Source organism: Ovis canadensis, chromosome 5, assembly GCF_042477335.2.
Source record: "Ovis canadensis isolate MfBH-ARS-UI-01 breed Bighorn chromosome 5, ARS-UI_OviCan_v2, whole genome shotgun sequence".
NCBI classification, from domain to species: Eukaryota; Metazoa; Chordata; class Mammalia; order Artiodactyla; family Bovidae; genus Ovis; species Ovis canadensis.
This window is the reverse complement of record NC_091249.1, coordinates 104,451,260-104,595,438: the sequence shown is the minus strand read 5'-3', so window position 1 is coordinate 104,595,438 and position 144,179 is coordinate 104,451,260.

Below are 144,179 nucleotides of genomic sequence, written 5' to 3'. Positions count from 1 at the left end.
TGATATATCAAACATTTCAAGGGAAAGTAGTAAACTATTCCTCTATATTTCTGAAAAACATTATAAAATTGTTTTCCTATGAAAAAACAGTATACAGCCAAATGATTTTTTTAAAGGCTTATAGAGATCTATCCAGAACTTAATAAGAATAATTGTTTTTCTTTGAATCCTTCCTCGATTTTCAAAGCCAGGTATAATGGGTAAATCCTTCTTATGTTTCTATATCTCTGACTTCCTTTCCTGTTTCATCTTTATGTTTTCCTCCTCCATTACATTTCACTGAAGGACTTCTCTGTTTCCTTTGGTTCCTTTAAGGATTCATGTGATTACATTGAACCTATGTGAAACCAGCACCATCTCTCCATTTTATGGTCAGATGACTAGTAATCTTGTATATATGCAAAGTGCCTTCGCAGCAGTACCTAGGTTAGTCTTTGAATAACCTATCAATGAAAGTATTGGGGGGGGGGTCTCTTTAGAATTTTGCCTACCATAGTACTGATTTAGTCCAAATTTCTGATTTTAAAATAGAGAAATTTAGGATAAGGAGTATTATCCAAGTACTTATGCACAGCTTTGTTGCTGTATTAAAAGATAAGGGAGGCTACATTTCTTCTATTAAGACTGTTAGATTATCTGCATAGGAAAGAATAGATGGAAGCTTATCCGATTTTCATAATAAGTTGCATTATAATTATGTTTCCCTCTAATCAATAACTTGAAATATTCCTACTCCAAGGCTTAATAAAGAATTCAAACTATCTGCTATACTGCGTCTTCCAAAAATTTTACACAGTATTACTGAAACATGAAGGATGGACTAAGTATTGAGTTTTTTCCTCTGTAGTGGTCAGCTTTATTATTATTTTTTTTTTAAAGAGCACCATAGTAAATAGTTTAGACTTTGGTAACATATGAAGTCTGTCACAACCATTCACCTATGCCACTGTATAATGAAAAGAGGGGTAGACCATAGGTAAATGAGTGGATGTGAATATATTCCAATACAATTTTGTTTACAGGTTTGGTCCATGGTGAGAAATGGAGGCTGCTTAGTTTGCGAACTCCTGGTGTGACGACTTGAGTTCTGCATCTCCGTGCTGAACTCTCATGATCATCCCAGCCATTTTATTTCCCATCTGCCATTCAGAGAGTGCCACTCATGTACAGTGTACATTTTATGCTATGCCCTCGACACTGATATTTGATTTTTTAAAATATATAGGCATGTCTTACAAACTGCTATACTTTATTTAAAACTCTTCTTGGCTCAGTGCACAACATTCTGTTGTTCAATGGACTTTTGTAAATTATTCACATTACAAATCCCCTTCAAAACTGTGTCAGTAGTGTTTGGGTTCCCCCTCCCCCCCCTTTATGCTGAATTAGTATGCTTCATTTTATCAGAAAATTAAAATTATGCATCCCATCACGTCCCTTTTTGATTTGGCTTATAGGAAATATGGGTTTATAATAAATACTCACTTCTATCCTTATATATGTAAGCTTTAGGGCACATTTATTTTACCTTAGTTTTTTAAACTTTTGGACTGACAGTATGTATGATTTTAGTTGCAGTCTTCCTAAAATCCTACACATGAATATATAACAGTGGACTTGGGATTAAAATTCTGGTTTATTATTAGTCTTCCTCAAATATAAATATTTGCACTGACATTTTATTAACTTCAATTCATTTTGTGCATTCCCTATATACATTGTCTATTGATGGAATTGGTCGTTTATGTATTTAAATTTCCACACAGAGTAAACTCGACGTCAGTGTAGTTCTCTCTTTTTTGATATTGACTTATATTTATCAAGATTTCTTAAACTTGGATCTGTTGACGCGCTTTGAACTAGAAATTTGTGCGAAGAGAGGCTGTCTTCTGTATTGTAGTCTGTTTACCGGCATCTCTGGCCTCTGCCCACTAGATGCCAGTAGCACTCCTGCCAAGTTGTGACAACCACAATAGCTCCAGGCATTGTAGAAGGTCCTCTGGGAATATGTGTTAGGGCAGGGGGCACTGGTGGAGAACCGTGATTTATTCAGAAATTGTACAAATTATGAATTAACAAATTGATGAATTTTCATGATGTGAGCACAGCAGTATAATGAACAAATTGATCAAGAGATAAAATACCGCCAGCCTCCCGCAAAGCACCCTCTTACTTTCTCCCTACCTATACTTCCTCACAAAGTAAATATCTTTATGTTTTTTTAAGATCACAGATTGGTTTTCTTCTTTTGAATTGTGTATAAATGGAATAACACAGAAAGCCTTTTGTGGTTTTCAGTCAATATTACTCTTATGAGATTCATTCATATGGCACATAGCAATTGTTTTTATGTTATTGCCAAATGCTATAATTGTACATTTTACTGACAAAGGACAGTGGTTTTCAAGGCTTTATTTGTGTAAATGTTTTAACTTTTGGGTCACTTTTTCAGATTGGTTTTTAAGGAATTTGTCCACTTTCTGTTATTTTCCAAGTGTATTGGCATAATTTTGTTCACAATATTATCTCGTTTGCACTCTATTTGTTGTAGAATCTATAATTATCTCTTTTATTTTATTCCTGGTATTGATAAATTGTGCTATCATCCTTTCTTGAACATTTGTGGCAACGGTTATCACTTTATTATGCTTTAAAAATCAACTTCCATTTTTTGAAATCCTCTAATATGTATTTATTATCTGTATTATTCATTTCTTCTCTGATCTTAACTATTTTCTTTTAACTTTGAGTTTATTTTGCTTATCTTTTCCAAATTTCACGTGGCTTTTTGTCTTTCTTATATAACACACATGACTTTTAGCCTTTTTAAAATGTTTTTCTATTACAGAGTTTAAGGGTTATAGGTTTCCACTTAAGACTAGCTTTAGTTGTATCCTATAACTTTGTTATCTAATATTTTATTATAATTTAGTTCAGAGTAATTTACATTTCTGTTATGATTTATTCTCTAACCATATGGTCATTCAATATGTTTCCAAACATAGGGGGATACACTCTTTTGGTTAATTGTGATCACTTTAATTTCCCTGCAGTGAAAGGCATAGCTGATCAATTTCCTTTTCATATCTTTATCTTTACCTTATTGGAAATTTTATCTTTTTTATCAATTGTTGCATGAAGAATTCTACCACTTTCATGATAGACTAATTTATTAATCTTAAGTTCTGACACTTTTTGTTTTTTAGAATTTTTAGCTCTGTTTTTCAGTGTATATGCAATTGTATATACCAGGTGAATTAATATGTTAATCATTACAAAATTACTCTTTAAACCTAGTGATACTCCTTTTCAGTATTCTTCTTCTGACATTAATGTGTCAGCAGCCATTTCTCTTGGCCTGTGTATTTTTTTTCTTTTTTCTTGACAGCTTTATTTTAATGTACTTTTGTCCTATTTAGCAACTGCTGCTGCTAAGTCACTTCAGTCATGTCTGAATCTGTGCGACCCCATAGACAGCAGTCCACCAGGCTCCCCCGTCCCTGGGATTCTCCAGGCAAGAACACTGGAGTGGGTTGCCATTTCCTTCTCCAATGCATGAAAGTGAAAAGTGAAAGTGAAGTCGCTTAGTCGTGTCCGACCCTCAGCGACCCCATGGACTTCAGCCGTCCAGGCTGCTCCGTCCATGGGATTTTCCAGGCAAGAGTACTGGAGTGGGGCTATTTAGCAGAGATCTCTTTAAATAACATGCAATCAGAATCTCTATTTTAATTGTTTTTTAACTGGAATATTTAGCCTAAAATGTAATTGCTTATATTTCAGAGATCAAATCCATGTCTCTTATGTCTTCTACCCTGGCAGGAGGATTTTTTGCCACTAGCACAATCTGGAAAGCCCAAATTACTTGATCCCATGTCTATAATCTTACTATAGGCATATCTCATTTTACTGACTTCACTTTAATGCACTTTGCAGATAATATTGTTCTTGTTCAGTTGCTAAGTCATGTACGACTCTTGTGAAATATTACATGTTATAATATTTGCGGATATCACAATTTTGCAAATGGAAGGTCTGTGGCAATCCCACATTAAGGAGACATCTTGGTGTCATTTTTCCAACAACATTTGCTCACTTCATGTTTTTGCATCACATTTTGGTAGTTCTCACAAAATGTCAAACTTTTTATTATTATTGCATTTGCTATGGTGACCTACAATCAGTGATGTTTGATGTTGCTATTATAATTGTTTTGAAACTGCATGAACTGTGGCGATACATGATAGCAGACTTAATTGATAAGTGTTGTGTGTGTTCTGACTGCTCCAGCAACCCACTGTTCCCATCTCTCTACCTTTCTTTGGGTCTTCTTGTTGCCTGAGACAAAACAATACTGAAATTAGGCCAGTTAATAACCCTACAAAGACCTCAAGTGAAAGGAAGGGTTGCACATATCTCACTTTAAATCAAAAGCTAAAAATGACTACACTAAGTGAGAAAGACGTGTTGAAAGCTAAAACAGGGCAAAAGCTAGATCTCTTTGCCAAAGAGTTAGCCAAAGTGGTGAATGCAAAGGAAAAGCGCTGGAAGGAACTTTAAAAAGTCCAATTAGAGTGAACACATGGATCATAGGAAATTGAAACAGACTTATTACTGATATGGGGAAAGTTGCAGTGATCAGGAGAGGTCAAACCAGCTACAATTCCTTAAGCCAAAGCCTAATCTAGAGGAGACCCTTACTGTCTTCAGTATTACAAAGGTTGCAAAAGATGAGGAAACTGCAGAAAAAACGTTTGAAGACAGCAGAGGTCAGTTCATGAGATAGAAGGAAAGAAGCTCTCTCCATAGACGATCAAGGTGAAGTAGCAAATGCTGAGGTAGGAGCTGCTGTGTTATTTAGAAGATCTAGCTGATATAATTAATGAAGGCGGTTGTACTAAACAACAGGTTTTCCATGTAGAGGAAATGGCCTTCTATTGGAAGAATATGCCATCTAGGAATTTCACAGCTAGAAAGAAGTCTTTTCCTGGCTTCAGATCTTCAAAGGACTGACCTGATGCTGTTAGGAGTTAATGTAGTTGATGACCTTAAATTGAAGCCAATTTACAATTATGTTCATTTGCCATTATGAAAATTCTAGTAGCTTTAAGAATTATGCTAAATCTACTTTACTAGTGCTCTCAGTATGGTAAACAAAGCCTGGATGACAGTAAATCTGTTTACAATATCGTTTACTAAATATTTTAAGCCCAATGTTGAAACCTAAATTTCAGGAAAAAAAAAAAAGATTCTTTTCAAAATATTATTTCCCACTGATATACCCAGTCACCCAAGAACTCTAACAACTTGTACAGCAAAATTCACATGGTTTTCATACCTGCTAGCATAACATCTATTCTGCAGCCTATGAATCAAGGAGTAATTCTGACTTCCAACCTATTATTTAAGAAACACATTTCATAAGGCTATAGCTACCATAGATAGTTATTCCTTTGATGGACCTGAGAAAAGTAAATTTAAGACCTTCTAGAAAGGATTCACCATTTTAGGTGCTATGGGATTTCTTTGGAAGGAATGGTGCTAAGGCTGAAACTCCAGTACTTTGGCCACCTCATGCGAAGAGTTGACTCATTGGAAAAGACTCTGGGAGGGATTGGGGGCAGGAGGAGAAGGAGACGACAGAGGATGAGATGGCTGGATGGCATCACTGACTCGATGGATGTGATTCTGAGTGAACTCCGGGAGTTGGTGATGGACAAGGAGGCCTGGTGTGCTGCGATTCATGGGGTCACAAAGAGTCGGACACGACTGAGCGACTGAACTGAAGAATATTCATGATTCATGGGAAGATGTCAAAAGATTAACATTAACTGGGATTAGAAAGAAATTGATTCCAACCTTCATGGATGACTTTGAGGGGATCAAGACTTTGGTGGAGGAAGTAACTGCAAATATGGGGGAATAGCAAAAGAACTAGAATTAAAAATGAAACTTGAAGAGGGGACTGAATTGCTGCAATCTTAAGATAAAATTTTAACAGATAGGTAGTTGCTTCTTACAGATGAGAAAAGAAAGTAGTTTCTTGAGATGGAAACTACTCCTGGCCAAAAATGCTTTGAAGATGTTTGAAATGTCAACAAAGGGTTTAAAATATTACCTAAACTTCCTTAATGAAACAGCAGCAGGATTTTAGAGGATTGATTCCGATTTTGAAATAAGTTCCACTGTAGGTAAAATGCTATCCAACAGCATTGCATGCTTCAGAGAAATAGTTCATGAAGGTAAAATAGGAATGTCCCAGATGGTAGAGTATGAAGACCGTCAGCTTACCTCTTCTCATGAGAACAGCAAAATTACAAATATTTACAAAGAAATTGTTGATGTGAAAGATCAGAGCAACAGCAGAAAGACCTTTTCTAACTAAAGATGCAAAGAAGTAACCACAAGATAGGTAAGAGGGGTGACCCACAAACAGGAGACACAGAAAGATAATTACTAGAGGTTCTCCCCAAGGAACAAGTGCCTGAAGTCCTGCACTGGACTTCCTAGCCTGAGAATCCTGCCCAGAGAAGATGAATCCCAAGAATCACTGGCTCTGAAGGAGGCCAGTAGGGCTTACTTTTTGAGGGAGCCAGAGGGCTATGGGAAATCGAGACTCCATTACTAAAGGGCACACACAAAACTTCGCATGCTCTGGGATCAAAGCAGAAGCAGTCATTTGAAAGAAGCCTGGGAAAGACACACGTGCTGATCTTGAAGAGCCTCGTGGAAAGACAAAAGACAGCTGGGGTTTGCCATGGGAATACAGACACAAGCATCAAAGCTATTTTAAGGAATTTGTTTTACCACACAACACTGATGCTGGCAAGTGATATTTTAGAATCCTTCCTGTAGCTCCGCTGGAGGCTCAGTTGGCAAAGAATCTGTCTGCAATATGGGAGACCTGGGTTTGATCCCTGTGTTGGGAAGATACCCTGGAGGAGGGCATGGCAACCCACTTCAGTATTCTTTTTTTTTTTAATAAATTTTTTTTTAATGGAAGGATAATTGCTTTACAGAATTTTGTTGTTTTCTGCCTGGAGAATCCTCATGGACAGAGGAGCCTAGCAGGCTGCAGTCCATGGGGTCGTAAAGAGTCAGACAACACTGAGTGACTAAGCACAGCACATAGCTTAGTTGCACCAAGAATCAGCTCCACCAACCAGACTGTCAGCACCAGTACTGAAGAACCTCAGGCCCAGCAACAAGCTAGGAGGAGACATACCCCCACCCTCCAGCAGGTCTGTTGCTCAAAACCACAGGAGCCTATAGCCACCCTATGATCTGGCCCTGTCCAGCAGAGAATCTAGGACCTGGCCCCATACCTCAGTGCACCAGCTCTAGTCTCTGGACCTCTAGGGTCCTGCAGCAAAGACCTAGGACCTGAATCAGTTCACCAATAGCTGACCACTAGCCCTGGAACTAGCCCACCAGTGTGTACATACCATCCTTAACACACCTTGGGCCTATACCCTGCCTACAAGCAGGCCAAAACATAATTCTGAGACCCTAAGGGCCCTGCAACCAGAAAACCTAAGACCCAGCTTTGCCTACCAGTGAACTGGCAGTAGCTCTGGGGCTAGTCTTACCCATGAGTGGGTAGGCACCAGCCCCAAGAAATCTTGGATCCTGGTACTACCCACAAGCAGACCAAAACACCCATTGTGGGTCCCACAGGTAGGACATATAGCTCAGATGAGCAGAGGGTAACGGTGCTACTGGGAGGCATAGGGCATCAGCTACAAAAGGCCACTTCTTCAAGATCAGGAAACATAACCAGCCTACAAAATACATAGAAATAAAAATGGGAAATTAGGTAAAATACGAGGACAGAGGAACATGAAAATGAAAGAATAAGATAAAACCCCAGAAGAAGAAGGAAGTAAAGTGGGGCTAAACAATCTCCTCAATAAAGAGTTTAAGATAGTGATCATGAAGAACAATAAATGAATACAATGAGAAGATTAACAAAGAGTTAGAAGATGTTAAAAAAAAAAAAAAACCAAACAGATTAAGAAGAACTGAAGTAAAAAATACAGTAGATTAAATGATACAGAGGAACTGCTTAGCAAGCTGGAAGGCAGAGTAATGGAAATCACTGAATCTGAACAGAAAAAGGAAAAAAGGTAGAAAGAAAAACTGTGGACAGTTTAAGAGACCTAAGACCAGATCAGACATACTACCAGTTGCATTTCAGCACTCTCAGAAGGAGAATAGAGAGAGAACGGGCTATGGAACATATTTGAAGACATAATAGCTGAAAACCCCCCCTAACCTGGGAAACAAATATGCAGGTACAGAAAGCACAGAGAATCCCAAACACATTCAACTGAAAGAGGATCACACCAAAACATAATCAAAGTGGCAAGACATGAGAGAATATTAAAAGCGGTAAGGGAAAAACAATAAATTACATAAAAGTGAACTCCCATAAGGTTATCACCTGGCTTTTAAGCAGAAATTCTGCAGTCCATATGGGAGTGGCACAATGTATTTAAAGTGATGAAAGAAAAAACCTGCTACCAAGAATGCTGTACCCAGCAAGGCTCTCATTCATATCTGATGAAAAGATCAAAAGTTTTACAGATAGGTAAAGCTAAAAGAGTTTGGCACCACCAAAGCAGTTTTAAGAAAAAAGTTAAAGGGACTTCTCTAAGTGAAAAATCAAAGGTCATGACTATAAACTTTTTTTTTTAAAAAAGCTAATTGGTAAAGGCAAATATACAGTAAATATAGGAAATTGACCACATAAAAAGTTAGTAGGAAGGTTAACAGACTAAAGCCACATTTAATCATCATGGTCATGGAAGTCCTAACCACAAAAATCAAACAAGAAAAAGAAACAAGAGGAGCCAAAATTAGAGAGGAAGAAGTAAAACAGTCACTGTTTTCAGGTAATATGATAGTGTACCTAGAAAATCCTCAAGATGTCTACTCACTACAAGAGATCATCAAAGAATTTGATAAAGTTGCAGGATACAAAATTACTATACATGAATCCATTGCATTGCTATACACTTACAATGAACTATCAGAAAGAAAAATTAAGAAAACAATTTACAATCACATCAAAAAGAAAAAATGCCTAGGAGTAAATCTAATTAAGGAAGTAAAAGTTGTGTACTTTTAGAAACATACTTAGAAAAGTATGAGACAACAATGAAAGATATTGAAGTCCATACAGATGGAAAGCTATACTGTGTTCATGGGTTAGAATAATTTTGTTAAAATAAACATAACACCCAAAGTGTTCTACAGATTAAATGCAATCCCTATTGAAATACCAATGGTGTTTTTCACAGAACTAGAACAAATAATTTCAACATTTCTCTAATACACACACACACACACAATAGTAAAAATAATCTTGAAAAATTATAAAGCTGCATAACCATTTTTTCTTCAGGATTATTTTCCTTCTGCTTGGCAATCACCACTAAGTATCTCATATAGTTTGATTTGATTTTCCGGTCACAAATTTTTCCCAATTTTTGTTTGTTTGTTAATATATTTGCTTTCATGTATAAAGGATAGTGTAGCTACGTACAAAATTCTAGGTTGGCAGCTATTTTCCCCTTAGTACTTTGATTATAACATTCCTTTGCCTTCTGCCATGCATCATTTCTATTAAGTCACCTAGGTATGATCTTACTGCCCATTAAAATTTACATGTCTATTTCTCTCCAGGGTTTTGACTCCTTAAATCATTTATTACCTAAACAACTCCAAACTACAGTTTTGTCTCTCTAGCTCCTTGAGATTATAAAAAGACCCATCAGTTTTTTCTGCCTCTTTGTTTTAGTCATCTGGATGAATTATTTGTCTCTTGCCTGTCACCAAAAATAATAATAGTAATAATTAATTAATTGAATATAAAGAAAAGATTCCAGGGGGAAAACTATCATCAAAAGATCAGTTCTTCATCTGTGGTTCCTTCTCTCTGGATTAGAGGATCCTTCAGTACTGATCCTTCAGTGGTTTTCAGATATATTTTTATTTCTTGATTTGGATTTTTAGTTATACTGGTAGAAATATTTATTTTCTTCAACATTCATAATACCCCAAATTTTTGCTAAAAGTAATTATCATAAGTTGAAAAAGATGGAAACATTTCTTTTTAATGTTCCTGATGGGAAATTGTTGCTCTACATTGCTCTATATTGTGTTGCTGTTGTATCTCTATGTACTTTCCAGTGTCTTCAAATTTAGGGGATGATGAAGTGTGTATTACATATATCCTCTCTTAACTTCTTTAGAAGTGCCACTTACAATTTTCATTTTCAGCCCAGTAGCCAGAACTAGGCATGTGATCCCATGACACCTGAAAGGAAGGATAGAAAATGAAAGGCAGGACACAGAATACTTCGTGAGAATTGGTATATTCTGTAGTAATCATCTAAAATATAGCAGTTTAGAACTAAAAACCACATTGAACACATTTAGAAGAGAGATTATAATAAGTGTAAGGACTTTATTCAATGATCAATAAAAGTGAGAATTCTAATGGGTCAGATAAAACATCATGATAAATCTGTGTGCTCATTTAATTTCAGAGGAAATATTACTATCAAACATAAGAACCTAAGAAAATGTTCAAATATTAATTTTCTAAGATGCTGTTGCTCAGAAATGTAGGTTGAGCATCTACAATCTATTGTATCCATAGAAACTGGATTTCAGTAGCAGTAAGTATTAATAGTTTTGGGGGATTCCCAGGTGGGCTTTCCTGATAGCTCAGTTGGTAAAGAATCTGCCAGCAGTGCAGGAGACCCTGGTTCAATTCCTGTATCTGGAAGATCCCCTGCAAAAGGGATAGGCTACCCATGCCAGTACTCCTGGGCTTCCACTGTGGCTCAGCTGGTAAAGAATCTGCCTGCAATATGGGAATCTGCCTAGGTTTCAAAGATTCCCTGGAGGAGGGCATGGCAACCCGCTCCAGTATTCTTGCCTAGAAAATTCCATGGACAGAGGATCCTGGAGAGCTACAGTCAGTCCACAGGGTTGCAAAGAGTCAGATATGACCATGAACAGGCAGGGAGGATATCTAAGGAGAGTGAAAGTGCAAATTGAGAAAATGGCATGGAGTTATTGATAGTCTTCAAATTGATCTTGAGAAAAACAATTTGGAAAACCACTAGTCTAATGGAATGCAAATTAAAAAGTTTAAAAAGCCAATATAGAAATAATTTTTTTTGACATTTCATATGACATAAACTTCAGGAGTTGTAAAGTAGTTAAAAACATGCCATTCAGTGACAGATACCAACAAATGTTTCAAAGAGAAGGAATATGACTGTAATGAATACAATCATTTATATACTGTAGTTCTTTCTTCATAAATGAAGACAATTCTTAATTGTTAGTAGATAGCACTTGTGGCTTGTTTGGAATTGTTTTCAGATGGTGGTAATAATCTTTACTAATTTATTCATATTACCACCATACAATCCCCATTATTGTCAAAATACATTTCCAACCCAACTTTGGTTCAGGGAAGTTCGTTTTGAATTGCAATATGGCAAAATTATCTAATCCATATAGGGACAAAATATATAATCTTTGTTATATTAACATCACATTCTCACTTAAATTTTTTAGATCACTTGCTTCTATTTATTATTATTATTATTATTATGGTTAGCTATATTCTTACCACTTAGCAAAGGGATGGGATACATAACATTCTAGAACTTCTCCCAAAGTCCTTCAGTGTGAATATATTTAAGCCATATATAGCTCTTTTCTGAGTGAATCATATTATAGAGATCATTTAACTTAAAATCATTCATCTGTTGCATTTCAATTTCTATTAGGTAGACAAATAACTTTAATTGCAATCACATAAGTTGATTAGAATAATATTGCTTTCTTTAAAAAGTGTTAAAAATGATGTCCTTAGAAAATTTCTGAAAAACTTTTGTACAGACCAGTTATTTATCAAATATGTGTGCCTAACATACACGGGTTTTCCTGGTGGCTCAGTGATAAAAAGTCACCTGCTAATACAGGAGCTGTGGGTTTGATCCTGGGTCAGAAAGATCCCTTGGAGAAAGAAATGGCAACACACTCCAGTATTCTTGCCTGGAAAATCCCATGGGCAGAAGGAGACTGGCTGGCTACAATCCATGGGGTCACAAAAAGTTGGACATGACTTAGGGACTAAACAACGGTGATAGATACAAGTGGATAGCCAAGAGTAAGCATACTTGGCCTTGAAATAGGGGTATTAGATAAACAGAGGTGAGGAATTTGGGAACTCTGGTTTACTAAGAAAGTTGTAGTTGAATAACAATTTCTTTGCAAAGTCTGTATGCTACTTGCACATACGTGTACACATAAATGTTTTCAACCCTCAAAGCAAATCTACAAATGCTAAAGATAAAATGGTATGAAAACTTTCTTATATACCATTTTATGAAAACTGAAAATCTTTTCAGAACTCATGGGAATAAATCTCTTGTTAAGCATGAGATTGGCACCATAAAATGTAAAGGGATGATCAGGGTCATAATTGAAAATGTGCAATAAAAGTGATATGCCATTTTTTATGCCATATTATAGGATTCTTAAATACCCCTACTCCCACAAAAACATAAAGCTCACTTAGTTCAGAATGTTCTACCATTTCTTAATTGTTACTCTGATCACATTTCCCACCTTCAATCCTATTCTTTGAATCTTAAAAAAAAAAAACCAAAAAACCTGCTGAACACTAATTATTTAACCTTGCCTCCTACCTACTTTCCCTCTTTATTCTGAGGTTTCTTAAGGGCTATAATGAGCTGTCCCCACACAAACAGGCCAAATTAGTGGATAATTACTGCTGGGCCTGTGAAGGTTCTCACTCCTCCTTTCTTACAGTTTCACAACATTACCAGAATGGTCTGTCGCCTCCCTACCAATTAGGAACAATTACTACTTTATAACATTAGTGGTGGCAGGCTTATTATGTTCAGGGATATGTAAAAGTAAGGTGGGGGGAGGGGGAGAAATGAAAGGCCACAAAGGGTCAGGGCTATATGAGGAGCTTCAGCAGTTTATATTCATCATTTTAATTTCATTTCTTCAGGAAAGCAGCTGCAAAGATTTATACTAACTCTCTTAGATGAAAGGGAACATCATATATATCCAAGGTTGTGTTTTTCACCTTTTACACAGGACAATATCTCATTATGACTACTTTAGTTTTCAAAATAATGGAAATGGCTTTGGCTTATTCTTGGGAGGAATAGCAACTTTTCTGGTTTTGGTTTCATGTAAAGACTTTTTGTTGTTTGCTTTGTGTGGAGTATATTTCTGAATTTATTTTCTTAGGTGATCTTGAGATAACCCTGCAAAAGGAGGGTCTGTGGGCCAGAAAAGTATTAAAACTTTCCCTTCAAATCTGTGTTTAGAGTTTGCTGTGCTTAGTCACTCAGTCGAGTCCGACTCTTTGTGACCCCACCATCTGTAACACACCAGGCTCCTCTGTCCATGGGGATTCTCCAGGCAAGAATACTGGAGTGGGTTGCCATGCCCTCTTCCAGGGGATCTTCCCAACCCAGGGATTGAACCCAGGTCTCCCACATTGCAGGCAGATTCTTTACCAGCTGAGCTGCCAGGGAAGCACGTTTAAACAGAGTTTCAGTCAGTATTAAAAAAAATAAAAAAGTATTAAAAAAATACTTTCTAAACAAAGCTACTATTCAAGTTCAATGGAGAAAGAGATCAGTTTCAGCTGAGAAATGGGGTAATAGTGATAAAGGGGGCATCGTTTGAGGTAGTCTTTAGAAGTTGAATATGATCTTTATAGGTGGAAATTTCCTGGAACAAAATATTCCAGGGAGAAGAGGACAGGAAAGAGCATCTGTAATATTTTTTCATTCTTTTTTTCCCATGCCCCTAAAAATACAAGAACAACAACAAAAATTTCTTTATAAACCTGAAAGGAAAATGAACCAAACATTATGTAGTTATAGGATTTATATGGCTACCAACTTTTAATCTTACCGTACAGTAGTGGAGGCAGTGAAGAACTGTCAATGAGTCATCCAAAATTATATTTTCTTCTGTCCAATGCTAAATACCTGCAGCTTCTTGGCAGTACTATTGGTGTTATTCCAGGACACTCATGGTTAAAGACAGAATTTAAAATGTCATTAACGTTTTCCTTCTCTTAAAGGCATCATATGAAGCAGAAGATGTTGTTGTTCAGTCTATAAATCATGTCCGACTCTTTGCCACCTCATGAACTGCAGCAGGCCAGACTTCCCTATTTTTCATGATATCATGGAGTTTGCTCAAATTCATATCTGTTAAGTCAGTGATGGCATCTAACTATCTCATCCTATCTCACCCCCTTTTCCTCCTGCCCTCAATCTTTCCTAGCATCAGGGTCTTTTCCGATAAGTCAGCTCTTCTCATCAGGCGGCCAAAGTATTGCAACTTCAGCTTCAGTGTCAGTCCTTTCAATGAATATTCAGGGTTTATCTCCTTTAGGATTGACTGGTTTGATCTTCTTGCAGTCCAAGGGACTCTCAAGGGTCTACTCCAGCACCACAGTTCAAAGGCATCAATTCTTCAGTGCTCAGCCTTCTTTACGGTCCAACTCTCACATTCATACATGACTACTGGAAAAACCATAGTTCTGACTACCTAGACCTTTGTTGGCAAAGTGTTGTCTGCTTTTCAAAACACTATCTAGATTTGTTATAGTTTTTTTTTTCCAAGGAGCAAGCATCTTTTAATTACATGGCTGTGGTCACCATCCACCGTGATTTGGGAACCCAAGAAAATAAAATCTGTCACTGTTTCCTCTTTTTCCCCTTTTATTGGCAGTGAATTCATGGAATCAGATGCCATGATTTAGTTTTTTTGAATGTTGAGTTTTAAGCCAGCGTTTTCACTCTCTTCTTTCACCCTTTTCAAGAGGATCTTTATTTCCTCTTTGCTTTCTACCATTAGAGTGGTATCATCTGCATATCTGATGTTGTTGATATTTCTACGAGCAACCTTGATTCCAGCTTGTGAGTCTTCCAGCCCAAGATGTCAAATGATGTACTCTGCATGTAAGTGAAATAAAAAAGGGATACAATATACAGTCTTGATGCACTCCTTTCCCAATTTTGAACCAGTCTGTTCTTCCATGTTTGGTTCTAACTACTGCTTCTTTTCCTGAATTCAGGTTTCTTAGGAGACAGGTAAGGTGGTCCGGTATTCCAATCTCTTTAAGAATTTTTCAGTTTGCTGTGATCTGCATAGTCAAAGGCTTTAACATAATCAATGAAGAAAAAGTAGATGCCCCCCCTCTCCGCCCAGAATTCTCTTTCTTTTCCTATGATCCAACAGCTGTTGGCAATTTGATCTCTGGTTCCTCTAACTTTTCTAATTCCAGCTTGTACATCTGGAATTTCTAGGTTCATGTACTATTGAAGCCTAGCTTGAAGGATTTTGAGCATTATTTTGTTAGCATGTGAAACAAGTGCAACCATATGGTAGTTTGAACATTCTTTGCATTACCCTTCTTTGAGATTGGAATGAAAACTAACCTTTTCCAGTCCTATGGCCACTGTTGAATTTTCCAAATTTGCTGGCCTATTGAGTGCAGCACTTTCATAGCATCATCTTGCAGGATTTCAAATAGCTCAGCTGGAATTCCATCACCTCTTCTAGCTTTGTTTGTAGTAAAGCTTCCTAAGGCCCACTTGACTTCACACCCTAGGATGTCTGTCTCTAGGTTAGTGGCCACACCATGGTGGTTATCTGGGTCACTAAAACCTTTGTTGTATAGTTCTCTATGTAGTCTTGCCACTTCTTCTCAATCTTTTCTGCTTCTGTTAGGTCCTTGCCATTTCTGTCCTTCACTGACCCTATCTGTGCATGAAATGTTCCTTTGGTATCTCCAATTTTCTTGAAGAGATCTCTAGTTCTTCCCATTCTTTTGTTTTCCTCTATTTCTTTGCATTATGCACTTAAGAAGGCTTTCTTGTCTGTCTGTGCTTTTCTCTGGAATTCTGCATTTATTTGGGTATATATTCCCATTTCTCCTTTGCTTTTCCCTTCTCTTATTTTCTTAGCTATTTGTAAGGCCTCCTCAGAAAGCCTTTCTGCCTTCTTGAATTTCTTTTTCTTGGGGATGATTTTGTATACTTCCTGAAGAATATTACAAAGCTCAATCCATAGTTCTTCAGGCATTCTGTCTATCACATCTAATCCCTTAAATCTATTCGACACCCTCACCATACAATCATAAGAGATTTATGTTATGCCTGAATAGTCTATTTCCCCCCTACATTCTTAAATGTAAGCCTGAATTTTGCAATAAAGAGCACATGATCAGGGTCACAGCCAGTTCCAGGTCTTATTTGTGGTGACTATATAGAGCTTTCCCATCTTCGGCTGCAAAATATTATAATCAATCTGATTTTTATGTTTACTATCTGATGATGTCCATTTGTAGAGTCATCTCTTATGTTGTTGGAAGAGGGTGTTTTCTCTGACCAGTGTGTTTTCTTTGCAAAAGTCTGTTAGCCTTTGCCCTGCTTTATTTTGTACTCCAAGCCCAAACTTCCCTGTTATTCCAAGTATCTCGTGACTTCCTACTTTTGCATTTCAATACCTTATGATGAAAAGGACATCTTTTTGGGGGTGTTATTTCTAGAAAGTCTTATAGGTCTTCAAAGAATCATTCAGCTTCATCTTTGGCATTAGTGTTTGGGGCATAGATTTGGATTGCTGTGATGTTGAATGGTTTGCCCTGGAAATAAATTGAAATAATTCTGCTGTTTTTGAAATTTCACCCAAGTACTGCATTTTGGACTCTTGTTGACTATGAGGGCTACTCTCTTTCTTCTGAGGGATTCTTGCCCACAGAAAGATGAGCACCGAAGATTTGATACTTTTGAACTGTGGTGTTGGAGAAGACTCTTGAGAGTCTCCTTGGATTGCAAGGAGATCCAACCAGTCCATCTGAAAGGAGATCAGTCCTGGGTGTTCATTGGAAGGACTGATACTGAAGCTGAAACTACAATACTTTGGCCACTTCATGCGAACAGTTGACTCATTGGAAAAGACCCTGATGCTGGGAAGGATTGGGGGCAGGAGGAGAAGGGGATGACAGAGGATGAGATGGCTGGATGGCATCACCAACTCGATGGACATGAGTTTGTGTAAACTCCAGGAGTTGGTAATGGACAGAGAGGCCTGGCATGCTGCAGTTCATGGGGTCACAGTGAGTCAGACACGACTGAGCAACTAAACTGAACTGATCCATTTTAATTCACTGACTCCTAAGATGTTCATGTTCATTCTTGCCATCCCTTGCTTGACCATGTTCAATTCACCTTGATTCATGGACCTAACATTCCAAATTCCTATGCAATATTGTTCTTTAAAACATCAGTTTTTACTTTCACCACCAGATACATCTGTAACTGAGTCTCGTTTCTTCTTTGGCCCAGCCTCTTCATTCTTTCTGGAGCTACCCATTCTTCTCCAGTAGTATATTGGGCACCTACCCACCTGTAGGGTTTATGACATCTTTCAGTGTCATAAATTTTTGCCTTTTCAACTTCATTCATGGAGTTCTCACATCAAGAATACTGAAGTTGTTTGACATTCCCTCCTCCACAGACCATATTATGTCAGAACAATCCACCATGACCTATCCATCTTGGGTGGCCCTGCACGACATGGGTCATGGTTTCATTGAGTAACACGAGGCTGTGATCTTTGTGATAATTTGGTTAGCTTTCTCTTTTTGTGGCTTTCATTCTAGAGGCTGTTTGATCATAGTTCCTTGGAGTTTTTCTTAAAAAAATGCATTAGAAGTTAGTGCCTTTTTCTAATAGGGAGAAGAGTATGAAAGGGGCCTGCTTTGAGGAGAACTTACTATTAGACATCCAACCTTAAAGTTATATATGCAGTGGGATCCATTAACTGGAACTCAGGAGAGATACTGGAGATGGAGTTGATAGTCATCAGCATATAAGAGGCAATTAAAATTTACAGGCACTTGAGATTATTTAAAGAGAGGGTATAGATAAAGAACAAAAGAGATTCCAAGTAGAGATGGGTAGAAAGGGAGAGTAAGCAAAGGAAATGGAAGAAAGCAGTGTAGTGGGAAGAAAAATCAGGAGAGTGGTAGGACAGTGAAGCCAATGGATGGGAGAGAAGCCAAGCAGAGCAAGTCTCAACTCTCAAGAAAAAATGAGAGAGTAGAACTATCCATTGGATTTGGTGTGATGAAGGTTATTGGTGATTTTGACAATGCAGTTTTACAGTGATAGGAAGAACAAACAGAAGCGACTGTGAGGACTGACTAATTAGTAGGAAATAGAATATTCATTAAAAGGGAAACAGAAAAATGAGGGGACAGTTTTAAGCACAGGCAACATTAGAGCATATATTTCCAATAAATACATGTAGCTGCTATAGCTGTTGATAGATAATGATGCCGAGAGAGAAAAAAAATGAAAGAGCAAATAGGGGATGGCACTCAAAGTAAAAGTGGAAGAGAAGATTGGCTTACTTTCACTTCAGTGGAGACCTTGATTTGTTGCAGTTGAGTTATAAAACATGAAAAGGTAAGGGGTGGTATCAGTAGATGATAGAAATGGAAATTTTGAGGTCTGGCAAATTGCTGCTAATGACAAATCTAAGCGATGATCTTGAGAGGGATCTTGAGAGCATCTGAATTAGCAACATGGGAAAATATTATTAAAGGGCAGCTTGTCAAGAAGCCAAGAGGTGAGATTTTTGAGTAAAGTCACCCAAGGAATACAGTACAACCATATAGGGCAAGTGTCTTCCAAGTCTTTCTGATACCAAGCTCTCTGAAAGTTGGTGACAAAGACGTACCAGGGAGGTCAGTAAGTTGTTGCCTTTCTTAACATGGACATTGTTGAGTTTTGCTGATAACTATAAAATATAGAAACATTTATCTTTAACATAATATGTCTTCCAAAGCCCTGATTATGTTTCATAAATTCTGTTATACTTTTTCTTTTAGAAATTTGGGTGCAAATGAGTATCAGGGGGCCTAATGTTACAGAAAGAATTATATCTGGTTCCAAATAGGAAAAGGAGTGCATCAAGGCTGTATATTGTCACCCTGCATATTTAAATTATATGCAGAGTACATCATGAGAAATGCTGGACTGGAAGAAGCACAAGCTGGAATCAAGATTGCCAGGAGAAATATCAATAACCTCAGAGATGCAGATGACACCACCCTTATGGCAGAAAGTGAAGAGGAACTAAAAAGCCTCTTGATGAAAGTGAAAGAGGAGAGTGAAAAAGTTGGCTTAATGCTCAACATTCAGAAAACAAAGATCATGGCATCCGGTCCCATAACCTCATGGGAAATAGATGGGGAAACAGTGGAGACAGTGTCAGACTTTATTTTTTTGGGCTCCAAAATCACTGCAGATGGTGATTGCAGCCATGAAATTAAAAGACACTTACTCCTTGAAAGAAAAGTTATGACTAACCTAGATAGTATATTCAAAAGCAGAGACATTACTTTGCCAACAAAAGTCCATCTATTTAAGGGTGTGTTTTTTCCAGTGTTCAGGCATGGATGTGAGAGTTGGACTGTGAAGAAAGCTGAGTGCTGAAGAATTGATCCTTTTGCACTGTGGTGTTGGAGAAGACTCTTGAGAGTCCCTTGGACTGCAAGGAGATCCAACCAGTCCATTCTGAAGGAGATCAGCCCTGGGATTTCTTTGGAAGGAATGATGCTAAAGCTGAAACTGCAGTACTTTGGCCACCTCATGCGAAGAGTTGACTCATTGAAAAAGACTCTGATGCTGGGAGGGATTGGGGGCAGGAGGACAAGGGGACGACCAAGGATGAGATGGCTGGATGGCATCACGGACTCAATGGATGTAAGTCTGAGTGAACTCTGGGAGTTGGTGATGGACAGGGAGGCCTGGCATGATGCGATTCATGGGGTCGCAGAGTCAGACACTACTGAGCAACTGAACTGAACTGAATATTTTCTGGCAATGTGTTTTACCTGTTTGGAGCTCTTGATATAGTGGGATCTATTTTCACATACAAGAGAGATCTATTTATTTCCCTTAACATTTCCCCTTTGGAAAACTCAGCAGTGGCCACTGGATTGGAAAAGGTCAGTTTTCATTCCAATCCCAAAGAAAGGCAATGCCGAAGAATGCTCAAACTACTGCACAATTGCAGTCATCTCACATGCTAGTAAAGTAACGCTCAAAATTCTCCAAGCCAGGCTTCAGCAATACGTGAACTGTGAACTTCCAGATGTTCAAGCTGGTTTTAGAAAAGGCAGAGGAACCAGAGATCAAATCGCCATCTGCTGGATCATCAAAAAAGCAAGAGTTCCAGAAAAACATCTATTTCTGCTTTATTGACTATGCCAAAGCTTTTGACTGTGTGGATCACAATAAATTGTAGAAAATTCTGAAGGAGATGGGAATACCAGACCACCTGACCTGACTCTTGAGAAATTTGTATGCAGGTCAGGAAGCAACAGTTAGAACTGGACATGGAACAAAAGACTCATTCCAAATAGGAAAAGGAGTATGTCAAGGCTGTATATTGTCACCCTGCTTGTTTAACGTATATGCAGAGTACGTCATGAGAAACGTTGGGCTGGAAGAAGTACAAGCTGGAATCAAGATTGCCAGGAGAAATATCAATAACCTCAGATATGCAGATGACACCACCCTTATGGCAAAAAGTGAAGAGGAACTAAAAAGCCTCTTGATGAAAATGAAAGAAGAGAGTGAAAAAAGTTGGCTTAAAGCTCAACATTCCAAAAACTAAGATCATGGCATCTGTTCCCAACACTTCATGACAAATAGATGGATAAACAGTAGAAACTGGCTGACTTTATTTTGGGGAGCTCCAAAATCACTGCAGATGGTGATTGCAGCCATGAAATTCAAAGACACTTCTTGGAAGGAAAGTTATGACCAACCTAGACAGCATATTCAAATGCAGAGACATTACTTTGCCAACAAAGGTCTGTCTAGTCAAGGCTATGGTTTTTCCAGTAGTCATGTATCGATGTGAGAGCTGAACTATAAAGAAAGCCGAGCACTGAAGAATTGATGTTTTTGAACTGTGGTGTTGGAGAAGACTCTTGAGAGTCCCTTGGACTGCAAGGAGAGCCATCCAGTCCATCCTACGGGAAATCAGTCCCGGGTATTCATTGGAAGGACTGATGTTGAAGCTGAAACTCCAATACTTTGGCCACCTGATGTGAAGAGCTGACTCATTTGAAAAGACTGTGATCCTGGGAAAGATTGAGGGCAGGAGGAGAAGAGGATGACAGAGGATGAGATGGCTGGATGGCATCACCAACTCGATGGACATGAGTTTGAGTATGCTCCAAGAGTTAGTGATGGACAGGGAATAAAGCACTAAATGAGAAGAAAAATGATGGCTAGAATAACCTATGTATGTTACAAATATATCTTGTAAGAAGTTTATGAGATACATGTTCTATTATTATTCTCAGTTTACACAGGAAGAATATGAAGTCTGGACGTATTGGGCACCTTGCCCAAATTTGCCAACAAATACTTGTCAGGGCCAATGCATGAATTTTGTTTTTCCCATTCTAAATCGCCTGTTGGTAACATGTGTAAAGTCCACCTGCTACCCAAGGCAAATGACAATGGACCTCAATTTCTGCATCTGTCAAGGGTGAGGGGTGGACTTGAAGTGCTCTAGCATCTCCAGCACTAACATGCTATCACTTTCCTGGAGATTTAAAAGCAACATTATTCTCATCTAAAGCACCTGCAAAAGCACTATTTGTGAATTTGCCATATGTTTTCAGCAGAAAGATTACACTTATTTCCCCATGGAGTAATGTGCTAAGAATTTTTTGTAGGGTTGGTGTTTATGATGAAGTATTTCATATGATTTTATGTTTTAATATGTCACATTAAATCTTCAGAAAGTAGTGGATAAAAAGAGAACAAATATGTTTATAAGTAGACTAAATCTACTTGCCTTCTGTCTTGGGTTGGGTGCATGGCAAAGAAGAAAACCATAGTGATTATTGGAACTCATGAGGATCCAAGAAGATTTTTAAGTGTCTGCATTATTTATATTAATGACTAAATTATCATGACTACACATTTTATTATCACAGCAATTTAAATTCACAAAAGTTGAAAAAAACATAAATTCTCAGATTCTCGGTCCTATAAAAATGACATTTTTACAATATTTACAACATTTAAGTAATACTTTTATTTTCAGAAGCATTTAAAAAATTTAGAATGAATTTCAGAACCTTACAAATGTCATTATTTTATTTGGTTTAAATGTTCCTTTACAGGCTTCCCTGCTGGCTCAGATAGTGAAGACTCTGCCTGCAATGCAGAAGACCCTGGGTTCAATCCCTGGGTCAGGAAGAGCCCCAGGAGAATGAAATGACAACCCACTCCAATATTCTTGCCTGGGAAATTTCATGGATGGAGCAGCCTGGCAGGCTACAGTTCATGGAGTTGCAAAGAGTTGGATATGAGTGACTAACACAACAAATCCCTTTACTGACTCTTTAATATTCTTTTCTCACTTTACCTAAAGTTTTCCAAGAAAGAAAAAAAAAATGGAGATAGAGTCACAGACAATACATTTGATTTGTATTATTGCAAATGATGACTGATACTTTAAAATAGGGCTGAGAGTTTTGCCTCCATGTAAAACTGATATACTGAAGAGCTATAACTCAGTGTGCAATCCAAATATCAACTACTCTTCTCTATTCCTAGCCATCTCACTCTTCTCTGTGAAGTCAGGCTATCTGCTTGTACTCAGGTAATAACAAATAATCTCCTGATGACTTTTAGCAACAAACAAGCAAGCAAAATTCTCAGTTCAGAAATTGGTAATAGCTAGAGCCAATGCTACTAGAAATGTCCTATATTTCTGCTGTCCAGTAAAGCAGCCACATGTAGTTATCAAGCACTTGAAATATGGAAGAGTATGATCAATGAGCTGAATTTTTAGTCTTATTTAATTCTACTTATTTTAAATTTACATAGTCAAGCATGGCTAGTGGCTTCTGTATTGGCTAGCACGGGTGTAAACCAGGTGATCTTCAAAACCTCCAAACTTTATTTTAAAAAGCATCTTTTCCTTACCTAGTCCAGGGTCCTTGGAGGTTAGTAGCCTGTGGCAAGGCTAGCAACTTCAGTCAGCTTCTCCCTTTATCCTATCTTCTGGTCAGATTCTACCCCCTACCCAAGAGTCTTATCTGCTGTGATGGGAAAGGAAGCTTGAGGGTCAGGAGGGTGGGGAAACAGCATGTGAGTAAGGACAGACACACCATGGAGAACTGGCCACCTCTGGCTCTGAACAATGTTTATAGCCGATTCTTTCTTGGCTGGGTGATCCATGTTGCCTCCTTTTCTTGGAGTGGCTTTGAAACTACCAGTGAAACTTTGAAACTTTCTGCAGTGCTCCCCATGATGGAAGCAATACATTTTTTTCTTCCACTACACACTTATACTCTTTCTCTCTCCCTTGGGAATCCAGTGGTTTCCTCTTTCCTTTGGAGGGAATCACTGCCTCTCCATGCGGTTGTCTTACAGATCTGTATTGGTTCTGGACCTTCTCTCATAGTCTTCACTAAAGTCTGATAAACCGCTATGTAGTCTTTCTCAGGTGGAATACAGATAGCATCTCATGTTCTCCAGCCCGCTGTGTTCCACTTGCTCACTTCTGGTTCTTGAGAAACACTCATACATCCTTGCTCCTTTATCAAACAGCAATGTAGAAAGCTTCTGAAGCTACCTGGTTCTCTGGATCCTCTTCCCATGCATGGGGAACCACACTTCTCACATATCCACTTTTTAAAAACACGGGATCAAGTCTAAGCTTTGAGCCCCACAGACTCCAGGAGACCACAAGGTAAACTCTCCTTGTATGAAAGAAGGGTGGGGGTGAAGTTGGGTACCATTTCAAACTGACAGCTCCTTGAAAGACCCACTAATACCCAATGACTCTGTGAATCCTCTTCACCTCTCTAGAGGTTGGAAGTGAGTGGTCAGCTCAGCTAAGGATCTAGGCTGCTTCTTTTGCTTAGCCTTCCTTAAGTGATCCAGATTTTCACTTTGCAGTGTTGGAACAGATGCCACTTAGTATCTCAAAGTTCTCAGCTGAAACAGGAAGAAAAAGGGCCTAATTCTAAAACTGTATTATTTATATGAGCAATTTTATGAACCATTACCTATTCTAAGCACTCAATATCCATTATTTGATAACAGTCCTATATGGTGGTATTGGTTTTGTCCTATGTGGAGTTTTATGAATATTCCAATTTTACAAATGAGGAAACTAGATGAGATGAATTAAATAACTTGCCTAGATCACATAGATTTGGAAAAAATGGCAGGCTTGGAATAAAATCTGGAACTCAAAGTTTCTTTTCCTTAAATTCACTCTGTTGTACTCCTTTCCATAGTTTAGTTACTTTAGGCATTAGTTCCTACAGCCATAAAGTAATATGTTGCATTTGAGTGCATAAAGAAAATGTGTGTGTTTATATACAGATAAAATATTTCATATGCACATATAGTAATAAATATACATATTATCATTTTTCCTAATCCAGTTTTTCCTTCTATATTTTCATATATTATACATTTTAGTGCTTATTAGAATCAATGTACATGCTTGCTTTATTAAAGTAGTGTCTCTTTTCTCCAGAGATGTCATTAATAAATGAATGTTATATTTAACAATTTGGCATCTTAGGATAAAACACATATAAGAATAATTGAGCTATTCAAAGAGAGACTCTGGCAATACAAGTACTCATTGATCCAGTCCTAACGCAGAAAAAATATCAAGGATTCACAGGAAATAACTAACATGTAAGCACACTCTGATCAGAGTCCATGATCAATGAGATATATTCTTTTGATCTGATCAATAAGCAAAACATTTTGAAACTGCAGTTTGGGAGAATTTGAAAAAAAAGAAAATAAAACTTGCTCTCATTAGGGTAAAAGTAATTATCCTGCCATTAATCTATTGATAAATTTAACACATAGTTAAATGTATGATACTGTGATAATCATAACTAATGAGTGTACTAGAAAAAAATATTCAGACTTTTAAGCAGGCCTATTTAAAGACTGATTTGTTTGGCAAGGAAAGAAACATGTGAACCACCCCTTATAATTTTGTAGCATTTATTTTAATTTTATGTTGAATACAGTTACCAGATCATTAGTTTTATTTAACTTGTTGGCTTCAAACCTTTTTGTAATGCAAGAACATCTTTATTTGAAAGACATGGATACTCTGCTACTGTTGCTACAAGAATAAATACACAGACATGTACTTAAAGGTTGATACTATAAACATGTCAGGATATATGAGGCTAATTTCACATCTCTATCATGAGCACATCACATCCTATGGGCATGATAAATTTATCAGGTGTATGCACAGAGGACTTTATAAGTGAAATGATGAAGTACTTCATTTTATATATGGGATCTAAGGAACTTATATGATTCTCCCATATGCTACTGCAAGTTGATAGCAAAGCCAGGACAGATGCATGTAGTGTACAGAGAAAGAACATTTCAAGATATCTAGGAAGAGACATGATTCTAAGTTTCTGGATTGCTCTCAATCTATAACACTATACCATTAAATTTGTATTTTCTTTTAGCAGAATGTAAGTTTAGTACTTAGCCTAGCCAAATATATACAAATACAATTTGAAAGGGAACAAAAAATTGTATCCTGGGACAAAATATAATTGACTGTATTTACAAATAAACATCTGTGTATATCAGATGATTTCATATATGAGGTATATATGCTCAATAGAACAAAAAATCATATTTTTTTTCTTGTCACATTCCTACTTCCTCCCTTCTAGTCCACTTGATACTTAACATCAACTTATTTTTACTCCCTGCTCTGACAAAGCCCCAATTTCATCCAGTGTACTAACTTCTTAGAACACGCAGTTAATAGGTCTTTTCATTTATTTTCTGGAGTGACTGTTTCTTTCATGCACAGAAGGCACTGTGACTATGTGGAAATGTGAGCTTTCTTTGGGGGATGTGTCTGTTTCTTTCCTGATTTTGCAATAGAGGGAGATTTCAGCCTCATCCATGAATAGCAGCTGGGGGTGGAAGGTAATTGGGAGTGGCTCAGACAGTAAAGCATCTGCCTGCAATGCAGGAGACCCAGGTTTGATCCCTGGGTCAGGAAGATCCCCTGGAGAAGGAAATGGCAACCCACTCCAGTACTCTTGCTGGAGAATTCCAGGGACTGAGGAGCCTGGTGGACTACAGTCCATGGAGTTGCAAAGAGTCAGACATGACTGAGCAACTTCACTTTCACTTTTCACAGTTTTATCTATCACTGTTGTCTGCTAAATAGAACCATTTCCCTTCTACTCAAAAGAAAGCATAAAAACATGGAGTCTCCTATAGGTATAAAATGTTACTTTCTGAGATTTTAATATGTTTCTAGTAGAGATGGGAGAGGAAAGAAGAGGTTAGCAAAACTTGAATGTGCTCCATATTGCATGCTTTAAACAAATTATGTAAAACTTGTTAAAATTAGGATATTTCTGAATCTAGTATTTCACAATGCATTAAAATTTCACTTAAAAGTTGAAAGTGAAAGTGGAAAGTGAAAGAGTTGGCTTAAAGCTCAACATTCAGAAAATGAAGATCATGGCATCCGGCCCCATCACTCCATAGGAAATAGATGAGGAAACAGTGGAAACAGTGTCAGACTTTATTTTGGGGGGCTCCAAAATCACTGCATATGGTGACTGCAGCCATGAAATTAAAAGACACTTACTCCTTGGAAGAAAAGTTATGACCAACCTGGATAGCATATTCAAAAGCAGAGACATTACTTTGCCAACTAAGGTCCGTCTAGTCAAGGCTATGGTTTTTCCTGTGGTCATGTATGGATGTGAGAGTTGGACTGTGAAGAAGGCTGAGTGCCAAAGAATTGATGCTTTTGAACTGTGGTGTTGGAGAAGACTCTTGAGAGTTCCTTAGGCTGCAAGGAGATCCAACCAGTCCATTCTGAAGGAGATCAACCCTGGGATTTCTTTGGAAGGAATGATGCTAAAGCTGAAACTCCAGTACTTTGGCCACCTCATGCGAAGAGTTGACTGATTGGAAAAGACTTTGATGCTGGGAGGGACTGGGGGCAGGAGGAGAAGGGGACGACAGAGGATGAGATGGCTGGATGGCATCGATGAATGCGAGTCTGGGTGAACTCCCGGAGATGGTGATGGACAGGGAGGCCTGGCATGCTGCGATTCATGGGGTCAGAAAGAGTCAGACACGACTGAGCGACTGAATTGAACTGACCCCTAAAAAAAATATGGGTTTGAACTGCAAAGGTCTACTCCTACACGTATTTTTAAAATAAATATACAATTGACGCTCCTTCAAGGGCTTCACATCTCTGGATTCAACCAACCTAGGACCATCCACAGTTGCTCGACTCCACAGATGGTTGAATCTGTGAAAATGGAGGGCCAAGTGCACCATGCTATTGTATATAAGGGCCTTGAGTATCCATGGATTTTGATATCTGCAGGGACTCTTGGAAGCAGCACCCTATGGATGGTGTTGCTTGTTGTCCAATCTCTGAGTCATGTCTGACTCTCTGTGATCCCACGGCCTATGGGATCCCATGCTGAGCTCCTCTGTTCTCTACTGTCTCCCTGAGTTTGCTCAAGTTCATGTCCATTGAGTCGGTGATGTTATCTAACCATCTCATCCTCTGTTGTCCCTCTTCTCCTTTTGCCTTCAATCTTTCTCAGCATGAGGATCTTTTCCAATGAGTCAGGTTTGCAAATATCAAGGGACAACTGTAATTGTAATTTTGAGAAATTTAAAATGATAAATTTTTGGAAAATACTGTATTTCTTACTTGGTACTTTAATATTTACTCATCTGATAAAGACTGAATATGGATAGCAAGGGACTGGGAACACAGAGATGAATAAAAAAATGAACACTGACATCTAATGTATAAAAGAAACAGTACAGTAGCAATCTGTGAAACCAAGAATTGTCTATTCAGTTTAGGAACCTAAGGTATCTATAATCTTAGAATCAGAGAAGTTTAAAACTGAAAGAGTATTTAAAGTGAATCTATTACACTAACTGATTCATCTTAAGATAGAAAAAATGTGTCCCAGAAATTAAAATTTCCATTTAATAATTACTGAGCCTATTCTATAGGCCAGGAGCAGAGAATACCACAGATAACAATATGTTAGGTCCTGCTTCACTGCTCCTAGTCATTTCAAAATATGTGATGAATGCTGTGAAAAACGAAGTCAAGAAAACTAAAGGAGCACCTACCTAGATTTGAAGGGTTTGGGAGTACTTACTGGTGGAGGTGACATTTAAGTTGAATCTTGAGAGTTGAATAGAAGCTTTCTATCAAAGGGAAAAAAGGTGATGGTGAGATTTCAAGCCAAGTAGGTTGGAGAAACTGAAAGAAGTGCCACATTGCTGTATCATAAACGTGTTCCTGAGATGAGGTAAAAAGATCAGCTCATATTATTCAGGGCAGTGAAGAACTTTTAAAAGATTTGCTTGATAAGCCAGGAGAACACTTTCCATTTAATATTTTAAAAGCTGTAAAACTGTGATTGCATTAAATGTTTTGTTTTGTTTTCTTCCCCATTTCTTTTAGGAAGGAGGTATAAAAAGGGTTATATTTGGTTATACAGAGTAAAAAAAAAAATTAGGTTCATTTTTCCCCCCAAGTTTTGTCTGGAAAATCTGTGTACTCAGAGCAATGTTGGAAATAATAATATGACAAGCATATTTTCCATTTAAATTAAACTATTGTTAACTTAAAAAAAAATTTTAAGCAAGAGGGTGACATGTTCATATGTGCCTTTTAAAATGCTCCTCTGTCTTCATAAAGTGGATGGAGGAGAGATAACACTGAAATAAGAGAGGGCTGCTAGCAGATAACTGAAGATATCCAAGGGAAAGATGATAGGGGCCTGAACAAGATTAGTGAAAGTGAAGATGGACACCGAAAGCATGGACCTGAAAGACCCTTGGGAGATTAAATTGGAAGTATTCTATTTGGTAGCTGAATAGAAGTAGCATATGTAAGAGAAGGAATCAAGGATAACCCTAGATGTCTAGCTTGTTCAACAGAGTACAAGGAGAAATTCAGATTTTTAATAAAATAGGTTATTTATTCAGTTACATATGTTAAAATTTGAAGAAACTAGAAAATAAAAAATGTGGAAATGGCAATTAGAAACTCAAATCATGGATTATCTCCTTAAAGCATGAATTGACCCCATTTTAAGTATTTCATAGCATGGGTGTTTGTCAGAGATCTTAATACCTTTTTTCCAATTTTTTATTTTCTTTTATTACAATATTAATATCTTCAAGTAATTGAGAAAGATTTGCTTTCCCATCTTTCTCCATTCCTTGTAGATAGTAAAAACTGCCTCGTTTCTGGAGTGAACCTTAATGTCTGGAATAATTAGAGATAAAGAGTAGACAGCTGTAGTATGTGTGTTGGATTGAAATTTTACTGACTAAATAAAGCAAAGCTATGTGTTACTATTGCAAGTGATAGAATTTCAGTTGGATCCAGATCAATCAGGGCCTGGTATGCTAAGTCAAGACTTTGGATTTATCGTTTTCATTTTGACTACCACTCTAATTGTTAATGTCTAAAGGAATTATTCTATCATGATTTATGTGCAGTTTAATGGACATTTATTCCTATCCTCGTGAATGTCAGATATGAATTATGTGTAACCTTGGAAGTTATCATGTTCCTTATTCAAATGGTTAATGATAAGATAAGGCATTGGATTCTATTTGCTTTTGCTAAGCTAATGTCCCTTTTTTTCATGCCTCTTTGACATGAATACAAAAAGAGGTATGCTCTTGCCTTGGTACTCTGGAAAACTGGGCTCTATTTTGGACCTGTCTCTTAATTTACACATACGTATTTGCATTTTCATCACTTCATCTGTAAATTTGTGTTTGGATTAAATTATACCTAAGTACACTAGAGCTTTAACATAGAATGAAATTACACCTATAGCACACTAGGACTAAACTGCTGATAGCTCCTTCCTAAATCAAATCCTGTGATTCTTTCGGTCGTACCTTAGATTTTATAAGTTTAAACTTTGATTATTATGAAATCTACCCATCTTAGATACGTTTCTTTTATTAAGAAGCAAACTGAATTCATCTAATAAAATATTCACCAAAAGCACTAATTATAATAATTACTTATCAAACTTAGTGCAGATGTGTTTTAAAAGATCAACTTTATACTTTCATTTCAAAAATTCTGTTAATGTTATTCTGAGTAAGGCAAGGGTTTAAGGCTTTAATTGAGAAATTCACAATGATTATGAGTTAATTTCATAGATTGCCAAATGCATATTAATTTTTATTCTTGTAAAATATATTATTTCCCTGTTTAATTGAAGGAATGATAACAGACCATTGTAGCGATTCCCTAATTGTAAGTGGTACGCATTGTGAATTAATCACATGGATGACAATCACTTGTTACTAGCTACAGCTCCATTTTTGTGTATAAAATGCCTATCAAAATGGTTTCACTTCAGCATCCCTAAAATTAAAAAAAAATAATTTAGTAGCCTTTTTAAAATACTGAAATAGTTATCAGTTATGTATTCCACACACAAATGTAAATACAGAAAAAATATCTTCAGTGTTTTATTATCGTGATTTCTTCAATTGTTTTCAGATTTATTTTAAATGTAATAGTCTACACCAATTCTGTGATGGAGCTGTCAAAAACAGTAGCACTTGTCCATACCTAAAATGTGGCCAGTATTAGAGAAAAATTAAATTTCTAATATTATATAATTTTAATTATTTTAAATATAATTTTAAATAGCCACCTATGGCTAGATGTAATCCTGGACAGCACAGGCCTCTAATTATTATATATTATATAAATGTATACTGCCACTACTTAAGTTTCAAAACATAATTATTAAAGATTTCATTAAAAAAGAATTTTTAATGAAATCTTTCAATTAAAATAATTGAAAATATTACATTTTAAAATTTATATACATTTAAATATATATATATTTAGTTTTTAATTTCATAACACATTCTTAAAATAGTATGTCTTAATTGTAGCTAGCACCTAAAAAATAAAGGATAACTTTGATTTATGGTCTTTGTATTTACATTTATCCCCTTTTAGCAGCATCAAAATGCTGATTCATTTATTTCTTGATATTTAAAGTCTTTTCAGGCTTGCTAATTAAGATTCTTCTTCACCAAAGTAACTTTAATTCTCTCTCTCTCTCTCACACACACACACACACACACGCACCCCTTCCTTTTACACTATACCTTATAGTGCCTTCAAGCAGGATAAAATACACACACACACTGCCCTTCCTTTCACACTATACCTTATAGTGCCTTCAGGCAGGATAAAATCCATCCAAAAAGAAAGCTAGTTAAATCTCTGTAACACTGTGCCTTCAGGCTGCATTTTCAGAAGCTGAAGAACCCTGCCTCCTTCCGTTCTACCCAGAATGAAGCGCAAAAAGTAGTTGGTAGTTTCTTCCACAAGCAAATGCCTAATTATCCTCTGGAATTCTCAGGGCCAAGTTCTAAGAAAGTAAAGTTGCTCACTCAGGTCTGACTCTTTGAAACCCCACAGATTGTAGGATTGTAAGCTCCTCCGACCATGAGATTTTCCAGGCAAGAATACTGGATTGGGTTGCCATTTCCTTCTCCAGGGGATCTTCCTGACCCAAGGATCAAACCCGGGTCTCCCTCACTGCCTGTGTAAATGTCTGTTCTTGGGTATTTTGCACTAACAATATAATATTCCAAGTTATTCACCCTTTAAAGTGATCTCAAATGGCCACTTAGTACAGAATAATTGTTTTGCATTAGTAGAGATAAGAAAGACTATTAGTGAAGGATAAGACTTCCAAAGATGGACTCATTCTATCTCCCTGGGATACTGATACTTGGGACAACTCTACACAAAGACACTGGGATGGTCTTCATAAATCACCACTCTGGTCCTGTTACTTCTTTAAGAAGTTCCTAGTGTCTCTGCCCCATTTGCTTAGAACAATAATCTCCAGAATTGTTAATTATACAATTTTGTTTAGGAAAATAATTAACATATACTCATATGCATATTTATATCTCTATCATACTCATGTAGCTACTAGATATGCACACAGTATTGGAAGTTTTATCCTATGATTTTTATGTTTTGGAGAATATAAAACACAGATGTAGAGAATGGACTTATAGTGGGGAAGTGAGAATGTGGGATGACTGGAGAGAGTAGCATCAACTGATATACACTGTTAGATACAAGGTGGATAGCTGGTGAGAAGTTACTGTCTAGTATGGGGAGCCCAGTCTGGTTCTTTGTGATGATCTGGAGGGATGGGATGAGGGGAGGGGAGGGAAGCTAGGGAAGGAGAGGATGTATACATAATTATGGCTGATTTGCATAATTGTATGGCAGAACCCAATACAACATTATAAAAATCTTATGTCAATGTATGGCAAAAACCGCTACAATATTGTAAAGTAATTAGCCTCCAAAAAAATAAATTAATTAAAAATAAATTAATTTTAAAAATTAATTAAAATATTTAAATAAATTTAAAAAAGGAAAAACTGTTTTTATATTTGCTTCCTCATGGTTCATTATTTGTAAATGGGACACACCTCATGTTGGACATCACTGGCTTAGAGAATGAGTCCAAACCCTGTATTCAGGTTTTCAAGGACCAGGTGATGACTCTTCCCTTTCTTCCCTACTAATTTTCCATTACTTCTCTGCATTATCCTTCTGTATAAATCATTTTGAAATTCTGTTTTGAGGTGAATTTTTCAAGTTGAAGTATAGTTGATTTACAATGTTGTGTTAGTTTCTGGTGTACAACCCCCCCCCCAAATAATGTATATTCTTTTTCAAATATTTTCTCATTATGGTTTATTGTAGGATTTGAATATGGTTTCCTGTGCTATATGCTAGGACCTTGATATTTGTTTTATATACAGTAGTTTAAGTCTGAATTCCTAATTTATCCCTCCCTCACCTTCTTTTCTATTTTCTATTTTGTAAATAAGTTCATTTGTATCATAGTTTAGATTCCACACACAAGTGATATCATAAGGTGTTTGTCTTTCTCTTTCTGACTTACTTCACTTGGTATGATAATCTCTAGGTCCATCCATGTTACTGCAAATTATATTATTTCATTCATTTTTATGTGAAGTTTTTAAAAAATAACTTCAAAAATTTTATATTAGCTATTTAAATGGAAAAAATTTTATCTTCAACAAGTGTTTTGCAAATATAATTCAGAACTCTATAATCCTTGGCTCCCTCTATAGATATATTTGAAGTTCTTCTAAATACACCCTGAGAATTTTGCAATCTGAACTTTTTAAAGAATTGTCAATATTATATTTTTCATTCTTCTCCCACTAATCTTCTTCTCTCTCCCTCTCTTCCTCCATCTGTTATTCCTTAAATTCAGATGTATGCACAGCCACTCATTTAAATTTAATGAATATTCAGCTTGTCCACATATAAGCCATGGTCAATGAAATGTCAGATAGAATGGCATGTTCTCACCCCATAGAATCACAGAAATTTGCACAATGGCACTTAAAAGTAATATGCTGTATTCTGAGAATATTTTGATGCAGACATTGTATTCTGTTTAACAACTATATGATGTTTATATTTAGTAAAAGAAATGTGAGCAGTTAGATATTTTAGTGATTTAACTTTAAATGATCTACTAAAAATAAAAAGTTCTTGATCATTTTAATTTAAGAAAATCCTATAATTTTCAGGTCAATCAGGATTACCTGCTTTATAACTATAGTTATTTGTGATTCATAATTAACTTTCTTTACTCTCTCTCTTTCTCCCTCCCTCTCCCCCACCCCTTCTTTACCTTCTTCCCTCTCTCTGTCACTTCTCTCAGTAAAACAAATGCAGAAATACATCAGGGATTTCTGCAAACCAGCCATGATAGAATAGCAGGGATAAAAATTACCATCTCACCTTAAGTGACTAGAAACCTCAACAAAATATATGAAGCAATGATTTTGTTAGACAGTGGACAATAGGCAGCTGAGTACAGTAATCCCTGAGAAAAGGAGCAAATGAGAGGAACCCTAGACGTATCAGCTCACTGTTTTGAGAGAGTTCCCAGCCATATTATTGGACGGGAGAACCCATTAAGAGACTGGCAGTTTCTCCAAGTTGAGTAGTCCAGAGTTCATCATTCAAACGGGGCTAGAATTTGCAGTATAAAATATTATTCAGAAAGATTGAAGGAGAGAGACATACTCCGAAGGTCTCCAGAAGAGTCCCTTTGAGTTTTTCTGTCAAGTACTTATTTGCACTTTCATGTGAGGTAACTACTGAAAATAGGAAAACAATGACCAGAAAAAATTAGAAAGATTAAACTCCAGGGATCACAGCAGGGTGGAAATGGTTTGTGTTCCAGTAATCCAAAATGGGCCAAACTCCTAATGCACAGGGTAGGGGGTAGAGTCATCAAGAGTAGCACTTGCAGTATTAGAGACATATTAGCTATAGATTGAGGGGTATTATGGACCTATGATAGAAAAACTTAAAAGAAAACTTCAAAAGGGTGAAACTGATTCTAAGCACCTTGGCAGAATATCAGAACAAACCCTAATAGTTATTTAAGTGAAAGTCGCTCAGTCATGTCTGACCCTTTGCAACAGTCAATGGAATTCTCCAGGCAGGAATACTGGAGTGGGTAGTAAGCTGTTCCCTTCTCCAGGATATCTTCCCAACCCAAGGATCAAACCCAGGTATCCCTGGATTGTGGGTGGATTCTTTACAAGCTGAGCCATCAGTGAAGCCCAAGAATACTGGACTGGGTAGCCTATCTTCTCCATTGGATCTTCCTGACCAGGAATCAAACCTGGGTCTCCTGACTTGCAGGTGGATTCTTAACCAGCTGAGCTACCAGGGAAGCTCAATAGTTATTTAAAGGGTTACAACAAATCCAGCCGCCACCAACAATATAAAATTGTATGTCAAATATTAAATAAAAAGCTGTTAGTCATGCAAATAAGTAGGACATGGACCCTATATTCAAAGGAAGAATCAATCAACAGAAACAGACTCAGAGATGACAAAAAAAAAGACAGAATTGAAAATGAGGACATTAAAACAACACTCTTAGCCAGTTTAGCCAGCTATATCAGAATACCAAAGACTGGGTGGCTTAAACAGAAAGCATTTATTTCTCACAATTTTCAGTTCAGTACACTTACTCAATCGTGTCTGACTCTTGTGACCCCATGGACCACAGCACTCCAGGCTTTCCTGTCCATCACCAACTCCCAGAGCTTGCTCAAACTTATGTCCATTTAGGTGGTGATGCCATCCAACCATCTGATCCTCTGTCGTCTCCTTCCCCTCCTGCCTTCAATCTTTCCCAGCATCAGGGACTTTTCAGATGAGCCAGGCTTTTTTGCATCAGGTGGCCAAAGTATTGGAGTTTCAGCTTCAACATCAGTCCTTCCAATGAATATTTAGGACTGATTTTCCTTTAGGGTGGACTGGTGGGATCTCCTTGCAGTCCAAGGGACTCTTAAGAGTCTCCTCCAACAACACAGTTCAAAGGCATCAATTCTTTGGTGCTCAGCTTTATGGTCCAACTGTCTCATCCACACATAACTACTGGAAAAAACATAGCTTTTACTAGACAGACCTTTGTTGGCAAAGTAATGTCTCTGCTCTTATGCTGTTTAAGTTGGTCATAGCTTTTCATTCAAGGAGCAAGTGTTTTTTTTTCTTCTTCTTTTTTTTTTTTAAATTTCATGGCTGCAGTCACCATCTGCAGTGATTTTGGAGCCCAAGAAAATAAAGTTTTTCACCGTTTCCATTGTTTCCCTATCTATTTGCCATGAAGTGATGGGACTGGATGCCATGATCTTCATTTTTTGAATGTTGAATTAAGCAAGCTTTTTCACTCTCTTCTTTCACTTTAATCAAGAGGCTCTTCAGTTCCTCTTCACTTTCTGCCATAAAAGTGGTATCATCTGTGTATCTGAGGTTATTGAAATTTTTCCTGTCAATCTTGATTCCAGCTTGTGCTTTATCCAGCCTGGGATTTCTCATGATGCACTCTGCATATAAGTTAAATAAATTGGGTGACAATTTATTTACAATATACAACCTTGATGTACTCCTTTCCCAATTTGGAACCAGTCTGTAGTTCCATGTCCACTTCTAACCGTTGCTTCTTAACCTGCATACAGATTTCTCAGGAGGTAGGTAAGGTGGTCTGGTAGTCCCATCTCTTCAAGAATTTTCCGTAGTTTGTTGTAATCTACAGAGCCAAAGGCTTTGTCATAGTCAGTAGAGCAGAAGTAGATGTTTCTGTGGAATTTTCTTGCTTATTCAATGATCCCACGGTGTTGACAATTTGATCTCTAGTTCCTCTGCCTTTTCTAAATCCAGCTTGAACATCTAGAAGTTCACGGTTCATGTACTGTTGAAGCCTGGCTTGGAGGATTTTGAGCATTACTTTGCTAGCGTGTTAGATGAGTGTAATTGTGTGGTAGTTTGAGCATTCTTTGGCATTGCAATGAAACACACTTTTAGCAGCTGGGGATTCCTAGGGCAAGGCAGCAGCAGATACTCGTTAGGGCACTCTTTTCTGGTTTGCAAATGTTCATCTTCTCTTTACATGCTTACACAGCAGATAGAAACAGCAGAAAGAGAAATTTCTCCTGTCTCTTCTTATAAGGACATTGATTCCATACTTGAGAGTTCCTTCCATGACCTAATGTCCTTTCAAAAGCCTCATCTTTTATACTATCATACTAGGAGGTTAGGATTTCAATATATAGGATAGAGGGGGAGGAAAAAATATTCAGTCCATAAGAACAGCTATTAAAAATAGACTTCATATGGTTAAAGAGACAGAGGAAAATGTGACACTTTTTAAAATGATTAATGACAAATATAAAAAATACCCAAATATAGTATCTAGTGATAAAAGGTACAATGCATGAAGGAAAAATCAGGATCTTAGAATGGAATTAAGAGCATCAGAAATGGTACCTAAGTATATAGAAGACCTTTGTTTTCTCATATGCAATCTTATTAAAACCTAATCATTTAAAAATATATTAGCCATTAAGATTTATTTTGATACTAAATCTAACTTCCAGATTATTGATTTTTAAAAATATATTTCTTATTGCTATTAATGATGGTAAAATAAATTTAAAGAACTTTTTCTTAAAATTGATATTTAATTACTATAATTTTATTTAATGTTTTTACATAATAATGAATTATTATGTGAGGTATCATTTGAAAGAAGGATTCTGTTACCCAAAAAGAAAAAAAAAGTACAATGTTTAAAATTAATGCCTAGGAAAACATATGTTTTATCTAAACAGCCTCTGGATTGGTCTTTGTTCACACTCCATGACATTCTCTGTGTGATTTTCTTGTCTTAAGCTGATGTCATCTGCTTCGATTCCAAATTTATTTCTATGCCCTTCTCCCCATCCTTCATAGTATCTTCTGTGATAACTTCTCTGATCTCCATATATATCTTACTCTCCTATGAGCTAGTCTGACACACCATAATATTTTAACATTATGTTCCCAGTGAATAATAATAATTGAATAATTGATTTCTTCTCCTCATCAATATACAGGAAGTATACATAAAATAGGTTACAACTGCACGTATCTGAGCATCTTACCCTACAAATGAGATAACTGGGCCCAGAAATCCAAAATCCCTTATTGAACTGGAGTCTTGACCAAAGTTGGTTTCCTGTGACCTGGCCCAGCTCCTATCCATTCCTTCAAAAAAGAATCATGAATACTTTCTGCCTACTATTTTCAGAGATGAAATTATTGAAGATTCTGGCATGAGTAATTGCTAGTGTTGGCTTAATGTTGTAGATTGACCCTCCAAACTTAAACACTGTAGAGAACTATATTCAGTATCATAGTCAGAGTGTCAAATTTTGTTTGGGTTAATTAGGCTTAATATTCTAGAATTAAAGAGATTCTTAAGGAGGTTTACATTAAGTCAACCCAAGGGTCAGGTCACATTTTATTAAGTTTATGTAAATTATGACCTTTACTAGAATTCTAACTTTTTCTCAAAATAATAATGAAAAATGTGAAAAGTAGGGTTTAGCAACCTTGTAAAAGGAAGCATGGCTTTGTTAATGAAGTTAACGAAGATCTTTTGTGTAAATACATTTCTTGGTGTAAGAATTAAGTAGAAACAATAAACCAGATATGAAAAGGGGGTTGCAGAAGCATTAGAGATGTAAAGGAAACTGTAGAGAAGCATATATTATACCCACACCCTCCAAATAGGGGGCTCTGTTGTTACCAAAGGCAACAATTGGAAAAGAGATTTAATACTTAGTTTGAATGACCTCATATTGGCTTAAAAATCAATAACTGGAGACTAACCACTGCTCTTATGGCAGAAAGTAGAGAAGAACTAAAGAGCCTCTTGATGAAAGTGAAAGAGGAGAGTAAAAAAGTTGGCTTAAAACTCAACATTCAGAAAAGTAAGATCATGGCATCCAGTCCCATCATTTCATGGCAAATAGATAAGAAAACCGTGGAAACAGTGACAGACTTTTTGGGGGCTCGAAAAGCACTGCAGATGGTAACTGCAGCCATGAATTAAAAGAAACTTGCTCCTTGGAAGAAAAAATGATGTCCAACCTGGACATCATATTAAAAAGCAAAGATACTACTTTGCCGACAAAGGTCCATCTAGTCAAGGATATGGTTTTTCCAGTGGTCATGTATAGATGTGAGAGTTGGACTGTGAAGAAAGCTGAGCACCGAAGAATTGATGCTTTTGAACTGTGGTGATGGAGAAGACTCTTGAGAGTTCCTTGGACTGCAAGGAGATCCAACCAGTCCATCCTAAAGGAAAATCAGTCCCAAATATTCATTGGAAGGACTGATGCTGAAGCTGAAGCTCCAATACTTTGGCCACCTCATGCGAAGAGTTGACTCATTGGAAAAGACCCTGATGCTGGGAGGGATTGGGGGCAGGAGGAGAAGGGGACAACAGAGGATGAGATGGCTGGATGGCATCACTGACTCGATGGACATAAGTCTGTGTGAACTCCAGGAGCTGCCGATGGATAGGGAGGCCTGGCGTGCTGTAGTCCATGGAGGTCGCAAAGAGGCTGACACGACTGAGTGACTGAACTGAATTGAACCACTGCTCTCTTTACTACCCTTTGAAATCTTTAGAATAATATCTGGCTGTTAATCTTTTGAGTACCCATAATGTGCTTGAGGGTGTGCTCAGTTCTTTGCAATCCATGGGCTGTAGCCAGGCTCCTCTGTCCATGGGATTCTCCAGGCAAGAATACTGGAGTGGGTTGCTGTTTCCTCCTCCAAGGTATCTTCCTGACTCATGTACTGAACCTATGTCTCTGTGTCTCGTGCATTGGCAGCTGGATTCTTTACCACTGAGCCAACTGGGAAGCCCAAGTATCCATAATATCTGACTCTGAAGGAATAATTTAATGAGTGAATAAATTAAGAATGAATGAGTAATAATATAAAAATGCTATGGAATTTTTCTTACTATAGGATCACTGTAGTTTTGAGACAGTTTCTATTTTCATCCTCTTAAACTGAAGTGAACTTTTAAGTAGCATGTTAAAAGTAAATGGGCCAAAAAACATCCTGCTGTGATTTATGTCAAAGAGCATTCTTCCTATGTCTTCATCTACAAGTTTTATATTGTCCAGCCTTACATTTATGTCTTTAATCCATTTTAGTTTACTTTTGTGTATGGGGTTAGAGAATGTTCTAATATCATCCTTTTGCATGTAGCTCTCCAGTTTTCCTAGTACAACTTATTGAAGAGAGTGAAGTCAGTCAGAAAGAGGAAAATAAATATCAAATATTAATACATATATGTGGAAACCAGGAAGATGGTACAGATGAACCTATTTGCAGGGCAGGAATAGAGATGCAAACATAGAGAACAGATGTGCACACATGGGGCTTGGGGGTGGGATGAACTGGGACATTGGCATTGACATACGTACGCTGCCATGTGTAAAACAGTGGAACCTACTGTATACTCTACATGAAGCTCAGCTCCGTGCTCTGTGGTGACCTAGATGGATCGGATGGGAGGGGGAAGGAGAGAGGTCCACAAGGGAGGGGATATATGTATGTATACAGCTGATTCACTTCATTATACAACACAAACTAACAATATATAAATCAGCTATACCCCAATTTTTTAAAAAAAGTAAATGCTAGGTGTGACTTCTCTCAACTTCATATATAAGCTGTATATGTCACATACAATTGTATTTTGTGGGGATACCTGATACAGGCTTCCCTAGTGGCTCAGTGTTAAAGAATCTACCTGTAATGCAAGAAACGTGGGTTTGATCCCTGGGAAGATCCCCTGGAGAAGGCAATAGCAGCCCACTCCAGTATTCTTGCCTCGGAAATCCCACGGACCGAGGAACCTGGCAGGCTACCAGCCCATGGGGTTGCAAAAGAGTCGGACACGACTTAGTGACTAAAAACGACAAATACATGATTACTAGAGACACTTGACCAATGAGAAATTTCTTTGTTTGCTGAATCACAGCCTTATATATATTCAGTTATTTGTGCACGTTGAAAGAGAGTAAAGAAGATAACAGTCTTACCTGTACTATTTTAGATTTTTAAGGAGGAGATATATTCCTTAAGTAATTAAAATTCATGCAAAGAAATTTAAAATGAGAGTCACTAGTAGAAAGAAAAATTTATAATAAAACTAACAAAATTCGGGTGTGAAAGAGAAGTGGGTAGGTTTGAGGTAAAGTCCTCGGTGGTTTTCTGAAAGTGAAAGTTGCTCAGTCATCTCTGACTCTTTGTGACCCCCATGGGCTATATAGTCCATGGAATTCTCCAGGCAAGAATACTGGAGAGAGTAGCTTTTCCATTCTCCAGGGGATCTTCCCAACCCAGGGATTGAACCTAGGTCTTCTGCATTGCAGGCGGATTCTTTACTGGCTGATGCACAAGAGAAGCCCAAGAATACTGGAGTGGGTAGCCTATCCCCTCTCCAGCGGATCTTCCCAACCCAGGAATCCAACCAGGGTCTCCTGCACAGCAGGAGGATTCTTTACCAACTGAGCTGTCAGAACCCCGGTTGTTTCCTAGAGGAGAGAAAATTGATCTGGTCTAACAATGATAAAACAAGAAACAGAGGGATAAGCCTGTTATTTAGAACTGTTGTGGGACTAGCAATGTTACCCTTGGGAATAAGACTGGGGTGAGATGAGAGAATTTCAGTTATACTTCCATTGTCATTTGAATATCCCCCTTTGTCACCAACATGTTATCAATGGTGAAACTATTAATAATTTTTACACAATTTTAATTAGAGGCATGTCTTTCAAGATAGCCAAAAGGTCTTACATTACAGGTTTTGACTAACCCACTGACAAAATCTTTGAATAGCATGCAAAGTCATCCAGGTTTGGACAGACCTCAGAAAGTTGGCTTTTGGCTCCTCCTTATTTCCACTTCTAAACAGACAACATGAAACATAAAGGAAGTATCACTAGACACCATACTAGCACAGCTGTTCCTGAAACATATATTCATTATCATTTTCTTAAGTAATTTTTAAATGGCTGATTCTTCATGCAGAATCTTATTAAAGCCAAACACAATGGAGCAAAATAATATAACACATTTCAGACCCCTTCCATTAATTCCACCTGCCAAGATCCTTGTTCTTGGAGCCACTTGTTATCCTATGATTTTTCAATCGACTGCTCTATCCAAAACTAGGCTCTTTGGAGGTTTGAGGGTATATAGACACTGAACTGTATAATACATATAATCCTAAGTACATAAATTCATTAATCCATTTTCTTCACCTTCCAGCTAACCATACTCTGACAATGTAATGTGGATGCCAACAATCCCTCTAAGGAATGAGAATGCCAGCTTTGAGGTCATGCAATCCTAAACAGGGATTTAGCCTCTAAAAGAGGGTCTTTCTGCTGCCAGTGTATTGCCCTGCCATCACCACTCTACCCTCTTCAGCAAGGCTGTTTTAAAGAATCAGTGACCCATTGATAGGTGCACTCATGGTGTGCGCAGCCCTGTTGCTTAACACTGTGAAATTCTGTCTGCCAGACGGTGCCACAGGGAAACGTCGTCACTGGCAGGTGTCTGGGTTGCCTTGATGTTGCAATACCTATTTCTGGTGAAGATGCTTTGCTCTCCTTATTTTGTTACTCCCTCTCCCTGACAAAAAGCTGTCTTCCCAAGAGGCTTCCCCCCGTGTCATGGAGCAGAGTTCATTTCTGTCAGGCCTCAGGTTGATAGCCATCACAAGAGTAATGTCCAAACATCATAAGTCGTGATAATTAAACTTTTTTTTTCTTTGCACAGAATAACTAATTGTAAAAATTGGCAGTCAGCCTGCCATTTGAAAGTGAAGAAAACATCTTGTTTTAACATCTGAGCAGGGATTTTTTTTTGTAATCTGTAAACAATTGGACCATATGTAGTGTGATGGGAAACAGGAAGGCTGTGATAGAACATCATTGAAGGAACCTTGTGTTTAATCACTGTTCTTTGATTCACTGAAATAGAAATTAGCTTTTTAAGTTCTGGGTTTTATCATGATTTTAAAGAGACAGTTCTTTTCTTAAGATAGCAGACAACACCCAACAATTTACTAAGTCATTACTGTGATACCAGCAAAGAATTCCAATTTTTAAAAACGTAAGTATGTTTTTAAGACACCTAAACAGGTAACAGATGTAGCCATGGGCTTTTATAGCCTTTGTTTTGGTCTGAAATTCACTTCAGTGATACAAAGACTCTCCACACAATATGGTGCAACTCTTAGTGGATATATTTTTTTCTAAATAAATCCTGTTATTTAAATTAAAGCTAAAAGGATCATCTCTGATTAAGTTTTTTTTTAATGAAGCAATATCCTTTCCTAATTTTTGATGTATTTTCCAGTTTAGGATGTATAGCATCCACAAGTAAACCATGATATTAAAAAAGTAACTATTAGCTTTTAAGTGGTAACTGTTTAAATCCTTATACTTTTTGAAAGATCCTAGCATACCATGATTACATTTCTTTATATTCACCTGATGGTACCTAAAGAAAAATAAATGTTCAAGAGAATTTTGAAATCATAACTATAGCAGCATTCTGTAACACTGTATAAAATAGACGTGTCTGGAACAAGAAGAATGCTAGGTTCTCTGTCTAATTTGCCACTAGCTAGATTTCAGTTTTTATGCAAATAACTATATCTTTCTGTGCCTTTGTGCCTCTTTCCCCCCCAAAAATAGATAGCTAGATCAGACCAGTGATTTATAAAGGAAGAAGGGATAAGGAGAATCAGAGTCACATGAAGAACTTTGGTAAAACACTTTTGGGACAGAAAATGTCTTCTTTTGCTTCCTCTTACCTTACCTGTCCCCTCAGTCTCTACGGGTGGGTCACCTTGTGAATTCTGAGAAATGTTGACACAGGATGTCCCTCAATAAAGGCCTATTTAATATAACTGAACATTTAAAAGCATTTCATTGTTGGAGGTGCTGTTATCTCACGTTTTTCAACCTAGGCACAAATTTTTTTTCTTGATAAAGGTTTGACTATTTTGATTTGGTCATTTTGACTATCCTATTGTGTCATTTTCCTACAATCAATTTAAATAGGAAGAACATGGATACTGAGGCTTTGTCATACACATCTCTATGCCTCAACTGGCTTCCAACTTCAGTTTTCTGGAAAGCTGCCCCCATAGGTCTCAACCAGCAAGTTGACAAAGGAGTGTTCCATTTCTTTTCTGTAAAAGTTGTACTTACCTTGTTTTCACGAAACCAACCTCCGTTTCCAAGGAAACAAGAACAAAAAGGCAGTTGGCAGCTAGCATCTGGGACTTAGAAGAACTCTCACATGTCAATTTCAACTGCTGGCTGCCGGCTCAAACCTAAAAATATGGAATATTAAAATCACCTTCATATTTTTAACACAAAAAAGAATATCAAATCAATTTTTTCTTAATTTTTAAATAATTGAATTTAATAGCCAATCACAAAAACTCTTCACATAATATAACTAATTAAATGTCTTAGTTGCTAGAAATAGCTCAATACAACTCAAAGTTTTATTTTAAAACAGTAGTTAAAACCATAGGCACATATAGATAGCAGGAATTTTTTTTTCAATTTTACACCATTTGTTTTGAAATTTCCTCTCTTGCATAAATTATGTTATTGCTTTCTTATAACTTTCTATATTCCTAATTTCTTTCTTTAACCTTTAGAACTCTCTTTTGTTTATGCCATACATCTTTGTAGTCTAAAGTATTTTAGTAATGAGGCATCTTAAAGATGTGATTTCATAATCTTAGGCATGTATATATCCACATTAGCACAATCTGCTCCTTCTGAGTATCACCTGCTTGCACGCATGGCTTTGTTCCTGAGAACCAATCACTTTTCACCATTCTGTAATCTTCAGGCCTTCTTGCTTCATGGCTGCTGATTCATTTGAGTTCTTAGATTCCTGCTGAAAGACAAACCTGGCTGGAATGGAAAATTTTCATAGGGAAGCAGTGAGAGATGATATATATTTTTTTTTCATGGAAGGCAGAAATTGTGAAAATACTTTGGGTATTTAGACACTCATAGGAAGTGATTAATTGCCAGGAAAATAGAGTTTCAAATTGATACCTACATTCCATATTGGGCTATATTATTTTATCTTTTTCTACTATTTGGTTAATATCATCCAGTTAAAAATGAAAGTCTTTTAGAATTCTCTCTTTTGATTGTTTTGTTAGTTTATAGTATACCACGTTCTTTGAACTCTGATTGCTTTTGGATGAATGTTAGTAGGTAAAAATTTGTGGAAAATTGTACACAGCTATTTTTCAGATATTCAATGTGGATTCATTATTTTATTTTCATCAGTAACCTATTTGTAATGAGCTATAGGATAATTTTGTATAACTTCAGAGATTGTCTCTATGTTAGAAATTTATAAGCAAATATAGTTTCTTTCCTTTAAAGGAGATATCAAGGTAACAAAATTAGGAAGGAATCTTACTAAATTTCTAATTTCTATATCCTGAAATATGTATATTTAAAATTATTTTTTCTTGGTCCAACATCCTAGAGATTATACTTTTGATTTGCAAATTCAGATAATGTTTGATATTTTTACTTTTTTGTGGGGGATGGGGAACACATGGAATTCTCATATTCAAGGTCTTTCACTACCATTAGAAATCCAACATTTCATGAGAGAAATAATCATACTTGCTTTCAGACAATAGTAAAGGCTATGGAGCAACTGTTTATAGAGAATAAATGTTATGAATGATAAAATTAATCTCCTAATTTTGACAAATCTCCAAAGTAGGAAATATTACAAACTTTACTCTATAATTTGTTCAAATCAAGCAATAAGACTAATCTAAAATATTATTGTCTTTTAGAATATTTTTGGCTTGAGATTTAATTCACATACCATAGAATTGACTGTTAAAAAGTATACATATCCATAGTCTTCATACACACACAAGGTTGCAAACCCATCACTACTTATTCCAGAATATTTTTGTCACCTTAAAAAGAAATTTTACACCTGTGTTAGGTGCTGTTCAGTCCCTCCTGCTATTCTCTGATAGTAACTAACCTACTTTCTGTCTCTATGAAATTGCCTATTCTGCATATTTCATATAACAGAATCATGTAATATGTAACTTTTTGTGTTTGATTTCTTTCATTAAACATAGTATTTTCAAAGTTTATCCAAGTTGCAGAAAATATCAGCATTTCATTCCTTTTAATGTTTCATTGTATGAATATGATTAACCAATATATTTGTTAATCAGTTGATGGAAATATGTGTTATTTACGTTTTTTGACTGCTATAAACACTCATGTACAATTTTGTATGAATATGTTTTCAATTCTCTTGGGTATTTACATAATTGTTGAATCAAATGATGATTCCAAGATATTAGCTTAATTATGCAAGTGTTTTCATAATAATGTTGGAAAGGGAACCCCCCCTAAATAAAAGAGAACCATATGCAATTTTACCCACCTATGGTTGTTTTTAAGACCATATCAACAACAGCAAAAAGCAAGCAAATACTTACATTGAGTTAATTCATCATTGGTAGAGTGATTTTTATATTTTTGATTTTATTTGTATAATGAGACTTCAGTAACAGAGGATTTCATGTAATATATTACTCAGATATGTTTATATTACTTCTGTTTTAAATTTTAGGAAAACATCCAGATGTAGGCTTAGGATATCTGGATAAATTAGCTATTCTGCAACCTAATAATCATAATGTATCACTATCTATAAACAAAGATTTTAATTCATATTCAACATAGGATAGAAAATAATTTTATTTTAAATAAATTAACATGCAAAGAGTTCAATAAGAAAATGTCTCTGTGTTCTAGTAGTCATGCTTAACATGCTCAATCACTGTTGAAATGCTTCAAATAGACTACTATAGCATTGAAATAATTACACTTGAGCCTTGAACAATAAGGGTTTGAACTGCATGCTTATACTTGATTTTTTTTTCTGTTAATGCCACAGTACTACATGATCTGCAGTTGGTTGAATCTGTAGATGCAGATATGGAAGAACCTTAGATTAAGGAGGAAGCATGTGTGTGAGGAAGGGCCATGACATAGATAACCAGCACTCCTCATCCCCACGTGGTTCAAGGATCAGTGGTAGTTTAGCTTATCTTTTTTCTCATTGGCTTACAGTAACAGCATCTTACTGAGTTTGGAGTTTCAGATTTACCAATCTTTTACTTTGTAGTTTTCTCTCTTTATATGTATACATTTGTGAGTATCTTTTTAAAATAAAGTGTGTATGTGTGTATACATATATACTACATATATGTGCATACATATACACTACATATATATGTATACATATACATACTACATATACACATATATACTATATATATATATAATAAAGTGTATATATATTCAAAAGCAGAGACATTACTTTGCCGACTAAGGTCTGTCTAGTCAAGGCTATGGTTTTTCCTGTGGTCATGTATGGATGTGAGAGTTGGACTGTGAAGAAGGCTGAGGGCCGAAGAATGGATGCATTTGAACTGTGGTGTTGGAGAAGACTCTTGAGAGTCCCTTGGACTGCAAGGAGATCCAACCAGTCCATTCTGAAGGAGATCAACCCTGGGATTTCTTTGGATGGAATGATGCTAAAGCTGAAACTCCAGTACTTTGGCCACCTCATGCAAAGAGTTGAGTCATTGGAAAAGACTGTGATGCTGGGAGGGATTGGGGGCAGGAAGAGAAGGGGACAACAGAGGATGAGATGGCTGGATGGCATCACTGACTCGATGGATGGGAGTCTGAGTGAACTCCGGGAGTTGGTGATGGACAGGGAGGCCTGGCGTGCTGCAGTTCATGGGGTCTCAAAGAGTCGGACACAACTGAGCAACTGAACTGAACTGAACTACATATATATGTATACATATATATATACATACACATATATACACGTATATATGTGTATGTATATATATATGTATATACACAAACTTTATAAAGTATATATAAAGTCTCTAAGGTATGCATATAATATGTAAACATGTATGTATGTGTGTGCATGTACTCTGTCCCTGTCTCTCCTTATCGTTTGGAAATCTTTATAAAAATGAGCATCTCCATTTTGTAGTAATAGTTACTAGTGTCCAGTAATTTACTTCCATTCACAAAATGAGACTGTTAGTGACTTTTTATAAAGAGTCTTATGTTAATTTTCCTTCTTGAAAAACAATAATAATAATGTCATGTGTACAAGATTAACCCAATTGGCCTTTCTTTTGTAAAAACAAAAGCTGCTATTCAAACATTTCTTATTATAATTTTTTGAACATAGTTTGTGTTAGTCAAAGAAGTTTAAAATAATAGTCTGGACAAAGATGCTCTATTTTAAAAACAGAAATACAAAAGAAGTACATGGAGTGTCTAAATAGTACATCATCCTCTGGAAAATATTGCCCTTTATTAAAAAAAACTTCTCTTTCAATGTCTTTTATTCTCCTTTTCTCCTCCTGATGATCCTCAATTCCTCTCTGTCAATCGCCCCTACAGTCTTTCACTTGCTGGGTTCTTTTTGGTCATCCAATTATTTATCTGTGGTGTTAGAGAAGTGTGTTGGAGAAGTGTTGAACCATGATGTTGGAGAAGACTCTTGAGAGTCCCTTGGACAGCAAGGAGATCCAACAAGTCTATCCTAAAGGAAATCAGTCCTGAATATTCATTGGAAGGACTGATGCTGAAGCTGAAACTCCAATACTTTGGCCACCTCATGCGAAGCATTGACTCATTGGAAAAGACCCTGATGCTGGGAGGGATTGGGGGCAGGAGGAGAAGGGGACGACAGAGGAGGAGATGGCTGGATGGCATCACCAACTCAATGGACATGGGTTTGAGTAAACTCCAAGAGTTGGCGATTGACAGGGAGGCCTAGTTTGCTGCAGTCCATGGGGTCACAAAGAGTCGGACACAACTGAACGACTGAACTGAACTGAACTGAACTGAATTATTTATCAATGTAGCTTTTCATCTAAATACTTTCATACCTAGTCTGGCTCAGAGCACTTAGTCATTTTCATTCAATCAATTCAACTAATATTTATCAAATGCTTAATATATTCCTAATTATTTGTGAGAAGTTCCTGGATACTGAAAAAAGCAGATTACTCAGGAAATCCATGACACCATTCTTGCCTTAATGTAAATATGATATATACACACACAAAATAATTGGAGAAAACAAGGGTAAGAGACAAGGTGTATTTCTGAAGACAAATAAGATACATGAACTGGATTAGGAAGAGACAATTTCAGAGAAGAATGAGGATAACACTGGATAAGTAAACCACAGAAGGGTGACTACCTTAATATAACTTGAAGTATACCCAGGAAGAAGTCTCATTTTATCAAATTTTATCAAACTTATAATACAAAAGGGGACCCAAAACCCTACAACATAAAAAAAGGTTAGTGGTGTGTGAAGAAAACGTCTAACTTGGGTTACTCCTTTACGGAAAGTAAGACTTTCTAATGAAAAAAAAAAAAAACCCTCTAATATTCAAGATAAGCTGGTAGCAAAATGTTTGAGCAGTAGATCTCCCAAATGATACGAATTCATTGCTGACCATTATATAAATTGTTTCTATAAGCTGAGATAATACAAAGAGTCAAAATGACTCATTGTCTAGTGGTAGACATAGGGCTTTCCTGGTGACTCAGACAGTAAGGAATCTGCCTGGAATGCAGGAGACCCAGGTTCAATCTCTGGGTTGGGAAGAACCCCTGGAGAGGGGAATGGCGACCCACTCCAGTGTTCTTGCCTGGAGAATTCCATGGACAGAGGAGCCTGGTGGGCTACAGTCCAAGGGGTTGCAAAGAGTTGGACACCACTGAGTGACTAACACTTTCCCTTTTCATATCAGACACAGGAATATGATGTATGGACATGAGAGGTAGGGCTTGGAAGGGGAGAAAATATTTTAAAATATATTAATGGGGTTGAAGAGTAATAAAATTGTGTGAAATGGAATTAGTGAATTGGGAGAGAACCAGTTAAAACTATATGTAATGAGCTTGAATCTGATACTATATTTGATCATAACACTTCCTTAGACCCTGGTGTTCAGGAATTTGTCATGTAGAAAATCAGATATGAGACTGGATATGCAAGTGGCTGCATCCTATAATTAATTTCAAATTACAATATGACAAAAATGGATACAGACATTTGAGTTTTGTATATGAGTAAGTCTTAACTGAAATCATTATGATAGATGCATTCCTGAGGCTTTGTTGTGCTAAGCTTCGTCACCTCTTCGCACTTGCCCCTTTCTTATTGAACAGGCTAGATCCCTGCAGTAGCAAGTCAATGCCATCCTTGTTGTCTTAAATTTTATTATTACCTTTGACTCTCTAATGTTCATGACTTATGGAGGCTTATAGAATGGAATCTAAACTGCTTTCCAATATTTCTACTTTAATATCCTTTGATGGATTATAAAACATCTTCAGTGATATCATGATATTGTATATCCTTGTTATATTACACAGTTGCTGTTCATTCACTAACTTGTGTCTGCCTCTTTGTGACCCCATGGACTAGAATACACCAGGCTCCTCTGTCCACTATCTGTCCTCCTCCACTGTCTCCCAGAGTTTGCTCAAATTCATGTTCATTGGATCTGTGCTACCTAACAATCTTATCCTCCACCACCCCTTTCTCCTTTTGTCTTCCATCTTTCCCAGCATCAGGGTCTTTCCCAATGAGTCAGCTCTTCACATCAAGTGGCCAAAGCATCAAAGTTTCAGCTTCAAATCAGTCCTTCCAATGAATATTCAGGACTGATTACCTGTAGGATTGACTAGTTTGATTTCCTTGGTGTCCAATAGACTCTCAAGAGCCTTCTCCAGCACCACAGTTCAAAAGCTTCAATTCTTTGGCATAGCCTTCTTTATGGTCCAATTCTCACATGTATATATAACTACAGAAAAGCCATAGCTTTGACTAGACGGACCTCTATTGTCAAATTTGTGTCTCTGCTTTTTAATATACTGTCTAGGTTTGTCATAGCTTTTCTTCCAATGAGCAAGCATCTTTGAATTTCATGGCGGCAGTCACCATCTGCAGTGATTTTGGAGCCCCCAAAAATAAAGTCTGACACTGCTTCCACTCTTCCCTTCTATTTTCCATGAAGAGATGGGATTGGATGCTATGATCTTTGTTTTTGGAATGTTGAGTTTCAAGCCAGCTTTTTCACTCTCCTCTTTCTTCCTCATCAAGAACTATGGCCATTTTTGGAGGTGTGAAAAGTCAAATGTTTTATTCACAGTTATATACAGTTCATTCAAGCATAGTCAAAACTAGAACTCAGGTATTTAGACTCTGGCCCTTTTAAATGTAGAAGATTCCCCAGACCTCTGAAATGCATAGGTAAACCCTGTACATAGTACAAATGGGACACGCATCCTTCAGGAGATTGTTAGAGTGACAAGTATGTAATAGGCAAAGTAGCACTGAGGTGAAATTTCTCACCCTGAAAGTGTAAGCAGAGGCAAATAAACACACACGTATACTTATGTGAAGTGAAAGCCACTCAGTTTGACTCAGGCACTGTGTCTGACTCTTTGCGACCCCATGGACTCTACAGTCCATGGAATGCTCCAGGTCAAAATACTGGAGTGAGTAGCCTTTTCCTTCTCCAGGGGATCTTCCCAACCCAGGGATCAAACCCAGGATTCCCGCATTGCAGGTGGATTCTTTACCAGCTGAGTCACAAGGGAAGCCCAAGAATACTGGAGTGGGTAGCCTGTCCCTTCTCCAGCAGATCTTCCTGTCTCAGGAATCAAACCGGGGTCTCCTGCATTGCAGGTGGATTCTTTACCAACTGAGCTATCAGGGAACCTCATATAACTATGTATATAATCTTAATGTAAGATGCTGTCTGTTGATAGTTTATTGTGCCCTAGGTGTTGGGACAATATATAATCTATACATTATCCAATTTATGTCTCACAGTAACTTTATTGGAAAAAAAGTTTACATAAGTGATGTCACTTGGGCTTTGGTTGTTTTATTAGTCTTGATATACAATTATTATCTGAAAAAGAAGCAATACTATATTAAGTATGATTATCTACTGATCTTAATTAAAAATATGTAATAAAAAGATATGAATCTTAAAATATGAGAATATATATGCAAATAGCATAAAAATGACCTGCAAAAATGTGAAGAAATACACTAGACAAAACACTGTAACTATGACATGTAGGTATACCACATACTTATTTACATATTATTTTAAATATATACTTAGATGTGGATATGTGTCATATATTTATATTATTATTATTTAGATGATTCTATTTGCTTATTAGATTAATTTACTTCAAGTAAAAGCCATTAGGAAGATGGGGGACCAAGGTGATGTAAGGCAGATTTTTTAATTTAATGCAGTGTGTTCTTCCCATGCTTTTAATCAAGCACATTCTATGTCTGTTATGTGTCTATGTTATGCAGTAAACCAGTGACTCCTGGGTAATTACATAAGAAAAAGAAGTGATTTCAACAGAGAAAAAAAAATCCTAAAAAAAATTACTTAGTTATGCCAAGTCAGTGGAATCAATCTGAGTATTTCTGATGATAGAAAACGATTATCTGACATTCAGAAAAGCCTTTTGAATTCCATTTTAGGTATTAGTTTCAATAGTACATCTCACCAAAACTGTAGTCCCAGTGATACAAAACTGTAAAATTGACTGATCTGAGTCATGTCTTTATTCTTCACTTGCCTATTAGATTTTGAAGGTGCTAATGAACTGTGAAATGGCCAAAGGCAGGCAGCCAGAGGGAAAAAAAGAGAGAAGTCACAGACCTGGATCACCACAAAATGAGTAATTAGTCACTGAATAATGGGGAATTCAACTACATTAAACCTCTATCTGCTGCATGTATTTTCTATCAAAACTAGCTAGAAATGTAGCTCAAAATCCATTTTCTGAAGTTCTAAAGACTGTGTCCATTACTTTAACTACAACTGAAAGTATCTTCTCAGAGACCTCAGGTGGATTGAAGATGGATAATACACCCATTTTTTCCATGAAAGATGGATCATTAGATGATAGAGCAAATATATTTTTGCAGGTTAAATTATTTCAAATGCAGAATACATTCTCTGTATAGATACATGTCCATTCTGCACCAAGATTTTAGATGCTTTAGCCCAATCCTCTCATCAGTGTAGGATTTTTATTGTACTAATTTTGATTATTTTCTGTGGTATCATATGGTGTAGCAAGTTTTTATACATTCTTTTAAAATATCATTTTCCTTTCAATATCCTGTGATATGATTTATCACAGGATATTGAAAATAGTTCCATGTGCTATACATCAGAACCTTGTTGTTTATCTATTCTAAATATAGTAGTTTCCATCTGCTGCTGCTGCTGCTAAGTCGCTTCAGTTGTGTCCGACTCTGTGCGACCCCATAGATGGCAGCCCTCCAGGCTCCGCCATCCTTGGGATTCTCCAGGCAAGAACACTGGAGTGGACTGCCATTCTACTAACCCCAATCTCCCAGTTCACCCTGGCCCTCCCCCTGGACAGCCAGAGTCTGTTTCCTATGTGTACGAGTCTGTTTCTGCACTGTAGATAGGTTTATTTGTGTTATGGTTGAGATCCCACATATGAGTGGTATCAATATGGTGCTTGTCTTTCTCTTTCTGACCGCCTTCACTTACTATGATAATTTCCCGTTGCATCCATATTGCTGCAAATGGTATTGTTTCTTTCTTTTTTATAGCTGAGAAATATTCCATTGTATATATGTTCCACATCTTTGGAGGGGGGGCAGTATAGCTGCTTTACACTGTTGTCTCAGTTTCTGCTTTACAGCAAAGTAAATCAGCCATACAGATACATATATCCCCGCTTTGGTTTGGGATTTGCTTCCCATTTTGGTCACCACAGAGCTGTGGTATACAGTATGTTCTCATTAGTTATCTACTTCATACATAGTAGTATACATATGTCAATTACGTAGCAAGTTTTGTAGTAGACGTCTTGGTCCATGATTGATTTCAATCATCATCAAGTTTCTGCTTGGAAGAAAGCAAAACAAAATTTGGTGCTATGTATCAATATGTGTGGCAGTGTATGTGTTCACATGCTAATGCACCTGAATAGATTTTATTTCATGATACCAAGAACAACTGACACCAAAGAGGAGAACCTGGAAGATAGCTTATAACTTTATATCTATGTAAGGAATATAAGTATGAATATGGAAAGCAACTCACTGGTAATGAGTTATTTCTATTTTACTGAATCAGGATTCATTTTCACTAAACCAATAATGTAAAACTTTTAGATAGAATTTAGGTTCTGAAAACATACTTTCTAAACATTTTAGTTCTCATTGTTCCCCACTCTTTTTTATTTTTTTATTTTTGGCTTGCAAATAAAATTATTGATTTTCTTTTAGGCTCCAGTATGAGGAAAAGATTATTCTGCATATCTCTTTATCATCTTGGAGCTCATAGAAAAGAAAACAAAAGTAAAACAATCTTCCCTTTCTGTTTTGTTTTTAGAATTTCAGGTTTTAATTTTATTTCCCAGATACTTGATAATGTACCTGGTAACCGAATTTACACCATTTCCTTATCAGGACATTTAGGAGCAAAAGTTATTGTACATGCAACTTTAATTGTATATAATCTTAACATGCTAGCCCAATATCACTGCTGTGTCATTATAGGAATATAAACAGATTATTTTTTATCAACTGCTGTGGACAGTGTCAAAAATCTATCAAGAATTTTAACTTTGATTGTCCAGGAAGTCACTCATAAACACTAATGTTTTATTTGCATTGTCAATGCCATGCAATAGAAGGTGTTTATTTCTTAATGAGTTTAAGTTAATCACAATAAGTTAGGGTAAGAGTTAGCTCCAAAACTTCTTTCAGGAAATCTGTAAGTCTTCCTCAGTGCTCAAGATTCTAAATATTGGGCAGTTTATTTCAACATTAATCAGTATTCTGGAATCCATCTTTTCTTTTAGTTTTACTTTAATAGATCCTCTGACTTTTGGAATTCTGGTATTTCTATTATTGTTAATAATATTAATTCTGTTAACACTACAACTCTTTTTGACACGTCATTGCACTAAAGTAGGAAACTGACAAAGCCATTCTACGTTCTCTAAAATGAGTAACTGTGCATCATATGATTCATCATATGATTCACCTCCTTGGCTACATCTAGCTTTTTCCTTGGACTTTGGGGCCTGAATTTGTGCATGTTAGTTCTCTGTGGGTGCAGAGTCTGTGATATCGTGTGGACACAGGGTTTGAAGGTGCCCTTTTTAGAGCAGCCACTGTCACAGGGTGAGCAGTTGCTCAGAAAGCCACAAAGACAAGAGATTATGCAGAGCAGGATAAGAAGATGGAGTAAGAAACGATTCTACAGTTCTCGTAGGTAGTGATACTACATTTTACTTATATAAGACACTCCTGTATTCACTAACAAGGACTGTGTTGCATGTTTTTGTGTTTTCATTTAAGCTACTTTGCAATGATCTCTTTGTCTTGAAGCTAAATACGCCTTAAGATTACTTATGGAACTTATAGTTTAAACAAACAAACAAAAAAAAAACGTGAATCACTTGGGCTGTTCTTGTATTAAGTTTGTTTCCTTTGAAAAAATCCAAAAGCTTATGAAAAGCTTGCTTTTACAAGGGATTTGGGGGGAATGATAAAACTGTGTCTTTATTATGGTTATACAGCTGCATGCATTTGTCTAAACTCATAGAACTGTTCACTAAAAAGAGTGAATTTTGCTATTCATAAATTAAAAATAAAAATCTAAAATATGTTTTTCAAGATTCTGAATATACTGCTGTATAATTTTGATTTTTTAAAAATCTATCTGATAAATGTGAAATCTGGGTTGTCAATCTCCCCCTTTTGGTTTGGAATATGAGTTTCAGGAAGACAGAGAGATTGTCTTATTTAAGACTTTATCCTGATACCTAGCATACTATGGTCATTTAAATGACCATAATGAATGAATGAATGAATAACTTGTGTACCTAATGGTGCAGGATCATAGCCAGAATATATTAGATGTCTAATATCACTAGCCAAATACCAAACACACGTCTGAAGAATGTATATGGTTTGCAGAATTTGTATACCAAAGATACACAGTAGGTATAAATAAGTCTTTCTCTCATTTCTTTCTTTCATCCCTCCTCCTGAAGGATCACAGAAAGGATCCTAATTCTTCACAATTATGTGTTTTCTTGTCTCCGGATTTTCCTATGTATTCACTCAACACATATTTCTTCGCTTCTATCACTTGTACCATAGAATCTGGGCTGCGGTGGAATGCCAGCTTCATGGTTCAGGAATCCTGATGATGTTGGTGAAATTTTGTCTGTGTACTTCTTCCAGTTATGCTCACTTGTTCATGTTTACCTTGTTCCCACCTCACCATAAATGAAGAAGTAGAGACATGGATTGTTGAGGACATAAATTAACTTGGCCAAGATCACAAAACTATGAAGAGACTTAAGAGTCAGCTCTGGATTCAAACCCATCCTTATAATTGCAAACACTCCATATTTGTTATCTCATGATCAGATACCACGTTATGTGCTATCTCACTGTTCTACTATGAATGGGCTCACTCAACATGTCTCTAGCTGTGATCTGTTAGTATTGTTGTTTTTAAGATTAGTTCTTCCATAAATTTTCCTCTTATCTTTATCTAAACTTCTACTTTACTTACTCTATAGCTTAAGCAAACACTGTATTATATCTACTGAATTTCTACTGTGTATAGGAACAATATATTCCTTATAAAAGCATGGACTGGCGTTATCAATTCATTTCATATTGAATCATCTTATTGGTTCACCATGGTATAGAACTATCTATTTTTCAATACTGGCCTACTTTAAATATTAGAACCATTAGTAAATTAGGTTTACATTTTTTAATAATTTTTTAAAACAGTTTTAGGTTCATAGCAAAATTGAGTAGAATATATAGAGATTTGTCATATATCCCTTATTCCCACAGCTTCCCTTGCTACCAACATCTCTCAAAAGAGTACTTTATTTGTCGTAATCAATGAACCTACTTTGACACGTCATTCTCACCCAAAGTTCAAAGTTTAATGTTCATTCTAAATGTTGTACATGCCATGAGCTTGGACAAATGTATGTCATATGTCTATTGTTATAGTATCAAACAGCCCAATTTCATTGTTCTAAAAGTCCTCTGTGCCCCACCCACGTATTTCTCTCTCTCCCTTAGTTCCTGGCAATCACTGACCTTTTTTTTTGTTTGTTTTTTTACTATCTCTTACTATAGTTTTGCTTTTTTCAGAATATCATTTAGTTGGAATTATATAATATATAGCTTTCATATTTGCTCTTTTCACATAATAGTATGTATTTAAGTTTCCTTGATGTTTTTCATAGCTTGAGAGCTCCATTATTTTTAGCACTTAATCCTTTATCTGGATGTACCACGGTTTATCCATTCTACTGAAGAACACCTAGGTTGCTTCTAAGATTTGGAAGTTATGAATAAAGCTGCTATAAGGTTTATGTGAACCTTTACTCCCATTGTAAATGGGAGTGAACACTCACTCCCATTGCCCTAAACAAATGGGTATGTATGTGTGCATGTTTGTGTGTGTGTATATACACATATATGCTGCAGACAGAATATAATTTCAGCTTCCATATATATAGTAAATAGGTGTGTTTTCAGAACAAGAAATAGGATATGAATATCAGTCAGAAAGCTTACAGTGTGAGCTGTTTGAAGAACAGTTGCACTCAATCATTGGCAACATCTTTGCCTTTAAATTGACACCAGATAAGTGAATAAGAAAATTCATGGATTACACTCTTCCATTCACATGCTCTTATGTCAACCAGCATTCCCCACTTAGTAACTTCTTGGCATCCACATGAATTACTAAGGTCACTTCTTTTAGTATATTAAGTGGAAAAAGAAAAAAAAGAAAAGAGTCTCTGAGCAAAGAAACTTCAATTAATTTAAAACAATAATGGGCTCTGAAATAACTGCATTTTAACAAGGAAGTTCATTAAACATTTTCTCCAACTCATAACCATTATTTTGCTTAGTCAGATGTTTTCTCAAAGGAGAGTTCATTCATTTTAACTGCTTAAAATGCATGATGAATGAAGCAATTTGCTTTTTTATTTACATTTTACCACTGATAATATTTTATTAAAAACACTAGCACAAAAGACCACATTGTGACTTTAATCAGTACTAACTTTCTAGGGCAATGCTTTGTCTTACATTTAAAACTTTGGAGTTATGTTTGTGAGTGATACAAAATAAGATGTCCCTAGAAATTACTAGAATACTGTTATAAAATTAATACATGCCCATTGTTTAACATAAACCTAAGTACATGCAGATTAATGATCTCTGTTTTATAACAATATTTTTCAGAGATAAATGAGAGTTGCAATGTTTAGATTACAGAGAAATTATACTGTATTAAAATGAGTTGTTATAGTAGGGAATTTTAAAATATATTTCAAGTCTGTTTGAGAGCAGGTAAATTGGAACTGACCATGTTGAAATTTCTAAAACAGCATTATCAACATCACTTGTATTTTTCCATTCCAATATAGTAGTACCCATAGATTTTCTTTCTTTTTTTTTTTTTTAGTGTATGAAATGTGTTTCAGAATGCGTTTTAAAACCTATTCATTACTGGCAGTCATCTCCTAACAATTAATATGCATAAGCAGCTCCTTACTACTCACAATACCCATAAAATTTGGAAGCTAAACATTTCATTATCAGTTACAAATTCATGTTTTTAAAAGAAGTTTAAGTGAATAAAGAGAAAACCAGGATGCTGTGAATAGGGTAAAATTTTATTTGGGGTTAACTTTCTATATTTTTGTAGATAGTAGATTTTTCCTTAAATTTCTATAAATTATAATAGTTTTAAAAGATTACATTTTTGGATCTTCCAAGTAGATAATCTTATAATCTGTAACAAGGAAAATCACACCATTCTGAGTATTATATATCTGATTTCTTTAACCTCTTTAGCTGCAAGGGCTAAATCCTTTAATATAATCTCAAAAAGTAACTTTGAACTGAGAAGTTCTATCTTGTTACTGCATTGAATTATAATGCTTATGGTAATGAATCTTAATTAAAATGACACATGTTGGAGATTTCTGTTGAATAGCTTATAAATCAAGGAAATTTTCTTTTTATTCTTGATTTGCTAAGACTTTTTTTTTTAATAAAGAATAAGTATTGAGCTTTATCAACTTCTTTTGTGAGATTTATTGAGGCGATCATAATTGTTCTTCTTTAATCTGTTTATATGAGTAATTATATTAATAAATTTTCTTATATTAAACTGAGATAATCCCATTATAATGGTCATAATGCATTATTCTTTTAATAATATTTTTATAAACAACAATATCATTTTAATAACACTATTTTATTTTGATAATCTTGTATTGAGGATTTTCACATCTTTCTTTGTATAAAATTAGCTTTTCTTGCTTATTATCCTTGCCCAGGTTTAAAATTAGCATTATTATAGTTTCATAAAAAATGCTAAATAACTTCCTCTGTCTCCCTTTTCCTTTCACACCCTCTCTCTTCTCCTCTCTTTCTCCCCCCAACCCCATCCCACCACTTCTCTCTGCACTAGAATATTAACTTAACAAAGAATTATTTCTTCATTGCCATTTTTGTTAGAATTAAACTATTGGGCTTAGAGTCCTTGATAGAAAAATATCTGTCTCGTGCATAATATCTTCTATAGTTACTGGTCTACTAGACATCTGTGTTTCTTGAATCTGGTGATTTAAGTTTTCCTAGAAAATAAAAAGTTTTCTCTGTGTGTTCAAGCATAGAAGTTCTATATATGTATATAAAATTATACATACTAATCTAAAACTGAATATATAATATGTACCCTAATGTTTTTTAACACTAATTTTTGCCTGTCTCTTCTCTAAACCAATTTTTCAGACTTTCCAAAGATTTGTCTTATTTACTAGTCTTTTCAACATCTTATGGAAAATTCAAACAAAATTTTTGGCCAAACCAATATTATTTTTCTAACTTATTTAATTTTGTTTTTAGCTTCATTAATAGAAAATTTAGTTTATTTATAAGAGATTGTGTAGCTTTAAATATTTCCGGCTTTGGTCACACATGACAGGTTTTGATTCATAATATTCTCATGTCTTTTTTGTTTCCCATATTCTGTAATTCATTTTAATTTGTTCTATAATTCACAACTAATTTAGATTATTTTCCTCAACATGGAAGTATCTGTGCAGATAGAGATCTGAGATCTATCTATACCCAAGTATACATAACACAAGCGTATGTGTAGGTATATGTGTGTGTGTGTATATGTGCATGCATACATGTATATGCATACATTTACTTACTTGGTAAAGCTTTCTTTAGTATTTATTATCTATTAACTTTAGCTTGTCATTTATCTTATTTAAATGCACAATATAGTTACCTTTTTTCTATTCAAATTGTCAATTTATATTTTTATGATGACTTGTGAACTTTTTAATATTTTTAAATTTTATTCGTTGGGTTATAGACATGTAACCTTGCATAAGTTTAAAATGTTAAAAGGCATTGAACTGATACATCTCTATATTACAATATGCTTAACCCCATGCTTTTGGCTAACACTGCTATCATGTCACACAAATATCATTTCATTTTTGTGCTGAGAACATTTGCAATCTAATCTCTGAGCAACTTTGAAGTACATAATACGTTATTGTTGACTATTCTCGGTGCTGTGCATTAGATCTTCAGAACTTAATTATCTTCTACTTGCAACTTTGTACCTTCTGACCAACTTCTCTCTGATCCTCCAGTCAACTGGTCCCTGACAACCAGTGTTCTACTGTTTCTACATAGTTAACTTTTTAGATTATCCATATTAGTGATATCATATAGTAGTTGTATTCTTGTTCTGGCTTATTTCACTTGGCATAATATTTTCTCAAGTTCTGTCCATTTGCCACAAATAGCAGAATTTCCTTCTTTTTCTCGGCTGAATAACACTGCACTGTGTGTGTGTGTGTGTGTGTAGTGTGTGTAGTGCAGTAAAGTTGAGAGTGCAGGTATCTTTTTGCAATCCCGTTTCCATTCCTTTTAACCTTCCCAGGGTCATCACTTGTTCAGCTCGGGGGGTTAAATGACCTGGCTATCATTACTGTGAGTCTCACCAGCTCACACTGGTCACCATACCAGGTCTGACTTATGTCTACCACCTCACTCTGAGCCCTCTGTAACTACTATCTTCTGTAATAAATGTCTTCTCCTAGATAGGTTTTGGACTTTGGTTTTTTCCATTCAGACTGATTAAGTCCATTTTCTGCCTTTTGCAACTTTCACATCATTTCTGATATTTTGTGAAACAGCTGCCAACAGAGAACTCTGTTCTCAAACCGTTTAATAGGATCATACCATTCTCCAAAGGAATGTCAACAGAAATGATGTGCTACAGTGACAGTTTTGAAGCAGGCACATTTTTCCCATCTTTTCGGTTTGCACCTAACAGCTCATTGCAGAGGACAGAATGGCTCCAGGGAATGGCAGAGCCACAGGGTAGAAGGAACCAAGTTACCTGACTTATCTAATAGGGCAGTGTCACTAACCAACCCAGAACATGTGCGTTGGCACTCTACTGTTACATATACAAGAAGCAAAACAGTTGTATGAAGCCACTGAAATATTGCTTAGCTTGTATCATAGCTGCTAAAATTATGCTATATCATTAGTCATGTGGTTTAATTTCTATAAAAATATATATTTAGTATTTTCTATGGACTTTTAACTGGATATATACTTAATTTTATGTATTGATCTAATATCTCTCAGTTATCTTTTACATATAGATTCACTTTAAATGTTTAAGCAATGTTTTTCATAATGTTGAACCTTTGAATATATATTGTCATATATTATTCAAAAGTTCTGATTGATTTTCAGACATCTGGTGGCCAATCACTTTTGAGATATGGAAGAAATATGATTTGTCCAAGAACACTGGTGTGTTTAACACATGATTAAAGTTTTAATAAGACTATACATTCTAAGATGTATATGATTATAATAGCTTTCTAACATGTTTATAAATAACTATAAGTATCTAAGTCAAATAAACAATAAAACCTCCTACATATAAACATACATACAATCTAGATATACACAGAATTGTTTAAAGAGCCTTACATTTGTTTTGTAAACACCTCAGTGTCCTTGCTTTATATATGAAGGCCAAAAAAATTTCACAGGATACTGTATAGGACCACTTTGGTTTTTATTGAGGTATAACTGGCATATAATATTGTATCCATCTTAGATTTATAGTGATTCAATATTTGCATGTCTTGCAAAATCTACAAGAAGTCTAGTTAACATCCATCACATAGATACAATTTTTTCTTGTGATGAGAACTTTTAAGATTTTTTTCTAACAACTTTCAAATATATAACACAGTATATTTGAAATATAATTATATTTCAATCATAAATATATATGATTAGCTATAATCACATTGTGGTACAATACATCCTGGAAGTTTGTACCCTTTGACTCCCTTCACCACTTTACCCAACCCATCCCCTAACTCTGGGCAAGAAATAATCTATTCCTTGTATCTATGAATGTTTTGTTTTGTTTCATTTTTTAAGCTGGCAAAGGATCCATCTGCAATGCATGAGACCCCAGTTCTATTCCTGGGTTAGGAAGATCTGCTGGAGAAGGGATAGGCTACCCACTCTAGTATTCTTGGGCTTCCCTTGTGGCTCAGCTGGTAAAGAATCAGCCTGCAATGTGGGAGACCTTGGTCTGATTCCTACATTGGGAAGATCCCCTTAGAGAAGGGAAGGGTTACCCACTCCAGTATTCTGGGGGCTTCCCAGGTGGCTCAGTGGTAAAGAATCCCCCTGCCGATGCAGGAGATGCCGGTTCAATTCCTGGGTCGAGAAGATCCCCTGGAGAAGGAAATGGCAATCCATTCCAGTATACCTGCCTGAGAATCCCATGGACAGAGGAGCCTGGCAGGCTACATTCCATGGGGTCACAAAGAGTTGGACATGACTGAGCAGGCACGGAAATAAAATGAGATCATATAGAATTTGTATTTCTCAGTCTAATGTATTTCACTTGGCAAAGTACCCTCAAGGTCCACCCATGTTGTAAATGGCAGGATTTTATTCATTGTTATGGCTGAATAATATTCTAGTACACGTCAGCTTTACATTTTATACCACATTTTCTTAATTCATTCAACCATCACTGGATACTTAGGTTGCTTCCATGTCTTAGATTCTCTAAGTATTGCTGAAATGAATGTACAGGTGAAGGTATCAAGTTAGTGTTTTTGTTTTCTCAGATAAATACCCAGCAGTGAAACTGTGGGATTATAGATTAGTTCTATTTTAAATATTTTGGGAAGTCTTTATCCTGTCCTCCATAGTAACTGCTCCAATTTATATTCCCATGAAAAAAGCTCAAGTATTTCTTTTTCTCCACATCCTCACCACCATTTACTTCTTGTCTTTTTGATAATATTTCTTCTAATAGGTATGAGTGATACCTCATTGTGGTTTTGACTGTATTTCCCTATGGTTAATGATGTTAAGCATCTTTTCATATATACTTGTTAGCCATCTGTCCGTCTGATCCTCTGCCCATTTCTGTAATTGGATTTTTTAGCTCCTTTTTTAGAGTTTTATGAGTTCTGTATCTATTTTGGATATTTACCTCTTATCATATATTTGCATTTTTCCCCCTAAAGTTGCCTTTTCATTATGTTGATTGTTTCCTTTACCCTCATGCAGAAGCTTTTTAGTGTATGTGATCCCACTTGTTAATTATTGTTTTAGTTGCCTTTGCTTTTGAAATCAGCTCCAAAATCATCACTATGCTTGATGTCAAGAAGCTTACTATGTTTTTTTTCTGACAGTTTCATGGTTTCAGGGCTCACACTCAAATCTTTTTAATCCATTTTGTGTTAATTATTGTGTGTGTTGTTGAGAATGGTTCAGTTTCATGATTTTATAGGTGGCTGCTCCATTTTCCCAACATTATTTATTGACGAGATGGCCTTTTCTCCATTATATATTCTTGGCTCCTTGTCATAAACCAATTGACCATATTTGGATGGATTTATTTCTGGGCTTTCTGTCTGGATGATGCAAGTCAGGGTATTAAACTGGGATATCCCTGTTATTATTGGACTGCTTTCTATTTGTATCTTTAGGTCTGTTAATATTTCTTTATATATTAGGTGCTCTTATGCTTGATGCATAAATAGTTACACATGTTGTATCTTCTTGTTGAACCGACTGCTTTCTCATTATTATAGTGACCTTCTTATCTCTTATTGCAGGCTTTAAGTCTCTTTTGCCTAACATAAGTATCGCTGCCCCAGCTTTCTTCTGGTTTCCATTTTTATGGAATATCTTCTGCCATTCCTTCGCTTTTAGTCTGTGTGTGGCCTTATACATGAAGTGAGTCTCTTTTAGGCAGCGTACAGATTTTGTGTAAATTCAGCCACTCTATTCTTGATGAGATAATGTAGTCCACTTACATTGAAAGTAATTGTGCCATGGACTTATTAGCTTTGCACCAGTTGTTTCCTGGCTGTGATGTAGTCCCTTCTTTGTTTCTTCTCCTGCTTTCTGCCTTTGGATGTGATGATCTTCTGGAGTGATATGCTTAGATTTCTTCCTCTTTGTCTTCCGTGCATGTAATATAGACATACTTCACTCTATTGCACTTTACTGTACTGCTATAAGCAATACAAATCTCTGGCAAGTCTACATCTCACAAGCAAACCGGTGCCATTTTTCAAGCAGCATTTTCTCATTTCATATTGCCACGCCACATTTTGGTAAGTTTTGCAATATTTCAGACTTTTTCATTATTATATTTTTATGGTGTACTTTGATCTATTATGTCACTACTGTAATATTTTTGTTTTATATTTTAAATTAAGCTTTATAAATATTTTTAAACATACTGCTACTGCACACTTAATGGAAGACACTATAGACATGACCTTAATACACTCTAGGAAACCAAAAATTTGTGTGACTAGCTTTATTGAAGTGACCTGGAATATCTCTGAAATATGCTTGTATAGGTTTTTACTTTGTGATTACCTTGAAATATATATAAAATAGCAAAATAGTTTGTTATAAGTTTATAACAACTTAAGTTTGAGTGCATTCCAAAGCTTTACATTTTTACACCCCCACCAAGTTTTATGGGGCTTCCCTGGTGGCTCAGATGATAAAGAATTTGCCTGCAATGCAAGAGACCTGTTCAGTCCTTGGGTTGGGAAGATCCCCTGGAGAAGGGAATGACAACCCACCCAAATATTCCTGACTGGAGAATTCCACGGACAGAGGAACCTGGCAGGCTACAGTCCATAAGGTTGCTCAGAGTCAGATATGACTGAGCGACTAAAACTTTCACCAAGTTTTATGTTTTCGACATTATCCCTTATTTCTTTTTGTCTTGTATACATATTAACAAATTATTATTGTTATACTTATCATTACTTTTGCCTTTTAACCTTATCTAGCATTATAAGTGATTTACCCACCAACTTTACATTACTGCTGCTGCTACTGCTGCTAAGTCGCTTCCATCGTGTCCGACTCTGTGCAACCCCATAGATGGCAGCCCACCAGGCTCCGCCGTCCCTGGGAATCTCCAGGCAAGAACACTGGAGTGGGTTGCCATTGCCTTCTCCAATGCATGAAAGTGAAAAGTGAAAGTGAAGTTGCTCAGTCGTGTCTGACTGTTCGCGACTCCATGGACTGCAGCCTACCAGGCTGCTCCACTCATGGCATTTTCTAGGCAAGAGTACTGGAATGGGATGCCATTGCCTTCTCCGAACTTTACATTAAGTTGTGCTAAATTTTACTATCTATTTACCTTTTCCAGTGAGATTATACTTTTATGTGTTACTTGTTACCAATCAGCAGCCTTTCATTTCATCTTAGAGAAGATCCCTTATTATTTCTTGTAGTTCAGTTCAGTTCAGATCAGTTCAGTTCAGTCGCTCAGTCGTGTCTGACTCTCTGCGACCCATGAATCACAGCACGCCAGACCTCCCTGTCCATCACCATCTCCCGGACTTCACCCAGACTCACGTCCATCGAGTCAGTGATGTCATCCCCTTCTCCTCCTTCCCCAATCCCTCCCAGCATAAGAGTCTTTTCCAATGAGTCAAATCTTCGCATGAGGTGGCCAAAGTACTTGAGCTTCAGCTTTAGCAACATTCCTTTCAAAGAAATCCCAGGGCTGATCTCCTTCAGAATGGACTGGTTGGATCTCCTTGCAGTCCAAGGGACTCTCAAGAGTCTTCTCCCAACACCACAGTTCAAACCCATCAATTCTTTGGCCCTCAGCCTTCTTCACAGTCCAACTCTCACATCCATACATGACCACTGGAAAAACCGCAGCCTTGACTAGACGGACTTTAGTCAGCAAAGTAATGTCTCTGCTTTTGAATATACTATCCAGGTTGGTCATAACTTTTCTTCCAAGGAGTAAATGTCTTTTAATTTCATGGCTGTAATCACAATCTGCAGTGATTTTGGAGCCCAAAAAAATAAAGTCTGACACTGATTCCACTGTTTCCCCATCTATTTCCCATGAAGTGATGGGACCAGATGCCATGATCTTCGTTTTCTGAATGTTGAGCTTTAAGCCAACTTTTTCGCTCTCCTCTTTCACTTTCATCAAGAGGCTTTTTAGGTCCTCTTCACTTTCTGCCATAAGGGTGGTGTCATCTGCATATCCGAGGTTATTGATATTTCTCCCAGCAATCTTGATTCCGGCTTGTGTTTCTTCCAGTCCAGAGTTTCTCATGATGTACTCTGCATATAAGTTAAATAAGCAGGGTGACAATATATAGCCTTGATGTACTCCTTTTCCTATTTGGAACCAGTCTGTTTTTCCATGTCCAGTTCTAACTGTTGCTTCCTGACCTGCATACAGATTTCTCAAGAAGCAGGTCAGGTGGTCTGATATTCCCATCTCTTTCAGAATTTTCCACTGTTGATTGTGATCCACACAGTCAAAGGCTTTGGCATAGTCAATAAAGCAGAAATAGATGTTTTTCTGGAACTCTCTTATTTTTTCCATGATCCAGCGGATGTTGGCAATTTGATCTCTGGTTCCTCTGCCTTTTCTAAAACCAGCTTTAACATCAGGGAGTTCACAGTTCACATATTGCTGAGGCTTGGCTTGGAGAATTTTGAGCATGACTTTACTAGCATGTGAGATGAGTGCAATTGTGCGGTAGTTTGAGCATTCTTTTGCATTTCCTTTCTTTGGAATTGGGATGAAAGCTGACCTTTTCCAGTCCTGTGGCCACTGCTGAGTGTTCCAAATATGCTGGCATATTGAGTGCAGCACTTTCACAGCATAATCTTCCAGGATTTGAAACAGCTCAACTGGAATTCCATCACCTCCACTAGCTTTGTTCATAGTGATGCTTTCTAAGGCCCACTTGACTTCACATTCCAAGATGTTTGGCTCTAGATTAGTGATCACATCATCATGATTATCTGGGTCATGAAGATCTTTTTGTACAGTTCTTCTGTGTATTCTTGCCACCTCTTCTTAATATCTTCTGCTTCTGTTAGGTCCAGACCATTTCTGTCCTTTATCGAGCCCATCTTTGCATGAAATGTTCCCTTGGTATCTCTAATTTTCTTGAAGAGATCTCTAGTCTTTCCCATTCTGTTCTTTTCCTCTATTTCTTTGCATTGATCATTGAAGAAGGCTTTCTTATCTCTTCTTGCTATTCTCTGGAACTCTGCATTCAGATGCTTATATCTTTCCTTTGCTCCTTTGCTTTTCGCCTCTCTTCTTTTCACAGCTATTTGTAAGCCCTCCCCAGACAGCCATTTTTCTTTTTTGCCTTTGTTTTCCATGGGGATGGTCTTGATCCCTGTCTCCTGTACAATGTCACGAACCTCATTCCATAGTTCATCAGGCACTCTATCTATCAGATCTAGGCCTTTAAATCTATTTCTCACTTCCACTGTATAATCATAAGGGATTTGATTTAAGTCATATCGGAATGGTCTAGCAGTTTTCCCTATTTTCTTCAATTTGAGTCTGAATTTTGTAATAAGGAGTTCATGATCTGAATCACAGTCAGCTCCTGGTCTTGTTTTTGTTGACTGTATAGAGCTCCTCCATCTTTGGCTGCATAGAATATAATCAATCTGATTTCGGTGTTGATCATCTGGTGATGTCCATGTGTAGAGTCTTCTCTTGTGTTGTTGGAAGAGGGTGTTTGCTATGACCAGTGCATTCTCTTGGCAAAACTCTATTAGTCTTTGCCCTGCTTCATTCTGCATTCCAAGGCCAAATTTGCCTGTTACTCCAGGTGTTTCTTGACTTCCTACTTTTGCATTCCAGTCCCCTATAATGAAATGGACATCTTTTTTGGGTGTTAGTTCTAAAAGGTCTTGTAGGTCTTCATAAAACCGTTCAACTTTAGTTTCTTCAGCGTTCCTGGTTGGGGCATAGACTTGGATAACTGTGATATTGAATGGTTTGCCTTGGAGACGAACAGAGATCATTCTGTCGTTTTTGAGATTGCATCCAAGTACTGCATTTCGGGCTCTTTTGTTGACCATGATGGCTACTCCCATTTCTTCTGAGGAATTCCTGCCCGCAGTAGTAGATAAAATGGTCATCTGAGTTAAATCCACCCATTCCAGTCCATTTTAGTTCGCTGATTCCTAGAATGTCGACGTTCACCCTTGCCATCTCTTGTTTGACCACTTCCAATTTGCCTTGATTCATGGACCTGACATTCCAGGTTCCTATGCAATATTGCTCTTTACAGCATCGGATCCTGCTTCTATCACCAGTCACATCCACAACTGGGTATTGTTTTTGCTTTGGCTCCATCCCTTCATTCTTTCTGGAGTTATTTCTCCACTGATCTCCAGTAGCATATTGGGCACCTACTGACCTGGGGAGTTCCTCTTTCAGTATCCTATCATTTTGCCTTTTCATACTGTTCATGGGGTTCTCAAGGCAAGACTACTGATGATGAGGAAATCCTTTAGCTTTTGTTGCCTGAAAACTCTTTATCTTTTTTTCAATTCTGGAAAAAAAAATTGCTGGATAGACATTCCTTGTTGGAATCTTTTTTCCCTAGCATTTTGACTATATCACATCACACCCTTCTCACCTGCAAAGTTCCTGCTGAAAAGTCTGCTGATAGTCTAGTGGTGGTTCCTTTGGATGTAACAAGCTGATTTTTTCCTGCTGCTTTTAAGATTCCTTGTTTTTAACTTTTGACAGGTGATTCATAATGTAATGTTGCCATGGGTGTGAGTTCTTTTTATTTAGAACTTCAATAGCTTCCTGGATCTGCATGTCTGTCTGTTTCCCTCCCCAAGTTAGAGAAGTTTACAGCCATTATTTAGTCAAATAAGTTTTCTTCCCCTTTCTCTCACCTTGTTTTTGGTAAGTGTATCGTTCCATTTGTGGTCACATAGGTTCTTTCTGTTCCTATCATCCTATCACCAATCTTTTTCCATTCACTTTTCCTTTCCCTGCTCTGACTGGATGAGTTCTGCTCTGTCTTTGAATTCACTGACCTTTTCTTCTCTTTCATACAGCCTTCTTACAAACTCTTTCTATTGTATTTTCCTCAGTTCAGTCATTCCGTTCTTTAGCTCTGTGATTTCTGTTTGGTACTTTCTTCCATTTTCTATCCTGTTGTTAAAATTTTCACTTTATTCATACATCATTTCCTCACCCTAGTATCTTTATAACTCTTATTTTGAACTCTATCAGGTAAATCATGCCATCTCCATCTCATTAAGGCTTTTTTCCTCAAGTTTTATCTTTTTCTTTAGCTTGGAAAATATTTATGTTTCTTTACTCTATGTATTGGTTTCTATGTAGTAGACACAGTAGCCACCGCTCCCAGACTTGTATGTGTAGCCTCATGCAGGAGATGAACTTTATTATACAATCCTTCCCTGGTTTTTGGTTGTCCTTCAGCACCGTACTTTTTTCTCAGTGGCTCCTTGTACTAAATGGAAGATCTCAATCAGCACTTAAATTCAAGCCGGTTGTAAACTGGACTTACAGGCAGCACCTTCTGAAATTTGCAAATATACCCTTTTTGAGGAATCCTAGGAGGTATTTCTGTCTAACCCTCTTCACTGAGCCCTGGGCTGATAGCTAGTTAAGGATAGTTTGTTTGCTGCTATTAGACCTGTGAACATAAGCCCCACTGGCCACCAGAGCCAGGTTATCAAGGGATGTCTTCTCTGGGCAGTAAACACCAAAGCTGGAACACCAGATATGTGTACAAGCTCCTTTCTCAGAGATACTGGTAACCTGGAGTGGGGCAGAGGCAGACTGTGAGGGTGGGACCCACTGGCCTCCTTGGTCTCTAGAGATGATTCTGGTTGGCTACCAGATATATGTTTAATTAGAAGCCTGAGATCACCACTGTTAAGACAAGCTAACAGGCCTCTTTCTTGAAAAGACTCTCTGTATTGTGCCCTCCATTTGTTACTGACATGTGGAACTTGGAAATTTAAGCCTAACTGCCCACCAGAGCCATGTGATCAAGGGGTGACCCCTCGGTAGCAGTTGCAAGACTCAGGGTACCAGACAGGGCCAGAAGCTCTTCTGGGAGACAGCTGTGACTTGGAGTGAGGCAGAGGGGGAGCATAAAAATGGCTTCTACCAGTCTCTGCGTTCTTCAGCGGGTATTTCAATGGGCTCTTCATGTAGGTAAAATTAGATGCCTGCCTATCAGGCTGAAGCTTTTAGGATGGCTCCAGTGGCTCTCTGAATGGAGAGAGTCATTTCAGTGAGTTGCCTCTGCCATTGCATAGCTGTGGTGAGTCTATGAAAGTGAAAACCAAAGTCACTCAGTTGTGTCCGACTCTTTGTGACCCCATGGGCTACAGAGTCCATGGAATTCTCAAGGCCAGAATACTGGAGTGGGTAGCCTTTCCCGTCTCCAGGGGATTTTTCCCAACCCAGGGATCGAACCAGGGTCTCCTGCATTGCAGGTAGACTCTTTACCAACTGAGCTATTATGGTGAGTCTATGCAAGCCCTTTTAGAACTGTTGCTCAGTTTAATATAGCTTTGTGGGTGTTGAACACACAAGCTCCATTGGCTTTCAAAGATGTTTTCTTTTGGAGGAGGTGATCTCTCAGCTATAAGTCTTAACGTCGGGGTGCCAGATGAAGGACCCAAACCCTTCACTCCAGGAAAAAGCTCAGAAACACATGGAGTTCCCCCTTGATTATAAGTTGCCAAACCAATGGTAGGGTTTATGGTGAGACTGTGTATCAGCCACTAATATCTGCTTCAATGTGGGCGTTTTTCTTATTTGCCTGATGTATAGGAATTGTTGTTCATTATTCAGTAGCTCAGTCATGTCTGATTCTTTGTGACCCCCTGAACTGCAGCATGTCAGGCTTCCCTGTCCATCACTGTCTCTCAGAGTTTGCTCAAACTCATGTCCAGTTGGCTCTTCACATCTGGTGCCCAAAGTATCAGTGTCAGTCCTTCCAGTGAATATCCAGGGTATCAGAATTGAGTGGTTTGATCTCCTTGTCCAAGGGACTGAAGATTCTTATTCAATACCACATTTTGAAAGCATTAATTACTCATCTAGTTTGGGGGCTTATTTCACAGGAAATAGTTCCATATATAGCTATTGATTTGGTTTGTCTGTGGAAGGAGGTGAGTTCAGGAGCTTCTTGCATTAGTACCTTTGCCAAGAACCCCAACTGCTTTCTTAAAAAATTTTATACATGTATATGGCTTAATTTTGGATTTTGAGAACAGAGAAGAAACTCAAGGTGAGATTCCCTCTGTCATTAAACTCAGAAGAAATTAGCCTAAATGAACTGGAATAAAATCTCATTATATTTTCATGTACTTTTCAAGAAAAGACATACCGAAAGGTGGCAACGGGTTCTTGCTTAGGTTATAGGCAAAAGTGCTTCTCGGGGAATGCTTGTTTCTTCTCTTCTCAGATTTTTCCCTTTTCCAACACATCTGCTCCAATCTATGGACACAGAATGCAAATGAGCACTGAAACCAATCTGCCTCTGAAATCCTGATGGAAGAAAGGACACTACTGCAGCTACTTTGCCTTAGGATCTGGACTGTTCATTCATTCTTTTACTGCCTAAGGGTTGTATAATATTCAGATGGTACAGAGGTGGTGTTCTGTAATAATCTAGCATTTGCAACTCATCATGAACTCTACATGAAAGGCCATGGTAACTTCTCTCTGTGGTTATAATCACTCTATTCATTATTTTCTGACCAAGTGTGCTGGTATACCCACACATTCTTCACGATTTCAGTGTTTGCCCACTTGGTGTTTCTGGAATCTATGCCACAGGTACAATCTACTGTTGCTCATTCATAGGGTGATTTCTATTTAGTTTTATAAGTGAGCGATGTAAACTTAGAAATGTATTATTTTCTCTGTTCATTACTTCATTCACACAATTGAGGTAATGAGTGTTGCTTGTTACCCTGAAATCCCTACAGATTAGCAAGATAGTAATTTATCTTTTCTTTAATAATTCTCATGTGAGGATTCAGAGGAAAGTCTTCCTTCTGACATTAATTCCCTTGTCACCTATTACCTGACTGCTAAACCAGTGCATTTTAGATTTTTGTTCCAAGGTTAGGTAATGTTTTCAATAATAATAATAGAATGCTAACTGTTGTAATAAATCCTAGTGCCTATGGCTTAACATAATGGAAATCAGTTGAAGCTAACCAAAAAATAGATAATTTTTCACATCCCAACAGTTCCATACTTATTGTACATTCTGCTGGATTCCTCCTTCTGATTCTCTTTTCTTTCATCTTTTGGATGAACTGTTTCTAATAACTAGAACCAAGTTTGTTATAGAAAGAGATGAGAGAGCAGGCACACTCACTTCTTAACTCCATTGGCTTCGAATCAATACACATTGCTACCACTCATTTTTTGTAGGTAGGAACTGAGGACATTGCTCAGATGTTAGAGGTAGAATCCTTACAGGTTTGAGGTGGTATCTCATTGTGATTTTGATTAGCTTTTCACTAAATGAATTGTGATGAGCATTTTATATACTCATTGACCTTCATATAAATACTTTGTATAAATAACTTTCACCCATTTTCTAATTGATTCTTTTGTTACCATTGAGCTGTATGAGTTCTTTATGTATTTTGGATATTAACCATTACTGGATATATGGTGTGCAGACATTTCTTTATTTAGCAAGTCATCTTTTTATTTTGCTGTTTCTTTGCCTTTTTAGTTTGATGAACCTTTTTTAGTTTGTTGCAGTTTCACTTTTTACTTTATTGATTGTGTTTTAATGGCATGCCTGTAAGTATAGTGTGATAGGAGTCTAGTTTCATTGTTGTTCAGCTGTTCAGTCACTAAGTCATGTCTGACTACTTGCAACCCCATCAACTGCAGCATACCAGGCTTCCCTGTCCTTCACTATCTCCCTGAGCTTGCTCAAACTCATGTCCATTGAGTCAGTGATGCCATCCAAACATCTCATCCTCTGTCATCCCCTTCTCCTCTTACCCTCAGTCTATCCCAGCATCAGGGTCTTTTCGAATGAGTCAGTTCTTTTTATCAGGTGGCCAAAGTATTGGAGTTTCTGATTCAGTATCAGTCTTTCCAATGAATATTCAGGGTTGATTTCCTTTAGGATTGACAAGTTGATCTCCTTGCAGTCCAAGGGACCTTCAAGAGTCCTTTCCAGTACCACAATTCAGATGCATGAAATTTTCAGTGCTCAGCCTTCTCTATATTTCAACTCTCACATTCATACACGACCACTGGAAAAACCATAGCTTTGATTATACGGATCTTTGTTGGCAAAGTGATGTGTCTGATTTTTAATACTCTGTCTAGGTTTGTCATAGCTTTTTTTCCAAGGAGCAAGTGTCTTTTAATTTCATAGTTGCAGTCACCATCTGCAGCAATTTTGGAGCCCAAGGAAATGAAATCTGACACTGTTTCTACTGTTTCCCATCTATTTGCCATGAAGTAATGGGACTGGATGCCATGATCTTTGTTGTTTGAATCTTGAGTTTTAAGCCAGCTTTTTCACTCTCTTCTTTCACCTTCATCAAGAGGCTTTTTCGTTCCTCTTCACTTTCTGCCATAAAGTGGTATCTGCCATTTCTGTGGTATCATCTGCATATCTGAGGTTGTTGGTATTTCTCCCTGCAATCTTGATCTCAGCTTGTGAATTGCCCACCCCAGCATTTCATATGATGTACTCTGCATATAGTTAAATAAGCAGGATGACAATATTCAGCCTTGACATATTCCTTTCCAAATTTGGAACCAGTCTGATGTTCCATGTCCAGTTCTAACTGTTGCTTCCTGCATACAGGTTGAAACCTGCATACAGGTTTCTTAGGAGGCAGGTAAGGTGGTCTGATATTCCCATCTCTTCAAGAATATTCCACAATTTGTTGTGATCCACATACTCAAAGGTTATAGCATAGTCAATAAAGCAGAAATGTATATGTGTAGGTAGGTAGATAGATAGATATATGTATATATTGGAATTGCTTTGCTTTTCCAGCTGATGTTGGCAATTTGATCTCTGGTTCCTCTGGTACATCTGAAAATTATTGAGTCACATACTGCTGAAGCATAGCTTGAAGAATTTTGAGCATAATCTTTCTAGCATGTGAAATGAATGCAATTGTATAGTAATTTGAACCTTTTTTTGTTGCCTTACTTCAGGATTGGAATGAAAAAATGATCTTTTCCAGTCCTGTGGCCCTTGCTGTTTTCCAAATTTGTTGGCATATTGAGTGCAGCACTTTCATAGCATCATCTTTTAGGATTTGAAATAGCTCAGCTGGAATTTCATCACCTCCACTAGCTTTGTTTGTAGCAATGCTGCCTAAGCCCCACTTGATTCACACTCTAGGATGTCTGGCTCTAGGTGAGTGACCACAGCATCATGGTTATCTGAGTTATTAAGAGCTTTTTTGTATAGTTCTTCTGTGTATTCTTGCCACCTCTTCTTAATCTCTTCTGCTTAGGTCCTTATCATTTTTGTCCTTTATTTTGCCTAGTGTCATTGTTTTACATGTAAATATCTACCCTTCCAAACACCATGTACTAAATAGACTGTCATTTTACCATTGTATATTCTTGTTTCCATTGTCAAAGAGTAATCAACTATATATGCTTGGGTTTATTTCTGAGCTCTCAGTTGTGTCTCATTGACCTATATGTCTTTTTTCATGTCACTGGCAGGCTGTTTTGATTATTTTTGTGGTTTGGGGAGTGTAATTCTTCCTGCTTTGTTCTCAGGCGTGCTTTGACATTTTGTGTTTCGTACTAAGTATTTTTATGTTACTATAAATGGAATAATTTTATTTTTCAGATAATTTGCTAGTGTGTACAAATGCTTCCCTCATAGCCCAGTTGGTAAAGAATCTGCCTGTAATGCAGGTGACCAGTGTTTGATTCCTGGGTTAGGAAGATCCTCTGGAGAAGGAAATGGGTAACCCACTCTAGTATCCTTGCCTGGAGAATCCCGTGGACAGAGGAGCCTGGCAAGCTACAGTCCATGGGATCTCAGGAATCGGACAAAACTTAGCGACTAAACCACCACCACCATACAAATGCTACTATTTTTATGTTAAGTTTGCATCCTGAAACTTTACTGAACTCATTGATTAGATCTGCGTTGTAATGGAATCATTACGTTTTCTATACAAAGTCATGCTATCTGCAAATAGAGACAACCTTTTCCCTTTCAAAGTCTGATTTATATTTACCTGCTTGGTTGCTGTGGTGAGGACTTCTAGGACCATGCTAAATAGGAATTCTGAGAGTGTGCATCTTTGTCTTGTTTCTGACCTTAGAGGAAAAGCTATCAGTCTTTTATAGTAGGAAATTACTTGTGGGCTTGCTTATACCCTTTATTATTTTGGGGTTCATTCCTGATATATTCAATTTATTAAAAAGATTTTATCAAGAGTGGATGTTGAACTGTGTCAGATGACTTTTTCTGCCTCCATTAAGGTGATCATGATATTTGTCTTGCATTCCATTAATATGAAATCACATAAACTGACTTGTATATGTTGAACTATCCTTACTTCCTTAGTGGCTCAGACGGTAAAGAATCTGCCTGCAATGTGGGAGACCAGGGTTCCATCTCTGGGTTCAGGAAGTTCCCCTGGAGAAGAGAACGGAAAATCCCATGGACAGAGGAACCTGGTGAGTTGCAGTCCATGGGCTCACAGAGAGTCAGACATGACTGAGCAACTAACCCTTTCCTTTGTTCATCCTTACATACCAGATATAAATCCAACTGATCATGGTGAATGATGTTTTTTATGTGCTAAATTTGGTTTGCTAATATTTTACTGAAAATTTTGCATCTGTATTTATCAGGGATATTGGTCTGTAGTTTTCTGTTATAATTTTTGTGTTTTGTTTTTGATATCAGGGTGATGCCAGCCTCATAAAATGAATCTGGAAATGTTCCTTCCTCTCCAGTATTTTTGGAATATTTTGAGGATTGGTATTCTTTAGGTATTTGGTAAAATTCACCAGTTAAGAAATCAGTTCTGGATTTTATTTTTTTCAGTTGAGAGGTTTTTGATTACTAATTCTCTTTTCTTATAGATTGGTATATTCAGACTTTGTTTCTTCCTGATTCAGTCTAAGAATTTACTGTTTTTAAGACTTTTTAAAATTTCCTGTAAGTTATCCAGTTTGATGATGTGCACTTATTCATAGTAGCCTCTTATGCTCCTTTGTATTTGTGGTATCAGTCATAATGTCTCCTTGTTTATTTATATTATTATTGATTTGGGTCCTCTTTTTCCCTTGGTTACTCTAGCTAAAAAGTTGTAAACTTCATTCATCTTTTCAAACAACCAACTTTTTGGTTCATCTTTTCTATAGTTTTCCTGTTCTCTTTTTTATGCATTTCTGCTCTAATCTCTATTACTTCCTTCCTTCTTCTCCATTTGGGCTCAGATTATTTTTTCTGAAGGAAGAAATTTTTCTGTTTCTTAATATAGGTGTTTGTGACCGTGAACTCTTAAAACTGCTTTTGCTGCATTTTATGAATTTTGCCATGTTTGTTTCAAGGTGCTGTTTTATTTCTCTTTTAATTTCTTCTCTCATACCTTGTTTTTTTCAGCAGTGTACTGTCAGCCTTCTGTATTTGCGGGCTTTGCGTCTGCAGATGGCCAACTGTATTTATAGCACTATGCTATTTTATATAAAGGAACTGAGCATCCTCAGATTTAGGTATCCACAGAGGTTCCTGAAACCAGTGCCGTGGGATAACTATTTGGGAATTTTCCAGGTTTTATCTTCTGATTGATTTCTTAGTTTTAGACCAGTGTGGTCAGAGAGCACACTGGGTATGATTTAAATCTTGAATTTGCTAAGACATGTGGCCAACATATGGTTTATCCTAGAAAACATTCCATGTGCACCTGAAAGAATGTGTATGCCGTTGAATAGAATATTTTTTATGTATCTCTGTTAGGTCTGTTTGGTCTATGTTGTTCAAAGTTGCTCTTCCCTTGTTCAGTTTCTGTCTGGATAAACTATCTATCATTTGGAGTAGAGTGTCAAAGCTATGGTTTCTCCAGTAGTCATGTATGGATGTGAGAGTTGGACTATAAAGAAAGCTGAGAGCTGAAGAAGTGATACTTTTGAACTGTGGTGTTGGAGAAGACTCTTGAGAGTCCCTTGGACTGGAAGGTGATGTAACCAGTTCATCCTAAAGGAAATCATTGGAAGGACTGATGTTGAAGCTAAAACTCCAATACTTTGCATCAGGTGGCCAAAGAAGTGACTCATTAGAAAAGACCCTGATGCTGAGAAAGATTGAGGGAGGGAGGAGAAGGGGACGACAGAGGATGAGATGGTTGGATGGCATCACCTACTCAATGGACATGAGTTTGAGTAAACTCTGGGAGATGATGATGGACAGAGAGGCCTGGCGTGCTGTAGTCCATGGGGTCACAAAGAGTAGGACACCACTGAGTGACTAAGCTGAACTGAACTGATCAAAGTCCCCAATTATTATTGCATTGCTCTTTAATCTTCTTAGGTGTTGCTTTATGTATTTAGATGCTGCAATGATGGGAGCATAAATATTTATAATTGGTGTGTCTTCGTGATGAACAGACCCTTTATCATTGTGTAGTAAAATTGTCTTCTTTTACTATTTTTAAAGTCTATTTTGTCTGATATAAGTGTCTCTATCCCTTTTTTTTTTGTTATTATTTGCTTGAAATATCTCTTCAGTCTGTGTGTGCCTTTAAACTAGACAGTATATTTGCTGTGCATAGTTGCTTAGTAGTGCCTGACTCTCTGTGACCCCATGGGCTGGAGCCTACCAATCTCCTCTGTCCATGGGGATTCTCCAGGCAAGAACACTGAAGTGAGTTGCCATGCCCTCCTTCAGGAGATCTTCCAGACCCAGGGATTGAACTCAGGTATTCCACACTACAGGTGGATTCTTTACTGTCTGAGCCACCTGGGAAGCCCCAGACTACATATTATTGGATAGTTTGATCCATTTCCATTTAAAATAATTATTGCTAAGTAAGCACTTACTGTTTTGCCTTTTGTTGTTTTCTGCTGTTTTGTAGATCCATTGTTCCTTGTTTCTTAGCCTTCAGTGTTTTCTTGAGCTTTGATGTCTTACGATATCAGGATGCTTTGATCTTTAGCACGTTCTTTTCTGTAATTACTGCAGGTTCCTCCTTTGTGATGATCACGAGGCTTACATAAAATATCTTAAAATTATAACACCCTACTTTAAACTTGTAACAACTTAAACAGAATTATAAAGACTTATATCTTAATTTTCTTTACCTTCACATTTTAGATTACTCATGTTACAGTATCTTTTTTTCTTAAGTTGTGTAATAAAATTTTGTAGTTCTGGTTATTTTTTACTTTTTTTTTTCTTTACAGTGATTTACACACAACCATTACCATATATTACAGAATCCAACTTTGACTATAGAATCCAATTTTAACTATGTAATTATCATTACTAGTGAGTTTTGCATGACCTTATACTTTTGTGATATTAGCATCCTTTTATTTCTACTTAAGAAACACTCCTTAGCATTTCTTATAAGGCAAGTCTAGTGGAAATGAATTGCCTCAACTTTTGTGTATGTAAGGTCATCTTAATCCCTCCTTTCTGAAGGACAGATTTGTCAGGTATAGTATTCTTGATTAACAGGTATTTTCTTTCAATATTTTAAATATATCATCTCATTCTCTAACAGCCTGAAAAGTTTATGTTGGGAAATCCTCTGATATTCTTAGGGGATTCACTTGTACATAACATCTCTTTCTTCTCTTTCTGCTTTTAATATTTTTTGTCTTTCACTTTCGGTACTCTGGTGTAGCTATATTTAGCGGCTCTTGGGCCTCTTGGATTTGGAGGTTTATTTCTCTCCATGTCATTAAGAAGTTTTAAGCCATTATTGCTTTAAATATACTTTCTGTTCCTTTCTCTTTTCCCTCTGAATTCTCTTAATGTGTGAATATTGTCCTTTTTATTGTACACCATAAGTCTCATAAGCTTTCTTTAGTCTTTTTCATTTTTTTTTTTTCTTTATTTGCCCCTCTGGCTGGATAATTTCAAATGTCCTATCTTTTAGACCACTGATTCTTTCTTTTGTTCTCAAATTGAAACTCTCTATTAAATTCTGCCAATCCTTATCATATTATCAGCTCTGGAATTTCTAGGGTTTCTTTTTTACAATTGCTTTGTTGAACTATAGTCATGAAATTTTGTCTATGTGTTCATGTAGTTCACTGAACTTTTTTAAGAGGATTATTCTGAAATTTGCAGCTCATAGATATACATCTCTTTAGAATCAGTTATAAGACTTTTACGGTTTCCTTTGGTTGTATTATATTTACCTGATTTTTCATGACCCTGTTTCCTTCTGTTGTATCTGCACATTTGAATAAATGGACTCCCCTTCCAAAATTTTGTAGATTTCCTATGCAGAGCAGTTCTTCACTAGTGAGCTCAGTTTGGATTTCTGGATGTGTCTGGTGGTTATATCCTTAAGAAGGCTGGACTTGCTATGAGGGTCTGTTTGGGGACAATGCAACTGTTTGAGTGCTGAGGTCAGTTGGAAATAGGGGGTCAACTGTACCACTGGTTTTGTTCTCTGCCCAAGTGAGTCTAGAGGAAGGGGTTCTCTACAGTTGTCTGGATGCTCTGGTAAGGTTTACTAGACTGTCAAGACGGGTGTTATTTGCAGCAGTAAGTAAAGCTATGAATTAGCTTCCCTGCCTTGGCCAGACAACAATAGAAGGGCCTATGTGGATCACTGGGGACCTGAATAAAGCAAGGGTACATATTGAATATCTTGGTCAGGTGAAGCCACTGGTTTTGCTCTGCAGACAGGAAAAGCCACTCCTGTGTTCTTTGTTCAAGACCACTGTATGCAGAGCTATTGGATGAGACACGCAGCTTCTCTGGTAAGGTTCCCTGGTCAGGAGGGCTAAAGGCTCTATTCAGAAATAACTGTGGCTACAAATTGGCTTCCCTGCCTGGACACAGTCAGAGAAACAGCTCCAGGCCTCAAGCTGATCCATGCCCCTAGTTCCTGCCCAAACAAACATCCTTGGGCTTTGTTCTGGGGGTGATCAGCTCTGCTTGTCTCTTGGCCTAAAAGTTATTCAGTTATACATCTTTCCAGGTGTTCTCACCAGCCTTTGCTGTCAGATGAGACAAGGGTCAGACCCTGTAGTGGGTGAAACTATGACTCTGGCTGGCTTCTGCCCTCCTCAGGCAACTCCCAAATTTTCTGGTTGGGCAGAGAAGCCAAGATTCACAGAAAGTGGAGCTATTACACAGCTCTTTCATCAGCCTTGGAGCCTGTTCTGCCCACAGGCCCTAGCAGGACTCCTTCTTTAAAAACCTCAAGTAGGCAGACCTGAGCCCTGCTGAACTCCCTGGCCAGACTGCCTCTCCAGCTTGGTTCTGCAGATGAGAAAAGGGGCTGGTTGACATTACTCCTTGGGTTTTGCGAATAGGAATTTGGTCTGTAAAGAGCTGAGTGATGGTTGTTGGGAGTCCCTCCTCCTCTTCTCTGCCACAATCAGGTTTGTAGCAGTTGAGCCTCACAAATTCCCCTACAATCTTCCTGAGGCAAGTCCGGAGTCAATGTTTTCATGAAGTGACCCACAAGGCCTGGGGTCTTGGAAGTAAGCCCTGGGCTCTTTTTTTGACCACCGGAAGAACCACAGCCTCAGGAAAGAGACAACATTGTGGGGTGAGTTCTCTTACCTGTCCAGTGCAGCCCATCTTGGTTTCTATGGTGCAAAGAGGTGCTTCTTCCTCACTCCCATCTTGTAGGATTCTCTCAGTGGTGTGTTGTCCATGAGTTATAATTGTTAGCTGTTCTAGTGAGGGAAAGCTAAGTCAGGAAGAACTTGTGTTACCATTTTGGTGAAGTCACGACTCTCTCCTTGAATAGAGTTCTTAAATAAATTCCCTGGGAGTTGTATTTTTAGTGTATTTGTTTTCTATGAAGGCAAGCAAATCAAAGTCAATTTTGTAGACTTCTAAGAATTTTTTCAAGTGGACAATTCAAGATCTAAATGGCCATTTCTTCAAAGAAAATATATGGATGGCCCCCAAAGCACATGAAAATATGTTCAACACAGGTAATTATTAGAGGAATGCAAACAAAAACTACTATGAGGTATCGCCTCACACTAGTCAGAACAACTATCATCAAAAAGTCTACAAACAATGCTGGAGAGGGTGTGGAGAAAGGGAACCCTCCTGCACTGTTGGTGGGGATGTAGGTTGGAGAACAGCATGGAGGTTTCTTAAAAAAACTATAAATAGAACTACCGCAGACCCTGCAGTCCCACTCGTGGGCATATATTTGGAGAAAACCATAACTCTACAAGATACATGCACCCCAATGTTCATTGCTGCACTATTTATAATAGCAAAGACACAGAAGTAACCTAAATATCCATTGACAGAGGAATGGATAAAGAGGATGTGGTACATAGATTCAAAAAAATATGAAACAATGCCATTTGCAGCAACATGGATGGACCTAGAGATTGTCTCACTGAGTGAAAGTGAAGTCGCTCAGTCGTGTCCGACTCTTTGCGACCCCATGGACTGTAGTCTATCAGGCTTCTTTGTCCATGGGATTTTCCAGGCAAGAGTGCTGGAGTGGATTGCCATTTCCTTAGTCAGATATCGTAGGATATCACTTACATATAGAATCTAAAAAGATGATACAAATGAGCTTCTTTACAAAGCAGATATAGACTCATACAGTTAGAGGACACACTTATGGTTACCAAAGGAGAAAGGTAGAGCGGAGGGATAAATTAGGAGATTGGAATTAACATGTACACACTTGTATGTGTAAAATAGATAACCAACAAGGACCTACTGTATAGTGCAGGGAACGTTACTCAATATTCTATAATGACCTATATGGGAAAATAATCTGGACATGAATGCATACATGTATAACTGAACAACTTTGCTGTACAACAAACTAACACAACATCATAAATCAACTATTCCCCAATATAAAATTAAAATTAACTTAAAAAATGCTTACTTTGGAGATGAGACCAGCTAGAAAATAAATGTGAATAATAGACATGATGCAGTGTGGGGGCACCTGATTTATTTAATAAAAAAGCAAAGTATTTAAAGAATAAGCTATTTGGAAAGAACCTAACAAGAGTAGGTCTTGGATACTTAAAAGTTTTAAACTGAAAACAAAAAGATTGCTCCCCCCCCAAATATGTCCACTCAAAGCAAGATAACAGGAACTAAGAAAATACTGAAACATGCCCAGAATACATTAAAATTATGTAAATTAAGTCAATATCTGGATATATTTTTGTGATAATTAACTATAATATCTTATTAAACACAAAACAAGAAATCAACATGACAAATCCTCAAGAAAAATTAGATTCAAACACTGTTAATTATTTGGATTGAGTTTCCAGAAATAGAATTAACTGCTGGAAAACAGACACACATACCACTGCACAATCACATAAACCACACACTCAGGAGTGAACCATGCCAAAGAAGGAGGAAGACAGATTTAAGCAAGAATAACAACAATAAATGAAACCTGCATGTGGTATTGAGATCTAAAAGGTCTGAACAGTTCTACATGCAGCATCTGCAGCATGAAGGAACACAATTATTTACATATAAACGGTCTGCTTACATATAAGGATCACATAAGTAAATGTCTACATTAGGCTGCAAATGTCATGCAAGAAATACAACTGTCTGATTGATATGCAGAATGTTTGCCAGGCTGGTGACAGCCAAAGTAAGTTCAAAGTCACAGGAAATGTTGTCATCAGCCTAGTGTAAAAATGTACAATTACTTGCTATTCTCTTTCTGTTTAAAGGTGACTACTACTCTCTTTTCCCTAGGCTACTTGTTCACTGTAGCTTATTATCATTACAAAGTATTAAAATGGATTAGCTTTTCCATATTGTGTTCATATAGGGAAGGGCATGTTTTAGACAGCTCACTGACAAGGTTTTTGAAAAAAGCATTTATTCTTCCACTAAAAATTACCAGGCAGCTTGTTTTTGAGAATAAAAATCTCTAAATTGCATGCTTGTAAATTTCTCTTTCCCGATAATTTCATCTAATATAAAGAAATCAGAGAGAAGAAGTGAGCAGTATCTAATTAATATCTTCTAATGCCCAACTAATGTCAAGTATGACTCCAATTTACAACCGAACTGTATTTTTACTTTGAAAAATTCAATTACAGTTACTGACAGACTTTGAAATGCCACATTATTTATATTGGCAAACTTTGCAGGCTCTCAGTATATTTATTAACATTCTTTCCACAGAATAAACCATATATACAATATAGATCACTGCATTCTGCATTTTTTAATCTTTCAAAGTGATATGTATGTCTAGCAGAGCAGCAAGGGGCTGCTTCAGCCTGAGAGAGTCAAAAGACCAAGTAGAGGCAGACATTCATGTGTCCTTCTTTTTAATTCTCTGGGCAAAACAAGGTAGCCTTGATATTTCACTACCCTCTCTGGTTCCTGCTCCTCTTCTGCATTCCCTTTCTTGGGTGCCCCCCCAGCCCCTCCCAGCTCCTGCCAGTGTATGGTCCAACCACAGGCCCCTCCTCTGTGCACACATCAACAATTTTGAGCTGTGAAGAGGTTCGATTGCCCCATGGGTGACTCAGTTGCAACGCGCAAATCATTTACTGGGATAGCTTGAGGACATGACAATGACAGAGAGACATCTGTTGGGTAGATGGGAGGCAAAAAAATAAAAGGGGGGCGGTTATTCACAGCTGGTGCATTAGTCCTGCTAGCCACCAGGCCACTGCCATGTCCCCATCCTCCAGCTTCCCTTCCGTTCTTTCTGCCTGCTCCCTGCTGTCAGCTGCCAAAAGATATCTGTTCTCACCCTTTGCTGAATGAAAAGGTGCTAATGCATGACTTCAGGATATGTCAGAACATACAGTACTTACAAGTGTTTGGAGATGCAGCCAACCTGACCACGGGGAAAAGAAATGAGGAGAGAGAGATTTTCCTGAAAACGAGAGGGGAAGTAGTCAAGGGTCATTCCTTTTCTTTGACTGTACACGGTGATGTTTGGGAGGGTACCTTCCTTAGCTTCAGGCCATCTCTCTCTCCATTTTTTTCTCTCCCTGCACTACATATTTAATATCTTTGGCAATTTTAAATATTCTCAGAAAATACACATTCTGCAAGTGGTTTTGGTTTACATTCCTGCAACCTGACTTGGCAAATATACTAGTTAACATAAGCAATTTAAAATAAATTAGAGGACTATTCCAGGAATATTAGTTAATAGTTTTCTTCTTTTTATATGCAAAGGAGGAACAGAGACAATTAGAGGGGGACTTCCCTGGTGGCTCAGATGGTAAAGCATCTGTCTATAATACGGGAGACCCTGGTTTGATCCCTGGGTAAGGAAGATCCCCTGGAGGAGGAAATGGCAACCCATTCCAGTACTATTGCCTGGAAAATCCCATGGATGGAGGAGCCTGGTAGGCTATAGTCCATGGGGTTGCAAAGAGTCAGACAGGACTGAGAAACTTCACTCAAACTGACATCCCACTTTGCCCATCATAGCTGTAATCAGATCCCTCACTGCAGAGCTTCCCTGGTGGCTCAGACAGTAAAGAATCTGTCCGTAATGCAGGAGACCTGGGTTTGATCCCTGGTTCAGGACAATCCCCTGAAGAAGGAAATGGCAACCCGTGCTAGTATTCTTGCCTGGAGAATTCCTTGGGCAGAAGAGTCTGGCAGGCTATAGTCCATGGGGTGGTAAAGAGTCGGACACACCTAAGCAACTAACACACACCATATATACATTACTCAAATGCTTATCCCTTTCAAAATATTTATACTCTATCTCCTAGTATATAGAATCCATTCACTCACCTCTACGAAAAAGGTATTTGCCTAGGAACTGAGAAAATCTAGACCACTCGTGAATATCGAGTCTACATCTGTATCTTCGGGCTGATTTTTTTTTTTTTGAAGTCTGATAGTACAGATGAGATTGGAGGCTTATCAAAACAAAAACAAAACCAAAACTAAGTTACAAGGAGGAATCAATGTTACAAACAATGACAACTATGCTACTAAGAGAGAGATATTTCACATAAATCACACACACAAATCACAGATCTAGAATGCAAAACACAGTTTAAATAAGCATATATAGCAGAAGTGAGAAGGTTTTTATTGGAAACAATGTCTGCCAAATATAGCACCACAGAGTGGATTATCCTTAAAAGTGTATGCTCTCAAACTACTGATTTGTTTGTAACCAATTCTCATGATATTTTTGTAGCTTAGGAGATAGGGGGCAGGGGGAAAAGCTGGAGACTTTAGATGAGAAGTCAAATAAGTCAGATAAACTGAGGTCATAATATCCCTTTTTAATTAGAGTAGCTTATTATCTGCATATGTAGAATTTTCCAGAGGAGAAAAAAAATGAAATTTGTTGCTTCAGAAATAATAATCCTTACTTCCTGAAATCAAATAAATTGTCTTATAAGAGTGTAATCCATGAGTTATGACCTTAAATAGAATTTTTATGTATGGAATATTATATTTTAATCCTATTTTGAAAGTATCAATAACAAGGCCATCAATATTATTTCATTTATTTCACTTTAACTTACTTTCTAATAGGTTGTCTCTAAGTTATTATCTTTTATGTCTTTAGCAGAAAAACCTAAATTGATCATAAGTATGGTAAATTATGAAAATATACACTTAAACTATAAAAGAAATGTTTCATCTAGTAACAGTTATTAAAATACAGTAAAATAGCTATTTTAACAATTTGAGTGTAAAGGAAATTACCAGCTAAATTGTTGTTCTTGTGAGAAATGTCTCAAAAATGGGTTTTCTAAGAATCTTACAATCTAAATAATTGAATTCAATTTTATCAAGTACTTTTATTAGTAAGATAATTTTAAATTATATTAGAAAACAAATTCTTTGTAGAAAGTTAAGGATTCTTTATATTTGCAATAAATTCTAAAATGCAATTTACAGAAACAACTTGCATCCTTGTTTTGATACAGTAATTGAGTTAAAGCCAAACCATTTGGATCAAAAAATGCAAGGTGAAGTTTCCTTTAAAGAAACAAAAGTTTAAATCCTTCAGTCAGTTCAGTCACTCAGTCGTGCCCAACTCTTTGCGACCCCATGAATTGCAGCATGCCAGGCCTCCCTGTCCATCACCAACTCCCGGAGTTCACTCAGACTCGCGTCCATCGAGTCAGTGATGCCATCCAGCCATCTCATCCTGGGTCGTCCCCTTCTCCTCCTGCCCTCAATCCCTCCCAGCATCAGAGTCTTTTCCAATGAGTCAACTCTTCGCATGAGGTGGCCAAAGTACTGGAATTTCAGCTTTAGCATCATTCCTTCCAAAGAAATCCCAGGGCTGATCTCCTTCAGAATGGACTAGTTGGATCTCCTTGCAATCCAAGGGACTCTCAAGAGTCTTCTCCAACACCACAGTTCAAAAGCATCAATTCTTCGGTGCTCAGCCTTCTTCACAGTCCAACTCTCACATCTATACTGACTAGATGGACCTTGGTCGGCAAAGTAATGTCTCTGCTTTTGAATAATGCTATTTGGTTGGTCATAACTTTTCTTCCAAGGAGTGTCTTTTAATTTCATGGCTGCAGTCACCATCTGCAGTGATTTTGGAACCCCCAAAAAATAAAGTCTGACACCGTTTCCTCTGTTTCCCCATCTATTTCCCATGAAGTGATGGGACCGGATGCCATGATCTTCATTTTCTGAATGTTGAGCTTTAAGCCAACTTTTTCACTCTCCTCTTTCACTTTCATCAAGAGCTTTTTAGTTCCTCTTGACTTTCTGCCATAACGGTGGTATTGTCTGCATATCTGAGGTTATTGATATTTCTCCCGGCAATCTTGATTCCAGCTTGTGCTTCTTCCAGTCCAGTGTTTCTCATGATATACTCTGCATATAAGTTAAATCCTTCACTGCATTTTAAAACTTAGGAAGTCATTCAAAGTAATAATTGTACTTTGCACATGTAGAATTATAGCTTTATCTAAAAACATGCAAATTATTTATAACTATATGTTATATGAAAATTCAACAGCATTAGTTTGCTTACTAAAATAAATATTTGAGAGTTTGTATACATAGAAAATGTGTTTTAATGAAATTTTCCTTGTTTGAGCTTAGTTAACTGCTCTAAATTTTGGGTTATTTTGCTGTAATAACTTCATTCTTGTTAGTAATGATAATTTTTTACCTTTTTCAAATTTAGCTTTGTACATAAATATATGAAAATGTTCAGTGTACAGAAATATTACTTTGCAAATACTTCAAAGTCAAAATGACTTTGTTAAAAAAATACTACATGAGCTTTGTATTTATAATTTATCCTTCCTTCCAAAAAACTGTTTAATTTCACCATATCTTATATGTAGCCTAAGTCCAACAAATAGAATATGAGTTGCTTTCAGAAAAATTGTATCTAGTTTAAAATTATACCAGACCATGACTCAACCTGTATCAAACAGATTGGTAGGTAACAACACAATATCTTTTCAGTGATTGACCTTTACCTCAACTCTGTGCTAAGAGAGATAAACCAGAAAAAGAAAATAGGCACTTAATGGATATAAGTTCACCCTGTTTCAAAATCAAGAATAAAAGACAAAGTATATATATTAATAAATTTTCGTAGTTTCTGAACTTTCCATTTTTTTGTGTGCTTTACATACTCATTCTTTGGTTTCATCATTACTATCAATTCTTAAGAATAAACTAGAAGAAAATATTAACAATGTAATATCCATACCTTAGAGGGCATTGAAACACTCATATGAAAATATAAAAGGACATGCATAAACTTATATGAGAGAAACAGACTTCTTGTAACAATAGCTAAACTTTTATTTGTTTTATGTGTCAGGCACTGGCTTCAGCTCCATGGAGGTTTCATAACAACTCAGTGAAGAAAGTAAGGCTCAGTGAAAAGTTAAAACATTAAAAAAATGAATCACATAATATCCTTATTACATCATTCCCTTGTGTTTGATGAAAAGTACCTCCAAGCAACTTGATTATATATACACATATATATTTATGATGCTAATTTACTGACCACAAAATATACATTCAAATATTGGCAAAATGATCTTCTATAATTGAAATAATTTCAAGTAGCTTTTCTTTTTGTCATTGCTATATGAATGGTGAAACTCCACATTGAAGGATTTCAATTCTGTATGTGCAACATGGCTCTCTATATATGAAAACTAAGTGTCCATGGGGTTGCAAAACGTCGGACAGGACTTAGTGATGACAACAACAACCAAAGAGGCTAACAATTCAGCAAGCATTCCTTCTCATTGAATTTTGTAGTTGGCAGATTAGAAAGGTTATTATCCCGTAACTCAATTGTTTTCATATGTTTAGATCTTAGGTACATTGTTTTAAGTTACTTTCTTCTATATAACACCTTCTTTGTGCCTTGAATAGAGTAGATTTTGAAAAAACATTTGTCATCTGGAACACTATGAAAAGACTCTGTTCTCCAAAAGCTAAAATTTAGGAAGCTATCTCCCTTACCAGAATTATTCAATCATTCCTTTACAGTATTTACTGTAGTATCAGGTTTGGTTTGGTTGGTTGGTTTAAAAATGCAACTCAAACATCAGATGCAGGTTTAATGTGTGACAGACTTACTCTCATCTCAAGAAAGCCAAAAGTTTTTTCACTCCTCCTCAGTTCAGTTGCTCAGTCGTGTCTGACTCTTTGCGACCCCATGAATCGCAGCACGCCAGGCCTCCCTGTCCATCACGAACTCCCGGAGTTCACTCAGACTCACGTCCATCAAGTCAGTGATGCCATCCAGCCATCTCATCCTCTGTCGTCCCCTTCTCCTCCTGCCCCCAATACCTCCCAGCATCAAAGTTTTCTCCAATGAGTCAACTCTTCGCATGAGGTGGCCAAAGTACTGGAATTTCAGCTTTAGCATCATTCCTTCTAAAGAAATCCCATGGCTGATCTCCTTCAGAATGGACTGGTTGGATCTCCTTGCAAGTCCAAGGGACTCTCAAGAGTCTTCTCCAACACCACAGTTCAAAAGCATCAATTCTTCGGCGCTCAGCCTTCTTCACAGTCCAACTCTCACATCCATACATGACTACTGGAAAAACCATAGCCTTGACTAGACGGACCTTAGTCGGCAAAGTAATGTCTCTGCTTTTGAATATGCTATCTAGGTTGGTCATAACTTTTCTTCCAAGGAGTAAGCGTCTTTTAATTTCATGGCTGCAATCACCATCTGCAGTGATTTTGGAGCCCCCAAAAATAAAGTCTGACACTGTTTTCACTGTTTCCCCATCTATTTCCCATGAAGTGATGGGACCGGATGCCACCAGATGCCATGATCTTCGTTTTCTGAATGTTGAGCTTTAGGTCAACTTTTTCACTCTCTTTCATTTTCATCAAGAGGCTTTTTAGCTCCTCTTCACTTTCTGCCATAAGGGTGGTGTCATCTGCATATCTGAGGTTATTGATATTTCTCTCAGGCACATGAAATGTCTGAGGACATTTTACTGAGATTGATTTAGTGTTTGGAGCAATAGTCCAGGAAATGAAATGGCATTGCTCTTACTATTATTCCTAATATTAGCTTCATGGCTGAATCTGTGTCTAATAATTTTCTAGAATAAAACATGAGATACAGCAGTTTTTAAATGGCATATAATGTGCCTTTTGCACACCGAATCTCTGGCTTAGTATATTGTAGCATAGAGAATGAATAATTTTGAACTTATTTCCAAGTCCTTCCTTGACTGATCATAAGAAACAAAAATAAGCAGTGCTCTTTAGAAGAAGAAAAAAGTGTATTGACTTTCCTATCAGTTTCCAAGGACTTTAAAGCTAGATGCAAAATTATGTGTTTCAAATGGCGAGAAACATAAATAGAAACGTTTTAATGGTCAAGTCATAATTTGCCTTAGTTTTAACATGGCTACGATTCATGCTTTATTTTTATTGTTACTAAGAATTTCACAAACCATGTGATTTATATTATTTTTGAATGTGCAATTATATTCTGAATGACAGAATCTTTGAAAATGTTCCAAAACTTTTATTCCCAATCAATAATCACATAGTTAATAAACTTACTCCACTAGTAAACTTGTGTTGATTTTTTTCATGGCAGTATCTTAACTATAAAGCAGAACTCAAAAACTCTTACAAAGAAAATTGTAAGTTGGTAGACACAAAGGTCCACTTCAGAGTAGCAGCCTTTAAATACACAAGTCTAATTCCCTTGCTATACTTGTATTTATTTGTCTAAATCCATATCTGTAAACTATCCTCCCAGAAATTGTTTTAATTAAACCTCATGAAAAATTCTTAGCATAGCCTACAAATGTATGCTATGCTAATTCTTCATTTCTTACATGAAAGGCACACAAGAAATTGTGAGCCATTTTTTGACTTAGTGTGGCACAAGATCATGGAATCTGGTCCCATCACTTCATAGCAAATAGATGGGGAAACAGTGGCAGACTTTATTTTGGGGGGCTCCAAAATCACTGGCAGATGGTGACTGCAGCCATGAAACTGAGAGACACTTCCTTCTTGGAAGGAAAGTTATGACCAACCTAGATAGCATATTAAAAAGAGAGATTATTTTGTCAACAAAGGTCCATCTAGTCAAGGCTATGGTTTTTCCAGTAGTCATGTATGGATGTGAGAGTTGGACTATAAAGAAAGCTAAGCACTGAAGAATTGACGCTTTTGAACTGTGGTGTTGGAGAAGACTCTTGCCTTGGACTGCAAGGAGATCCAACCAGTCTGTCCTAAAGATTAGTCCTGAGTGTTCATTGGAAGGACTGATGCTGAAGCTGAAACTCTAATACTTTGGCCACCTGTTGCAATGAGCTGACTCATTGGAAAAGACCCTGATGCTGGAAGGGATTAGGGGCAGGAGGAGAAGGGGACGACAGAGGATGAGATGGTTGGATGGCATCACTGACTTGATGGACATGAGTTTGGGTGAACTCCGGGAGTTGGTGATGGACAGGGAGGCCTGGTGTGCTGCAGTCTATGGGGTCGCAAAGAGTTGGACATGATTCAGCGACTGAACTGAAGTGATAGCACAATTAAAGGATGATTAGGTCAGCTGCCAAAAGAAGATGCTCACACTATGCCGCACATCTCTCATACTGTGACTCATTAAGAGAATAGCTCAATTATGCAGGTTATTCAAAAAGTTGCCTATATGTAACACTAAAATGAAGGAAAACAGGTTTCTCACTGAATTTTTAAAAATGCCCTTCTTGGGTAGCAAAGGGCTTCCACTCCACCTGACTGTAATAATTGGACATGATTTAGACTTTATATTTAATTTTAACTATATCAACATCTTAATATTTTGACAGCATTCATAAGACCAAAGCTAATCACTGAAAACAAAGATAGGAACACAAGTGACCTAACTGGAAACAAAGTTTTTTAAATTAGCTTCAGTAAATTTTATAGAAGAAATGACCACAGAATGCCCAAGAAAAGAAACACACAATGTGAAATTCAGAGTCTTGTGAATCAGCAACCATATAACGATAACGTTGCAGTCGAATGTTGTATGGGCTTCCCTGTGGCTCAGTGGTAAAGAATCTGCCTGCCAGTGTAGGACATGTGGGTTTAATCCCTGGGTTGGGAAGATCCCCTGGAGAAGGAAATGGCACCCACTCCAGTATTTTTGCCTAGAAATCCCTTGGACGGGGGAGTCTGGTGGGTTATGGTCCACAAAGTCACAAAAGAGTCATACATGACTAAGCAAGTAAACAACAACAGGATGTTGTATGTAAAACACTCATTTGTGCTCAAATGAGTCACTTAGCACTATGATCAGTCAATCTATTAGAAAAGATTGTGGAAAAACATTCGTTCATCCATATGAGCTCGTTCTTATATTTCCAACTTCTTGATACAAACAGGCATATACTATTCCCTAGTCCTTGAAGTGAAGAGTATTAAGAAATAAATTCAAAAAAACACAAGAGATATGAGCAGAAGTTCATAAATCATAGGCAAGTAAGAAAGCCAATGGTATTTTCAGGTATGCCTTTTTTCAGATTTGTTCATCTTGCTATTGATTGATTGATTGTGAAGTCACTCAGTCGTGTCTGACTCTTTGTGACCCCATGGACTGTAGCCTACCAGGCTCCTCCATCCATGGGATTTTCCAGGCAATAGTACTGGAGTGGGTTGCCATTTCCATCTCCAGGGGATCTTCCCGACCCAGGGATCGAACCCAGGTCTCCTGCATTGCAGACAGACGCTTTAGCCTCTGAGCCATCAGGGAAGTCATCTTGCTATACACAATGCCAACAGCCCTTCTAAGGAAAACCGCCCTACCCAAAGCCCTTGTTGGAGAGTCAGGCCAAGACAGCCATGTGTCTTCACTCTTTCTCCAGGTCACAGTTGTTCAGGCCAAAGATGGTATGAGTTGATCCAGCCAGCTAATTGGGCAGATTGTGGAAGAGAGCTGAAAAATGGCTTCTCACAAATGTGCAAAGTATGTGTCTATGAAGAAGCTATAACAAGAACAAAATAAAGCTATGAACTAGAGAGAAGCATCAAGACTGATGGGGAGTGGGGAAGAAAAGGCACATTAACAGTGCGATCACAGCTAGACAACATCATGTGGGATGAAGCATCAGTGTGACAATATCCATATACTTCTGTGATGAGGTCCATCAAGAGGACCTGACCCCAGACCCAGCTATGGTGATTTTCTGGTTCGTCTGTATTTCTTGTCCATCCCATGGGAACTCTGTCCCTTTTTGAACAATATCTGTGTCTGCCTCTCGAAGAAACCAGTAAGTCTTGTTTCCATATATCCAAAAGAATCTCATTAAAACGCCTATACAAATAGCAATGCTACCAAGAACATTAGCTTTGAAGATTCTTCTCATTCTTCCTTTTCTCTCTCTCTCACCAGGTATTCACTTTATTTTCTATCATATTTTCTGCAGATCCTACAACCTCCTCCCCTCAAACATCTACTGTGTTCAGTGACAAGATAGGAGACATTATTCCCCTTGGAATTAATAACAGAGACTGTTTTGCTGCTAAGCAAGCTGACACATTTCCACTTTCCTTCCTGTATACTTTTCCCTCTTGATCTTTTTTATCTGAACTATCCATTCTTGCTCCCAGTCAACCTGATTTCCTTTTTTAAGCAAACCTTCAAGTTAACTGAGAATAAGACTAATTAATGAGCCTGCTTGATTTTCAATCTTTAGTGTCTTCTAAGGAAGTATAACTGGCATTGATATATGAAGAGGCAAATATATTAACCACCTTTATGTGCTGTTGAATCCTTTTATATTAATTACTACTCTGCCTTATGTTTTATTCATTTATGAAAATTTTTTGCATTAGCACATGTTTTCCCAATAAAATTATAAATAATGAAAGACAGAAATGCCTTATTATACCAAATAAAACCGATTGCTCCATTAACTTGTTTTTCTCCAAAACTTGGTAGTTAACAGTGATACTTAAAATACTCCAGCTCTTTTCAAAGTCATACAAATATGCACTAAAAACATTCAAAATGTTGTTGCAACATTATAAGAATTGCAAATTTGATTTGTTATTCTGAAAGCTAACTAATAGACTTCTAAGAAACATTTTTAGAATTTGTGGTTCTGAGATGAGGAAATATTTTGCAGAGAATATCATTTGGAAAGCAGGTGTGTGGGGCAGGAAAGTGCCCCCATAAACTGTAAAGTGCTACAGAAATGTAAGATATCAAGCTATATCTCTTCTTCTGGATACATGACTGCAAAAGCACAACAATGAAGAGCCTGTGGGAGCCTAAATATTCAAGAATTCAGAAAAAGAAAGATAATTTCCTGAGTATACTTTTTGGAGGAAGAGAATGACTAGCATTCTCAAAATCCTATAATTTTCATGCCTTGTTACATTTAAACTGGTAACATACAATCTGTGCTTCTTCATAAGTTCTGATTGACAGCTTAATGGAACAGTCTGGTTCTCTGCCTTTCTGGATGATGAGTGTAAATAGTGTGGTTATCAGAAGGTAATACCCTACCATTAGCGGGTCTCCCCATAGTCTTTCACATCAATGAAAGTAATCTCAATATATTTACTTGCATGAATGCTTGCCAGGAAACTCAATCAAAGTGCTGGGGAAAGGATGTGTCTAGAATGGAGACTTCATTGAAGGAACACCTGGTCACTGCAGTGTTCCATATTAAGTATCACAGGCGTGTAATAGGGGCTTCCCCACGTTGGAAGTATCTTCCCTAGGTAGTTTCTGGTCTGCACTATTTTACTACTAACATCTGTTTCTATCAACTGACCTCACCCCAGATTTCTCAGGGTTAGTTTTCCATTGACTTGGAAAACAACGTGACTTCCTATTGCTGACAAAAGGAGGTGAAAGAAAGTGAAAGTCACTCTGACTCTTTGTAACCCCATGGACTATAGAGTCAATGGAATTCTCCAGGCCAGAATACTGGAGTGGGTAGCCTTTCCCTTCTCCAGGGGATCTTCCCTGCCCTGGGATTGAACCCAAGTCTCCCACATCGCAGGTCAATTCTTTACCATCTGAGCCACAAGAGAAGCCCCAAAGGAGGTGAGACCAGGCCAAAAGAAAACAGTAACAGACCGACTTGACTGGGACCAGACCCAGATTCCTAATAGAACCCTAGTGGCCTTCTCTGTAATTTCAGCATACAGCTCCTTTGGCTATTTTTCATAAATATTATTTATTTCATGTATTTCATAAATGTTATTTGTGAAAATAAGTAACATTTTCATAAATGTTATTAAGTGTTACTAAAATGTGAAGGAATATTTAAACAGAAGGCAAAAGCATCATCTTATGTGAATGGAGATGCACCTTGATCCATGTTCATAATCTGGATTCAAATGTGCACATGGAACAGTAGAGGAAACTTGACTGAGGGAAGGAGTGAAATCACCATGATGAGGAGAGTGGGTCCAGCTGGGCTAAGGAATCAGAAGTGCTTTAAAGCACTGCGAGAGTTGCATTAAGTTAGTCTCACACCTCATCACCCTCTCCCTGATAAGGAGAGAATAAATTAGAATTTTAAAATTTATATTATGAAAGCTGGATGTGTGAAGCAGAAGGCAGTGCATCAAAAGAGAAAGCCTAGCAATCAGAGAGGAAGCTCAGAGAGCTGTTCTTTACATTTTGTGTCTGGCTTAGTTCTAATAGTTAAAATTCAAGAGCTAAAAATTCAGTCATAGACTTACATAGCTGTCCAAGCAAATGTGATTTCAGAAATTATCCAGCAAACCATCAGAGCCAATTACGAACCTAATCTTTCTCTTGTACCTACTTCATCTCCTATATAATGTTAGGGTGGGAGGAATTCTAACCACTTTGCTGCCTCTGATTTAGTCACACTTTGCTGACTCAGAGTCTTTCAGACAAATGCTGAATCTGCCATGTTTTCTCCATATCCGTTTACTTCTCTCTAAAATGATACCTGAGAGGACAGATGACATGGGTGGTTGGAGGCAAGGACGCTAGAGATGCTTATGGAATTTTTGAGCTTTGCTGGTCTAGACTGAAGAGTGAGTGGTTGAGCTGCTTCCTATACTGATGACATCTGAGGTGCTATCAGACTGTAGCCTTCCGGGGAGACCCACAATCCTCTGTCACTGCTACAGCTAGTGGAAGTGTCCTCTGTACAGGAAGCTCTCCTAAAGAGCTTGACTATTTCCTGTGTAGACCAGACCCTAGCCCAACACTCTCTATACATGAATTCAATTGTTCTCAGGCTGGGGTAGCCCCTGGGGCTTGTCAAAGATTGGACAAGCTTTAACAGCCCTTTTCCAATCTCTGCTGCATTTCTGATATCCAATCTCCATCCCAACTCCAAAGTTACTTAAGAATTTCTAAGACATTTTCATGATCAAAGGAACAGAAGGATGCTAGGAATGCTAATCCGGCATTATTTATACTTGAAAATATAAATAACTTCACAGAAGGTCCATCTAAGACCAGAAAAAAGAAATCAGAGAGCTCATACCTACCGTCTCAGCAAACTATGGGAAGAGTTTCAGGGAAAGCATACTGGTAACCAAGAGCATCTTGATATCCTATCCAGACTGAAATCCTTTGGACACCAAAGTAGAGAAGAAAGCGATTGTCACTGGGGATATCACTGGGGTTCTTCTTCACTCCTTCAAGCAGCCATGCACATTCTACTGTTACAGCTTCCACTGTAATTGCCATAGGCTGGAACTGAACTACCCGTGAAATAGTCCCTCAATTCTGATTAAGAAAAAGACAAAATCCCCAGTGATAATCGCTTTCTTCTCTACTTTGGTGTCCACAGGATTTCAGTCTGGATAGGATATCAAGATGCTCTTGTTTATCGGTATGCTTTCCCTGAAACTCTTCCCATAGTTTGCCGAGATGGTAGGTAGGAGCTCTCTGATTCCTCTCTTCTGGCCTTAGATGGACCCTCTGTGAAGTTATTTATATTTTCAAATATACTCTCATGGGAGGAAGAGAGGATTTTTATTCATGATTTTATGTCATATAGTAGTCCAGGACTTATTCTTTTGACAAATTAATAAAAGTTAAAAAATCTAAACAAGACCTTTCTCTCATTAAATCCAGATTTTCAAAACTATTTTTTCTGTATAATGACAGTTTCCTTTCACATATGAAAAGCTAAATGCTGATATCCTCTTTATTTTTCACTCCTGATGCAAAAATAATAATTCTACCTGAGAAGAATAGTTGTCTCTTGAAGAGTAGGGTAGGGATTAAGCACTAGAAATACATACAAGAAAAAAAATGCATATTAATGTATTCTCTACCCAAATTCCATTACACTTTGCAGAAAATAAAAAGACACACCAGAGACTAGGAGAATATATTCATGACACAAACAAGTTAAAGGACTTGTATTCAGAATTTGCTGTTCAGCTGCTAGGTCATGTCCGACTCTGTGACCCCATGGACTGAAGCACGCCAGGCTTCCCTGTCCCTCACTATATCCCAGAATTTGCTCAAACTCATTTAGAATAAACCTTATTTATTCATGCTGCTGTTGCTGCTAAGTTGCTTCAGTCGTGTCCAACTCTGTGTGACCCCATAGATGGCAGCCCACCAGGCTCCCCCGTCCCTGGGATTCTCCAGGCAAGAACACTGGAGTGGGTTGCCATTTCCTTCTCCAGTGCATGAAAGTGAAAAGTGAAGTCACTCAGTCAAGTCCGACTCTTCACAACCTCATGGAGTGTAGCCTACCAGGCTCCTCCATCCATGGGATTTTCCAGGCAAGAGTACTGGAGTGGGGTGCCATTGCCTTCTCCATTTATTCATAATGAACTCCTCCAATTAAAAAATAAGACCAATAACCGTATTTTTTAAGTAGACATTTGAAAATACACTTCCCAAAGAAAATAGGCAGATGTCCAATAAGCACAAATAAATGTTTTCAGCATTACAGATCATTATCTTTACGCAACTTAGACGATAGTAAAACACCACTACTCCTGAATTCCTAATATTGAAATTGATGCTTAATACCAAGTTTTTTTTTTTTAATACCAAGTATTAACAGAGATCCAGAATGATTAGAATTGTCATGCCTTGCTGAGAGCATGCAATGTGGGACAGTCATCTTGAAAAGCAGTTTGGCAGTTTCTTGTAAAGTTAACCATATAATTATTATATTATATGCTCTATTTTCTCTACTCTTAGGTATTTTGCAATAAAAATGAAAACATGTATCTGCGTAAATACTTGCAAGAAAATAGTAGTTTTCTTATAAAACTGGCAGCAACCCACATGTCCAGGAACTTATAAACAAATAATAGTATATCCAGACAATGAAATATTTCTCAGAAATAAAAAGGAACAAACTACTGACACATACAACATGAAAGTGAAGCACAATTCACTCAGACCTGTCTGACCCTTTGTGACCCCATGGATATACAGTTCATGGAGTTCTCCAGGCTATAATACTGGAGTGGGTAGCCTTTCCCTTCTCCAGGGGATCTTCCCAACCCAGGGATCGAACCCAGATCTCCTACACTGCAGGCAAATTCTTTACCAGCTGAGCCACAAGGAAAGCCCATACAACAACTTGGAAAAATCTCAAAGGAATAATGCTATATCAAAGAAGCTCTCCATAGTCCCCCACAGACCATGGCCAATTCCAATATGTTCTAAAGCTACACTTAACAACATTATGCTTATATTTCGCTGGCCACCAATTTATAAACATTCCTACTCACCCAACCTTTCTCTTCTAGGCCAATAAGTAGCATCTTTCCATCGTCATTTATAATCAGGTTCAACAGTTAGCCTCTCCTGAGTATCCCTCGGGGCTCTTTGTTCTCCTAGTTAACCTTCACAGCCCCAGACATTATAGCATGAGTGTAGGACAGTCAGGCTCTGTTCTTGGTGACACACACATAGCTCAATTCATAGTGATAATTTGCATGGCTATCTCCCCTAAGAATGGGCTCCTCAGATCAAGATCTTTGTTTCATCCGTACATCCCCAGGCATCTCTTAGAGCAGTCCCTACATAGTCCCCGTCCAGTAAATGTCTCTTGAATCTCCTAGATATTTTCTTTGATTAGATAGAAAGACAGTGATATAAACCATGCAATATATAAATAAAAACAATAAAGCTGTTTGCTGGTGATTTTGTTTTTCTATACTGATACTTGTATATAGACAAGAATTGTGGAAGGTAAACATATAAATCTTTCTTTTAATATTAAAGATAGCACCCTTATATTACAAGTTATTTCAAAATCACAGAGAAATAAATATTTTAAGTACTTGAAACTTTCTAGGAAACAACAGCCAGTTTTTAAACTATTCTCCTTTGTTTTTAAAAAGGTGAAGATATTTTTATTAAAGTATGATTGTCATATATCATATTGGTTTCAGACATATATCTCACTGATTCAATATTTATATACAGTTCAAAATGGCCACCATGATGTCTAGTTACTATCTGCCACCAAAGTTATTACAATACTAGTACTATATTCTCTATCCTGTATATTACATCATTGTAAACTTGGTTATTTTGTAACTGGAAGTGCTGCTGCTAAGTCGCTTCAGTCATGTCTGACTCTGTGCAACCCCATAGATGGCAGCCCACCAGGCTCCCCCATCCCTGGGATTCTCCAGGCAAGAACACTGGAGTGGGGTGCCATTTCCTTCTCCAATGCATGAAAGTGAAAAGTGAAAGGGAAGTCGCTCAGTCGTGTCTGACCCTTAGCACAGACTACAGCCTACCAGGCTCCTCCATCCATGGGATTTTCCAGGCAAGAGTACTGGAGTGGGGTGCCACTGCCGAGTTACTTAGCGCTTAATCCCCTTTACCTGTTTAGCCTATTCCCTGCTTCTCCTCTGGAAACCACCAGTTTGCTATTTCTATGAATCTGTTTTGCCTGTTCTTTTTAGATTCCACATATAAGTGATATCATAAGGTAATTGTCCTCTATCTGACTAATTTCATTTAGTGTATTGCACTGTACGTCTTGGGCTTCCCTTGTGGCTCAGACAGCAAAAAATCTGCTGGCACTGCTGGAGATCTGGGTTCAATCCTTGGGTTGGTAAGATCCCCTGGAGGAGGACATGGCAACCCACTGCAGTATTCTTGCCTGGAGAATTCCATGGACAGAGAAGCCTGGTGGGCTATAGTTCATAGGGTCGAAAAGAGTCAGACACAATTTAGCAACCAGTATTTTTTACTTTCTCTCTAGATCTATCCATGTTGTCGCAAATGACAAGATTTCATTTTTTGACTGAATAATTGTCCACTGTAAATATATACCACATTTCTTTATGCAGCCCTTTATCTATGGACATTTTGGTTGTTTCCATATCTTGGCTATTGTAAACAATGCTGTAAATAAGTAAATTGTAAATAAACATAGGGGTTGCCTATATTTTTTGGAATTTTGTGTTTTTAAAATGAATACCCAGAAGTGAAATGCTAGGTCATTTTTTAAATTTTTTTGAGCAATGACCACATTGTTTTCACAGTGGCTGTGCCAATTGATATCCATACCAACAGTGCACAAGGGCTCACTTTTATCTGCATCTTGTTCAATACTTGTTATTTCTTGACTTTTTGATAATCACCTTTCTGACAGATATCAGGTGATAATTCATTGTGGTTTTTGTTTACATTTCCCTGATAGTTACTGATGCTGGACATCTTTGCATAGGCCTGTTGACCATATAAAAGTTTGCTGCCAAAGCATCTATTCATTTACTCTGTTCATTTTTTAATCCATTATTTGTTTTTGATACTGAGTTGTATAAGTTCTTCCTATATTTTAGATATTAATCCCAGATCTGCTATATACTTTATGAATATCTTCCACTCAGGATTTTACTTAATTGTTTTGTCAATAGTATTCTCCACTGTAGAAATGCTTTTTAGTTTGATATAGTCCTATTTGCATATTTTTACTTTTGTGGCCCTTGTCTGAGGCTACAAATGTAAAGAACATATTTCTGCTTCAGATTCTCAGAGAATTTTGCTGATAATAGCCACTCAATGTGCTTATTAAATCGTTCAATTATACTAAAACCTGATTGTTTTAATCATGCTAGAAATAAATAGGTCATCTCACCGAACAAAATCTTCTGTTGTAGAGAATTATAGCTTGTGGCATTTTGCATCAAGAAATCTCATAAAAATGTTATTTTACAGGTCCTCATTTATTTAGGCCAAAACTAGAATAATTCTCTCCATGAATATTTCCATGTGAGATGTTTGAAAATTAATTATATGTAAGAGATTAGTGAAGGGTAGAAGGAAATGTGGGTAATTTAGATGAAGACTGAAACCCTGAAACACGCTTAATAGTAATTTAAAATATTAACATATAAAGATAAGTGATTTTTAAATTCTACTACAGGAAACAAAAAATAGGGATTTCTTTGGAAGAAATAATGCTGAAGCTGAAGCTCCAGTACCACCTCATGCGAAGAGTTGCCGCATTGGAAAAGACTCTGATGCTGGGAGGGATTGGGGGCAGGAGGAGAAGGGGACGACCGAGGATGAGATGGCTGGATGGCATCACAGACTCGATGGACATGAGTTTGAGTGAACTCCAGGAGATGGTGGTGGACAGGGAGGCCTGGCATGCTGCGATTCATGGAGTCGCAAAGAGTCGGACACAACTGAGCAACTGAACTGAACTGAACTGGAACAGAATATTATGAATATAAGAAATATATTTCTGATTATCAGGCACAAGTTGCTAGCATAATGAATTCTGAAATTCAGAAATCTTTAAATTACTTATAATACAAAATTTTTTTTGCCATCACAGCAGAATATAGAGTCTTAATTTTCATACTGTGTTTCATGTACATTTACCACTCTTCTTTAAGGCTGAACTATCCACTATAGCCTTCATTGGCTCAGCAAGGCAAAAGCAGCAAGAAGACAGTCCTTTTCCAGGTCTTGCCCTCAGTGACTATGATTCAACTTGTGATCCTGGGGCTGTACCTAGAGCCTAGACTACCCTCTATCTCCAGCTCCTTCCAGCTCTGACCTCCTACACAGTGGAGGGGGCAACAGAGCACTGCTTTTATAGATCAGAGCCAGCTGACATCCTACGAAAAGATGCACCACACCTCTAGCAGGCTGCATCTTCCTGTGAGACCCTTGTTTTTTTGAACAGGTCTGAAGCTCAGCTGCAGGATAAAGCAATTCACCTTGTCCTTAGCTCCTTTCTTATCCTCTTCTCAACATGGAGGCAGTAACTGTTTGAGATCAATTACTTTTGAACCCCCTTGTGAACCTTTTCCCCTCTTTCACTAGTTAACTACTTTCTCCCAATACATAGTCCTTTTTATTAAATGTCCCCTATTCAAATAACTGGCATAGTCAGTCACCTGAATGGAACTTGACTGAAACAGATAGTAATTGGTCCAGGTTTGCTAAAAAAAAAAAAAAAAAAAAAAGCTTCTACAATGTAATTCAATTTACTGATGGAATGCCAACCTGTATTGACTTATATCTTCCTTCCATTAACATATATGATCTAATGAGCTACATGACCATGTTTAGTTACTAATACTTGTCTCTGTAAAAACTGGAAGCAGGGAGTATCAGAGTTTTCAAAAAAGACTCTTTTCTAATTTTATTATATCATCCTGAGCATAAAGAGACTGCAAAAACACACTTAGTTTTTGCAAATGTGGCTATCATTTCCACAGCTCTCCTTCTTACACTCCCACTTACCAACTATTGGTCAAATGCTTTCTTTGGAACCAACATTTGGAGTCTCTTCTTCACAGTATACATAGAAAATGATTACTTTCTGCTTGCTACCTTAGCAGAATAATTGGAACAAATACATTTTAAGACTCACTCCAAGTGGTTCATTTGCAAGTATAAGTAAGTTGTTCGATGGATTTGGAAGTGTATCTTTTGTATGGCCAACTGTTCTTTTCTTAAAGTTAGTAAAGTTTCACAACTTTGAGGTTTGTGAAAAGGGAAAACTGTAATTTTAGCAGACAGTGTTGTTCTTAGGCGTGGACAAACTTGGGTTCCTGCCCAGCCTCCCAACTGTAGGATTGAGCTGCTCCATAGCTTGCCAGGGCCTCTGTTTTCTGCTAATAGACCACAAGTTTTCTTGTGGTTTTTCTATTGTTAAGGATGATAAAAACAGATTCTTATAGAAAACTCAGTGGAAATGTACAGTGCTTGTACCAGAAACACTGAAAAAAATATTCTTATTTTAGTGTTCATGGTATTTCTCTCTCTCTCTTTTTTTTTCCTTTTGGCAGAAAACAGAGGCACAGGCTGGCTCGGCTGGCACCTCAGTGCAGAAAAAAAAAAAAAGAAGAAAAATCAGAAGAAAGGAAAATCGAGGCACAGATGGCATCAAACACTCTCAAAACCTCCATGATGAAAAGTTCTGAGAATACTCAGGGATTGGGCAGCCATCCCTTTGATGAAAGGTTTTTCAAAGAGCTCTTCCTCAATTTAAGTAAAAGAAACGGGTTGGGAAAGTCTATTACAAAAGAAAGAAAGAAAGGTTTAGTTACCCAAAAGAGAAAGCATGTCATGAAAAGAATATAGGCAGTCTGAAATTCTCTGGATAACTAAGGGAAAGAGTTCAGGGATGGTCCTAGTCTAGGAGGATTTTTGCTTCTTTTAGGTAGACCTTCACCAAAGCAAATATAAAAATGACAACTGTACTAGGCAATTTGATTAGATAACCTTTCCATAAAGTCTTATAAGGCATAAAGTCCACAGAAGAAGATTATTATAAGCATTACTGATACCCAATCATAGAAGCCAAATTCTCATCCTCCATACTTCTCAGATAAGTATAAGAAATGCCCCCTTTCTCCACTGAACATCCTTTTATTGTATAGAATGAAAGGGTCATTTAGTCATGTCCTGGAAAAACTCACACTAAAATTCCCAATAACTGTAAGCATCAAGCAAATAGTAACCTTCACAAGCTTTTACTAAATTATTATGCATCAGTAAAATTGAGACTTCTGCTTGTGTGTGTGTGCTTAATCTCTTTGGTCGTGTCCAACTCTTTGTGACCCCATGGACCACAGCCCACCAGGCTCCACTGTCCATGGGATTCTCCAGGCAAGAATACTGGAGTGGGTGTTGCCATGCCCTCCTCAAAGGGATCTTCCCAACCCAGGGATCAAACCCATGTTTCCTGCATTGTAGGCAAATTCTTTACCGCTGAGCCACCAGGGAAGACCAAGAAAGTCCCCCTTGTCCAACTCAACATCCTTTAATTTTATAGAATGAAAGGGTCATTTAGTCATGCCTCAGAAAAACTTACACTAAAATTCTAAATAACAGCAAGCATCAAAGAAACAGCTTACAGCTTTTAGTAAAGTATTACACATCATAAAATTGAGGCTTCCCTCCTAATAATTTACTAACTATATCACTTACAAAAATACAATAACAGCAAGTAATATTTAATTGATGTAGAGTAGGTATGCATTTTCAGTTTTAAGAACCTTTGAAACCCATTATTTCTGAAAGTCAGAATGAAATTACAGTTTTTGTACAAAAAAGTATTCCAAGGAGATTGCTTTCTCTTTAAGGAAACAGTTTTAAGAGACTGATAAGAAAACATCAAAGGACTGCTGGGACAAATGATGTTGAATGTAAGTGAATCACAGGCTCAGTGAACACATTTGATTTCTTAAAAATATTCTCTAAATTGGTACCATTTTACTCTCTGCCAAACATCCTTCATCTTAGTCTAGCACCCCAAAGTAATGTCTGCGGCTTTCATATATCATTCTCAGGATCCAGGCCTCAGATTGTCTCTTTCCAGCCATTAGATGGGGGCTGTCTCCTAAAATCTCTATCTAAAATCACCTACTTGGTTTCTGTTGATTCAGTATTTTGTTAAAATGCAGTGATATCCATAACAGGAACCTCCATGACTAGAAACACTTTGCTTATGAGACACTATTTACTGTCCTGTTCTTAAAGCCATACTGGAAATTATCTATATACATGTTCTTTACCAAGGAAATCTCAAGCACTGTGGAGGATGATAGGAAAGATTTCGGGGAAGAATATATCCTTTGAGATTATAACCTAAATGTATATATGAAGGCCATGTAGGTGCCATAAATATGTTCAGAGTGTGATTTCTATCCCATTCCATTCAATTATTAACATACAGCATTATAGAGGACATGTAAATATAGTTTCCTACTTATCAAAGATGCCAGAAATCTAGAGTCTTAAGTGAATTTTCCAGTTGATAATATTTACTTACTTAAAATGTCATCATGTGAAGACTGTTCATAACATTTCAGAAGACAGTATACCTATGGCCAGCGTTCTTTCTGAGGAAGTTGTCAATATGAAAGACATTTCTGTGATGAACAGTTAAAATTCTAATTTTGACTTGAGGAAGACTGGATCCTTGACAGACATAAGGCAAGAGCTCGTAACCCACAAAGTCATGGAAACTAGGTTTTCTGTGCCAACACAGTGCTACTCAGTGACAAGGCAGCTGATAGTGAATTTAACAAGCTTCTAAGTAATTTAAAAGCATATGGTTAAAAGATTCTCAGCATCGCCATTATTAGTGACATGCAAATCAAAACTACAATGAGGTATCATCTCACACCAGTCAGAATGGCCATCATCACACACACACACACAAAATTCTACAAACAATAAATCCTGGAGAGGGTATAGAGAAAAGGGAACCTTCCTGCACTGTTGGTGGTAATGCAAATTGACACAGCCACAATGGAGAACAGTATGGAGCGTCCTTAAAAAACTAGGAATAAAACTACCGTATGGCCCAACAATTTTACTACTGGGCATATACCCTGAGGAAACCATAACTGAAAAAGGCATGTGTACCCCAACGTTCACTGCAGCGCTGCAATAGCTAGGACATGGAAGCAACCTAGATGTCCATCAACAGATGAGTGGATAAAGAAGTTGTGTATACACACAATGGAATATTAGCCATAAAAAGGAATACATTTGAGTCGGTTCCAATGAGGTGGATGAGCCTAGAACCTGTCATACAGAGTGAAGTAAGTCAGAAAGAGAACGACAAATACTGTATGTTTACACATATGCATGGAATCTGGAAAGATAGCGCAGAGGAACCTGTCTGCAGGGCAGCAGTGGAGGCAGAGATCTGGAGTGTGGCCTTGCGGACGTGGGGTGGAGTGGGAGGAACTGAGAGCGGGCCACTGAAGCATGTGCCTTGCCACGCGTGGAGTTGGATGGCAAGTGGAAATTTGCTGTATGATGCAGGGAGCTCAAAACTGATGATCTATAATAATTTGGAGGGGTGGGATGGGCTGGGAGGTGGGAGACGCTCCTGTACCTAGGCCTGATTCATGTTGATGTATGGCAGGAACTGAAGCAATGTTGTGGAGCACTTATCCTCCAATTAAAAAGAAATCATTTTTAAAGATGTTTTAGAAAACAAATGATTAATCAAGGTTTAAAACATTTGATAATAAATAGTAATTAAGTAGCTTGTGCTTTTTTCTTAAACTATAGAAATTTTATATAATTATTTCCTCACACTTAATTATCCTTGCATGGTGGTCTCTGCCTATAGGCAGACATCATGAAAATGACTGGGGCCCAATGTTACTTTTTATCTTTATGCTTTCTCTTTCGTATCAAATTAAAGCTTGTATTTTCTCATCTAGTTTCTCTTGTTGTTGTTCAGTCACTAAGTCGTGTCCAACTCTTCGCAACCCCATGGACTGCAGCTAGTTTCTTTAGTGGTATCAAATAAGGAGATAATAGGTGGGAAGTCTGAGGTGAAACAAAGAGGGTTAAATACAGAAATCATCAGAAAACAGTGTGAACACATTATCCAATATTAGGCAAGAAAATGAATTATTTGATGTCATTCTCTATTAACCCAACAGTTAAAATAGGACCAAAATATACATAAAAATGAAATAAAACAATTAGGCAACACTTTAAATGGTTCATTATTATTAATTCATTTAGTATTCATTGTAACTGTGCTGGTCATAATGAATTCATTTGATATTAATGGGAATGTTCAGTAGCAATTTCATTATAATGCAGTTTTAATTCATGTGCCATTAGAGTAAAGCAATACGAAAATTTATAGTCATTTTTTGAATACTGTACATGATCTCTAATTTCAGGAAACACTGTAACAATGGTTGTCCTTTTTATTTTATTTTTTTTATTTTTAGTTTTTTATTTTTTACATTTTAAAATCTTTAATTCTTACATGCATTCCCAAACATGAACCCCCCTCCCACCTCCCTCCCCATAACATCTTTCTGGGTCATCCCCATGCACCAGCCCCAAGCATGCTGCATCCTGCGTCAGACATAGACTGGCGATTCAATTCACATGATAGTATACATGTTAGAATGTCATTCTCCCAAATCATCCCACCCTCTCCCTCTCCCTCTGAGTCCAAAAGTCCGTTATACACATCTGTGTCTCTTTCCCTGTCTTGCATACAGGGTCGTCATTGCCATCTTCCTAAATTCCATATATATGTGTTAGTATACTGTATTGGTGTTTTTCTTTCTGGCTTACTTCTGCAGCTCAACTCCAGAAAAATAAACGACCCTATCAAAAAATGGGCCAAAGAACTAAATAGACATTTCTCCAAAGAAGACACACGGATGGCTAACAAACACATGAAAAGATGCTCAACATCACTCATTATTAGAGAAATGCAAATCAAAACCACAATGAGGTACCACTTCACACCAGTCAGAATGGCTGCGATCCAAAAATCTGCAAGCAATAAATGCTGGAGAGGGTGTGGAGAAAAGGGAACCCTCCTACACTGTTGGTGGGAATGCAAACTAGTACAGCCACTATGGAGAACAGTGTGGAGATTCCTTAAAAAATTGCAAATAGAACTCCCTTATGACCCAGCAATCCCACTTCTGGGCATACACACCGAGGAAACCAGAATTGAAAGAGACACATGTACCCCAATGTTCATCGCAGCACTGTTTATAATAGCCAGGACATGGAAACAACCTAGATGTCCATCAGCAGATGAATGGATAAGAAAGCTGTGGTACATATACACAATGGAGTATTACTCAGCGGTTAAAAAGAATTCATTTGAATCAGTTCTGATGAGATGGATGAAACTGGTTGTCCTTTTTAAAAATTGGGGTGAACAACCCAGATTTAAGACAAACTAGAGTGTTTGCCTTGAGCTACACCATCAAGCACAAACTTGATGGAGTTTTGTGCAATTAAAAGGTTTTATGACACTTGAAAAATGCAGGGGTAATGGCTACTTCAAAATTTGTCATATGTCAATAGTTGCTAATGTTTAACTGTTTCATGCTACTAAACTTGCTAACATAATGGCACCAATGCAGTATCAGCCTAGATATTTTGAACTCCCATCCTATGCTTTTGTGGAAAATTGAAGGTAAATTACATATTTTGGCATTTCATTGGAATAAATATTGATTTTAACCATTTCCAAATAATATTTCATTCACACTCAAAAAAGTAGATAAAAACGATATCATCTTTCATGAATAGTATTAGGTTTTCTTGAAAGATGTTGAGGACAGTCTATAGAGAACTCCTCTGTAGATCTGCAGCCATAAGGTCTTAATAAAAACCTTAAAATGGCAACAGAAATGTGCTCAGTAACATATTTACTTTTCCTTTTTCTGGAGGCAGACTGTAAACCATTTTGCTAAAGCATGTATAAAAACTAATGACAACAGACAACCAAAATCTACAGCCAATCAACAGGCCCACTAAAAATGCATTTAGGCAGGCTTTCCAGGTGACACAGTGGTAAAAAAACCCACCTGCCAGTGCAGGAGACTCAGGAGACAGGAGTTCTATCCCTGGGTCAGGAAGATGGCAACCCACTCCAGTATTCTTGCCTATAAAATCCCATGGACAAAAGAGCCTGCGGGACTATAGTCCATGGGGAGATGTGATGGAGCATATATACACACAACTCTTTGGTAATGCATAAGAAACAGCCTACCTCAAAACTCCTTATTTGAAATGTTATATTCTAATACATTATTCACAAGCTAGGTAGCCTAGAGGCATATTTGTATAAAATTTGTTCTTTTATTCATTATTTTGGAAATAACTAGAATGGTTACCTTAAATTAACTGGAATAGTTATCTTAAAATGCAATAAATGACTGCTTCATGTCTCTCCAAGCCAAATTTTAAAATGTTTAGAAGTAGCTTTTATAAATTTTATTCATTTAGTTTCTTTTCTTACTATTTAAAATAATTAATTAAAATTGACAAAAATTCATGAAAGTATAAACTAATGCTAATGGCAGAAAGTTGAAGAGGAGCTAAAGAACCTCTTGATAAGGGTGAAAGAGGAGACCGAAAAGCTGGCTTAAAATGCAGCATTCAAAAAACAAACATCATGGCATCTTGTTCCATCACTTCATGGCACACAGAAGGGGAGCAAGTGTAAACTATGACAGATTTTACTTCTTTGGGCTCCCAAATCACTGTGGATGGTGACTGCAGCCATGAATTTAAAAGATGCTTGCTCCTTGGAAGAAAGGCTATGACCAGCCTAGACAGCATATTAAGAAGAAGAGATATCACTTTTAATAGTTCTTATAATAAACCTATTACAGTTTATTACTATATAGCCAATTGTGTTAGTTGGTACCTAGGCTGACTGCTGGACTTATGAACATACTGGACTTATAAACATGCTTTCAGAATGGAACTCATTCATATGTAGGGAAGAAAAAAAAAAAAGAACAAAGCTGGAAGTATTACTTCCTCAATTTCAGTCTATACAAGTGAGCTACAGTAATTGAAGCAGCAGGGTACTAGCACAAGGATGGAAATATGGATCAATGGGACAAAATAGAGAACTCAGAAATAAATGTATACACTTATGGTCAATTAATCTACAACAAAAGAAGCAAGAATATACAATGGAGAAAGGACAGTCTCTTCAATAAGTAATGCTGGGGAAACTGGACAGCTGCATGGAAAGGAATAAAATTGTAATACTGTCTCACACCATATACAAAAACTAAAAATGGGTCAAAGACCTAAATGTATGACCTGAAATCAGAAAGCTCCTAGGAACATAAGCAGAACACACTTTGACATAAATCATAGCAGTATTTTTTTTGGGGGGGGGGATCAATCTCCTAAGGCAAAAGAAACAACAAAAATAAATAAATTAGGGCTGATTAAACTTAAAAGCTTTGCAAGGAAAGGAAACCATCAACAAAACATAGTCTGCCTTCTGAATGGGAGAAAATATTTGCAAAGAATATGATCAGTAAGGAGTTGTTATCCCAAATATGTATAAACAGCTCAGACAGCTCATTATTGAAAAGAAAACAGCCCAATTAAACAATGAGTAGAAGACTTGAAAAGATATTTTTCCAAAGAAGACATACAGATGGTCAATAGGCACCTGAAGAGATGCTTAACATCACTAATCATCAGAGAAATGCAAGTGAAAAACACAATGAGATATTACCTAACACCTGTCAAAATGGCTATCATCAAAGAGTCTACAAATCACAAATGGAGAAGATGTTTTAAAAAAAGGAACTGCAGTACATTTGTACGCTGTACAAAGTGGTACAACCACTATGGAAAACAGTTTAGAGCTTTCTCACAAATCTAAAAATAGAATTACCATATGATCCAGCAATTCAACTCCTGGGCGTATATTCAGAGAAAATGAAAATACTAGTTTGAAAAGATATAGGAACCCCAATGTTCATATCAGCATTTTCTGTATAGTCAATATATACAAGCAACCTAAGTGTTTATCAACAGATGAATGGATAAAGAATCTGAGGTGTATGTACACAATGGAACATTACTCAGCCCTTAGAAAGAATGAAATAATGCCATTTGCAGCAATATGGATGGACCTAGAGATTGTCATACTGACTGAATTGTCAGAGAAGGAAAAATATTGTATGGCATCCCTTATATGGGAAATCTGAAAAGAAATGGTACAAATGAACTTACTTATAAAACAGAAAGAGACTCATAGACTTAGAAAATGAACATACAATTATGGGGTAGGGAGGACGGGGAGAGGGATAGTTCGGGAGTTTGGGATGGACATGTATACATTGCTATATTTTAAGTGGATAACCAGTGAGGACCTACTGTATAACGCTTAAACTCTGATCAAAGTTATGCTGCAGTCTAGATGGAAGGGGAGTTTGCACAGATGTGTGGAAAATTCTGAGAGATGGGAATACCAGACCACCTGACCTGCCTCTTGAGAAACCTATATGCAGGTCAGGAAGCAACAGTTAGAACTGGACATGGAACAACAGACTGGTTCCAAATAGGAAAAAGAGTACGTCAAGGCTGTATACTGTCACCCTGCTTATTTAACTTGTATGCAGAGTACATCATGAGAAACGCTGGGCTGGAAGAAGCACAAGCTGGAATCAAGATTGCTGGGAGAAATATCAATAACCTCAAATATGCAGATGATACCAATGTTATGGCAGAAAGTGAAGAGGAACTAAAAGGCCTGTTGATGAGAGTGAAAGTGGAGAGTGAAAAAGTTGGCTTAAAGCTCAACATTCAGAAAATAAAGATCATGGCATCTGGTCCCATCACTTCATGGGAAATAGATGGGGATACAGTGGAAACAGTGTCAGACTTTATTTTTTTGGACTCCAAAATCACTGCAGATGGTGACTGCAGCCATGAAATTAAAAGACACTTATTCCTTGGAAGGAAAGTTATGACCAACCTAGATAGCATATTCAAAGGCAGAGACATTACTTTGCTGACTAAGGTCCATCTAGTCAAGACTATGGTTTTTCCAGTGGTCATGTATGGATGTGAGAGTTGGACTGTGAAGAAGGCAGAGCACCGAAGAATTGATGCTTTTGAACTGTGGTGTTGGAGAAGACTCTTGAGAGTCCCTTGGACTGCAAGGAGATCCAACCAGTCCATTCTGAAGGAGATCAACTCTGGGATTTCTTTGGAAGAATGATGCTAAAGCTGAAATTCCAGTACTTTGGCCACCTCATGCGAAGAGTTGACTCATTGGAAAAGACTCTGATGCTGGGAGGGATTGGGGGGAGGAGGAAAAGGGGACGACAGAGGATGAGATAGCTGGATGGCATCACTGACTGGATGGACAAGAGTCTGAGCGAACTCCGGGAGTTGGTGATGGACAGGGAGGCCTGGTGTGCTGCGATTCATGGGGTCGCAAAGAGTCAGTCACGACTGTGCGACTGAACTGCACTGAACTGATTTGTATATCTAAGCCCCTTCTCTGTTCACCTGAAACTATCGCAACATTATTAATGTTATACCCCTATACAAAATAAAAAGGTTTTCTTTTAAAGAAATACAACCTTCTACATATAAAGTAAACAAGAATATATTGTACACAGAGAAAAATTAGGCATTGTTTTTAACAAATATAAATATAGTATAATATATGAAAATCACCATGTGTACACATGAAACTTGCAAAATGAAGGTGAATTCGCTTATTCGTGTCTGACTCTTGGTGACCCCAAGGACTGTAGGCTGCCAGGCTCTTCCATCCATGGAATTTTCCAGGCAAGAATACTGGAGTGGGTTGCCATTTCCTTCCTTCTACACTGGAAACTTATTGCACATCAAATATGCTTCAGTATACGTCAATAAAAACAAAAGTATCGTTGCTACTTCTGTATTTAAAAATTGAGGTAAGAGTCCTCAAAAACACCAAAATCAGGTATCCTAAGGCATTTCATCACAGGACTCAGTGCAAAGAGGCTTTCAGATGGACAAAAAGAGAAGAGGGCAAACACAGCTGCCATCAGAAGACTCAGTGTTTTCCCATCATCCATGTGATGCTAATGGCAGAGAGTAACTTTCTTTCTCCATTTCACCAGTTCCGATCTTGTCTCAGATCATCTTACCAACACTTACAAACACTATTCTTAACTTAATAGAGCTGAAACAGGACAGTTTATTCCAACTTATCTCCACTGTCCAAACTTTTGCTTCCTAGGATTGGCACCACTGATCAACCAGTTAGTTGCAACTCTACATCCAGTTAATTGCTCAAGGTGGGGGTGGGGAATATGGTTATCTTCTCATTCATTTCTTTAGTTTCTTCACATCTGATATTTTATAGAACAGTAAGTACTGTCTACTCTACCAGTAGCATTCATCCTGAGTCCCATCAATTCTTGCCATTTCAAAAGTAATCCAAGTCCAATCTATTCTCTCTCTCCTGGACTATTTCAGGCGTTTTCTTTCTGATTTCCCTCTAATGCATACTAAATTTACAAAAGCCCAATGTAGCAACTATCTCTAGTGATTCTCTAAATCATAAATCAGAACATATGATGCAAATATTAAAACCAGTCAAAGCTTCCCACTTTCCACCACAATAAACTCCTTACTATGGGCTGCAAGACTACATGATACAGTCTCAATCTGCTTCTCTCTTTCTCAGGTTTTCATTCCACATCCCCCATTCACTTAGGCTTATTAACACACATGTTCTTCCCCATCTGATAACCTTTACCTTTCCATTGTTCACAAAGCTCTTCCCCTCATTTACACTAGCCCCTGGTCTTACCTCAGGTCCTCCCCCAAGAGGACTTTCTTTAATGCCCAGTCTATTCCCTACCCCAATTGCCACTCTGGATTATATTAGTATTTAGAGTATTTGCCTCCCTATTTTTAATGCTACCTTAAAGTCAGAGTCTCAGTCTTTTGTCCAGTAATGTATCCTCACCACCTATAGCAGCAACTGGAGATGGGTAAAACCTCAATAAAATATATTCTCTGAATGAAAAGTAACTTAGTGACTTAGGAGAATGCAAACACCCTGTGAGGTATAAGGTGAAGCTATGTTTTCAGAGAATTATAGAGGGAAGGAAAGGGAATTTTATGTTGCCAGCACATTTATTTTTTAATAAAAAGAACAATTAATTTATAAAGTTACTGGCATATAAAGGGCTTGCTCTCTAACGTCTGTGCCCTTCCTTTTTGATCAATAGCAAATCTGTGCTTGTGAAGTCACGAGTCTCTGTGAGGAGAGGATTAATTGCATGCATGACTATTTGACTATTGGCCCCTACTGCACCCTCCATCAACTTGCAGTGAAATATATTAGAGACAAAATAAACTGTTTTGAAGCTTCTGTTGATGTTCTCTTGTCTTTTGACTTCATGGACAGGATCCTGTGATGGATTAACCTTTATGAGGTCAGTATCGGCCCTGGTTATTGATGTTCATGCAGGACCTTCACCTTAATACCACCTCGAGAGGAAGGGTTAGTGGGAAAGTTCTCTAGACGAATCAATTAAATTAGATTTGTGTCCTCCATCTTCCTTTTTAAAACCTATTTTAATGACCTCATATCTTATGCACTGAGTCAGGTCATTCATTAAGTAAAGCTGTTACTTTATAACTTGAAAATTAAGGTAGCCAAAAACATCATTTATGTGAGATGCTTTGTTGTTTACAAGAGTAACGAAATACACTGGCATGAAGGTGAGTTAATCCCCTTGTCTCGCCTCCCATAATACTTTAGCAAGTAGTGAAACGAAGTCACAAATGAGTTAGAAAACAGCCAGAACTTCAATTAAGGACATCCAAATGTGATCTCGCATATAAGGCTACAAGATGATGGCAATTTATTCAGATAAATTGTAAGTAATTGCATTGTGCCTTCTCAGGGGTATAGCATTTCATTGGGATGGATGATTAGACTAAGGCAGCATTTCTCAATGTGCAGATATTAATAGGTAGGACTAGTGGGCCTCCCTGATGGTTCCAATGGTAAAGAATTTGCCTACAGTGCAGGAGACCTTGGTTTGATCCCTGGGTTGGGAAGATCCCCTGGAGGAGGTCATGCAAACCCACTCTTGCCTGGAGAATCCCCATGGACAGAGGAGCCTGACGGGCTGCAGTCCATGGAGTTGCAAAGAGTTGGACATGACTGAGCGACTAAGCACAGCACAACATATGGAATTCAAAGCTGAAAGTAGAACGTGGGTTCTCAATTTCATCAGTATTGCCCAAAATGGCACCTCCAAAGAGAGGCCGTCCCTGACTACCCCACATAAAGTAGATCCTCTTCATTCACTTTTCTATCCCCTTATTTGTTCTTTTTTCTCTTGTCCTTACATACCATTACATTGTTCATCTTTGGTTTTCTTTTGTCCGTCTCCTCCACTAAAGTGTAAGTCACTTTTAGACAGTGACTCCAGTGTATTCACAACTCAATCCTCATGCCAAGAATTATGTCTCTGTAATATAGTTGATATTTGATATATGCTTATTGATAAATGCAAGTGTCAGTCACTCAGTCTCTTGAGATCCCATGGACTATAGCCTGCCAGGTTCTTCTGTCCATGGAAGTCTCCAGGGAAGAATACTGGAGTGGGTAGCCATTCCCTTATACAGGGGATCTTCTTAACTCAGGGATAGAACCTGGGTCTCCTGCACTGCAGGCAGATTCTTCACCATTTGAGAAACTAGGGAAATCCCACTGGTAAACATATAACTAAATTTATATGCGATAACTAAGTAAATAACTATATATTTCACAGGAACTAGATTCAAGCCTGTTTCTATAGAGAAGACATTTGATTTCTTATGTGTGACTATAGTTTCATTGTCAAAAATACAGATAACTTAAAAGTTAAATGGGTCTGTTCTCTCAGTTCTACCAGAAAGAATAATTCAAGGTAAATTATCCTGAAATTTAAGTCAACATTTCTGTTAGAAGTCCTCTGGTATAACGTTTAAAAGGCTGTTAAAAACTGAACAAATTCAGATACTTAGCAAACACTTTGTAGTCATTTTTTTTGGCAGAATTCCATAACAAATTATATGTTTGAATGAAGACAAATTACATGTTGAATGTCATATGTGCTTTGTAGAAGTTATTTTTAATGACCTAGGTAGAGTCCCCATAGTATTGAATGTCCACGATAAAAGCAACATAGAAAAGTTCTGCATTAAATACTCCCATCTGTTCATGAAATGGGACAGTTTCTGGGGATATTTTAGAAACTACACATTAGTTTTCTCTTGGCTCATTTCCATGTGCAGTTAGACTGATTTTTCCATGTAGACATGTATCCTGATCTGGGACTTGCCAGTCCATCATGTTCTCCTTTCCCATTCTTCCTTTTTAGTAATATTTGGAACTGTTCACAAAGAGAAGAATCCTAGGCCTCATGCTAATTTTACCGTGAAGAAGTGCTCATGATAGAAAATCCCATGGAGCACCTTCAGAAGGGAAAGAGTTAGGCAGTAAAACTAAATTATTTTAGTAACTGAATATTACATCTTTTTGTGCACTATTGGTTTCTGATTATTTAATAACAACATGTGAAGAAAAAACTAGTAGAGTTCTTCACTTGTAGATAATCTTAATTAATTTTTGGTAAATAATCCCAATGGGAATGTTGATACATAATTTTATATGAATTTTAAAAATTCAGTCACAGTGTTATAAAAATCTTACTGCTAAGAAAATGTACTTATTATCTAAACAAATTTTCTGCATGTTTACATTTAAGAATAAAATTCTTAGTGAATCCTACTTATTCAAGTATGAAATAAACATGGAATAATCTATGAAATAAATGATATAATAACCCTTTAAAGAAATCAATAACAAAGAAAATTAACCTTTACAGCCTAAGAAGGGAAGAAATTTTAAAAGGTTAATATGAATTCTTCTGCTTTTTTTACAGAAGCATGTTTAGTGATAATAAAGCTTTTAAAAATAAAGTATGCATATATTTTAGAATAAAATTTTGAGAGAAAGGTGAGTGAAAATACAATTTTAGGAGAATGAGAAATGCTATAATATTTCCAACTGTTACTAAGTTTATCTTCATATTTTTAAGTAGATGATGAAAATATCAAATTGCTAGAATAGTTAAATTCTAAAGGACATATTTAAAAAAAGGATGTAGCCACTTTTTAAATGTCAATATTTGAAGCTTCTGGAAATTATATCCTTTTAAAATGTAAATTTTAAACTATCTAAAATACACAAGTTAATTATTCTTTTTAAATTCTTTTGGAAATATGAGCAAAGTATAAACAGCTGAAAGAATATAGTATAATATATTTGGAAGTGATGATTCTGCTCTCTATAGGTAAATGTTTAAAAAAATGCCCTATGAAATTCCACATTATATTTAGTCTAGAAATATTTTTGACATGGTTCACTTCATCATACAAGTTACAGTTCTGTGGGGTCTTTTTCAGTGTAACTATCAAAAATACCAGAAAATTTTCTGAAGTACTGTTTTTGTTACCTTGAAAATGAATTTGTGTGTAGTTGACATAATGTGTTTTTAAACTTGCAGCAATATTAACTTACATTATGGTGATGTTTGCATTTTTAAAGTCATCTCTTTTTTGGAAATGAGGGGAAAGTGATGGGATAATTAGGTATAAATATAATGCAAAATGAGAATATAAATATTTTAAATTGTTAGTGTAAACTCTTCATTCCAGGGTTATGGCAACTAGATTACAGAGTAGGGAGCCTCAGACTTTCCTTCCTCCTATGGAAACACTGATTTAATAACAATACTAGAACAATTATTTGAGTGATTCATCTAGAAACTAGGTAAGAGATTGCTGCATCCTGAGTGAGTGTGAAATAAGCTTCATTGAAACCATCAGGAAAATACATCTAATTTTTTCGCCAAAATTCCTCCTCTCAGCACAGAACACATGAACAGGAAGAATATCCCAGCTCCTGGGCTCTCTCCCTGGGGAAAGAAACAGAGGACTAGTCCATATAATTTTCAGCGGTGGAGGCTACTTACGAGTCTGGTTTCTGTCCTATCTCAGAACACTGAAGGGACCCAGCATAATCTTGATGCCTGAGACCCTGAGAACAAAAGGAGATTGGTGGCATTCTGTTGTTCCAGAGGACTCATGATACTACACAGAAAGACTTTATAGTTCACTGGCCTTTCCTTCAGGATGGGGACGAGAAGAATGTAACATGTCTTGTGTTTTGGTGTTTTGAGTTACTGATTAAGGGATTGGTTTGTCTTGAAGCACTGACAGCACCCAGCATATTCTTGATGGCTGGGGACCACGGAGGACAAAGCTAAGTTCAGCATCTTTCTGTAGTTCCAGAAGACCTAAAGAATAGCAAACAGAGGCTAGTACAGCTTGATAATTCTCCCTCAGTGGAGAAACAGAAAACAAAGGGAGCACATGTTCAACGTTCTGGTGCTTCAGTGATTCTGTCTGAGGGTCTATTTTTGTCTAGCTTGTCTCTGGGCATGGCTGTGACTTACCATAACCTAGAGACCTACAGGGGGCTCCCCAGGTGGCATTAGTGGTAAGGAGTCCACCTGCCAATACAGGAGACACAAGTGACCTGGGTTCAGTCCCTGGGTCAGGAAGATCCCCTGGAGAAGGGAATGGCTACCACTCCAGTATTCTTGCCTGGAGAATTCCATGGGCAGAGGAGCCTGGTGGGCTACAGTCCATGGGGTTGCAAAGAGTCAGACATGACTGAGCAATTGAGCACACACACAGATACCTAGAGACTGCTGAGAAAATAGCTGGCAATATGCTTCTTTAGATGATCCCCAATATGCTGGCAGACAGCAAAAGAAGAGATTATGAGCTCTTCAAAGGAAAAAAAAATACTGGAAAATCTCTTTAATTAGGAATCTATATACACAAGTCAAGAAAAAGAATATCACATAACAGTTTTGAAAAATACCCAAAATTTCTACATGGGATGATTGGTTCAGGTCTTTCTCTATTTGAAATTAGTCAATAAATAGGAAGATATTGTATTTTTTTCACAAATGAGGGTATCAATAATGAGAAGTTACAAAGAACATGAAGAAATAGGGAAATAAGGTCCATTAAAATAAATCTGGAATTTGACCCGGAAGGAAATTTGTGAATTACTTATTTTTTAAAAATTAATTCTTGTAAAGAGGCTCAAATAAATGAGTTCAGGCAAATGATACATAATCAAAGCTAGAATTTCAATAGATAGAATATTAGAATTAAAAAGAAAAAGGATCAATAAATTTTGAAGCTGAAAAATATATTTTCTGTATTGAAAAATTCACTTGAGAGGTTTAACAGCAGATCTGATCAAGCAAAAGAAAGAATCAATAGACTTTTATAATATTCAATTGAAATTTTGAAGAGGAAAAACAAACAAAAAAAAAGAGTAAGGAAAACCTAAGAATTTATGGGACACCATTAAGAATGTCACTACCCACTTTATAGTCCTAAAAACAAGAGGAGAGAGAGAAAAGGACAGAAAGTTTATTTTTTTTTAAAGGCTGAAAACTTTCCAAAATTGGAGAAGAAATAGGGCATTCAGATTCAAGAAGCCCTATATAACCAAGTAAGAGAAATCCAGTGAAGTCCACACTAAGACATATTACAATCAAATTATCAAAATATCAAAAGTTAAAAAAAAATTTTTTTTCACAGCAACAAGAGAAAAGAAACATCAAATACAAGGGAAGCCCCTTAAGACTGTAACTGGCTTTCTCAGCAGAAACGAATGAGATGATATATTCTAAGTGCTGAAAAATACTGCCAACCAAGAATATTATATCTAGTAAAACTTCAAAAATAAAGAAACAAAGACTTTTGCAGGTCAACAAAAGCTGAGGGAGTTCATACGAGTAGACTTCACTTACATTAATTGTAAAGGAGAGCTCTTCAAATTGAAATAAGTACCACTAAATAGCAGCACACAGAAGCAAATGAAAACATAAAGTTCACTGGTAAAGATAAATTTATAGACAGGCACAGAACACTGTACTTCTATAATAATGGTGTGTAATTATCTTTCTAAGTTACAGAAGTTAAAAGACAAATGCAAACATAACTATACCTATAAACATAAATGTGTTACTATTATAAAAATGTAATCGTGTCTCTTTCAATTCTGGTTTCCTCAGTGTGTATGCCCAGCAGTGGGATTGCTGGGTCGTATGGCAGTTCTACTTCCAGTTTTTTTAAGGAATCTCCACACTGTTCTCCATAGTGGCTGTACTAGTTTGCATTCTCACCAACAGCGTAAGAGGGTTCCCTTTTCTCCACACCCTCTCCAACATTTATTGCTTGTAGATTTTTGGATTGCAGCCATTCTGACTGGCATGAAATGGTACCTCATTGTGGTTTTGATTTGCATTTCTCTGATAATGAGTGATGTTGAGCATCTTTTCATGTGTTTGTTAGCCATCTGTATGTCTTCTTTGGATAAATGTCTGTTTAGAATTGAAAGAGACACGTGTACCCCAATGTTCATCGCAGCAATGTTTATAATAGCCAGGACATGGAAGCAACCTAGATGTCCATCAGCAGATGAATGGATAAGAAAGCTATGGTACATATACACAATGGAGTATTACTCAGTCAATAAAAAAAATACATTTGAATCAGTTCTAATGAGGTGGATGAAACTGGAGCCGATTATACAGAGTGAAGTAGAGCCAGAAAGAAAAACTCCAATACAGTATACTAACACATATATATGGAATTTAGAAAGATGGTAACAATAACCCTGTGTGAGAGACAGCAAAAGAGACACAGATGTATATAACAGTCTTTTGGACTCCGTGGGAGAGGGCGAGGGTAGGATGGTTTGGGAGAATGGCATTGAAACATGTATAATATCATATGTGAAATGAATCGCCAGTCCAGGTTCGATGCATGATATAGGATGCTTGGGGCTGGTACACTGGGATGACCCGGAGGGATGGTATAGGGAGGAAGGTGGGAGGGGGGTTCAGGATGGGGAACACGTGTACACCTGTGGCGGATTCATGTTGATATATGGCAAAACCAATACAATATTGTAAAGTAATTAGCCTCCAATTAAAATAAATAAAGTTATATTAAAAAATGCAATCATGGACTGGCGATTCAATTCTTACATGATAGTATACATGTTAGAATTCCCATTCTCCCAAATCATCCCACCCTCTCCCTCTCCCTCTGAGTCCAAAAGTCCGTTATACACATCTGTGTCTTTTTTCCTGTCTTGCATACAGGGTCGTCATTGCCATCTTCCTAAATTCCATATATATGTGTTAGTATACTGTATTGGTGTTTTTCTTTCTGGCTTACTTCACTCTGTATAATTGGCTCCAGTTTCATCCATCTCATCAGATCGCCAGTCCATGTCTGACGTAGGGTGCAGCATGCTTGGGGCTGGTGCATGGGGATGACCCAGAGAGATGTTGTGGGGAGGGAGGTGGGAGGGGGGGTCATGTTTGGGAACGCATGTAAGAATTAAAGATTTTAAAATTTAAAAAAAAATTCATCTGTAAAAAAAAATAATAAAATAAAATTGCAAAAAAAATGCAATCAATACCATTAAAAATATAATGTATTTCTGGGTTCAGAGTTGGGGAGTAAAAGTATAGAGTTAATGTAGATATTTAAATTTTTATCACCTTAAACTAGATTATTATACCAAAAGATGTTTTATGTAAACCCTGTGATAACCATAAAGAAAATATAAAATGAGAAAGGAACTAACACCTGTCACTACAAAAAAAAAAAAAAGTAAAATAGAAACAAAGGTGGCAAAAGCCAAAAAGAACAGAAAAGCTACAAAATAAACACAAAACAATGAACAGAATGACAATATGAGTCCTTCCCTATCAGTAATTAATTTAAATGTAAATAGATTAATCTCCCCATTAAAAACATACAACAAAGCTACATGAATAAAAAAAAAATGATCCAACCATGGGGTCTCTACAGGAGACTGTCTTTAGATTCAAGGACCCATGTAATGCTGAAATTGAAACAGATGGAAAGAGATATGTCATGTAAGTGGGAAACAAAATGGTACAGGGTAGCCATATATATATCAGTCAAAACAGACTTTAAATCAAAAACTGTCACATGAGACAAAAGCATCATATAATGATAAAAAGAGCAATTTATCAGAACAACATAATGATTATAAGTGTAAATGCACTTATCAGAGCATGCATGCATGCTAATTTGCTTCAGTTTTGTCCAACTCTGTGCAACCGACCCTATGGACAGCAGCCCACCGGCTTCTCTGTCCACGGGATTCTCTAGGCAAGAATACTGGAGTGGGTTGCCATTTCCTTCTCCACTGACCAGAGCACCTAAATATATAAAGCAACTTTGATCAACTGCAGGAAGAAATAAACATTAACACAATAATAGTAGAAATTGCAATACTCCACTTTCAATAATGAATAGAACATCCATACAGAAGACCAATAAGAAAATAAACTTTGAACACTAACGAGCATATATACCTAACAAATATACACAGTGTTGTATACAACATCAATAGAATACATCATCTTCTCAGGTACATATGGAATTGACCAGAATCAGTTCAGTTCAGTCACTCAGTCGTGTCCGACTCTTTGCAACCCCATGAATTGCAGCATGCCAGGCCTCCCTATCCATCACCAACTCCCGGAGTTCACTCAGACTCACGTCCATCGTGTCGGTGATGCCATTCAGCCATCTCATCCTCTGTGATCCCCTTCTCCTCCTACCCCCAATCCCTCCCAGCATCAGAGTCTTTGTGTTAAATCACAAAACAAATATTAATATATTTAAGACTGATACTACACCAAATATGTTTTTCAGTTACAAAGGAATGAAACTGGTAATCAAGAGAAAGAAAAATGAAAATTTTATGAATATGTGGAAATTAGCCAACACACACTTGAACAACCAGTAAGTCAGAGAATAAATCAAAAAGAATATTAAAAATATCTAGAGACAAAAATGAAAATATATCAAAATACTTGTGATATAGCAAAGCAATACTAAAGGGAAATTTCATTGCAAAAAATCTACATTAAAAGAAAAAAAATAAATAAACAACTTAATTCTACACATCAATGAACCAGAAAAAGAACAAGTCAAGACCAAAGTTAGCAGAAGATAGGAAATGATAAAGATTAGAGCAGAAGTAAACAAAAGAGAAAATCAAGAAAAATAGCAATAAAGCTGAGGTTGTTTTTTAAGATCAAAAAAGTTAACAAACATTTAACTAGACTACGGGGGAAAAAAAGAGAAGACTCAACTAAATTAAATCTAACATCAGAAATGAAGGATAAGGCATTGCAACTGTGATGCCACAGAAATATAAAGGATAAGAGATTACTATAAAAAAACATGCCAGGAAATTAGTTAACCTAGAAAAAAATATGTAACCATAGAAAATGTGAGCAGATTAATAAAGAGTAAGGAAACTGGATAAGTAACAACAACCTTTCAGAAAACAAAATCCAGAGGCTGCCTTCCCTGATGAATTCTCCCAAACATTTAAAGAATAACCAATGCATATGCTATGCAAAGTCTTCCCAAAATGTACAGAGGAAGGAACAAATCCAAACGTATTTGTGCAATCAGCATTAGTCTGACACCATAGCCATTAAAAGATACAAGAAAAAAAAAAAAGGTTATAGACCAAAATCTCAGATGAAGGTAGATGTAAACATCCTCCACGAAATATCAGCAAACCAAGTTCAACAGCAAATTAAAAGATCACACAACATGATCAAGTGGAATTTATCCCTGTGATACTAGAATGGTTTAATGCATGAAAATCAATCTACACGATATAATAAATTAACAGAATAAAGAATAAATGATCATCTCAATGCCAAAGAATGCTCAAATTATTAGACAATTGCACTCATCTCATATGCTAGCAAAGTAATGCTCAAAATTCTCCAAGCCAGGCTTCAGCAATACATGAACCGTGAACTTCCAGATGTTCAAGCTGGTTTTAGAAAAGGCAGAGAAACCAGAGATCAAATTACCAACATCCGCTGGATCATAGAAAAAGCAAGAGAGTTCCAGAAAAACATCTATTTCTGCTTTATTGACTATGCCAAAGCCTTTGACTGTGTGGATCACAATAAACTGGAAAATTCTGAAAGAGAAGGGCATACCAGACGGCCTGACATGCCTCTTGAGAAACCTATATGCAGGTCAGGAAGCAACAGTTAGAACTGGACATGGAACAACAGACTGGTTCCAAATAGGAAAAGGAGTACGTCAAGGCTGTATATTGTCACCCTGCTCATTTAACTTCTATGCAGAGTACATCATGAGAAACGCTGGGCTGGAGGAAGCACAAGCTGGAATCAAGATTGCTGAGAGAAATATCAATAACCTCAGATATGCAGATGACACCATCCTTATGGCAGAAAGTGAAGAGGAACTAAAAAGCCTCTTGATGAAAGTGAAAGAGGAGAATGCAAAAGTTGGCTTAAAGCTCAACATTCAGAAAACAAAGATCATGGCATCCGGTCCCATCACTTCATGGGAAATAGATGGGGAAACAGTGGGAAGTGTCAGACTTTATTTTTTGGGGGGCTCCAAAATCACTGCAGATGGTGATTGCAGCCATGAAATTAAAAGACGCTTACTCCTTGGAAGGAAAGTTATGACCAACCTAGATAGCATATTGAAAAGCAGAGACATTAGTTTGCCAACAAATGTCCATCTAGTCAAGGCTGTTTTCTCCAGTAGTCATGTATGGATGTGAGACTTGGACTGTGAACAAAGCTGAGCACTGAAGAATTTATGCTTTTGAACTGTGGTGTTGGAGAAGACTCTTGAGAGTCCCTTGGCTTGCAAGGAGGTCCAACCAGTCCATTCTGAAGGAGATCAGCCCTGGATTTCTTTGGAAGGATGATGCTAAAGCTGAAACTCCAGTACTTTGGCCACCTCATGTGAAGAGTTAACTCATTGGAAAAGACTCTGATGCTGGGAGGGATTGGGGGCAGGAGGAGAAGGGGACGACAGAGGATGAGATGGCTGGATGGCATCACTGACTGGATGGACATGAATCTGAGTGAACTCCGGGAGTTGGTGATGGACAGGGAGGCCTGGTGTGCTGCGATTCATGGGGTTGCAAAGAGTCGGACACGATTAAGTGACTGAACTGAACTGAATCATCTCAACATACAGAAAAGCTTTAAATAAAAATCAACAACCTATCGATAAAATATCTCAACAAGTAGGAATAAAAAGGAAGTACGTTAACATAATTAAGGCCATATATGAATAGCTCACTGCTAATATAATCAATGGGGAGAAGGCAATGGCAAACCACTCCAGTACTCTTGCCTGGAAAATCCCATCGACGGAGGAGCCTGGTAGGCTGCAGTCCATGGGGTCGCGAAGAGTCGGACATGACTGAGCAACTTCACTTTCACTTTTCACTTTCATGCGTTAGAGAAGGAAATGGCAACCACTCCAGTGTTCTTGCCTGGAGTTCCCAGGGACGGGGGATCCTGATGGGCTGCCATCTATGGGGTCGCACAGAGTCGGACACGACTGAAGTGACTTAGCAGCAATATAACCAATGGTGAAAAACTGAGTCCTTTCTCTCATCTTGGTGCTCTGTGATGATCTAGATGAGTGGGACGGGGAGGGAGGTTTAAGAAAGAGGGATATGTGTATGTAAACAAATATATATGGTTGATTTACTTCATTGTACAGCAGAAACTGACATGGCATTGTAAAGTCATTATACTCCAATTAGAAAAGAAATAAGGCAAGGATGACCACTCTTGCAGATTATATTGAATATAGTACTAGAAGTCCTAGAGAGAGCAATTGGGCAGTAAAAAGGAAAGTTATCCAAATCAGAAATAAAACAATTAAATTTATTACTAATGTTTGACATTAGAGATCTATGACAAGATATTTTTATAGAGGAGAGCCTAAAGATTCTATCAAAAAAAAAAAGCCTATTAGAATTAACAGCAACAACAATAACAAAATTCACTGACAGTTCAGAATACAAAATCAAAATGCAGAAATCAATTTTGTTTCTATACATTAGCAATGAACTATCCAAAAATCAAATTAAGAAAATAATTCCATTTATAATAGAATGGTATGAAATAAAATACTTAGGAATAAATTCAGCCAAGAAGGTATAAACCTTGCATGCTTAACACTACATAGCATTGCTGGAAGAAGTTAAAGAAGAGCTGAATAAAGGGAAGACATCCTGTGTTTTTCGAGTATTAGAGTTAATGTTAAAATGTCTATACTAACCAGAATAATACACAGATTCAATGCAGTCCCTCTCCAAATTTCCTTGTCATTTTAGAGAAATAGAAAAAAAAAAAATCCTAAAATCCATATGAAACTGAAAGGACCCAGAAAAGCCAAAATAATCTTGAAAAAGAACAACAAAGCTGGAGGCTTTCACTTCTTAATTTAAAAGCATATCATGAAGCTATACCAAAGGATTATGGTACTAGATAAAGATATACACCAACAGAACACAACAGAGAGACCAGAAATAAATCCATACATATGCAGAAGGTTGATCTCTGATAAGTGTGCCAAGAATAAAAGCTGGAGAAAGCATAGTCTCTTCAACAAGTGCTGCTGAGAAAACTAGATATCTACATGTGAAAGAATGAAATTGTACCTTAATCATACACAAAAATAAACTCAAAATAGATGAAATACTTACGTGTAAAATTCAAAATTGTAAAACTCCTAGAATAAAACATAGGAGAGAACAATGATAATGGCATTCTTTTGAGCAATGATTTTTTGGATACGACAACAAAAGCCCAGTTTACAAAGGAAAAATTTCCAGTAGTAATTAATTTACAAACTTAAAAACTTCTGTGTCCAAAATATATGGAGAGTTCACACCGCTTGATGTCAAAAAGCAACAACCACCATAATGGGCAGACGATCTAAATAGACGTTTCTCCAAAGAAGACATGCAGATGGCCAAAAGGCACATGAAAAATATTATTGACATTGCTAATAATTAGAGAAACACAAATCAAAACTAAAATGAGGTATCACCTCACACCAATCAGAATGGCCATCATCAAAACCTAAAATGCTGGAAAGATTGTAGGGAAAAAGGAACGCCTCTACACTGTTGGTGGGAATGTAAATTGGTACAGCCACTGTGGAGAACAATATGGAGGCTCTGTAAAAAGCTGAAAATAGACCTACTATATGATCTTGCAATCCCACTCCTGGGCATATAACCAGAGAAAGCCATAGTTCTAAAAGATACATGCACACTAGTGTTCACTGCAGCACTCTTTGCAATAGCCAAGACATGGAAGCAACCTAAATGTCCCTCAGATATGAATGGACAAAGAAGCTGTGATGCATATATATAATAGAGTATTAGCCATAAAAAGCAATGGAACAATGCCATTTGCAGCAACATGAGTAGATCTAGAGATTATCGTATTTAGTGAAGTCAGACAAAGACAAATATGGTATGGTATCACTTATATATGGAATCTAAAAAATGATCCAACTTAACTTATTTACAAAACAGAAATAGACTCAGAGACATAGAAAATAAACTTATGCTTACTAAAAGGGAATATGGGATTGAGAGTAGAGAGATAAATTAAGAGTTTGGTATGAACATATATACACACAACTGAATAAAAAAGAAACAAAATCTTTCTCTTCTGCAGAGAAGAGTAAATAATCAGACTGAAAAGCATGCTACGGAGCCATTATCTGATAAGAGATTATTGTTCAAAAACTATAAGAAAACAATACAACTCACTAGCAAAACATACCCTGTTTTAAAAATATCCAAATGACTTGAATACACAGTTCTTCAAAGAACACAAGCAAGTGGCACATGGGTATATAAAATATGCTTTCCATCACTAATTGTCACAGAAGTGCACATCAAAACCACAATGAGATATTATCTCACAATTGTTAGAATAAATATTATATAAAACAAAAACAGAAAACAAGTGTTAATTTGGATGCAGAAAAATTGCAATCCATTGTGCACCATTGGTGGTTACGTAAAATGGTGTCACTTCTAGAAAGGCTGTTTTTTAAAAAAAATTTTAAATAGAACATATGATCCAATAATCCTTACTCTGGATATTAATCTTAAATAATTGACATAAGGATCTCAAAGAAATATTTGCTCTCCCATATTCATTGAAGTATTATTCACAGTGGCTAAATTAGGTGGAAATAATCTAAATGTCAACTGATTGGTGAATGGATAACAGAAATGTGGTTATACATACAGTGAAATATTATTCAGCCATATACAAAAATAAATGCTATAATATGCTGCAACATGGATAACCTTGAGGACATTATACTCAATGAAATAAGTCAGTGACAAAAGGAGAAATATTCCATGATTCTGCTTATAATTAGGTATCTGAAATAGTCAAACTCCTCAAAGCTGAAAAAAGAATGGAGGTTGCTTGGCTGGTGGGAGGAGGGGAGATGGGAGTTGTCAAATGGATATAAAGTTTCAGTTACACAACATGAATAAATTTGAGATCTGCTCTACCACATTGTGCTGATAGTGAACAATTCTGTATTGTACATTTACAAATGAATTGAGAGTAGTTTGCATTATATGTGTTTTTTAGCACAATTATAAACAGAGAAAAAAGAACATCTCTCTATACCTTCCAGATACACTGAGGAACACTGGATGCCATTTAAAGGGAGAGGATCTCATTGCAAAATGTGCTTTACATACACTCACTTCATAACCCTCTCACAGTGAAGGCTAAAGTCACGAGGAAAATGAGGTAGGATAAATCTCCAGGATTTCCTGGGCTTTCCGCTAACTCTTAAAGTCACTTAAGTAACTTCTTACTTTGAAAGTTTAGTAATAGAGAATTTCTATAATTATTCAAGCTGGATTTAGGAAAGGCAGGGGAACCAGAGATCAAATTGCCAACATCCACTGGATCATCGAAAAGGCAAGAGAATTCCAGAAAAATATCTGCTTATGCTTTATTGACTATGCCCCAAGATTTTGACTGTGTAGATCACAGCAAACTGTGGAAAATTCTGAAAGAGATGGGAATACCAGACCACCTGACCTGCCTCCTGAGAAATCTGTATGCAGGTCAGGAAGCAACAGTTAGAACTGGACATGGAACAACAAACTGGTTCCAAATAGACAGTATGTCAAGTCTGTATACTGTCGCCCTGCTTATTTAACTTATGTGCAGAGTACATCATGAGAAATTCCAGGCTAGCTGAAACACATCCTGAAACCAAGATTGCTGGGCGAAATATCAATAACCTCAGATATGCAGATGACACCACTCTTATGGCAGAAAGCAAAGAAGAACATAAGAGCCTCTTGATGAAAGTGAAAGAGGAGAGTGAAAAAGTTGGCTTAAAACTCAACATTCAGAAAACTAAGATCATGACATCTGGTCCCATCACTTCATGGCAAATAGATGGGGAAACAATTGAGGCAGTGACAGACTGTTTCGGGGAGGCTCCAAAATCATTGCAGATGGTGACTGCAGCCATGAAATGAAAAGACACTTGCTTCTTGGAAGAAAACTATGACCAACTTAGACAGCATGTTAAAAAGCAGAGATGGTACTTGGATGACAAAAGTCCACCTAGTCAAAGCTATGGTTTTTCCAGTAGTCATGTATGGATGTGAGAATTGGACTATAGAGAAAGCTGAATGCCAAAAAATTGATGCTTCTGAACTGTGGTATTGAAGATAACTCTTGAGGGTCCCTTGGACTGCAAAGAAATCAAACTTGTCCATGCTAAGGAAATCATTGTTCATTGGAAGGAGTGATGCTGAAGCTGAAGCTCCAATACTTTGGCCACCTGATGCAAAAAACAGCCTTATTGGAAAAAAAAACCCTGATGCCAGCAAAGACTGAAGGCAGGAGGAGAAGGGGATGACAGAGAACGAGATGGTTGGATGGCATCACCAACTCAATGGACATAAGTTTGGGTAAACTCTGGGAGTTGGTGATGGACAAGGAGGCCTGGCATGCTGCAGTCCATGGGGTTGCAGAGTCAGACACGACTGAGCGACTGAACTGAACCACATTTCTTGTCACTCGTGTTCCAGACAAACTGGCCATTTTTTAGTTCAAAGTGCAACTTCTGGTCTTAAGATGGTTATGTGTGATCCTTTTGCCTGGAATGCTCATGCCCCATTCCTGGCTTCTGCTTCTTCCTCTGGTATGGTCTCAGGTTTATTTTGAAAGCAACAGTCTAGACTATCCTTCACAAAGTTTAGATACAGATTACTTTTTGTTGTTTCCTCTTTTCCATCTCAGCATGTGAAATAAAGAAGCATTTTTTAAGCTTCAATGTGCATAAAAATTTCCTGGGCTTTTTCTTTTTTTTTTCAGCTTTAATAGGTATAAAAGTGAAAGCGAAGTCACTCAATCCTGTCCGACCCTTTGTCACCCCATGGACTGTAGCGCACCAGGGTCCTCAGTCCATGAGATTCTCCAGGCATCAGTACTGGAGTGGGTTGCCATTTCCTACTCCAGGGGATCTTCCGGACCCAGGGATCGAACGGCATTGTAGGTAGACGCTTTACTGTCTGAGCCACAGAGAAGCCCTTAATAGGTATGATTGACAAATAAAATTGTAAGATATTTAGAATATACATTGTGAAGATTTTATATATATTATATATAATATATATTATATAATTTTTGTTATAAAGATTTTATATATTTTCTCTATATATTTTATACATTTAAAATATATTTTTTCTATATTTTATAAAGATTTTTTTCTGTTAATAGCTCAGATATTATGTAGCTTCCAAGTGGCAATACTATAAATACTTAGGTCAACAAATGATTCAGTAGAAGTTATTTTTATAGTACCTTGAATAGAGAAGCAACATGGGAACTGTATACTGTTAGTGTTGCTCTCTGTAATCAAGCCATTGATTAACTGTTCTAAATTTTGGCAACAACTAAAATTTAACTTTGAAATTCTAAAGGGTTAATTCCTTATTTGGTATCACAATAAAATGGTTTTTCAAATAAAGATTTCCTGTTTTGATTTAATAAATGTTTACTGGATGAATAAATGATTAAGCACCTGTTATGTGCCAGAAAATGTTAGTGGTTAAAATATATGGATTAATAGAACATAGTTTGTAACTTTCATTAGATTTCACAGTCAAAAGAGGGGAAGCATAACATAATTTAATTGAAACCTTTTACAGCGGTATGAATAAGGTATCTTGGGAGAGACAGGAAAAGAATTTACCTATGACTTGAGAGGTCAAGAGCTTGTGAAAGAAATTACATTTAACTTGAGGTTTTAAGAATGACTCAGAGTCATTTTTAAGAATGACGGTTAAGAATGACTCAGAGTCATTCTTAAAAATGACTAGACAAGGTTATGGAAATGCCATGACACAGAGGGAAAAAAAAAATGTATTGAAACAGAAAGCAAGGCCACAAAGACCAAAGGGCACTGTGAAAGTAAAAAGCCTGGGGCCTGCAGGAGCACGGTTATTGAAAAGATTGGTAAGTCTCAGGCCACAAAGAATATTTTGGTTCCCATGAACCTTTTTGAACGTTTTCTTGCAAGTTAGCAGTTTTCAACAAATGTTTCTGCATGGCACCTATGACAGATGATATTTATGTACAAGACTCAGTGCCGTGGGCAGAACCAAGGTTAGCGTAATTCCTTGTACTTCATCTATGTGGGTCCTTTACTATGTAACGTAAGAAATCATGTCCCAAAATAAGCAAGTCAGAATGTAGAACTGCCACAATTTTTATTCTCCACAAGTTGATTTACTGAAGTCAACTATTCACTAAAATTTTCATACTATACATGTGAGCCTAACACATCATCACATCAATGTACCATTAAAACCATGGTGCTCGAAATTGCTGCTGTGTTAAAAATAAGGCTCCACTAAAGATTTTAGGTACGTTTGTGCATGATTACATTATTTTAAAGAAAGGACACCATGGTGGCAGTGAGGAAAATGAACTGGTGAGTTACAGGAGTGGAATGAGGACCATCACTCAGCAGTCGTCAACATCAATCAGACACATTTCACTGGAGTGGCACGACAGATATCACAAATTAGTTTCAGTTCTTATTTCTAATCACTTTCTTTTTTCCTAAATCCACCATGCTGCTGCTGCTGCTGCTGCTGCTGCTGCTGCTGCTGCTGCTGCTAAGTGGCTTCAGTCATGTCCGACTCTGTGTGACCCCATAGACAGCAGCATAGTGGATAATAAAAATTATACCCACTGAACCTGCTTCTCTAGCAATGAGTGGAAGACATCTGACAGTCCAGGCCAGTAATATGTAAACGTTAGGCTGTGCAAGACTTCTAGGAGGGCTTTCATCATTAAATGGGCATTCTGTTTGTGTTTCCTTTCACCAGTTCTGTCTGTCTTGAATAAGGAGGTGACCCTTGAAATGGCCTAACAACTGTGTGTCCATAATATCCAAGAAAATTGCTGAGAGCTGAGGTTCTTGCATAGTTTATAGAAGCTCTCTTCAAAGATTCTTATGTTAAAAACAAAATGCAAACACCTGTTTAAGTCATCACATGTTCAGTTCTTTGTTCCTTACGCATTGCTGTTGTTTGGTCAATAAGTCACATCCAGTGCTTTTGCAACCCCTTGGACTATAGCCCGCCAGGCTCCTCTGTCCATGGGATTTCCCAGGCAAATATTGGTGTGGGTTGCCATTATCTTCTCCAGGGAATCTTTTAGACCCAGGGATTGAACGTTTGTCTCCTGCACTGCTTGTAGATTCTTTACTTCTGAGCCACTGGGGAAGCCGCTCCCTACACGTAATGGTAGATATTTCTTTATGATATATTTATGAATATCCAAGTGAGACTTTTTCTAAAGCTGTATGTGTGGGTGTTTAGTGTGTTCCTTTTCTATCCCAGTGAGACATCTTTTATTGTAAATACTGCTTTAACAACCCACTTTACTGATGGGAGCATGTTATAACTTTCAGTAGTCATGGGGCAGGGAGGAAAAAAGCTCAGAAATGATCTGTTGCAAGGTTTTTAGAATAGGTCAGGTAAAATGGAACAGGGCAACTATGCAACAGTCACAGTGAGGATGTAAAGAAGGGAAATGAAGAAAAGCAATAATTAGAGGAATAAAAGAAATACAATATTGGCTTTGGAAATTATAGAATTAAAGCATCTATGGGATATTAATAAATGGTGTTTAGTAATCTTTGGGGAATAAAATTTCAAAGCTCATGAGAGATATCAGACATTCATATGCTGACGTGAAAATCTTTACCATTTAAATCAGGTCAGTTAAGCTTATTGTCCATAGTCCAAATAACTTCCAAATGAATCTACAGTTAAGTTTTAGCACATTTAAAAAAATAGTTAACACTTATGGATGCTCATCTACTGCTAAAGAATTTTAGAACTGGGTACAAATATGAAAAAGTTCAGTTCACTTGTGATATACCCAAGACCTACAATAAAATGGGAATGGTTTTACTAATTTATTGGTAAAAGAGACACTGTGTGTTCTTACCAGTAGTGATCTACGAAACATGTAATCTAGGTTCATACATGTATTCACATATCTTTTAAACCAATAAGCTTATAGTACATAGTAGCTATAAATACTAACCAAATAATATAAAATTGCAACTGTGATAATCATGAAGTAGGTGAGTTAGGAATATTGTGCTTTGAAATGAGAGCCTATTTTAAGTAATTTGAACTTGGAAGGACATGAGGTATAATAATAAAAAATTGGCCAAGTTCTGAAAGAAAGTAGAGAGTTAAACTGGGGAGGGTCTGGAGAGTTCCAGGCATAGAAGACATACTTGCAGATACCTTGGAGCGGGAGGAAACATGGAAATAAGAAAAATACAGAGAGCCACCAGGATTCTCATGCAATTAAGGCTAGAGAAGTTAGTGATGGCTGGGGATCTTGTGGGGCAGTTAGAGATTTTCTTCTTATGTTGGGAAAACTATTAAACGTTTATAAGGATGATACAGTGGATTAAGTAATAATGATTGAATTCCCTTACAGTCTTAATTTATATAAAAAAAAACTATATCAAAGCAATATTAAAAACTACTATTTGTAAACTACATAAAATTACTTGGAAAAAGACTATAAATAGGAAGAAAACATTATTTATTTTAATGATCATATTGATAAGCCATGAGAATCAATTAAGGATTAAAAGTATGTTGCTAGTAATATTAAAGAGTCAAAATAATTTGCACCTAAATTCTCTTCCATGCTTAAACATGGATAAGTTTTGGGTGGCGGGGGGGGCAACCTAAGCTTTGCAGGAACTGAAATATCATGTGTGTATAGCAGGGTACTAATTGTAATGCAATGCCCCTAATTTCTATCATTTTCCTTTTTCAGGGGTCTATGAGGTCCCTTTACATGTACATCAAAACAACAGTTAAATATATTATATGAAAGAAAACTGATTTCTGTGAAATTGTTGATTCTGCTAGCCAGTTATTCTATAAGCAAATAATGACAAATTTTTCCCTCTCAGTTCATGATTTCTCACACTGGATAGAGCAATCCTGACCACTGTTTTAATAATGGTGTTTGAGGACTTAATTTCCTATTTCTGGTAAAGGGGAATACATAACAAATTGTACTTCATTGTAATGCTAGCTGCTACTTTCCAGTATATACTCAAGTTAAGTATGTGTGATCAAGTTAAGAATGTATGTCCTATGCTTAGCTGACTAAGATTTTGGATCAAGAATGAATTTTAATTTTATAAAATGTCTTCTGCATATCTCTCCAGCTGATCATTTGATTTTTCTCTGAGATCTTTTGATGATATAAATTCAAATGATAATTTTCCTATTATAGAACCACTTATACTTTTGGAATAAAACTTAAATAAGTAAAACAGAATGAAAAAGAATAACAAAAAAGACATCCAGGTCCAGTTGAAATGAGGGATTAAAATTATCACACCAACGTATCTAAATATACAATCAGAGAACGGATAAAGGGAGTGAATTAACTGAGGTAGTGGGGATATCTACCTCAGTAGATATTTTCCTTTTTCCTTGGAGAAGGAAATGGCAACCCACTCCAGTGTTCTTGCCTGGTGAATCCCAGGGACAGAGGAGCCTGGTAGGAGGCCATCTATGGGGTCGCACAGAGTCGGACACGACTGAAACGACTTAGTAGCAGTAGCAGCAGCAGCAGTGGGGATATCAACTTCCATACCCTGACTCTAAATAGCAGGAACATTGCTGCTTTGTACCTATAATCTGGTAAATTAAGATAAAAAAGATGATAATACATGCATTAAAATTTTAATAATTTACTTGAAAATGTTATATTACAATATCCCAATGAATTCTTTTCTATGAGGGATATACTGAAAATATGTTACTTATAAACAGACTCAACTTCAGTGGAAGAAGAGATTTTTGAAGATGATAAAGAAAAAAGAAATTACAATCATAGAAGATGTATCATAAGCATGAACCAGGTTTTGTGTGAATGTCTTTATTCATAGACTATTGTTTCAAAATAAATGTGAAATACCAAACTTCATCAGTAGATCTTCATTTCAAGAACTGATAAATCATATTCTTCCTACCAAAATAATGCATAGATATATATGAGGAATTGCATGAATTATCTGATTGTTTGCCAAATAATGGCACCGTTTGGTCATACTTAGTTGTGAAACTCTGGAAGCAATGATAACCTATAGCTATTGTCTGATTTTGAGATGTCTGAATTGAGATACATCCCATAATACTTAAAAAATAGTTTATCCTATCTATTGAAATATTCTTCCACACTTTCTAAAAAAGTGCTTATATTGAGCACCAGAAGATTCTATTTCTATATGTACATAGAGAAAATGAAAATCATAATTTATTTACCACTTTCTATGTGACATTATCTCCTAAAATTCTCACAATCACACTTAAGGTATTCTTACTTCCATCTTACAGAAGTAAATGAGACAAAGAAAGGTGAATAATTATCCAAGTTCACAGACCTGGTAAATAGTAGATACAGCTGAATTTGCATAAAACTTATTGTGATATTGCTTTTGAATTACTTTTTAAAGGGTCACAATTTAAATGGCCTGAGTATAAGCAGCAAAATTCTCTAAATATTAGCAGCTACTGTAAATCAATAAACAATATTCAGACTGTAATCACTGAAAAGAAAGTCAAGTTTATAACCAAATTGTTTTCAAACAGATCCTTAAAAGCAAGGTTATACTTTTAATCTGTGATATTTCCTGAATATTGGAAGATTGGCCACTGCAGATGAAATCTTTTAATTTTTAAGGAACATCCTATATTGAAATAAACATTTTCAAGTGACTGTGGCCTCTAAATTAAAAGATGCTTTCTCCTTAGAAAGAAAAGCTACGACAAACCTAGACAACATATTAAAAAGCAGAGACATCACTTTGCAAAAAAGTTAACTATAGTCAAAGCTATGGTTGTTCCAGTAGTCATATATGGATGTGAGAGCTGGAAATAAAGAAGGTTGGGCAGTGGAAAATTGATACTTTTGATTTGTGGTACTGGATAAGACTCTTGAGAGTCCCTTGGCCAGCAAGGACATCAAACCAGGCATCCTAAAGGAAATCAACTCTGAATATTCATTGAAAAGACTGATGCTGAAGCTCCAACACTTTTGTCACTTGATGCAAAGAGCTGACTCATTGGAAAAGATCCTGATGCTGGGAAAGATTGAGGGTAAGAGGAGAAGGTGATGACATAGGATAAAATGGCTGGATGGCATCATCAACACAACGGACATGAATTTAAGCAAACTCTGGGAAATAGTGAAGGACAGGGAACCCAGGTGTGCTGCAGTACATAGGGTGGAAAAGTGTCAAACAAGACTTAGCAATTGAACAATGAACAACAGTGGAAGCTAAAGAGACACAATCTGCACGTGCCAAGAGAGCTCTAAAGTTGCAAAACTCAGACAGCTTCAAGCTATCTTCACAGAATCAACAAAATGCCAAATTTAATCAGCCAATTATGCCTTGGCTGGCATCCAATACATGAAGAAACTAAATATATATGCACTGCCTATGGGTTGAATGTTCCAGGTCCTGAAGTACCAAGTGAGGTGAAGAGGACCTTGTGGCAACTCTGAACGGCTCAAATGGTATCCCGTCCTAATCCCACTGAAAGCGGGAGCATGTACTCACATACTTCTGTCCTCCAACCCTTGTTCTCTTCACCCCTTCTCATCTCCCATACTCTGTATGTCCAGGAGGTTTTTGGCCCTTATAAAGACCATGTGAATCTCATATTCCATTCCCACCATAAGGGAGTGATGACTAGGGATGAGGCAGCTATGGTAACTGGTCCACTTGGTTCAATTTCTTGCAGCAGTGACTGAGAATCCTTTGTGCAGTCATCCTCTTTATTGTTCATCAAAATGTATGAGACTTGACTGGAAGGTTCAAGGGACTGAGGAACAACTCTTGTTTCAAATACAAGTCATTATATTAAACACCCTTAAAGCTGATGTAGTGTTAACTGGCAGAACAATTTATAGGTCAGTTTGTTCTATAGGTTAATTTGTTTTGCATTTTCTCACCCATTTACATCATCTGCCAAACAGCGCTGAGTCGTTTAGTTTCACGTAAAGTTTTTAAGAGTTTTCTCTAATTTTAGAGGTTTTAGACTGGATATACAACTTTTACATGAAAATATTATTCCCTGGATCAGAATATGGATTTACACTTTCTAAACATCTGTTTCTGCTTTATTGACTATGCCAAAGCCTTTGACTGTGTGGATCACAATAAACTGTGGAAAATTCTTCAAGAGATGGGAATACCAGGCCACCTGACATGCCTCTTGAGAAACCTATATGCAGGTCAAGAAGCAACAGTTAGAACTGGACATGGAACAACAGACTGGTTCCAAATAGGAAAAGGAGTATGTCAAGGCTGTATATTGTCACCCTGCTCATTTAACTTCTATGCAGAGTACATCATGAGAAATGATGGGCTGGAAGAAGCACAAGCTGGAATCAAGATTGCTGGGAGAAATATCAATAACCTCAGATATGCAGATGACACCACCCTTATGGCAGAAAGTGAAGAGGAACTCAAAAGCCTCTTGATGAGAGTGAAAGAGGAGAGTGAAAAAGTTGGCTTAAAGCTCAACATTCAGAAAACGAAGATCATGGCATCTGGTCCCATCACTTCATGGGAAATAGATGGGGAAACAGTGAAAACAGTGTCAGACTTTATTTTTGGGGGCTCCACAATCACTGCAGATGGTGACTGCAGCCATGAAATTAAAAGATGCTTACTCCTTGAAAGGAAAGTTATGACCAATGTAGATAGCATATTGAAAAGCAGAGATATTACTTTGTTAACTAAGGTCCATCTAGTCAAGGCTATGGTTTTCCCAGTAGTCATGTATGGATGTGAGAGTTGGACTGTGAGGAAAGCTGAGCGCCGAAGAATTGATGCTTTTGAATGTGGTGTTGGAGAAGACTCTTGAGAGTCCCTTGGACTGCAAGGAGATCCAACCAGTCCATTCTGAAGGAGATCAGCCCTGGGATTTCTTTGGAGGGAATGATGCTGAAGCTGAAACTCCAGTACTTTGGCCACTTCATGCGAAGAGTTGACTCATTGGAAAAGACTCTGTTGCTGGGAGGGATTGGGGGCAGGAGGAGAAGGGGACGACAGAGGATGAGATGGCTGGATGGCATCACTGACTCGATGGATGTGAGTCTGAGTGAACTCAGGGAGTTGGTGATGGACAGGGAGGCCTGGCGTGCTGCAATTCATGGGGTCACAAAGAGTCGGACATGACTAAGCGACTGAACTGAACTGACTGAATAAATAAATAAAAAGTGGAAGTTTTACCACATTAATCATACAATATTATAAACAGAGTTTTGAAAACACAAAAATTGTATACCATAGTATGCTGATAATTCACATACTACAATTCACAAGACTGATGCAAACTTTATAACATAGAAAATGACATGAAATTCACTGCTGATGAAACAATTATCAATAAAACATATACTTTAATGAATAAGTTAAAAATAGTCATGGTGATATTTCCTACTAAAATGTTCAATAGATTATGGGAGGTGTTGTGTTTGTTCACATGGGTAGCTCTCTCTCCATTTCTAAAACTATACTATTAAAACATTTTAATTGGACAGAGAAAGAACTGTCAGTAGAGAATACGTACCAACAAAATATATCTAAAGTTGAAAAATCATAAATTGTGTTTATCTCATGTACATTGTACTTCAGCACAATATTTAAGTCAAACTAAATTCATAATATTTCAGTTTCTCTAATCAAAATTGTACAGCTTTATTCTTTGCTGATAATAACTACATCTTATGGATAGAAAATTTTATTCAGGTAAAAGAAAAATTTAATTCTATAGTTTCCAGATAATTTGTCATTGCCTTTTACTAATTATGTATAGAACCTATGTTTCCAATCTTACCAAACTATTTATTTATATATAAAAAAGGAATTACTCAACTCCTTTCATGTAGTTGAAAAATCTTGATATCAGAACCTGAAAAGCATAGCTCAAAACAATAGATACTTTTATTTGTGTTTTTAATTTTTAAAATTCCTTTTACTTAAACATATTCAGTAAAGTCATTAAATCAGAAAACTTCTAAACAAAATGTCAGCAAACTAAATCCATAATCTCTACCTATGTAGTAAAACACATGATGAAGTTCAACCATCCATACTAAAAATGATTTGCTATTATTTTTTCCAAAAGATAAAAGCATTATTTTTAAAATCAGGTAAAATAATAATGTGTCTTGCAGGTTCTTGAAAATATGAGTAAATTTCAAAATTTTATGAATAAATGTATATAGTGTGATTTTTTACCTTTTATTAATGTTTTCACATATATAAACACATCTGTAGTATACATTAAACTGTATAGTATGAGACATAAAATCTAATATATTAAAGTATATTATGGTATAAATGCAGCTCAGTTGAAATTTACAACTATAAATTTAGAGGTGTCAATTGGTATGTGAAAATGTTTTTCAGAACTAAAATAAGTTACATTTTTTTAAATAAAAGATAACTTATTTTTCAAAAGAGGCAATTTGCACTCCTTTCATTGAACAAGCCCAGATGGGACTTAGGATGAATATTACTGGTAGAGAATTTAAAGCTAAATATGATAATTGACAGTTTTTCTAAAAGGGGTAGTTCATAAAACCTCTAAGAAGTTTTAAAAATTCCAGAAAACAAATGTTAATCAGTGGGGAACAAGAAACAGTGGAGGTATGGAAGACATATTTTTATTTATCCTTCTTGTGATTTGTTCTGATATGTAGTTTGTGTACTACCTGTCCAAGACTTCCTGCAAGGCTAGAATACTGTTCTTGCAAAGTAGTGCCTGCATCTTTTTCTTTCCTTTCTTGCTCTGTGTTTAGACCTTTCCCATCAGTTTCACTGCCTTGGGTGCTGCACACCCCTCTATAGCATTGTTATTTACACCCTAAGTCATGTCCGACTCCTTTATGACCCCATGGACTATAGCCAACCAGGCTCCTCCTGTCCATGGGGTTTTCCAGGAAAGAATACTGGACTGGGTTGCCATTTCTCCAGGGGTTCTTTCTGATCCAGGGATGGAACTGGCATCTCCTGCGTTGGCAGGCAAGTTCTTTACCACTGTACCACCAGGGTAACCCCAGTAAAGCATTAGACTTAAATATTACTTCATGCCCAAGTTTCTAGGAGGCTAAAACTTCCTCAGTGAGTAACAGAAGTGACTTGGCTCCTTTTGGCGTGCTGTGATTCATGGGGTCGCAGAGGCGGACACGACTGAGCGACTGAACTGAACTGAATGATACTGGAGGTTTTGGAAAAACAAGAAGGCTATAAACTATTGCTTTAATCCATGATTATGACAAGCATCTCAAAGAAATGGGAGTAACAAATTACCTTACCTGCCTCCTGAGAAACAAGAAGCAACAGTGAGAACCAGACATGGAGCAATGGACTGGTATAAAAAATGGAAACAGGTACATCAAGGCTGTATATTGTCACCCTGCTTATGCGGAGTACATCATGTGAAATGCTGGGCTGGATGAAGCACAAGCTGGAATCAAAATTGCAGGGAGAAATATCAATAACCTCAGATGACACCACCCTTACAGCAGAATGTGAAGAGGAACTGAAGAGCCTCTTGATGAAAGTGAAAGAGGAGCGTGCAAAAGCTGGCTTAAAGCTTAACATTCAAAAAACTAAGATCATGGCATCTGGTCCCATCACTTCATGGCAAATAGATGGGGAAACAGTGGAAACAGTGTCAGATATCACTTTTTGGGGGTTCCAAAATGAGTGCAGATGGTGATTGCAGCCACAGAATTAAAAGACTCTGGCTCCTTGTAAGAATAGCTATGACAAGCCTAGACAGTGTATTAAAAAGCAGAGACATCATTTTGCCAACAAAGACCCGAGTAGTCAAAGCTATGGTTCTTCCAGTAGTTATATATGGGTGTGGGAGTTGGACCATAAAGAAAACTGAGCTTTGAAAAATTGGCACTTTCAAACTGTGGTGCCAGAGAAGACTCGAGAGTCCCATGGACTGCCAGGAGATAAAACAAGCCAATCCTAAAAGAAATAATTTCAGAATATTCATTGGAAGGACTGATGCTGAAGCTGAAGCTCCAATACTTTGGGCACCTGATGCGAAGAACCAGCTCACTGGGAAAGAACCTGATACTGGGAAAGATTGAAGGCAAAAGGAGAAAGGGGATGACAGAGGATAAGATGGTTGGAATACTTCCCTGTCTCAACAGACATGAGTTTGAGCAAACCACGGGAGATAAGGATGAACAGAGAAGCCTGGAGCACTGCAGTTCATGGAGTCACAAAGAGTCAGCCATGAGTTGACAACTGAACAACAACAATGAAAAGTAAATGAATTGAAAATGAGTTTTAGAGATCCTAACCTCACAGCCATAGGGAGGGACATGTTGAAAATCAAGCCCAGAATCTGGTTTTGAGTATGACTGAACTGCAGAGGAGACAGATTCATGTTCACCCTATGGTATTCCTATGTCGAAGTCAGGACCTCGATAGGGAAATAGGGAAATCTGAGATGAAGTTTGACTTCTGGGTAAATAAGCCTACCAATACTGAGTGTGCAAAATCTCTCTAAATTTTCTAGATCAAGAGAAGCATATAATTTTCCTTCCAAGAGCAGAGAAGGCTTTCCACACATGAAGATATTTTGAATACCGCAACTCATACTGCTTTAAGAGAAGATAATGCTTGTCCTTGTGGTCTGCCTGTGTCTTCCCTCATTACTACAGTTAGATATTGATAATAAGCTTTATATTACAGCATAATCTATGCAGGGAAATAAGTTATTACCTATGGGGAAATAGCACATGTACCCAAAGAGTTGAAATATCTGGCTAAAGGGGCTATAAATCCTGAGAGTTGAATTAGCACCTTGAAGAACCTGTGCCTGAGAAGGTGGAATATACGGCAGGACAAGGAAGAGTTTATTGACATGGAAGAACTCTTCTGGAATTTGTGGCAGAGACACCTGGAGCTGATTTCATTACATTACTAGGAAGATTTCTTGAACCATGAGCACAATAACTTCTTCAGACTGAGATGTATTAACCTTTCAGACTGAAATGCATTCAAGTTACCAGGGGGTACTTAGCCTGGTGCTAAGCTACCACCTATAATCTGAAGGCACATGAAAAAGAACACTGATAACATAGATAAATATAAAAATACAGTATTAATGTTACATTTTTTCCTTTTTGCTGATCTTTTTAAAAATAACAGCAAATAAAGAAATAATTACAAATCCTTGTAGGTGGGCTTATAATTTATGAAGATGTAATTTCATTCACATGTAATAACAGTAAGTATGGAAGAGGGAACAGGAATGTATAGGCCCACTTTAATGCTACTGTGATTAAGTTGGTTTTAACTGAATTAGACTATAATATATTAATATTAGTATACTTGATTTTTAGAACAGTTTGATTTACCAAAAATTTGAGGAGAAAGTAAATAGAATTTCTATTGCTCACTCACAAATAGTTTCTCCTATTACTAACATCTTCATTTGCTGATCTGATGAACTAATGCTCATATATTACTAACTAGGGTTTATAATTCACCTTAGGGTCGCCTTTTTGTGTCATACTGTTCTATGTGTTTTGACAAGTACATAATGTCATGTATTTATCACTGTCCTAACATTACCCCGGGCTCCACCTATTCCTCCTTCCCACTCACCCCTTGGACCTCTGGCAACCAGTGATCTTTTTACTGTCTCCACAGTTTTTCTTTTCCTAAAAATGTCTTATCATTAGAATCAAGCAATATGTAGCCTTTTTCAGTCGGCTTCATATACTGAGGTTTGCTCCATGTGATCTCACGGCTTGATGCCTCATTTCTTTTTGTAGGTGAATAATATTATATTGTATACGTGCACCAGGGATTCCCTGGTGGTTCTGCTGTAAAGAATCTGCTTGCCAATGCAGGAGATGCAGGTTACATCCCTGGGTCAGGAAAATCCCCTAGAGAAGGAAACAGCAATCCACTCCAGCCTTCTTTTCTGGGAAATCCCATGGACAGAGGAACCTGGTGGGCTACAGTCCATGGGGCAGCAAAACAGTTGGACACAACTTAGCAACTAAAGAGCAACAACAATATATGTGTACCAGAGTATGTTTCTTCATCTTTCTAATGAAGGTTATTTCCAAATTTTGGACATTATAAATAAAACTGTTATAAACAATTGTCAAGACCATCCCCAAGAAAAAGAAATGCAAAAAAGCAAAATGGCTGTCTGAAGAGGCCTTACAAATAGCTGTGAAAAGAAGGGTAGTGAAACACAAAGGAGAAAAGGAAAGATATACCTATTTGAATGCAGAATTCCAAAGAATACCAAAGAGAGATAAGAAAGCCTTCCTCAGCAATCAGTGCAAAAAAATAGAGGAAAACAATAGAATGGGAAAGACTAGAGATCTCTTCAAGAAAATTAGAGATATCAAGGGAACATTCCATGCAATTATGGGCTCAATAAAGGACAGAAATGGTAGGGACCAAATAGAAGCAGAAGATATTAAGAAAAGGATACAATAATACACAGAAGGGCTATACAAAAAGATCTTCATGACCCAGATAATCACGATGGAGTTATCACTCACCTAGAGCCAGACATCCTGGAATGTGAAGTCAAGTGGGCCTTAGGTAGCATCACTATGAACAAAGCTAGTGGAGGTGATGGGATTCCAGGTGAGCTACTTCAAATTCTGAAAGATGATGCTGTAAAAGTGCTGCACTCTATATGCCAGCAAATTTGGAAAACTCAGCAGTGGCCACAGGACTGGAAAAGTTTTCATTCCAATCCCAAAAAAAGGCAATGC